We start from the raw sequence: 144179 nt of genomic DNA on the forward strand, positions 1-144179 counted from the left end.
ATGATCTATGGGGAGTTTTCAAATATAACTGCCAGGGTTTTGGGTGGGCTTAGGTTATGGTGGCCTGTTGTGTAAATTGAAGAGCTGATCTGCAGAAACTAGTTGTAAGGGGGGTTGTTATGCTAATGGGGTGTTGTTTGATGGAGCAGAAGTGTGGGATTATCAGTCTGAGAGAATTCAGTTGTATTTTTCTTCCTTCCGCAGTTCTTTTAATCATTAATATGATTGTGTCACACACCTGTTTCTCCATTGTGCTCACTTTAACATTAAAAAGGACCAAGTGTCCAGGTCTGCGATTCAAGTCTCGGCTACAGTAATAAATTTATTGGAATCATTGTCAAGTTTTATATACGGCAACTGTAACAATGCTTCAAGAACTGCAGATTAAAATGCCACCAGTCCCTCATTAGGTTGTGTGTTAGCTCCAGGCCAAGCCCTCCCCAAGTGCTTTATTAGATTTGTTTTTTTTTCTTCTAGGACATGTTGTCGAACTGCATAAAAAAAGTTTTCAAAATTAATGTTCATAAGCGCACTTGTTGTGGACTTGTCAGAAATCGCATGATGCAATATTTATAGGATTTACAATAAAAAGTCAGCTAAGTGACCCACCAGCTCATTTAGTCCTCTCTAAAAGAAGAAGAGAAGGGGAAAGTAGATGGTTGACATATTTTATGAAAAAAAAAATGTAAAAGGTGGTTAAGGTTGAAACAATTTCCGTGTGGTAGGAAGCGCCAGAGAACAGCAACGACAATTTAGTGCAAGCAATTACCAGCTTTGGGTTGTCACCAAATTGGACATCTCCAATTAAAAGGGGTGGGGGGCATTCTAGATTATCTCATCCAGGGCGCAAACATGACTGATAGCTAGCTGCTTGTATTTACTTCTCTAAAGTAAATTAAAAAATCGTACATGTCGTAAAAACAATTCAAAAAATATTTTGTGTTTTTTGGCAGTGCAGTACTTACCGTCACAGCAATTTTTTGATTGATTCAGACTATGGCCTTTCTATGTGGAGTTTGTATAGGTTTCCTCAAAACCCAGGAATCTACTTTAACTGTAGGCTCATTTCTCCAGACATCAACGGGAGAGTGGACGGTAATATGCATTTTTTTAATGGGCCTGTAATCTACTGGTGGACTCGTCCAGGATGTACTCCGCCTCTCACTCTCTCGCCCAATGATAGGGATTGTCTGAAGTCCCAACGCGACCCTTGTGCAGGATGAGCGCCATGAAAATGAATGAATGAATTATAGGGGTTGTCATTAAGAGGAACTCCGCAAGCTGCGCGGTGAGACAGATTGCCTTTGAGGTGGACAGTCTGCGTCCTGATGCTGTGAGGGCGGTGGGGGAGGAAGAGGCACTAACACGCACACAACAGCAGCTCCAGGGAAGATGGAGGACGGAGATGGAGTGGTGGCGGCGTAACGAACATTCAGTTTGCAGCGACAATACCACTGAGAGGAGGTGAGTGTAGATGGTCGGGGGGCTGTGCAACCCCCACTCCTCAATTTATGTCGGCTGCTTCACGACACAGTGACAAACGGAATAAACGGACTGTTGTTTATGAGTTACTGGGTGGTGTTTTGTCGGTCGGTTTGTTATGTTACGTAGAGGCGGAGGGGGCAGGAGAAAGGACGTGACTCGTTAAGAGCGCGTCTTCCCCGTATTTGATGCAGTTTGATCTGCATTCAGAGGCCAAAGTGCGGTCTTACCCCAGGAGCAGCCTACTGTATTTTCTGCATCGATTTGCGTCCATCACTTGCTGGATGCATAGAGAATGAGGCTGCCTGTCAAATTGCAGTTCCTTCTGATTCCGACTGGAAGTTATATTACAAAAAATGTCAGTTGTTGCGGATGGGAATCAGATTCACACATACCTTGACATTCAAAGTGTGAGCCATCTTGGTTTACGGAAGCAGGGACTGTTGCTGTTAATAGACAAATTGCATAAACATTGTTTATAGAAAGAAGTCTGACATAGTCAACATACTCGACTTCAAACTTATGAATGCATGCATGCGTGGTTTTAGAACGAAAACATGTATTTTGAGTGGGGGACGTTATGTAATCATCTGCTGAATTTGTATGTTCGTTGACTAACAACGACATTAATGGACTCATTTTTAAGATTTATTGATAATGGGAATACACAGATCAGTCCAAAATAAACAATAGTCATACAATGTTGTGTGTTTTGAAAGGAATGTTTGCAAGCAGTGATAAGGCATTTCTTGTAGTTGGTTACTAGGTTTACACACAGTTAAGGAGGGATTTTGACCCATTATGGCTTGCATACCTAAAGATTCTTGGCTGTCTGTTGGAAACTCAAAGCATCACCTCCCTCCACAGGTTTTCTACCTGTTAAGGTCTGGAGACTGACTTGGCCACTTCATGATGTTAATCGGCTTCATGTTGAGCCACTCCCTTGTTGCGTTGGCAGTATGTTTTGGATTATTGTCAGGCTGCAAGATCCACCCACGACCTATCATCCGTATTTTTGCTGAGCTTCAAAGATTTGACAGTCCATGTTCCCATTCATTGGCCCCCTAAATTCAGGGAAGTCAGTACTTTGGCCTTCCCATCATGCTACAGCAATTGGAATGTAAGAAACGGATTCCTACAGCAGCTGTGCTTTGTACACATGAGAAGTTAACATTAGGAGTATTGGTAATCGGTTGATTGTACACACCTGTGTGCCACATGGACACCGGCTATTCTATTGGAGCCAGAATTCAAGTGAGAAGTTGGGGATCTGGAACTTATTTCACAAATGCACATTATTTTATTACTTGTATGTTTTTTATTCATTTTCAAGTGATATTTTTTCTATTACTACAATCAATAAACAACTATGAAAGTCTGATAATTTCTTGTAAACGTATAGATTAAGCAGGGGTTCAAATAGTTAATTCCCTCACTATATATATATATGTGTATATCTTAATTCTTTGCTCATGGTTCATCTCTGATCAATTAAATGTAGAGGATTGACAGTGGGCAGCTCAGAGGTTAGTAAACAAACCAGGAACGACAGCTGTCAGACACACACATTATATATGTCAGACACACACATTATTTATATATATATATATATATATATACATATATATATATATATATATATATATATATATATATATATATGTATATGTGTGTGGGTGTGTGTGTGTGTGTCTGTATATATATATATACACAGTGACGTGCGGTGAGGTTCATGGCTGGTGAGGCACTGACGTCATTACAGTTATATTTACAAACATATGAACCCTACAGAGTAGCTTATTCACCATTTTATTGGCCACAGCTGATGTGTTTTGTTTAAATATATCAGAATTCTTTACATGTACAAACTGTGGCATAGAAAAAGCACATGTAAAAAAATTTGTGCTATCTCTTACCTTTACTTATAAATGAGGTCCATGCGCTGCTCCTTCTGAAGCATCGCTAACTTGCTTGTAGAAGTCTTCCATTTTGTTCTTCAGTTTTAAAAGTCTCTCTGTCTCAATTGAAATCACTGCCAGTGAAGACAGTCGTCCTTGACCGGTCCTGTTCCGACTGTATGTTTTGAGTCTTTTCGGTGCCGAGAATGACTGCTCCACCGATGCTGTCGTAGCCGGAACGGTGACCAACGGCGGAGAAACTTTGTCGCCTCAGGAACAGTTTGAAAGAGATCCTCCTGGGCCAAAAAGTTGAAAAGCTGCCCAGGAGATTTACATTTATCCCTCACCATTTGTGAGCTATACAGCCCGATGAGATTGGCAAAAAAATAGCTGGATGGCTGCACTTGACTTGCCAATTGTTTACTGTAGCTTGCTATTGCTAATTCTATTATCCTGCAGCCAAGTAGTAAGAGGGATCCCTTGGATCAGCGGTGCCCCCTACCATGAGGCACCGTCTCTTCGCAGTTGTTTTATGATTATGAGAAACACGTCACAGTTGTTGACGAAAAACATTAGACACATCAGCTAAACTATGGAAATTTAGTTCATGTATTGAAAGTGTTTTTTCAATGGTGACATCCATAGAGACAGCAATACGGTCTCAGCACAGTTGGCAGCACAGTTAGCAGAAGCATTGCGCAATCCATAGTGTCACCGCACGCATACGTGTGTGTGTGTGTGCGTGTGTGTGTGCGTGTGCGTGTGCGTGTGCGTGCGGTTTAAGCAACAACATTTTTGATCAAGTATTTATGTTGTAAATCACATGTGTCAAACTCAAGGCCCACCATGTCATTTTATGTGGCCCGTTAGAACATCTTAAAAGGTCTGATTGTCTTAAAATGAGTGAACTGCGTGTATTGACCATAAACCATATTTCCCACAATCCATACTGTTCATGTTACCCACAAAGTGACAGCCATCAGATTGCAGTGTATCCACATCAATGTAATTTTCAACAAGTGGAATTGAGAAATACAAATTATCTCTAAGTCCAAGAAGACAAAAGTTGATGCTGTTTCAAGAAAGATGGGAATGCATATGTAACATTTTGGATTTGAATGAGTAATAAATTCAGAGCTATTTAACATTAAAGAGTAGTTACATTTATTTTACATTACATTTGGTTACATGAACTACACTGTTACCATTACATGTGGCTCTTTGAAGGCAACCATTATGCTGACGTAGCCCTCTGACACCCCTGTTATAAAAGGATTAATACTGGTTCTCTGTACAGTTCAAAGTAGAATTTAAAATCATTCTCCTCACCTATAAAGCAATCCCCCATACCTTTCTTTGAACTTCGTTTTAACCTTGTTGCCTTGGTCTTAAGCTTGTTGTTTTTGATATCTATCATTTTTATTACTGCACCATGGGATCATAGAGTAACACAATTTGTGTGCAACATATGGCAGCATTTACAATATATTGACTTTGACTGACTTCGATCTGTTAAAGAACCCTACCAGCCAATCAGATCCCCAGGCTCCCATGATGCAGGGCTACTTGTGGTCTCTCGGGTCTCTGGAAGCAGAACAGGTGCCAGAGCATTCAGTTACCAAGCACCAGACCTGCTTTAAACGTAAAGTGTCATTCATAACTGTTATGAATGGCACTATATCAATAAAATTTCACTTGACTTGATGTTCTCATAGAAGAAAGTATTCTATATGAGTTTGAATGCCATTTGGGATATTTTTTCTTTGGCAGGAGTGATCGAAACAGCAGAAGAACCAATTCAAAACAAACTGTATATGACATTGTTATCATGTCTCTAGTTACTGATAGAAAGAGCAAAATAGTTTTGTGCCAGTAAAGTGGACCCTCGCAAAAGACCGTGTCCGAAGAACGGAATTCATTTCTGTTTCATACAGCGGTCTACAAAGATCTAAGTAGATTTGCGTCTTCATTTGTTTAGGAAGAATGGTCAATAATGATCAATTTGTCGGTTCTGCCATTAGCATAGGGCCTTAATTAAGGGGAAGAATGTTTCTTATTGTTTGAAGTGATGTAATTTAAATCACGATTTCTTAAATGCCCTTGGTCACACCTGAAGCAATCCAAACCCAGGTTCAGCTTGAAATTGACACAATCCTTGCTTTCCAGGAGGAACATGGAACATGCAAAGGTTCCTGTCAGCTTAAAAATTGGGTTTCAAGAATGGAGGATCTACCAGAATTTACCTCAGCTATGGAATTTCTCAGATAATCCTAATACATCACATCCTGAGAGGAAGACCCATTCTCTCAACTGCTTAAGTTTCCCATTTTTACTGTATCATCATTGGTGGGCCACTCATGTGTTGACACAGAAACTTGCCGCATGGACACAGTTTGCTAGGACAATCCAGTCTTTCACTTGAAACCTGCAACATCTTAGCCTTGTGTAAGAGAAACCTATTCATTAGTCATTTAATTTAATTATTCAAATGATGAAATTAATTCTAATTATGTATACAATGAGACAAAATGAACATAAAACAGGGGCTTGTTACAGGGTGACGGTTGTGATGGATAGATAAAGAAATGTATCTCCATCACATTACTCTGGTTGTGTCTCACAGTGAAAGGAAGTTAGATTTAGTCTGCTCTATTGGTGTTGGTGCCATATTTTTTCATACTCATTTTGGGTTCTGCAAAATAATCTAGTGATTCAAGATAAAGAAAGATGATTTGCATTCCTCACATAGACCAAGTCGTTTAACTCTTGTTCTACAACCATTCCATCCATCCATTCATCCATCCATTTTCTACTGCTTATCCAAGGTCAGGTTGCAGCTCATACAGAGGCCCAGCTTTGTCCATCTCTTCTGGCAGAATACCTCAGCGATCCCAGACTAGCTGAGAGACATCGTTCCTCCAGTGTGTCCAGGGTCAGGATAGGAACGCAGAGGGACAGATGGTGGTAGACTTCTTTACAAAAAGGACGGCAATGGCTGTAGTGAACACTTGTTTCCAGAAAAGACAGGAACATAGGGTAGCTTAAAAGCGCGGAGGTTGGAGCACGCAGGTAGACTACGTCTTGTATCGACGAGGTAACCTGAAAGAGATCAGTGACTGCAAAGTAGTTGTAGGTGAGAGAGTTGCCAGACAGCATAGGATGGTGGTTTGTAGGATGATTCTGGTGACAAGGAAGATGAAGAGGACAAAGGCAGAGCAGAGGACAAAGTGATGGAAGCTGAAAAGGTAGGAGTGTTGTATGGTTTTCAGGGAAGAAGTTGAGAGAGGCTCTGGGTGGTCAAGGAGAGCTCCCACGTGATTGGACAACAACAGCTAGTAGTATCGGGGAGACAGGTAGGAGAGTACTTGGTGTGTCATCTGGAAAGAATGATTCCATGATTTTGCAGATGACATTGTGATCTGTAGTGAGAGCGCAGAACAGGTTGAGGAAAATCTAGAGAGGTGGAGGTATGCACTGGAAAGGAGAGAAATGAAAGTTTGTCGCAGCAAGATGAGTATATATGTGTGTGAATGAGAGGAACTCAGGTGGAATGGTGAGGCTCCAGGCAGTGGAGATCAAGAAGTTGGCGGATTTCAGGTACTTAGGGTCAACAGTCAAGAGCAGGGGTTGGCAACCCGCGGCTCTGGTGCCACATGTGACTCTTTCATCCTTACACTGTAGTTCCGAGTGGTTTGGGAAAATAAATTATAAGTATTTAATTGAATTGGATTTAATTTTGTGTTTGTTCCTTTTTTAATTTCAGTTCTAAATTGGAAAATGTTTTCATTACATAAATAAAATTTAATTTTCTCTGTAGTACTTCGTGGATTTCAAAAGCAACACACTACACAGTTGTTTATACAAAGTGTAAAGGTAATAAAAAGCAATATGTACCTTTATATTAGACGTCGAAACCTAGTTTGGGGCTCCCAGTGTTTTCTTTTACGTTGAAACCGGGTCCTGCTCTTTAGGTGTTAAAGGTTGCCGCCCCCCGATCTAGAGCAATGGAGAGTGTGGCAAACAGGTGAAGAGACGGGTTCAAGCAGGGTGGAGAAAAGTGTTGGGATACTATGTGATAGAAGACTATCGGCCAGAATGAAAGGAAAGGTGTATAAGCAGTGGTCAGACCACCGATGTTGTATGGACTAGAAACCGTTACAATGACCAAAAGACAGGAGGCAGAGCTAGAGCTCGCAGAGATGAAGATGCTAAGGTTCTCTTTGTGAGTGACCAGGATTGATCAGGAATGAGTCTATCAGAGGAACAGCACACATTAGATGTTTTGGAGAGAAGATCAGAGAAGCCAGAGTGAGATGGTTCGGTCATGTACAGTGGAGAGATAGTGAATATATTGGTAGATGGATGCTGGAATTGGAGCTTCCAGGCTGGAGGTCTCGAGGATGACCAAAGAGAAGATTTATGGACATAGTGAGAGAAGATATGAAGGTAGTTGGTGTGAGAGAGGAAGATACAGAGAATAGGGTTAGATTGAAGAGCTGGATTAGCTGTGGGTGCCCCTGAAGGGAAAAGATGAAAGGAGAAGAAGAAGATATAATTTACCCAGCATCCAAACTTTTTTTCAAATGGGATTATGCTCATTAGCAACAAATACATTTGAAGTGATACATTCACTTTTGAAACAGCATTTAGATAAACTTATAAACTCATAATTCTATGGCCAATTCTGATTTATCATACTCAGTACAGGAAATCCTTTAACATATGTTTCTAATCTTTAAATTGTTTTGTATTTAAGAACATGCTTGATCTATTCTTCCCAATGATTGATAAATAATTTTGTTTTTAAGAAGATGTTTGATTATTCTTCACATTGTGTTTCTAGTGCAGATTCGTGAATAAAGAAGTTATTTCAACAAACTTGACTTGGCCAGCAGCATTCTTCTATACACATCGGAGAAAGTTGATTTGTTGTGACGACCACTTAAGGGAAAAGCCGAAAGGAGAAGAAGAAGAAAAGAAGGTTTGAAAGAACAAAATCACACATATTAAATGCAGCCTCCAGGTGGGCAGTCTGTTGTTTGCTAATTGCTCCATGAGCATTGTTCATTGCGTTCTTGGCATAGCATCCGAGGAATGTAAGCTGCGGTTATGATGGTGGATGTGAACTCTTGTGGCAGATAAAATGGTCTACTCATAACCATGAAAAACTCTAGGTTAGCTGAGCAGTGTCTCCCAAGAGTAACAGTCTATTCACCCGGTCCTGTTGACATAAGCACTATCCTCTGCCTCTGGTCTTACTGGAGTCATAAGCTGATCTATCTTCTTGGTGTGTGGAGCATCTTGCTTGCTCAATAGAACTGGTTCTGTCATGTTGCCATGTTTCTGTGAGAATCATGACATTGTCGTCCAAAAGTGTTTTACAGTGGCTCACAGTATATGGAGTCGAATCTCATCCATCTTACTTACCAGGGACTGCATGTTAGTGAGGAAAATGCTGGGAAGAGATAGCTGTTGCAATGTTATCCTTAGCTTAGTGCTTTGTACTCCCCCTGCCTTTGTTCACGATCTGTGCAATCACATGTAATTATATACATGTACTTGTAAAAACGTGCATATATGTTACATATATCTTTACATACCTTTAACTTCATTTTTATTTATTTACTTTGATCTTTACCATTTTTATTTCTTATTATTAGGTATTCTATTCTTTATTTTTATTTATAGTTGCCAGCATTGCTATCCTGAACATCTGCTATGTTGCCTATATTTTGCTTTTTGATTTGGATTATGTCACAAAATGAGCACCCTGGAAGAAGAAAATGAAAAATGTAGTTTGGATTACTTATTACGAATTTTAGTTATGATTCAAAATATGCTGCCACATTTTGACAATGAAAAAGCATTCTGCTAATGCATTGTAATTTGAATTATGATACCTATATGTTTTCACACTGCTCAGGGGTCAGGCAAACCTGTTCAAAGGTAAACCCTTTGGTCTGTCAAAGAAACCCCTCAATGCGAGTCAATTTTAAAAAAAAAAGAGAACTTTTCATTTCTATCATGTTCATTGATGGAGCACTAGTTAGTAAGATCTTATTTATTTCTTGACTGAAATATATATGGCATCAAAATGTTGAGCTTCAGTTAGATAGTGACTAACGAAATGTGAAAAGTTTGCTGAGGTTTTTAGACATTGTATTTCTCTCTGTTTCAGAAAAGACTGAACGTCTTGTCTGAATGTACTGAAACAACCCTGGAAATAATTCAAGTAACCACCTGTATCAAGATGGTGAGTGTTCTTCCAGCAGACCAAAATGATCACACGAGGGCTTATGTTTCATTCAAGGATGTGCATCTCAATTGTGGGTCCATGTACATTTCTGTACATACTGTAGATAGCAATAGTAATGATAGTCATAGTAACGATATTGAATAATACATGTTTTAGTCCCGTAAAAGGGTGATTAAATGTGATTTAATCGACAGCATAATCAGTCCAAAGTGAGAAATGTATGTAACAACTTTCACAGATACAATATCACATACTTATAAGTGACACATATGCTAAGACTAAAAAAATGACGAAAATGAATAATAGCATAGCGTATCAGCAATCAACCAACAAACTCAGGAGCACTGGAATTAACACCTCAACAAGAGAAGAAATTAACATTTTTCTGGTTATTAACTAGTTGAGAGTTGGAGTACTCATAATTTTGAAGTGACTGTTTTATGGCTAGAATGATCACCTGACTTCTCTTCACTTACCATGCTACAATGACTTCCACACAAACAATGCAATAGGACAGGACTTTTTACATCTGGCTAAAAAGTTACTGATAATCATTCCTGCATAAAGAATGCTTTCAGGCACAAGATACATTAGAAAAAAAAAAAGTATGTTATATCCAAATCTTATACCGTAAGTTCATGAGATCAGTGGTCCCCAACCTTTTTAGTGCCATAGACCGTTTCCATCCTTGATGTTTTGTTTTGATGAACCTGTTAAAGCAGGACTCTTTTCTTTTGAATTTGCTCTGAGACCCTTCTGCTGTATTATCGATGAGTCTTTATCCCTTTTCAAATAAGTTCTCCGCTGACATTTTTTGTGGGCCATTTTCATGAGGGTTAGCTTGCCGACTTACTTGCCGAAAGACCCTTTGACTAAGTCAAGTGCAAGAGTGAGGTGCAGGCAGAAGTAGTGGTTTTTTAAAATAAATACCTGGAAGACTTATGAAAATAAAATACATTTAAGTTTAAACAATTTTAATCTTTTCTTGTGGTCTGGTACCAAAGGGGTCCTTTGGTCCACAGTCCTGTGGATGGGGACCTAGGTACGAGATATTAATTAAGAAAATAATACATTACCTCACTACCACTTTTGCATGAAAATATAGCAATCATTTATTGTATAATCAGTGGGTTGTTTCAATTTGTTTGTATTTCTCCCATAGCTCAAACTTCATATAGGCTACTGGTGGTAATGGATTCTTAATATGCTTTGAAAATTTCGACCAAGTTAAACCAGGCAGCCATGAATCTTGAGGAGACTGAACATGGAAAGGAGGAGGCTCTGCCTCACCATCATCAAAGTGATCACAATAGCCATTCTCTCAGTCACAACTCCCAGGACAAGGGCTACAGATGTTGTGAGGCACCAACTGTCGGAAATAGTCGTACCAGCATCAGAGGGCTGCTGCTGCAATGCAGGCAGGAGGAACAAAACATGGATACAGAACAGGGTGGTTTGGCTCAACAGTCTCTGCAGCAGCAGCCCTTCCCCCGCCTTGCAGTGGCACGTTACCGTAGACAGGGGGACAGCGAGGCTCAGATCCGGGCCCAGCAGCAGAGGCACAGGAAGCGACAGCAGAGGGAAGTTGAGAGAACTCAACTGTTAGCCCAGCAACAGGAAAAAAAAGGCCATGCAGAAAGGACTCAAGAAGATGAGCGAGAGAGGGATGATTCTGTACTTGCTCGTTCTGCAAGCACTGAGAGTGGGTTCCACACCCACACAGACAGGGTTGAGGGAGATGACGGACTACTGATGATGTCCCTGGAGCCTGAGAGACAACTGGAGGTAGAAGATGAGGCAGGTAACTATGACGTTCAGCTACGGCCTGAAGCAGAGGGCTACATTGAGAGTGCAGAGGCCGAACAGCAGCTTCACCATCCACATCTCAACGATCCTCCTCAACCTCCTCTCCTGCCTCGTGAACCCCCACCTGACCTTCAGTGTACCCAGAGACAGAAGGAAGAAAAGGTAATGGTGAATTCTGGCTATACCAATCATTTCTACACCCAGCTTTTATGCCACTCAAGAGAAATAACCAATGTCCTGGCTAGTCAAACATTGGACAACTCAGATGCCGGAATTGGAGATCCAATTGAAGCGTATCCTGAGCCTTACATTCATTCTCGATCTGACCATGTTTATGAGGAAATCTGTGAGGCATCAATTTTGTCAGCAACAAATAAGGCCAAAGACAGACAACCTCTCCAACAGAGAGCTGAATTTCCTCAGCTGGAAGGTTGCACAGAATGTAACGACTACCACCAGCAGGAGGCAGTCGGCTCCCGTTTACGCCACTATGACGAACGCTCAGATGGTGAGTCAGACAGCCCAGAGAAGGAGGCAGAATTTGCCCTGTACCCACGGGCTGACAGCTGCGATCAGGAGGACGTTGGTAACATTGTGGCTGTGGAAGAAGAAGGCATAAGATCTCAGAGACTTCAAAATGCAGTAGCTGATAAAGAAATACAATGTTGTGAAGAACAACCACAACATGAATACCAAAGTGACACTGACAATAACCACAGATCCCCCAAACAAGGAAAACCAGATGAGAAACAAGCCCTTAGTCTATCACAAGAGCTGGGGGTAGTGAGGAACAGTCAAAAGAAGCGGGACGCCATATCCCTGGCTATTAAGGATATTAAGGAGGCCATAGAGGAGGTGAAGACCAGGACCGTCAGATCCCCCTATACTCCTGATAAGCCAAAGGAACCCATCTGGGTTATGAGGCAAGACCTGAGCCCCACTACAGAATGTGACCTGCAGCCATCACTGAAGGATGAAGTAAGTCCAGATGTTCAGTTTTAACATTCATATTCCTTTACTGAAAATAGACTAGCTTTCCAATAGACAACACTGCATGATGACGTGATGCTGCCTCTAGGCCTACGGTCTGAAATACTCTTGTTTGGGGGGCTGCCAAAGGCCCCTGTAAGGTGGAAGGCAAGCCTTTGTGGAGGAGACCCCCTTAAAAGTGGGTTTTTTCCCTGTTTTTTCAGTGGAATATTTTAGGTTCCCTGTGTTGAAATGAGGTTATACAGTGTTTGTTTGAGAATTTATTGATTTGTTTTTTTTTTTTCCTTGACCACATTTAAAAATGTATTTGAAAAGGCAGGGCATCAAGCTGGTGTTGGTCCTGATGTATGTTATTCTGGTGCTTCTTACCATTCAGGTTTTGAAAGTTAGGGATGATATGACAATGCAAGTATTTGGGTGTTTTTACCAAAATTTTGTGTATCTATTAACTTGAAGCTGAAATGATGCAAACCGTTTCCCACGAGGTGAATCTTATTCCTCTCTATCTTAGTAAAAGACACTGACAAATGGGAAAGAATTTAGAGGTTCACCCAAATCAACTGTAAAATGACTCCCGCTGTCTCAGTAACGTTATATCTCTTGTGGTATCAGTGGATATGTAAGTGAAAATTATACAAAGGTTGTGCAGTGGCGAGCATTGCTCCATCACAACAAGGTTTCCGATTTGATTCCAATTAGGAGTTAGTAGTGCGCATGTTCTCCCTTAGTTGCTCGGAGTTCTTTGGTTTCCTGACCCAGTCCAAAAACATGTATTTTGTCAACTGAAGACACTAAATTATACCAATATGAATGAGTGAGTAATTAGTTGTCCAGGGTTTACCCCTGTCTTCTGCCCAATGACAGCTGGTACAGCTTCTGCCCAACTCCCCCAATGTGACCCTGAGTGCCGAATAAATGTAAAAAATAATGAATGAGCATTTATTGAAGACTCTTGATTGTCCAGACAAGTGACTTGTTGTATGTCTCCATATATTGCCCTGTGATTGATGAGCAAAAAGTGCAGGCTGTTGTACGCCCATTGACAGCTGGTACCGCGGCCCTGAGTGAAGCATAAGTTATGCAGCCATAAATGAATTAATGAACAAATACTATAGACTATTAATAAGATAAGACAAATTTTATTGATCCCCATAGGGGAAATTTCTTTGTCGCAGCAGCATAACAGTTTAATGAAAAAAAAGGAAATAAATATAAATATGAATAGAAATAGAAAGGCAGAAGAAGAAATAGCAATACAAACAAAAATCCACAAATAAATAGACAGCAGACAAATAGACTGCAGATGATGGCAACAACAACAACATCAGATGACAATGGGCAACATCAAGGAACGGTAAAGGGTGAAAAATACACAACTAGAACTGAACAACAATATAAATAGAGTGACAAAAATGAATAGCAATGAGTAAAATAGATAAACAAAAAAAGGGCAGGATGTGTGCAGGCTGGGACAAACAAGGATAAGAGAAACAGCAGAGTTAGGACATGACGTGAATGGGTGAGGTAGTGAATGGGGTAGGGTGTTGACATTGCGTAATTATGGAAGCAGCACAGGTGCACTCAGGCCGTGCAGAGTTGTGTGCTGTCCAGACTGCTGTTGTACAGTCTGATGGCCGTGGGCACAATGGAGCATCTGAAGCGTTCGGTTCTGCACCGGGATGGAATGAAATGTTGGACGAAGCAGCTGCACATCAGCCACAGCTCGTCGTGCAGGGAGTTGAAAGGAATGTCCAGGATAGCTCCCAGTTTGTTCCGCACTCTCCCCACTGCTACCAATTGGAGATGGTCCAGGTTTAGTCCCACCATCGAGTGGGCTTTCCTCACTATCTTATTGAGCCTATTGACCGCACAAATCCTGGCAAGCCCCACGCACACTATACCGAAGGAGAGTGCGCTGGCTACCATAGACTGGTAGAAGGTCTTGAGGAGCCCACTACAGATGCCAAACGACCTCAGTCTCCTTAGGAAGAACATCCTGCTCTGACCCTTCCTGTAGAGTGCATCATTATTGTGTGACCAGTCCAGTTTGTTGTTGATGTGGACCCCAAGGTACTTTCAGGAGTCCTCTGTCTCCACCTCTTCACCCTGGATGGTAATTGGTACCTGCCTCTTCTGATTCTTCCGGAAGTCCACAACCATCTCCTTGGTTTTTGAGATGTTGAGTAGGAGGTGGTTCTGGTTGCTCCACTCAACAAAACTCGCGATCAGACCTCTTTACTCCTCCCCATTGTCATTGTTGATGCATCCAACGATGAAAGAGTCGTCAGAGAACTTCTGGAGGTGTCAGGAACTGGTGTTGTACCGGAAGTCAGTGGTGAAGAGGTATGAAGAGTAATGGAGACAGGATGCTTATTAGTATTGCTGAGCGAAGACATTACTTCTCAATCTGCAAATGATCCAAAATTAATACCAAATCACCCAAATCAGTCCTCCAATACTTAAATTTTCCAAAAATTGGAAAAGCTGCACAGCCTGGAGCTGGTCTGCACATTTATAAGTGAGAGAAGAACAGTGATGTGTTTTAAGTGGGATACTTTTCTGCCTCATCAGACACTTGAATTTATCATCTCATTAAAATAAGTTGTTTCATTCATCTGAACTTAACTGCACTTTACAGAATTCATAGGCTTTCACAATACAAGCAGATATACTTTGTGACTTTCCTTTTGGCAGCAGTACTATCAATCCAAGGAGGGAGGGATTTACTACCAACAACCAACAGATATCGCATGTATTTCTTGAACATTACTTGGAATCAAGCAACAGATTACCTTGGAATCAAGCAACAAATTACCCATAGGTAAAATATGAAGAAACAAGAAATTTGTTGAAAAAAATACCTTTTAATGCTACTTGTAAAATAGTATGAAGAAATTATTTTTAAAGATACATTATAACTGGGAAGATATTGGAAGAATGATTGGTCTAAATACATTAAAAAGGGAAATATGTTTACAACAGCTAAAAATAAGCTTAGAATTTGAGGAGATATTGTTTCAAAATTTGCCATGTAATCACATATATACCATCAGACACTTGAAATGGTCGAGACATAATGTAAAAACTACGAAATTGTGTAAAAGTCATTAACAAATTGCCCAAACATTTGGAATTAATACCCACATCTATTTACATCCACAATGCAGCCTCAGGGTAGCACTGGCCTGTGTCTCCCCAAGCCTGCCTTGGGGAGGGGGCACGGAGCAGTGTCTCTCTGAGCCGGTCCCAAACCCGGATAAATGTGTCCGGCGTAAAACTTTTCCCAAAACAAAACATTCAAGTCAACCATAATAACCAGATCATACCGCCATACAATGGCTGCCATTGGTACTGATGACCTACAGGGTACCAGTGGAAATTGGGCTACTGTGGATCGAAGAAGAAGAAGAGGAGGAGGGTGTGTTCGGAAGCAGAGAGAGAGGAGGAAAGGAACGAGCCTGGGACTGAGAGTAGGGACTTTGAATATCAGGACTATGACAGGGAAAGTTAGAGAGTTGGTCGACATGATGCAGAGAAGGAAGGTGGACATACTGTGTGTCCAATGTACCAGGTGGAAAGGTAGAAAGGCTAGAAGCGTAGGAGCGGGCTTTAAGTTGTACTATTATGGTTCTGACAAGAAGAGAAATGGAGTAGGAGTTGTCTGGAAGGAGGAGTTTGTTAGGAATGCTCATGAGGTGAAAAGAATGTCAGATAGACTTATGAGTTTAAAATTGGAAATTGAAAGTGTGATTCTCAGTGTTGTTAGTGGCTATGCCCTGCAGGTGGGATGTGAATTTGAAGAGAAGGGGAAGTTCTCGAATGAGTTAGATTAAGTGATGCAGAATGAGAGAGTGATAATTGGTGTAGATGAGAGAGTGATAATTGGTGCAGACTTCAATGGACATGTTGGTGCAGAAAATAGAGGAGATGAAGAAGGGATGGGCAGATTTGGTATAAGGGAAAGGAAAGCAGAGGGACAGATGGTGGTAAATTTTGCAAAAAGGATGGAAATGGCTGTAATGAACGCCTTTTTCCAGAAAAAACAGGAACATAGGGTAACTTATAAGAGGGGAGGTAAGAGCATGCAGGTAGACTACATTTTGTATAGACAACGTAACCTGAAAGAGATCAGTGACTGCAGAGTAGTTGCAGGCGAGACTGTAGCCAGACAGCATAGGATGGTGGTTTGTAGGATGACTCTGGTGACAAGGAAGATCAAGAGGACAAAGGCAGAGCAGAGGACAAAGTGGTGGAATTTGAAAAGGCAGGAGTGTTGTATGGTTTTTAGGGAGGAGTTGAGAAAGGCTCTGGGTGGTCAAGGAGAGCTTCCAGATGATTGGACAACTACAGTTAGTGCGATCAGGGAGACAGGTAGGAGAGTACTTGGTGTGTCATCTGGAAAGAAAGTAGATTAGGAGACTTGGTGGTAAAATGAGGAAGTGCAGGAGTATATACAGTGAAAGCAGTTAGCAAAGAAGAAGTGGGATACTGAGAAGACTGAAGAGAACAGACAGGAGTAAAGGGAGATGCAGCGAAAGGTAAAGATGGAGGTAGCAAAGGCAAAACAAAGGGCGTACGATGACCTGTATGCTCGGTTGGATAGTAAGGAGACTGAGAATGATCTGTAAAGGTTGGCAAAACAGAGAGATAAAGATGGAAAGAATGTACAACAGGTCCGGGTGATTAAGTATAGAGAGGGAAATGTATTGACAGATGCTAGAAGAGTGATGGGAAGGTGGAAAGAGTACCTTGAAGAGCTGATGAATGTGGAAAATGAAAGAGAGGTCATTATCTGAAGAATGGAGACAAAGTGTGATGGTGTCTATTTTTAGGAAAAACGGGCATGTGCAGAATTGTGGCAACTATAGAGGGATAATGTTGATGAGCCATACAATGAAGTTATGGGAAAGAGTAGTGGAAACTAGACTGAGAGCTGAAATCAGCATTTGTGAACAGGAGTATGGCTTCATGCCTAGAAAGAGTACGACAGATGCAGCATTTGCGCTGAGAATGCTAATAGAGAAGTATAGAGAAGGCCAGAGGGAGCTGCATTGTGTTTTTGTAGACCTAGAAAAAGCATATGACAGGGTGCCAAGAGAGGAGCTCTGGTATTGAAGGGGAGGAAGTCTGGAGTAGCAGAGAAGTATGTTAAACTGGTGCAGGACATGTATGTGTTGGAGAGTAACTCTAATTCATGCTGGTCTAGGTTGAAGCCTGTAAAGAGGAGACTGAGGTTATCATAAGAAACAACACAGACAAGCAAATATTCTTTTGAGCTCTGCAGAGGGGGAGACTCAGTGCGCTCTTTGGAGGCAAGATCCAGAGAATCCCACTGAGTTCCTTCTTGCTCGGCTTTTTAATGTGTGAGTATGTTTATTTGCATAATAACTTTCATTGGATAATACAGTTCATGCATAGTCATACAGGAGTGAGGTCAGCTTATGCTGCACCTTCACATAGCTTTTTTAACAGTTCCTTTGTGCTTTGTGATGTGTTCCAAGGATGATATGCTCAGGGAGGATAGGTTCCTAGTTCAAGGACGACTGTACTGTGCTTCAGAAACAAAATAATGATCAGGGAGGATATGTTCCTGTTCACGGACGGCTGTACAGAAAGAAAGAAAACATGACTGGTTGTCATTGTGTGAGTAATTGAAATAACATAGTTACAAATATTGTGAGAAAACTCTTGACAATTCCCTCCCGTTTTTTGAGATTACAAACAATGTTAAACACTTCAGCATCATCACGCCATGTTGGTACATAGTTTACAGATGACACTTCATACGACGTTATCGTCATCTTCTACAGTTGAATCATTATAGTTTTCTTTTTCTGAATCACTCATAGGCAGTTGCTTATATATCTGTCCAGTGTAGTGAGTCCTTGGTTGGGTCTGCACTGCTACTATTGCCATCTGGACAAAGGCTGCGGAAGCCATTTTAGCAATCATGCTTCTCAAACAAGGAATAATGCACATCGTAAACAAACGAAACAAAATAAGAATCATAATTACAGGTGTAAGGCATTTTAAGATTATTTGCCACCAAGTTCCGTTCACAATCCATCCAAGAGGGTCAAACTGTGCAAATGGCGTTAAAGTATCACTGTCCTCTTTTCCCTCTAGCTGGTTCTTTAATGTGGTCAATTTGTCATGAATTGCTGTGAAATTGTCACGCATGTCTGGGATGTATGTGCAACATTGTTGTCCTATTATTGCACATACACCACCTTCCTTGGCTAAGATAATGTCCAAAGCCATACGATTTTGTAAAAGCATTTCTTTCATAGCCATAGTCTCTGGATTTGTTCGTATCAGTTCATTTAATTCTAGAACTGTTGATGTTAGGTTCTCTAAGGTCGCCCAGACCTCATTCATTCGATGTCCCAGGTTTTGCGATAGGCCCTTCTTTTTCGTCAGACTTGTCATTGCTTGTTTCTGCCTTCTCTCGCTGGGTTGGGTTCTCCTGTTTTGGCTGGCTCATCCTGGATCCTTCCAACCTAAACGGCTAGGGATCTGGTGGTTTCTTCACTGACGCAGCCGATGCCTTGAGACGAGTAAGACTATCCTTCTTACTCCCCGTTGTAGTCAGCCTTCCCCACTAGCCAGTGTCATTAGGATCAACAGGGAGTACCTTACAGTGAGATTGATGAATCCAAGTGGATCGTTCCGCAATTTTCACTGCGGTCCGCGTGGTCAGAAGTACTTGGAATGGTCCTTCCCAGCGTGCTGAACTCCAACAGCTTCTCTTTATGACTTTCACGAAGATCCAATCACCAACTCGGACCTTCACCTGTGGAGCAGATTGAGATTCGGGCAGATCATTTGCGTCTGTCACATCTCGTTGTCCTAGTGTTTTTTTCATGTATTCCACTAAGGTTTCTTCTGTTTGGGCCTTCTCTAGGTCTGGATGTGTCATCGGTAACCTGAATGGTCTACCATGTATTATTTCAAATGGTGTCAATCCATTTGCTGCGGGAACTATGTGCATATACATTTTTACCATATCTATGCACTCTAGCCATGTCTTTCCTGTATGCTCCATACATTTTCGTAGTCTGTTTTTTACTGTTTCATTTATTCTTTCCACTAGCCCTGCACTTTGTGGATGATAGGAACAATGTTTCTTTAGGTCAATGTCCAAAACTTGACCCATTTTATTTACAACGTCATTTACGAAATGTGGGCCATTATCACTGTAAATTCTCTGCGGTATGCCATGGGTTGGCAGAATGTATTTACAAATAGCTTTAACTACAGCTTCTGCATCAGCTTTTGTAGTGGGTGCAATTTCCACCCATTTGCTGTAGCTGTCAATCATTACCAAACAATATCTGTATTTTCCTACAGAACTTAATTCAATAAAATCCATGTGCATCACCTCAAAAGGATATTGTGGATCTGGAAACCTTCCTTTCTTCGGTATTAAGTTTCCTTGAGCATTATGTTTAATGCATGTTATACACTGTGCACAAAATTTTTTTAAGTAGGAATTTAGGTTAATGGTATAGACGTGTTGTGATGTGAGTACCTCCATCCCTCCTGTTGACACATGGCAAGGCCCATGAGTCAAAAGAGCTGCTGCTTTAAATAATGATCTCGGTAGGATTGGTTTTTTATTTATCATCAAAATTGTCAGGGTTCACAGCAGATCCCCGTCGTAATCTGCGCCAGCTGCAGCAGATGCCGCTAATCGAGATCCCTATAAAGGGCAGCGGCACTCTCTGCCTGGCGCGGGGGGATTGTGGTCTTCATGGATTACTGTGGGACCCTGCCACGACCCGGACCTCACCCCTGCCAACCCGGACCTCACCCCTGCTATGACCGGACCCCACCCCTGCTATGACCGGACCCCAGGTAGGACCTCCTTTCCCTTCCCGAGTCACGGCCGGGCCCAGACGGCCGGCGTGACCTCTGTCCCCTTCCCGAGTCACGGCCGGGCCCAGACGGCCGGCGTGACCTCTGTCCCCTTCCCGAGTCACGGCCGGGCCCAGACGGCCGGCGTGACCTCTGTCCCCTTCCGCAACCCGTACTGTTGAGGCCCAGCCTCTGCCGTTCTGTCTGCAACTCGTCCTGTCTGCATCCCGTACTGTTCAGTCTGCCACCCTGCCTGGGGCCCGCCCCGTCTGCAATCCGTACGGTTGAGGCCCAGCCTCTGCCGTCCCGTCCAGTCTGCAACCCGTCCCGTCCAGTCTGCAACCCGTCCCGTCCAGTCTGCAACCCGACCCGTCCAGTCAAGGCCCAGCTTCTGCCGTTCTGTCTGCATCTCGGCCAGTCTGCAACCCATCCCGTCCAGTCTGCAACCCGACCCGTCCAGTCTGCAACCCGACCCGTCCAGTCTGCAACCCGACCCGTCCAGTCTGCAACCCGTCCCGTCCAGTCAAGGCCCAGCTTCTGCCGTTCTGTCTGCATCTCGGCCAGTCTGCAACCCGTCCCGTCCAGTCTGCAACCCGACCCGTCCAGTCTGCAACCCGACCCGTCCAGTCTGCAACCCGACCCGTCCAGTCTGCAACCCGTCCAGTCTGCATCCCGTCCAGTCTGCAACCCGTCCCGTCCAGTCAAGGCCCAGCTTCTGCCGTTCTGTCTGCATCTCGGCCAGTCTGCAACCCGTCCAGTCCAGTCTGCAACTTCAACCGAATAAAAGCGCTTTCCACCCATCTCTGTCCCGAAGTGTGGTTCCCTGCTCGAGTCCGCCCCAGCACATCGTGACAGAATCCCCCGGCCCTCATGGACTCGGGGAACCACACCCACCCAAGCCAGCTCCGTGGGGCGCCAGGAGGCGCCCATTGAGGGGGGGGTACTGTCAGGGTTCACAGCAGATCCCCGTCGTAATCTGCGCCAGCTGCAGCAGATGCCGCTAATCGAGATCCCTATAAAGGGCAGCGGCACTCTCTGCCTGGCGCGGGGGGATTGTGGTCTTCATGGATTACTGTGGGACCCTGCCACGACCCGGACCTCACGCCTGCCAACCCGGACCTCACCCCTGCTATGACCGGACCCCACCCCTGCTATGACCGGACCCCAGGTAGGACCTCCTTTCCCTTCCCGAGTCACGGCCGGGCCCAGACGGCCGGCGTGACCTCTGTCCCCTTCCCGAGTCACGGCCGGGCCCAGACGGCCGGCGTGACCTCTGTCCCCTTCCCGAGTCACGGCCGGGCCCAGACGGCCGGCGTGACCTCTGTCCCCTTCCGCAACCCGTACTGTTGAGGCCCAGCCTCTGCCGTTCTGTCTGCAACTCGTCCTGTCTGCATCCCGTACTGTTTAGTCTGCCACCCTGCCTGGGGCCCGCCCCGTCTGCAATCCGTACGGTTGAGGCCCAGCCTCTGCCGTCCCGTCCAGTCTGCAACCCGTCCCGTCCAGTCTGCAACCCGTCCCGTCCAGTCTGCAACCCGACCCGTCCAGTCAAGGCCCAGCTTCTGCCGTTCTGTCTGCATCTCGGCCAGTCTGCAACCCGTCCCGTCCAGTCTGCAACCCGACCCGTCCAGTCTGCAACCCGACCCGTCCAGTCTGCAACCCGTCCCGTCCAGTCAAGGCCCAGCTTCTGCCGTTCTGTCTGCATCTCGGCCAGTCTGCAACCCGACCCGTCCAGTCTGCAACCCGACCCGTCCAGTCTGCAACCCGTCCAGTCTGCATCCCGTCCAGTCTGCAACCCGTCCCGTCCAGTCAAGGCCCAGCTTCTGCCGTTCTGTCTGCATCTCGGCCAGTCTGCAACCCGTCCAGTCCAGTCTGCAACTTCAACCGAATAAAAGCGCTTTCCACCCATCTCTGTCCCGAAGTGTGGTTCCCTGCTCGAGTCCGCCCCAGCACATCGTGACAAAAATTCCATTGAAGTCTGTTGCGCCTCTCTTGAGCCAGGATTGTCTTTCAGCAGGTGACGCATTTTCCTGAGCATCTTTTAGTACATCATTATCAATTAATGATGGTGTGGTAGACATTTTGGCAACATGCATGCTGTATTTTTGTTTTGCTGCTTCCTTTGCTATTTTGTCAGCAAAGACTGACTTAGCAGCACTGTTGTGAAATGTAGTTGTCTGGCTGGAGAGAGAAATGACAATTTAGCTTGCAGCAGGAGAACATCTACTGCATATGGTACTAATAGTTCTAGTGGATGGAATAGAACTATATCAGCTGAATTTTCCACAGCGAGGGCGGCTGCTGCTACTGCTTGTACACATGGGGGGAAAGTCTTAGCTACACTGTCCAGCTGTTTTGAGTAGTAAGCTACTGGTCCAAATTTATCCCCACATTTCTGTAAAAGTACTGACGCCATGTGTGACTGTTTACAGTCCACAGTTTGGATGAATGGCTTATTGTAGTTTGGATGTGCCAGTACGAATGCACTACAGAGTTGTTTGATTTCCACAAATGCTTCATCTGCTTCTGGTGTCCAGGTAAGAACATCATTCATAGCCAATGAGTTTTCATATACCACTTTCAAAAGTGGTGCAGTTATTATTGCAAATTCTGCAATGAATGCTCTACAATAGTTACATAAACCAAGGAAAGACAGCATTTCTTTCTTTGTTTTTGGTTTGGGAGCTTTTTTCACAGCATTTTTTCTCGCTTCAGTTATTTGCTTTCCTGTTTTGGAAATGCTGTGACCCAAATAAGTTACTTCTTCCTGCACCATTTGTAATTTCTCCCTTTTTACTTTTAAACCATGTTTATGTAGGTGTAGGAGTAATTGAACTGAATCATTCCTACATGCATCCTCTGTGTCTGCTGCTAGTAATAGATCATCTACATAGCTTAGCACTTGGGTACCATATTTAGACCTGAAATCAGCGATGACCTTTTGGATCTCTGCTGCAAAGATTGCTGGACTTTCTACATACTCCTGTGGCAATCGGGTGTATGTATATCTTCTTCCATCAAATGTGAAAGCAAACCAGAATTGGCTGTCTGGATGCACTGGTATGGTAAAGAATGCATTGCTTAAATCAATTACAGTGACGTAAGCTGCAGATGGTGTCAGGTTATTTAACAATGTATATGGATCAGGCACAACAGGTGCTCTAGCAACCACTGCTGAGTTCACTGATCAGAGGTCTTGTATCATTCTCCAGTGTTCACCATCAGCCTTTTTTTACTGGGAAGATTGGTGTAATCACTGGAGAATCAGAACAAAGTCTTAAAACCCCTGCATCTAATAATTCTTTAATTACTGGTTTTATTCCTTTGATAGCATCTGGTTTCAAAGGATATTGTCTCACATTTGGCTTATAATCTGTTTTTGGAACGATCACTACTGGTTCTGCTGTTTTCAAATTTGCCACATCTGTAGGACCATTAGTCCATAGGTCTTTTGGCAGTTTATTGAGGAGTTCCTTCGTTACTTCATCAATTAGGAACATCTCTTCTTTAATGTTTTGTCATTTCTTTCCTGAGAAACGTTTGGTCGCATAGAGCGTGCACTTCCAGTTTAACTGGACTCTGTACATTCCCAATGAGTCACTTACGTGTGTGTGCCATTTTGGGCCTAGCACTGTCTGCCAGTCTGTTACTTCTTCTGCTTGTTTCGCTTTTGTTGCAAAATCTTTCCACTGCGTTTCCATGACTTTAGTCAAGGACATATGTGGTGTCCCATTTAACACAGTGTACAGTTTCAGCTCTTCTTTTGGTAATCTTACGAGGAAGAACATATTTCCTTGTCTGTCAGAGACAAGATGCGTTAATGTAACTTTCAGTGTACTTTTTTCAAAAAGCTGTCTCTCATACTCCTCATCATCGTTGTCGATTGGCATGGTTACATGCAGTCGATTGGGTGTTTCTGGTCCCCATGGGAATCTATTCACTTGTTGCACCACATTTTTAGTGCATCTATTGTTTCCTGTTCCTCAGCTCCCTCCATATCTAACGAATGATAGCTGTGAAGATCTGTTTCGTTGATAGCCATTTGTTCAAATTGTCCTTGGAGCCAGGAAACACATGCTTTCATGCCTCCTTTTACAGGAACCACTGAGATTCCTAACTTTGCCATTGCATCTCTTCCAAGAATTGGGACAGGACACCTTGGATCAATGATTATCTGTACTTGGCATGATCGGCTTTTATTTGGATGTGTTATAGTAATCTTTTCAGTAAGTTTTTGCGTTTTGGTGTGTCCATGGGCACTTTGGACTTTTATCTTTGTGTTTGAATATTTTATTCTTGGAGGTGCTCTTATCAAAACTGTTTTGCATGCTCCTGTATCACACAGGAATTCTGTTAAGACTCCATTAACTTCCAAATTCATGTAGGGTTTTACTGTCAAATTATTCAGTAATTCCCATGCACTTGCTATATTTACACTTTCTAGTTCTTCTTCTTTATCATCCTCATCTGAATGAGGTGGGGTGCGTGCACTTGGTGAGGGTGCACGCTCCTCACTTCACCTATCTTCTCTGTCATTTCCTCCTTGTCTCTTTTGCCCACACAGTCGTGACCAGTGGCCTGTTTTACCACAATGCCAACATGCGTCATCTTTCTGTCCATTTTGTCTTTTCTCATTTCCATCCTGATATCTAAATCTTCCTCTACCCCCTCTCTGGGATCTCCGTCCTCTACGACCTCTTTGAAACATTACCAGTCCTTCGTCATCATCGTCTTCTATTAGATAAACTGATGTTTCTTTGGCTGTTTGTAATTTCTCCGCATGCCTTGCATAATGCCATAACACTATCTACTGTCGCTGTTTCCCACTGAATCAAACGTTTCTTTACCCATGCACTTATTTTCGGATCAAATCCTCTCAGCAGACCAAGTTTCAGATGTAGTTGGTAAGGAGAATTATCCTGCTCATTGAATTCTAATCCACTATGGTTTCTAAATTTCCCTTCATAGCGGAATTGAAACTGTGTAACAGTTTCTCCTATTTCTTCTTTGCATGCTGCTAACTGTGCATGGGCTGCGGTGGCTACATGCAGTGGCCTTGCTCTGTTTAATACTGCTTGTACAGCAGCCAGATAATCTCCAACCATAGGACCATCTGTTGGATGTTGAAAAATCCTTTGTTGGAAATTTCTTCCTGTGTATTCACCTCTGCATCTTGCCCATTTTAATTGAAAGACAAGTTTAAATATTTGTTCTAACTCCATTCCATTCAATCTATAAGACTCAGCTAGCTGGAAAACTGCATCTTGGAATGTCCCCCAGCCATCCTCAGGTTTAGGCAGAGCTGCTGCAGCTTCTTTTGCCTCAGTATGTGACCATGGTCTGTACACATACATGTGGGGGTTATTCGCATTGTGTGGATTCGGAACTTGTATCATAGGATAAATTTCAGCCTCATCTACATTATAACTTCTGTTATGGTCCTTTCTCCGTGTGTTGTATGGATGTGTTGGTTTTACTTGTTCTTGTTCATCTTTTTGTATGTCCTCATATGCTGGCAGCTTTTTCAGATCTGGGTATAGTGGCTCTGGAACCCCTCTCACTGCACCTTGTGGCATCTCCTGTGGTGGGGGTTGCTGCAGCACAACTTTGACGACTGTTTCATTATCTTCCTTCTGCACAAACATAGTTTCTTTACTTTGATCTTTAATTTGTTCTTTTTTCTTCTTTTGTATATTTTGTGTTCGTATAGGGGCTTGTTCTATCCATTTTTCAACTTTTCTTACTTCGTCAAACTTTTTGTCACTCTTTTTCTTGTTTTTGCATTTTTTCTGTTCATCCATAAGTTTTTCTCGTATCATTTTTAATCATGCTAATCTTAATTTTCCATCCCAATTATATTTCTCTTTCCATTTTCTTACATATTTCACATTATCTGGATCCAATTTGTGCATGAACTTCACATCCCCTTCCAGGTCTTTTTCATTTTTACTACTGGAAGAGTTTCCCATGTTACACTACAGGTTGTTGTGGTTAACGATCAGTCACAATGTTTACAGAGATCGACTGTGCCAAGCTTCTACAGAACCTAGTATTCCGCGGACACAGCTGTCACTGCAAACCAACTTTCTTCATTTTAACCACAACCAAAAAAAAAAATTATGCAATTACTTCAGAGACTGACTCTAGTCAGTATAAAAATCTCTTTGAAGTAAGAACACACACCAGGGCACTCTACTTTCTTTCTACGGAAAAATGTATAAACCTCTCCTACTTTCTTTTCTCGGACAAAAGTATAAACCGTATCTACTTTCTTGGATAAAAGTATAAACCATACTCAGTCTGTTAATTTGGTGAATCCTCCTCGGCCTCCTCGGTCCGGTCGGATCCCGTCAATCCAGCGGTGGCAGGTGTAAGGAGGAAGTTCTAACCACCGGCCAGGTAGAGAATTCACTCTCCGGGTCTTTCTCTCAGATCATTTGATCTGGCTGTCAACAGACTTCGGTGTGTCCCCCTCCACCAGCCACTTCGCCGGATGTGTTGGGATCCGGGTCACGGCACCAATTTCTGTTGGAGAGTTAACTCTTAATTCATGCTGGTCTAGGTTGAAGCCTGCAAAGAGGAGACTGAGGTTATCATAAGATACAACACAGACAAGCGAATATTCTTTTGAGCTCTGCAGAGGGGGAGACTCAGTGCGCTCTTTGGAGGCAAGATCCAGAGAATCCCACTGAGTTCCTTCTTGCTCGGCTTTTTAATGTGTGAGTATGTTTATTTACATAATAACTTTCATGGGATAATACAGTTCATGCATAGTCATACAGGAGTGAGGTCAGCTCATGCTGCACCTGCACATAGCTTTTTTAACAGTTCCTTTGTGCTTTGTGATGTGTTCCAAGGATGATATGCTCAGGGAGGACAGGTTCCTAGTTCAAGGACGACTGTACTGTGCTTCAGAAACAAAATAATGATCAGGGAGGATATGTTCCTGTTCACGGACGGCTGTACAGAAAGAAAGAAAACATGTCTGGTTGTCATCGTGTGAGTAATTGAAATAACATAGTTACAAATATTGTGAGAAAACTCTTAACAGTATGCTAGCTGTGAGACAGTGGTACATTGTGCTGTAGGGGTAACTGAGAAGTTCAAGGTGAAGGTGGGACTCCATCATGGATCAGCTCTGAGCCCCTTCTTGTTCTCGATGATGGTGGACAGGCTGACAGATGAGGTTAGACAGGAATCTCCATGGACCATGATGTTTGCAGATGACATTGTAATCTGTAGTGAGAGCACGGAACAGTTAGAGGAAAATCTATTGAGGTGGAGGTATACTCTGGAAAAGAGAGGAATGAAAGTTAGTTGCAGCCATTCAGAATATATGTGAGTGAATGTGAGGAACTCAGGTTGAACGGTGAGGCTACAGGGAGTGGTGATTGTAAGTCGCTTTGGATAAAAGCGTCTGCTAAATGACTGTAATGTAATGTGAAAGAAGCTTGAGGATTTCAGGTACTTGGGTCAACAGTCCAGAGCAACAGAGAGTGTGGAATAGAGGTGAAGAGACATGTTCAAGCAGGTTGGAATGGGTGGAGAAAAGTGTCAGGGGTACAATGTGATAGAAGACTATCGGCCAGAATGAAAGGAAAGGTGTACAAGACAGTGGCGAGACCAGTGATGCTGTATGGACTAGAAACAGTACAATGACAAAGACATAGGAGGCAGAACTAGATGTTGCAGAGAAAAAACATGCTAAGGTTCTCTTTCGGAGTGACCAGGATGGATAGGATCAGGAACGAGTCTATAAGAGGAACAGCACATGTTCGATGTTTTGGAGAGAAGGTCAGAGAAGCCAGACTGAGATGGTTTGGTCATGTGCAAAGAAGGGATAGAGACTATACTGGTAGACAGATGCTGGAATTGGAGCTGCCAGGCAAGAGGTCTAGAGGAAGACCAAAGAGAAGATTTATGTAGTGAGAGAGTATATGAAGGTAGTAGGTGTGAGAGAGGAGGATACAGAGAATAGGTGTTGGATGGAAAAAGTTGATTCTCTGTGGCGACCCCTGAAGGTAAAAGCCGAAAGAAGATGAAGAGGATCAATTTACACCCACATAATTTAAGAAAGCATTAGATAACACTAAATAATTAAAAAGTTACACACAAGTGCACGCACGCACGCACGCACGCACGCATGCATGCATTCACAACAATGCACGAACTGCCACCTGTCCCAACATAATTAATCCAATGAGGGTAAGGTAATGGTTAAAAAGAGAGAAATGTGGTGAGCCAGTAGCTACAGAATAGATTATGTTTTCCTGTTTTCATCACTTTTAGAAATAACAGAATACTCTCATGATGGCTCCTTTACCTAACCTCTTCCTTCTAAGAAATAAATGGATAGATGTATATTATAGATAAAGTTTTAAAACATCACAAAGTCCTCATTATGTCACTTGTGTGCAGACATAAACCAGCCTGTGAACTGCATAAGTAATGTGATACCCATGTGTTACCTGAGAGGCTATACAGGAGCTCTCAGACTCTGATGATTCATTCAGTTCATTTCGGACTGCAGCTGAACTGGCCTGATTTGTTATTCTCTTTTGATCATGGAAAACTTCTGGATGTATCAGGCAGAGAAGTTTGAGGAGGAACAAGACAAACAACAGGAGCATCCAGAGCCTCAGGACAAAGAGGAGGTTTGAACAGTGTGAATACATACTATGATGCTTTAAACAATGTAGTACAACATAATTTTTTCGTGCATTTGAGGCACTTTGTTGTGATCCATGGCCTGTAATTGTTATCCAATTATAATGTTTGAGGATTAAAGGTATGAAGGTTTATTTGAAATATCAAGCAAGTATGGCAGCTTGCTAAAAGAGAATATGATGAGAAATAACCATGAAGCAAAAAAACTTAGACAAAGAGATTATTAAAAGCATGCCAAGATCAATTTTCCCCTCAAAATTGAAATAAATATTATACCAAAATTCCTTACTAAACCTTACACATTTTATGGGCCTTTAAATACATCAATTGAAATAAACAAGCTAGCACGTCATAAAGATTTTCAGTCATCCATTTCATGGTATTGCTTACCAAGTCTTAACTCAGGTGATGTCCTCCCCAAGGTTTTCATGACTTGTTTCACCCTGGGTAAGTAGTAGTTCACACTTTCTAAGATTCAAGATTCAAAGTGTTTATTGTCATATGTACTGTATGGAAATGTGCTTCTCTGTACAGTGAAAGTCTTACTTTGTTGTCCACAGTGCATCCAGGTAAGTGAAATAAATAACAAATAATAATAACATACTGATGTAATACTGTAGGCAAATGAAACCAGTGCAGGGAAATATAAACATAGTGGAACGACTCTGCCGTACTATTAGTGGAAGTTCTGAGTTCCAACACGTGTTTTCCTGTGTTTTCGGACTGGTTATGAAGGTGTTTTAGGGGGCGTGGTGGGGAGTGTGCGTGTTGAGACGGAAGCTGAGTGAAACCTCTGTTGTTTAACTGTGAAAATAAAGATAAAGTTTGTTAACTGCCAAATCATCATCGTTGGGGACATTACATAGGTGTCAGAAGTAAAATACTAGAGTTTAATCAACCGAACTTTGCTTGTGCGGCGAAAAAAGACCAATGCTCATCTGTCAGTCAAGGAGGAGGTGGTGGACGACGTTTGTGCGGGTATGTTGTGGTGTAAGCCGGGATCTGACCGTGACCCAGTGTTGGATGAACACAGATTGCAGCGACCGCTGTAGTCACCGCCATGTCAAGACACCAAAAGGACAAACTGGGAGTGACCTCCACACCCAGTTTGAACTGCTGGCACGGGCTGCAGGCTGGTCGGAGGACAGTAAATCACTCCAGTTTGTCTCTCTGAGGAAGCGTCGACATGCTTGCTCATGCTGAGCCCTTCCAAAAGGAATAACTATGGGGCAATAGTTGGTGCTCGACAGCGGCGGTTTGGACAGTGCCACCAACCTGATGTTCTGTGCTTGGAGCTATCGAACAGGCAGAGACAGGCCAGGGAACCACTCTGTGTGCTGGCTTATGACATTGAAACCCTGATGAAGAGAGCATATGTGCACATGCCTGCTGAAGTAGAGGGTGAGCTGGCCCAAGACCGGTTCCTTCAGACTTTAACTCCCAGAGAGCTGCGCATACAGACACAACTAGTGTATCCCTGGACTCTACAGGAGGTACTGGAGCTGGCCTTGGAGAGGGAGGCCTATGTTAGGACTGGGCCTGTTGTGAGAGCTTTGGGACAGGTGGATCCTGTCCAGGAGAAGCCAACATGGGTGGATGAATTGGCGGAACTGATCAAAGGCGTATCACTGCGACCACCCCGCAGCAGCACCCGCCTTTGCTGGAGCTGTCCTGTTTGTCGGATGTGTTGCCAGACAAGTCACATCAGCGTGTGGTGCCCCAAGTGGTCAGGCATTCAGGGAAACGCACCAGAGTCTGTGCAACTGGGACAATGTAGACCCAGGCACTGTGTCCCACTGCGTCTTATCTCTTCAGGATGGGGCCCAGCAGGCTCCATACCCCCCAGAAGCAGCTGACGCTGTCTCAACTCCACAGGACAGGGCCCAGCTACACAGAGCTCCTACCCCTGCAAGTAGATGACGCCTCCGAGTCTGCAAGGGTTGTGGGCCGTGGGCTGGACTCATGTAGGGGATTTTATGCCATGTCCCCATCAACCTGGCAAGGGCTTCATGTGTAGGCCTTATTGACACCATCTCCACAGCAAATCATCATCATTGAGCATGTCCACGGGGATATTTCTTCTTCTCCTTCCCGCTTTTCCCCTCAGGGGTCACCACAGCGAATCAACCTTCTCCATCTAACCCTATTCTCTGTATCCTCCTCTCTCACACCAACTACTTTCATATCCTCTCTCACTATGTCCATAAATCTTCTCTTTGGTCTTCCTCGAGACCTCTTGCCTGGCAGCTCCAATTCCAGCATCCGTCTACCAATAAATTCACTATCTCTTCTCTGTACATGACCAAACCATCTCAGTCTGGCTTCTCTGACCTTCTCTCCAAAACATCGAACATGTGCTGTTCCTCTTATAGACTCGTTCCTGATCCTATCCATCCTGGTCACTCCGAAAGAGAACCTTAGCATGTTTTTTCTCTGCAACATCTAGTTCTGCCTCCTATGTCTTTGTCATTGTAACATTTTCCAGGTCATACAACATTGCTGGTCTCATCGCTGTCTTGTACACCTTTCCTTTCATTCTGGCTCATAGTCTTCAATCGCACAGTACCCCTGACGCTTTTCTCCACCAATTTCAACCTGCCTGTCTCTTCACCTCTCTCTGCTGCTTTGGACTGTTGACTCCAAATACTTGAAATTGCTCAACTTCTTGATCGCCACCCCCTGTAGACTCACCGTTCCACCCGCATTCCTCCTATTCATACACATATACTAACAACTAACCTTCATTCCTCTCCTTTCCAAAACATACCTCCACCTCTAGATTTTCCTCAACCTATTCTCTGCTCTCACCACAGATCACAATGTCATCTGCAAACATCATAGTCCATGGAGATTCCTGTCTAGCCTCATCGGTCAGCCTGTCCATCACCACTGCAAACAAGAAGGGGCTCAGAGATGATCCCTGATGAAGTCCCATCTCCACATTGAATATCTCTGTTACCCCTGCCGCACACCTCACCACTGTTGCACAGCTAGCATACATGTCCTGCACCAGTCTAACATACTTCTCTGCCATTCCAGATTTCCTCATACAATACCAGAGCTCCTCTCTTGGCACCCTGTCATATGTTAATATCTAGGTTTACAAAAACACAATGCAGCTCCCTCTGGCCTTCTCTGTACTTAGCATTCTCAACGCAAATACTGCATCTGTAGTATTCTTTCTAGGCATGAAGCATCATTGCTGTTCTAAAATGATGACTTCTGCTCTCAGTCTAGTTTCCACTACTCTTTCCCATAACTTCATTGTATGGCTCATAAACTTTATCCTTCTATAGTTGCCGCAATTTGACACATCCCCCTTATTCTTAAAAATAGACATCATCACACTTCGTGTCCATTTTTCAGGCATCCTCCCACTCTCTAAGATGCTGTTCAATAATCGAGTCAGAGAATCTACCACTGCCTCTCCTAGACACTTCCACACCTCCACAGATATATTATCAGGACCAACCCCCTTTCCACTCTTCATCCTCTCCAATGCCTTCCTCACTTCACTTTTACTAATCTGTGCTACTTTGTGATCTGCAATAGCCACCTTTTCTACTGTTGCTTCTCTTTCATTTTCCACATTCATCAGCTTTTCAAAGTACTCTTTCCATCTTCCCATTATTCTTCTAGCATCTGTCAATACATTTCCCTCTCTATCTGTCTGTTTTTGTGGCTCCTGCCATGGGACCGTACTTTGTTGTCCCGGTGTGTTCAGATTATCATTCAGGGAAAAACGTCACAACGGCCAGGAGCTAATCAAGCAAGAATGGTTTATTCAAAGTCAAGAAAATTTACTTATGAGATATCCGGGGCCAGAATCAATGTCACCCCACGAGGATCGTTCGCCTTCTCTACACACCCGCTGAGGCGCGTCCAATCGAATGTGTAGATGAAGAAGTTCTGGCCCCGATCCAAAGGGTCAGGCTCATTTTATACTTCTTGATCAAAAGGTCAGAAGAAGTCCTTATAAGGACTTTCTCTGACCGCCTGGTTTTACACACTGTTGGAATGTGGGCACCTGGGTTGCAGGGTATCGTAAAACCGCGTTTCGATCGGAGTTGCGGGTCGAAAGAAGTCCTGATAATGACTTCCTCCAACCCCCTGGTTTCAAATTCTCTTGGAATGTGAACACCTGGGGTACGGAGCTGTGAAAAACCACCCCCCGATCAAAGCCACGGGTCTGCTTTGATCGATTACCTGTGGGGGGCGTCAGTGGAAAAGCACGGGGTAGTGCATTCCTTGACATCACGTGATGAGGTCTTGCAGTTACATTTTAACAGTCTTTGCAATTGATACTGAAATAATGGTGTGAGGTAGGAGATTTAACAATTTGAGGTAGGGGATTTTGCAAGTCCCTCTCTTGACGTGAGTATCCTCACATCACACAAGGACCACAATCAAAATAAACAGTAAATACAATGAATGCATGTAAACATAGTGCATTATAATCATGACAGAATATCCTAACATCTCCTAAATCACCCGGACTTGTTTTTCATCCTTTCCATTGTTATGTCTCTGTTTTGCCAACCTGTATAGATCATTCTCTTCCTCCTTACAGTTCAACAGAGTATACAAGGCATCGTATGCCCTTTGTTTTGCCTTTGCTACCTTATCTTTACCTTGTGGTGTATCTCTCTATTCCTGTCAGTTCTCTTCAGTCCTCTCAGTGTCCCACTTCTGCTTTGGTAACCGCTTTCTCTGTATATACTCCTGCACTTCTTATTCCACCACAAAGTCTCCTTATCTACATTCTTTCCAGATGACACACCATGTACTCTCCTACCTCTCTCCCTGATCGCACTAGCTGTAGTTGTCCAATCATCTGGAAGCTCTCCCTGACCACCCAGAGCCTTTCTCAACTCCTCCCTGAAAACCATACAACACTCCCCCCTTTTCAAATTCCACCACTTTGTCCTCTGCTCTGCCTTTGTCCTCTTGATTTTCCTTGTCACCAGAGTCATTCTACAAACCAGCATCCTATGCTGTCTGGCTACACTCTCATCTACACCTACTTACAATCTCTGATCTCTTTCAGGTTACCTCATCTGTACAAGATGTAGTCTAGCTACATGCTCCTACCTCCGCTCTCATAAGTTACTCGATGTTCCTGTCTCTTCTGGAAAAAAAGTGTTCACTCCATCCTTTTTGCAAAGTCTACCACCACTTGCAAAACTTGCAAAGTTCTCATCCTGTATCTCAAATCTGCCCATCCCTTGTTCATCTCCTCTTATTGTCTGCACCAACATGTCCATTGAAGTCTGCACCAATTACCACTGTCATATCTGGACATATTCTATATCACTTCATCTAGCACATTCCAGATCGAGCATCACATCTTTAATTTCCAATTTCAGACTCATAAGTCTATCTGACATCCTTTTCACCTGCAGAACATTCCTAACAAACTCCTCCTTCAAAATGACTCTTACTCCATTTCTCCTCTTGTCAGTACCATGATTGTACAACTTAAAGCCTGCTCCTAAGCATCTAGCCTTACTACCTGTCCACATGGTCTCCTGGACACACAGTAAATCCACTTTCCTTCTCTGCATCATGTCAACCGACTCTCTACCTTTTCCTGTCATAGTCTCAATATTTAAATTCCCTGCTCTCAGTCCCAGACTCTTGCCTTTCCTCTTTCCTCTCTGCCTCCTAAAGCATTTTCCTCCTCTCCTTCTTTGACCTACAGTAGCCCAGTTTCCATTGGTTTCCAGTAGGTCATTGCAACCCCACTGCATTTATCCGGGGTTGGGACCAGCTCAGGGAGACACCAGACCGTGCCCCCCTGAGGCTGGCTCAGGGAGACATCGGAACGTGCCATCCCGAGGTTGCATTGTCCATGCGAATATTACAATATGTAAAAATGATTAGAGATATAAACTGTATTGTTAGTTGTACAGGTTTAAGGCAGTGGGATTCTGGTGGGTTTTTTTTTCTGCAGCCTTAACACTTGCTGCATGTGTCTGCAGTCCAGAGCAGTGATGCTGCTGTACTTAACCTTGATGCACTTAAGATACTCTCAACAATGCAGCTATAGAAGTTGCTGATGATCTTTGGTGACATGCCAAACCTCCACAGCCCCCTCAGAAAGTCCAGTGGCGGTTGAGGCCACTTCATCATTTGCGTGGTCCTCACTGTTGTGGACACCCAGGTATTTAAAACTGCTCTCCTTCTCAACCTCAAGACCTTGAAGGAACAGTGGCTGATGAGGTGTCCTCTCCTTCCTCATGTCCACTATCATCTCCTTCGTCCTGTCTGGGTTGAGGGTCAGGTTGTTGTCCTCACACTATGACACTAGACTGGGGACCTCCATCCTGAAGGCTGTCTCATCCCAGCCACTGGTGTGCCCTATCAATGCAATGTCATCTGCGAACTTCAGAATGATGTTGTCCTCATGGGAGGTGACAAAGTTGTGGGTGAACAGGGTGCAGAGGATGGGGCAGAGGACAAAACCCTTAACTGTGCCAATGTGATGATTCTGGCTGAATTCCTATTCCTATTTCCTATTTCCTATCCTGACACACTTGGCTCTGCTAGTCAGGGAGTCTGGGAACAATAGGTAGTAGGCCATAGGTGACCATTTTGTGGGTGAGTTTGTGGGGGATGACCGTGTTGAAGGCAGAGCAGTTTTAATGGGTTTTAAAAAAATCCAGATAAAAACAGAAAAAAATACCTAGAAAGTGATAAAGTTTCAACTGAAATTTTTTCGAGAAAACTTGGATGAGAGGTGTAACATCATTAAAGGAAGAAAATCAAATCCAGTTGTCACAAAAAGAAGATTTTGATAAGAGTTACCATTGAGAAATCATTAAACATTTTGACATCTGGCTAATCAAGGTTGCTGGGAGAAATGGAAAGTAACATTCACATTCTCTTCTTCAGTAACACCTAGTCTATATGATTGAGTATAGCTGAGAGATGTGTCAGAGCCTTATATTTGGTAGGCAGTTATGACTATCTCTGTTAAACTTCCTGAATTCCAGTTATTGCAATAGGATTTGACAATGACACACATGCATGTCCAAAAGTGTATATACAGGACTGTCTCAGAAAATTAGAATATTGAAATGAAGTTCTTTATCTTCTGTAATGCAATTACAAAAACAAAATGTCATACGTTCTGGATTCATCACAAATCAACTGAAATATTGCAAGCCTTTTATTATTTTAATATTGCTGATTATAGCTTATATCTTGAGAAAACTCAAAAATCCTATCTCAAAATATTAGAATATCCTGAAAAAGTATTTTTTGTTTTTTTATTTGCATTACAGAAGATAAAGAACTTTATCACAATATTCGATTTTTCTGAGACAGTTCTGTATCTATATTAATATAAACTCTAGATGTTGCTTATTTGTGATCTGGGTTTGACAAACATTAATATTTAAACCCAATTCAGCATGATTTTTTTTCTGTATTTAAAATATTCTGTGTTGATTCTTAATTAATGTATTGATGATTTTTAGGCAAGTTTCAGCAAATTTATTGTGTGTGTGTGTGTGTGTGTGTGTGTGTGTGTGTGTGTGTGTGTGCGCGCTTGTGTGTGTGCGCTTGTGTGTTTCTTTTTTTGTAGTCTCCCAGCTCAGGCTTGCGGTCTTCCCCTGGGGCTGAGTCTTCCAGCAGACAATTGCTGCAAGATGAGAGCTTAGAGCTGTTGCCACCCAGCAGAGAGGTGTGCCCTTCGCATCCTATCCCATTCTCTTCAGTGTTTGAAGATATAAATTACTAAACTGGTCCTCTTTATCCGCAGTCCAGGAAAAGCCTAGCCTCCTTTCCAACATATGTGGAGGGTGAGTTTGTTTCATTTTCTGTCACTAAAAGGTTCTGAATCAACTCCATCAGCACAAAATAAAAAGTTAACACAATGCAGTTTAGCATAAAAGAAAAACATGTGAACATGAGTAACAAATTCTTACAAATAAGAATATACCTAACAATCAACAAGAAAAATAGCTTTAAATTAGCAATACATAAGTAATCAAATATGTGTAAAATAAGCAAGATATTTATTTCTTGAAATTTTGATGATTATGGCTTAAAGATAAAGACTACCCCGAATTCAGTGTCTCAAAAAAGTAGAACATTGTGAAATATTTGAAAGTCAAAGTGCCACACTCTAATCAGCCAATTAACTCAAAACATCAGCAAAAGTTTCCAGAGCCTTTAAGTGCTCTCTCAGTCCTTTTTTTTTGCAAGCTACACAATGATGGGAAAAGCTGCTGTCTTGACAAATGTCTAAAAGATAATCAATGACAGCCTCCACAAGGACAGTAAGCCACAAAAGGTCATTGCTAAAGAAGCCCATAGAAAGTTGAATGAAAGGGAAATGTGTGGGAGGAAAAGGAGCACCAGCAAAAGGGATAACTGCAGCCTTGAGAGGATAGTCAAACAAAATTCATCAAGAATTTGGGGGAGCTTCACAAGGGGTGGATTGAGGCTGGAGTCAGCGAATCAAGAGCCACTACGCACCGAAAAATCTTAGACACGGGCTACAAATGTCACATTGTTTGTGTTAACCCACTCTTGAACCACAGAGATCATCAAACGCACCTTACCTGGGCTGTGTAGGAAAAGAACTGGACTGTTGGTCCAAAGTCCTCTTTTCAGATGGAAGTAAATGTTGCATCTCATTTGGAAATCAAGATCCCACAGTCTGGAGGAAGGGTGGAGAGGCACAGAGTCTACGTTGCTTGAAGTTCAGTGTGAGGTTTTCACATGCAGCCATGATTTGCACTGGCATGTCATGTGTTGGTCCACTGAGGTTCTGAAGTCCACAGTCAACACAGCCATCTACCAGGAAATTTTAGAGCACTTTCCTTTGCTGACAAGATTTATGGAGATGCTGATTTCCTGTTTCTTGTAAGACTTGGCACCTACCTACACTGCAAAAGGTACCAAAAGCTAGTTCAGTGTCTATGCGGTTACTTGACTTGATTGGCCATCAACTTTGCCTGACCTGAACCCTGTCAGGAATCTATGAGGTATTGTCATGAAGAAGATGAGAGACACCAGTCTGAACAATCCAGATAACCTGAACGGTGCTATTAAATCAATATGCAATAATGCAGTAATAATGCAATAATTCATGCAAAAGGAAGCCCAACCAAGTATTTTGTGCATAGAAATGTCTCACAAAGTTTTGTTCTGTCATTCATATCTTCTTTATATGCATAAATGACTATTGCACTGTTGTTGGCACTGATGTTAGTTTAGATGCAAGAATGAGGAGTCAGACTAATGCTCTCAGGAAATACAGTATATGTTGCTACTATGTGTATAGAAGAATGCTCCTGACCAGTCAAGTTGGTTGACATCACTTCTTTATTCATGAATCTGCACTATAAACACATTTGGAAGAATAAATCAAACCTCTTCTTAAAAACAAAATAATTTAAAGATTAGAAACCTATGTTAAAGGATTTCCTGTAGTGAGTATGATAAATCGGAATTGGCCATAGAATTATGAGTTTATAAGTTAATCTTAATGCTGTTTCAAAAGTGATTGTATTAATCTCTTTAAATGTATTTGAAGCGAATAAACATAATCCCATTTTGAGAAAAAGTTTGGATGCTGGGTAAATTATGTCTTCTTCTCCTTTCGGCTTTTCCCTTCAGGGGCCCCACAACAAATCAACCTCTTCCATCTAATCCTATTCTCTGTATCCTCCTTTAACACCAACTACTTTCATATCCTCTCTCACTGCGTCCAAATCTTCTCTTCTGTCTTCCTTGAGACCTCCTGGCGGACAGCTTCAATTCCATCATCCTCTACCAATATATTTACTATCCTTCCTCTGTGCATGACTGAACCATCTCAGTCTGACGTCTCTGACATTCTTTCCAAAATGTCTAACATGAGCTGTTCCTCTGAGACTCATTCCTGATCCTATTCATCCAGGTCACTCCCAAAGAGAACCTTAGCATCTTCATTTCTGCGACCTCTAGCTCTGCCTCCTGCCTTTTTTGTCATTGGAACTGTTTCTATGCCACCCAGCTTTGCTGGTCTCACAACTGTTCTGTACACCTTTCCTTTCATTCTGGCTGATAGTCTTCTATCGCATAGTACCCCTGACACTTTTCTCCACCCATTCCAACCTGCTTAAACCTGTCTCTTCACCTCTTTTCCACCCTCTCCATTTCTCTGAACTGTTGACCCCAAGTACCTGAAATCCTCCAGTTTCTTGATCTCCCCTCCCTTTAGCCTCACTGTTCCACCTGGGTTCCTCTTATTCACGCTCATATACTCTATCTGCGATTATTGTGGTCCATGGAAATTCCTGTCTAACCTAATCTGTCAGTCTGTCAGTCACCACTGCAAACAAGAGGGGGCTCAGAGCTGATCCTTGATGGGGTCCCACCTCCACTTTGAACTTCTCTGTCACCCCTACTGCACAGCTCAACACTCTCTCACAGCTAGCATACATGTCCTGCACTAGTCTACCTATGTGCCCCTACCGCCGCTCTTTTAAGTTACTTCATGTTCCTATGCACTTCTCCTTCTCTAACTTACACCCACCTACACGGCATAGGCACTAACAAAATTGAGCATCTTCAATTTTCAGTTTCAGACTCACAAGTATATCTGACATTCTTTTCATCTTCAGAACATTCCTAACAAACTCTTTCAAGATAACTAGTACCCATTTCACTTCCTGTCAGTACCATGATAGCACAACTTAAAGCCTGCTCCTAAGCTTCTAGCCTTATTACCTTTCCACCTGGTCTCCTGGACACACAGTATATCCACCTTCCTCCTCTGCATCATGTCAGCCCACTCTCTACCTCTTCCTGTCATCATCCCAATATTCACAGTCCCTACTCTCTGTCCTAGACGCTTGCCTTTCCTCTTCTTTCTCTGCTTCAGGACACGCCTTCCTCCTCTCCGTCTTCGAGTCGCCCAAGTTCCACAGGTACCCTGTCGGTCATTGTTACCAACGGCAGTCATTGTTTACCTAGGAGTCGACCGATCGGGCAGGAGATTGTTAGGTTTGATTCACATTTTCGGTTTTGGCAAAAGTTTTACACTGGATGCCCTTCCTGATGCAACTCTCTTGGCTTGGGACCGGCTCAGGGAGACGCTGGCCTGTGCCCCCCTGAGGTGTGTGTGTGTGTGTGTGTGTGTGTGTGTGTATATATAAATATACATATATACACACACACACACACACACACACACACATTTATATATTTATATATATATATATATATATATATATATATATATATATATATATTCTTTCCTCCTGTGTTGCCTGTTTCAGAACCCTGTCGGCAAGATCATTGTGTATGAAGTAACACTGTACTATTTACACCGTACTCTGGCTAATGGCTTGTGTGAATGTTCCACCAGTCACTCAGGTAGCACTGCATGCTGTGCTCTCGGATGGCAACTGATTGGACCTTTTACCTTGGGTTATGCTTGGCAATTCAACACTGTTTTCCACTGTCTTTTGTGCCTGCAGCGCTCATGTTGGCTTGTTTTTTTGGTGTGACATGATGTTCACTGCTTGCCTTTCCAACCCCCATAAGATTGCCCATGGGTTCTAGAGAAAGGGCCAAAGGGTTTTGTGCTGTATATGGGTGGGCGTAGAGAGCAAATCATGTTTTACAGACTTACATTGCCTTTAACCCTACAGGTCTAGCAGCTTGGGTCGTGATTTACGTACCAATCTTGTGCATAAAGGCAAACCCAATTACTGTATATATAGCTGGAATCTCTCTGCATCGCACACCAGCTCCTTTCCTGCCAGAAAGGTAAACTAGGTTCTCCAGAAAACAATTAGACCTTCCAGGTCCCAGCTAAAGGCCATCACCCAGCTCACACAGCACCCAAACGCCTTGAATCCTCTTACAGCCTGTGGACTTATAGGAAGGTCAACCTATGAAATACTTTAAAACTATGCCTGGCCATGCCCTATGGAGGCAGGCACAACCACTAGGTGGTTGCCACTGAGCCCAACCACCAGTCCTGGTCCTAGAGTGAGACCCCGATGACAGCATGCATGCAAAGGATTATGAGATCAATTGATCTGAGGCATACTGTGCCTTGCCCTTCTTCTGTGATCATCTTGCCTTGGGTGACCCTACCAGGGGTGTGAGGCCCCTTGACAACTGAGCTCCTAGAATCAATGGGACACACAAACCCCTCCACCACAATAAGGTGGAAAATCTTGGAGGGGATCAATATCTAAAATAAATAATCTACTATCTCTTTGTATCAACACATATTTAGGCATTTTCTTCTTTATAAAACAGTCAATAAAAGTTGATATTATATTATAGAATTGCCTCACTCCCCCTTTTCAGTCCCAGGCCCATGTGACCCAGAGGACCTGATCGATGGAATCATCTTTGCAGCCAACTACCTGGGATCCACTCAACTGCTATCTGACAAGACACCTTCAAAGAATATCCGCATGATGCAGGCACAGGAGGCTTTGAGCCGCATCAAGGTGACACACTCACACACACACACACACACACACACACACACACACACACACACACACACACACACACACACACACACTCACACACACACAAACAACACCCATATATTCCAACCTACTTGTAAAGTTAAAGCAATTGTCTCTACTCCAGATGGCCCAGAAATTAGCACGGGACAAAAACAAGGTAAATTGATATCTTTTCTCTTTTGACATACTAAGTTAGTTCTAGTTAGTTAGTTAGTTAGTTCTTAGTACTTATACTAAGTTTATTAATCTAATTCAATTTCTAAGTTGATTTCATTACATTTGATGTAAACCCGTGAAACCAACATGATTAATTGTTGCCATGGTGTGAATAATTAAACTATTAAAAAAAAAAAAAAGTGGCAAGATAATAAAAGAGCATGCAAAGGCAGCTAAAAAAATGCATCCAAACTGGAGAATTTAACGTCTTTTTTTTTTTATTGGTTATGTGTCTGTGTGTTTGCATAGTCTCTCGACTGTGAGCAACAGCCCATGACGGAAGTTGACCTTTTCATTTCCACCCAAAGAATCAGAGTGTTGAACGCTGACTCCCAGGTATCGAGGAAAACTCATGCATAAACTGCAGGCTATGATGCCTGAAGTTTTGGTCAAAGATTTTTTCAGTTCTTGTTTAATTTTAGCTTTTGACCTTCCTGCCTCAAACATGTTGTATTCCTCCAACCCCCAGGGGACCATGATGGACCACCCTCTTCGCATCATATCCTACATTGCAGATATTGGGAACATTGTGGTTCTGATGGCACGACGCCGGATGCCTCGGTCTGATTCCCAGGAGAATGTTGAAACATCTGAACCGTGTCAAGACGACAAGCGCCAGTACAAGATGATATGTCATGTGTTTGAGTCTGAGGATGTAAGTCCAAAAAAGTCCAGTTTGTTCAACAATGCTGTATATTGCACTATAAGGTCATAGCGGTACGGAGGTTGAGAACTATAAATGGTCAACTTCAAGAGTGTTGCTACACACATTCTGATTGTCTGATTGAGGAATTTCCAAGTAAATTAGACAAATGATTGTATGAATTATGAAAAAAAAAATCCATAACACAAAACCACATCCCCCCACTCACTGCCTTAAAACAAACAATGAAAATATATCCCCTTTACATCATGTTAAAGACCATTAGAGACATCCACATTTTTTCTTCAAACGAATATTTGAATAGTGACTGATATAATAGCACATCTGGGGTTTGTCTGCAGAGTGTAAAGTAAAAATGGTAGTTAGGAGCTTTACTGGCTTTTACACTGAAGATTTTCAAAATCATGATCTCTTATCAAGCGGCACAGTTTGATACATGGTACACAATGAGATATTTCTTTTTTCCTTTGGACTCTCCAGGCCCAGCTAATTGCTCAGTCCATTGGACAGGCCTTCAGTGTGGCTTACCAGGAGTTCCTGCGTGCCAATGGCATCAATCCTGAGGACCTCAGCCAGAAGGAGTACAGTGACCTGCTTAACACTCAGGACATGTACAATGATGATCTTATCCACTTCTCCAAATCTGAGAATTGCAAAGATGTGAGATCCTACTGAAACTTGTTTTCTTACCAGTGTCCTATTCAAAATTCACATTGAAAGAAGCTTGAGTGTCAACAGTTAAATATGCGTGTAAGACCCAATTGTTCTAAAAGCCAAGGAACAACCTAGTCTAATTAATTGCACTCACACAGTCCACCACCTACGACATTTGTAGCATCAGCAACAATACATATATATGTATATATATATATATATATATATAATTTTATGTATCATATAATATATGTTTAATTTAAATTAAAAAAATTAAAGTTACTGTAACTGTGACTGTGAGTAACTCAAACTCTAACCTCTGCAAGGTGTTCGTGGAAAAGGCGAAGGGGGAGATTCTAGGTGTGGTTATTGTGGAGAGTGGGTGGGGCTCCATCCTGCCTACTGTTATTATCGCCAGCATGATGCATGCTGGGCCAGCAGAGCGATCTGGAAGACTGAATATCGGCGATCAGATCATGTCTATCAACGGTACAAGCCTGGTGGGGCTCCCTCTGTCTACTTGCCAGAGCATTATCAAGGTATAACATTTTTTGAGATATTACAGATTAGGATGTGAACCTGGATCCAGCTGCTTGGCTTTTAAAAAGAAGAAATACTACTTTAATTTTTTTTAAATGAGAATTTGATAACAGCAAAAAACTATATTATAAAGGCAGGCAGCATATTGAACGGTGATCACCAACATCAACCATTCTCCTTAAGAAGCCTAAAGAAGTGCAATTAGGTCTTGAAAGATGGAAAGTAAAATCATCATCAAGTCTCATCATGGTAATTGGACTTAAGGTAGGAATTCAGGGGACTCGCCTGAATTTAAATCCCTATAGATAATTGTTAGTCTAATGTTAGGTTCATTATCTTAAACAAAAGAAATCCATTATTCCAGTTGGGTTTAGGCTTGAGCAGGAGTTGCTATGGCCTGGTTTGACCTCTCCGAGTGAGTTGCAGGATGCAGACTGATCTGCAGGTATATGTGTGTTGATCTGTCTTGGGATGGATCTTAGCAGGGTGTTGTATGTAGTTGATTGGTTGTCGAAGACCCCTAGTCTGTTCTTTGAAGGTCTCACACACATATACCCACTATTCCATTTGCACTTCTTTCATTTTACACAATCTACACATTAACCTTACAATTACCTTTTGGGACCTATTTGCCAAGGGTGACCCTACCAGGGGCATAAAGCACATGACAACTGAGCTCCTTGGGCCAAACCCCAGCCCCATGATAAGGTGGCAGCTCGAGGAGAAGAAATAAAAAACTTGTCTGTGAAGATTCTCAGTCATCCAGATCATGGTGAATTCTTGTCAAAATGGTCTTGTATGAATTGTACTTGAATTTTTGAAAAAGCAACTTTTGTGGGATTACCTGGATCAGAATGTGAAAAGGCGAAGCTAAACAAAGGAATGAAACCTGTTGGAGCACATGAACTGAGGCTCATGTGGAAGTTACCGGGGCCTGGTTCTGGTAGATGATGATTCTGGTTTGGAGGATGCAGATGGGCCTGGTTTATGTGTGCAAATCTGTCTTGGTATTGATCCCACAAAGATGTAATATGTTTGTGGAAGGTTGTGTCTGAGGCACCCTCCTCTGTTCAAAGATTTTTTTTTGTTTTGACATAGATGGCTTTTTTGACTCCTCCCTCGGACAGAACACAGACATTGCTGTCTTTGACATTGCTTTGTCTTTGGCCCTGTGTTGGGCCATCCGTTTGTGCGGAGGTTGTTTGGTCTCTCCAATGTAGACGTCATCACAATCCTCGGTATCTTATGCCTGGGTGTTTTCCACTTGGGATGCATCAGTGTTTGTCTCGGGATGTTGAGGGGTTTGAAATATACCAGTATATGATGTTTGTTGAACACCCTACTGAGTTCCTCTAAAACACCGGAGTAATAAGAGAGGATATTTAGGGTTAAATCAGCATTTAATTCACCAGTCAATATATCGTATACAGAGCTCTGGGTCTGATCTTCTATTCCCTGACTAGCAACAAAGTGTGTCAGTTCACAAAGTCTGACTGCATTATAAAAACACTGGGTCAGGGAAGACTTTGGCAAAGAATGAAATCTGCAGTTGTAGGTGTCTTCTTCTCATTGGTCATTGACAGCTGTTATGTCTTCTCTCAGGATGTAGCTTCTGCAGATTGCCCCATCATTACCTGACTCCTTACATCTTTTCGGTTCCTCATAGCAGGGGGCTGCAACTTAAAGTTCATTATGTTCAAAGTGCTCACCTTCTCTATCTAAAGAGCCCTCAGTACTTAGTTGTTTGTCTTTCTTTATCATCTATGGAGTTGTTATACATTTCTCTACAATCGTGTTCTTTACTTGAGGCCTTCTGTTGCTGTCTATCTATGTCAAAACAAACAAAAAAAACGCAGAGGGGGGCTCAGACACACAACCTTTCACAAACTTATCACACCTTATTGGGATCAATACCAAGACAGATTTGCACACATAGACCAGGCCCATCTGCATCCTCCAAACCAGAATCATCATCCACCAGAACCAGGCCCTGGTAACTTCCACATGAGCCTCAGTTCATGTGCTCCAACAGGTTTCACTCTTTAGTTTAGCTTTACTTTTTCACATTCTGATCCAGATAATTCATGTCCAATTCAGGTTCACTTGCACAAAAGTTGCTCTTTTTCAGTTATATTTGGAAACTCCCCACAGGTCATTAGAACTGAGGAAGCTTCTCGGATGAGGGCTGAAATGTCTTCAATTGAAAAAAATTCAAGTCCAGTTGCCATGTAAAGAAGATTTCAACAAGAATAAACTCGTCAGTGTAAAGTCATCTTTCCCTTAAGCAACTTCTCACAAATCCTGGTGAAATATTGACTCTCACCAATAGGCCTTCTCTTTTATTTTTTGGGGCTTGCTTAATTATGTTTTGGGTGGTGATTTTCATGTTTTCAGGTGGTTTCTTATTTATTTTCATTGAATTATTTTTTGTTTTTATGTAGTTTGTTGTTCATTTGTAGAGAATTTCTCTATGACTACAAACATAAACTGTCTCCATGATGAAATGCTCTATTTTCCTCACACAGGGACTGAAGAACCAGTCTTGCATCAACCTGAATATCGTCAGGTGCCCCCCGGTGACAACTGTTATCATCAGACGTCCAGACCTCCGCTACCAGCTGGGATTTAGCGTCCAGAATGGCATTGTAGGTCATGAAATGTGATTGTGTTGCACTGCCTTTTTAGTTCATGCGATTTAATTATTCCTTTTTTCTTTTCAACAGATCTGCAGTCTCATGCGTGGAGGAATTGCTGAAAGGGGTGGGGTAAGGGTGGGTCACCGCATCATTGAGATCAACAGCCAGAGCGTGGTTGCCATGCCACATGAGAAAATAGTTCACATTCTGTCTAATGCTGTCGGAGAGGTGAGTTAAAGAAACACAAAATAGGCTGCATCTCATTTCAAAAACATCAGAGGTTTCATAAATTATTTGCTACCTGAGAAAGCAGTGCAATGACTGAACAGATTCTGTGAAGGCATCTGTGTATATGTCACATTGAAAAAGATAACATGCAAAACATTTTCTTTGTTTTGGAATGTATATGCACATTAAACAAATGTCATTCAAATGTCATTCATTAAAAATTGCTCCCCACAAATTGTATCTATGTCACTGAGTAGAGAGTAGAGAACTCATCCATCAATCCATCCATCCATTATCTATTATGTAATTATTAAATTTAAAACAGCAAAGACCATTTCCCCTGGGATTTTTTTTTTATATATAAAGTTATGTATTGTGTATATAATCAGAAAAAAATATTTGACAATTCAAGTGTCTTAATGAGCAGTATATTTAAACAACCGGTTCTCAATTTTCCAATGCTTTTTCCATTACTCCATCTCACGTTGTTTTCCAACATTATGATGTAATAAGGCAGGACACTTTTCAGCCGTATCTTTTCACTTTTTCTTGTTTTAAAACAGTCGAGCGTTGATAATGTATGTAGGGAGTTCTCCCTTTGGATTTTCCCTTTAGGGGTTGCCACAGCGAATCGACCTTCTCTATCTAACCCTTTTCTCTGTATCCTCCCTTCTCAAACCAACTACCTTCATATCTTCTCTCACTATGTCCATAAATCTTCTCTCTGGTATTCCTCAAGACCTCCAGCCTGGCAGCTCCAATTCCAGCATTAATCTACCAATGTATTCACTATCCCTCCTCTGCACATGACTGAACCATCTCAGTCTGGCTTCTCTGACCTTCTCTCCAAAACGGAACCTTAGCATCTTCTTCTCTGTGACCTCTAGCTATGTCTCCTGTCTTCTCATCAGTGTAACAGTTTCTAGGCCGCACAGCATCGCTGGTCTTGCCACTGTCTTGTATACCTTTCCTTTCAATTTGGCTGATAGTCTTCGATCCCAAAGTGTCCCCGGAGACTTTTCTCCATCCATTTAAAACTGCTTGAACCAGTCTCTTCACCTCTTTTCCGCACTCTCTTCTTGATCTCCACTCCCTGTAGCTCTACCGTTCCACCCAGGTTCCTCTTATTCACACACATATACTCTGTCTTGCTGTGACTAACCTTCATTCCTCTCCTTTCCAGCGCATACCTCCGGCTCTCAAGATTTTCCACAATCTGTTCTCTGCTCTCACTACAGATCACAATGTCAGCTGCAAACATAATGGTCCATGGAGATTCCTGTCACCCTGTCCATCACCACTGCAAACAAGAAGGGGCTCTGAGCTGATACCTGATGGAGTCCCACCTCCACCTTGATCTTCTCTGTCACCACTGTCTCACAGCTAGCATACATGTCTTGCACAAGTCTAAAATACTTCTCTGCCACTCCAGATTTTCTTATACATTACCAGAGTTCTTCTCTTGGCACCCTGTAATGCTTTTTCAAGGTCTACAAAACCACAATGCAGCTCCCTCTGGCCTTTTCTGTACCTCTCTATTAGAAATCTCAAAGCAGATACTACATCTGTAGTACTCTTTCTAGGCATGAAGCCATACTGCTGTTCACAAATGCTGACTTATGCCCTCATCAACTTTATCCCTCTATAGTTGCTGCAATTCTGCACATCCCCCTTATTCTTAAAAATGGGTACCATCACACCTCTTCTCCATTCTTCATGTATCTCCCTGTACTCCTGTTTGTTCTCTTCATTCATCTCAATGTCTCACTACTTCTTTGCTAACCTTACTCTGTATATACTCCTGCTCTTCCTCATTCCACCACCAAGTCTCCATATCTACTTTCCTTCCAGATGATACACCAAGTACTCTTCTACCTGTCTCCCTGATAACATTAGCTGTAGTTGTCCATTCATCTGGAAGCTCTCCTTGACCACCCAGAGCCTCTCTCAACTCCTCCTTGAAAACCATACAAACCTCCCTTTTCAGCATCCATCTTTTTGTCCTCCGCTCTGACCTTGTCCTCGTGATCTTCCTTGTCACCAGAGTCATCCTACAAACCACCATCCTATGCTGTCTTCTTACGCTCTCAGCTGCAACTACTTTGCAGTCACTGATCTCACAGGTTAACTCATCTATACAAGATGTAGTCTACCTGCGTGCTCCTACCTCCGCTCTTATAAGTTACCCTATGTTCCTGTCTTGTCTGGAAAAAAGTGTGCACTACAGCCATTTTCATCCTTTTTGCAAAGTCTACCACCATCTGTCCCTCTGCGTTCCTATCCTGTATACCAAATCTGCCCACCACTTCTTCATCTCCTCTATTGCCTGCACCAACATGTTCATGGAAGTCTCCACCATTTACCACTCTCATCTCTGGCTATATTCTGCATCACTTCATGTAGCTCATTCCAGAACTTCTCCTCCTCATCAAACTCACACCCCATCTGCGGGGCATATCCAACAACAACATTGCGCATGACACCTTCAATTTACAGTTTCAGACTCATAAATCTATCTGACATTCTTTTCACCTCCAGAATACCTCTCCTCACACTCCATTTCCCTTCTTGTACCATAGTAGTACAACTTAAAGCCTGCTCCTAAGCTTCTAGCCTTACTACCCCTCCACCTGGTCTCCTGGACACAGAGTATAACCACTTTCCTTCTCTGCACCATGTCTACCAACTCTCAACCTTTTCCTGTCATTGTCTCATTGTCCCAATATTCAAAGTCCCTACTCTCAGTCCCAGACTCTTGCCTTTCCTCTTCTCTCTCGGCTTCTGAACATGCCTTCCTTCTCTCCTTCTTTGCCCTACAATAGCTTAGTTTCCATTGGTACCCTGTAGGTCATTGGTACCAATGGCAGTTTTTGTTAACCCACGCCTCGACCGATCTGCTGTGATGTTGTTATTATAATTGATTCGCACGTTTGGTTTTGGCAAAATGTTTACAACGGATGCCCTACGTTACGCAACCCTCTGCATTTATCTGGGCTTGGGACCAGCTCAGGGTGACACGGTCCACGTCTCCCCGGGGCTGGCTCAGTGAGACACTGGCCCACCGCGCCCAGAGGCTGCATTATGTAGAGACTATGAACATTATGTGAAAACATGTCCAGCACATTCATTATAGATTCAGATGGAGGAATGTCACAAAATATTTATATCTGTATCTAGAGCTATATCTACTGTATATTTTGTATAATATATGATCAAATATTTATAATACCACAAGATAAAAATATTTAAAAGCGTTAACCAGCTTAACTATTTAATTTTCAAGTATTAATCGAATTGTACACAAGTTTTTTTTTTTAAACATATTCATACATTTTTCTGTATTTCTGGAAAGATTGTGTTATTCTATGATTACTTCTTGTCTAGTTCTTAAGTAGCCGGTTATTACCAACTCAGTGACAACATTTTTAGGAACTATTTCATACAATATAATTTTTTTGTGTTCACAAGCTGTGCTGCCTTTTGAAAAATGTTTATCTATGGTAAGACAATAAAATATTTGTAATATAATAAGAAAATAAGATTTAAAAGCATTCCCCACTTTTACTGGTCCATTAATCATTAACTTTGACATTATTTTACTTGCTTTTGTGTTACTGCCATTAACTTTTTAACCCTCAGTTAAGTATTTTCTCTCTTTTACAGTATCCACATAATGCCATAGAGCTTTCTTGTTTTGTGTTTTCACTGTGTTCAATAATTCAAGAAACAAATTACAAAAGAAGATTACAAAACAAATTACAGAGACAACACACCAATCTCTGAAATAAAAGACAGACTAAATTTAGTCTCAATTTATTCATAAACACCTGACAGGGAATCAAGATTTAGACAAGCATCTGATATTACAGAGGGAGAAGGCATGTTAACTGAAAAGTGTAAAGACAATGAACTGATGAGCAGCAAAGCAAGCTTTGGTACAAAGCACTACCAGTACTACTGTTTCAATGATCTTGGTGACTAAGAATCTTCACTTAAAACAATCACTGCAAAATAACAGACAAACGTGTGTCCATAATCCTGGGCTGAGTGCAGCTGTGAACTATCTGATCCTGCCCAACATACAAAGCAATCATCAGCAATCTTGCTCATTCTATCCCAAGAGATTTACCTTAATTAACTGCAATTTTTCTTCTGTTCCTGACTTAGATCCACATGAGAACGATGCCTGCAGCCATGTACCGTCTGTTGACCGCCCAGGAGCAGCCTGTTTACATTTAGAAATATTGAGCTTTGACCTCACAAACCCTTTAAACTTAGCCCTCCTACCCTGTCCATCTCTGGCTAGACCAGGAAGCTGTTGGCACATATTTTTTGTGTCCCCTGTAAACCCTATCCGTCTGCTCTAAAAATTATCTGGTTTGTTATTAGCACATCATTTTTTTTTTTTAATTATAATGACAGTTCTGTTCTGTTTTTGAAAGGATTATTGCACACAAGAATCTTAAATGCTCCCATAAACAGGTAGTAAGGTGAAGGTTTCTGAGTGAAAACACGGACATGCCCTGCTGCTGCCCTTGTCTTGTTCTTTCAGCTTTCAATAGCCCATTTGCGGTTTGAAAACATGTTTGGTTTGTGTGTTTGTTTTTTGGATACATTACATTGAACCAAGCTTGATTTTGCTCCAGTTATAGCGGTCTCTTGATTATAGGTTGCTGTTTATTGGCCACCATTGAGCTGTTCCCAATAAGAGTATTTTTGTGTGTCTAGTCAACTGTATATACCAAATGTGGGTCCAGATGCACCACCTGGCGCAAAGCCTAGTTTCATAATACTGAGGCCGTAGCTTGTCTGTCATACTTTTTTACTTCTTTGTTTCTCTATCACTACTTTTTCTCATAATTATGTTAGGGTTCCACTATGGCTGCACAATATTAGCTGTGTAGAGTTGGAGAAAACACCCCCTGTTTACAATTAAGCTTACTGAAGGTCAGTAAGCACACCAGTGATTCTGTCAATGCAAGAAACCCATAATTTTACATGTAGTTTAACAGATTACAAAGACAATATAGAGGGAGGTAGCACCATCAGAGTCCTCCATTGATACAGTACTGGAATAATTTTATAGCTATTTGGCTTTACAGAGCAGATTAGTGTAATGAAACCCAAATTACTGTAAAATAAATACACAACATGGTAAAAAGATAGAAAAAATGTGAATTTACTCTTAAGCAAAGTTAGCAGCCTGTCAAATTTTTCTCAGAAAATGAAGCAGACATGATAAAAGTTTTAGGTCTCTAGTAGCAGGTTCCTGCTAATCTAGTGACAGTTATTTCAGAAGCATGCTTTACAATAAGATATAGTCCTTTTGTGTTTACAAGTTGTGTTGCCTTCTGAAAAATGCTTGTGTAGGACCAGATTTTGATGTTGAAGCATTTTTGTTTCAGAACTCATACTAGGTTTTTTGGATGTCCTAACTTGAGATCAAGGTATCTTTGTTGTCAATATACCTAGCATCATGCTAGGTATATTGACCATGCTAGTAGCATGGCTCATCTAAAGCAGCCTCTTTGTTACTCAAAATGCTGCTGCAACCCAACTTAGGTGTCTTGTAAGTATTCTGCCTAGTGGCAAAACAGGCATATGTGCACTTTACTGGTGAGTAATGAAATAGACAACATAGGTATAGGGAGATTGTCAGGAACTGCTCAATAAATTAAAAACATCAAATGTAATAAAGCGCTTTCATTTGAAATCTGAGGAATAGCAGCAAAATGTTGACTCATTCTGATGTGTTCAGTGTTGTGCTAATGTACATTTCGATGCATGAACAGCAAAACAAATCGGTGACTTAGAGTTTTAGAATCATGTGATTTGGGTGATTTTATATATATATATATATATATGTATATATATATATATGATATATGTGTGTATATATAATGTATATATGTATATATATACATATATGTATAGATACAAATATGTATATATATGCATATATACATATATCTATACATACGTATCTATACATATACGTATATTATATATATATACATATGTGTATATATACACGTATATATATATATATGTGTGTGTGTGTGTGTGTGTGTGTGTGTGTGTGTGTGTGGTATATAATAAAATATATACATACATACACACACACACAAACACATTAGCTTTCAAAATTAAGTGTGCTTTTAACCACTGTAATGAGATGGACCCATATATCATTGTCCTTGTTACCAGAGACCTGATGAAAGTTTCTTTTTTATTCTGGAGCAATAATGATAACATGTTTGCTGTTACCCTTAAAAATTTTCACATGAAGGAATAACAGATGGTTTCCTTCATCATCCACCCCTTCAATGAAAAATGCCATACAGCTGGAGGTTTGAGGAAAAAAGGTTATCCATCCAAATACATAATAAATTGTCTTTGACAAAAACAAACAAAAAAAAAGTGTTTCCCACAAAGGAAATGCAATTTTCTCATAATTACAAAGTCACTAGTATTAAACTGATCAGAAAAACTGTTTGTTAGTTTTTATCCATTGAATAAGATAATATAAAGTCTAAGAAACCATATTGTCATGGTATCATTATTATTGATAGTTTGTAATTGAAAGCCACACGTAATGTTTTCCTATTTAAGCCAGATAAATTAGACCCATAGTAAAAACTACAAAGTAGTCCTTTCTCATCGTGTAAAATGTAGTGTAAAATATAATTATTTTTATCAAGTTTCTAACATTTCACAAATTCAGCCTTCACAATTCTACACTGAGTGAAAAAATACATAATACAATTGAGGAAAAATATAGAGTTGTTCTACTTAGCATCTTTGTTGATAACAGCAAAAATTAACTCTTTCGGCTAATCAAAGTGTGAACAAAGCCAAAACAGATAAATAACTTGTAAAAAAGTGTTAGCTATCATGCAGAATCTCGAGGGCTTCTCTTTGCATCATCTTTGACATTCCTAAACTTCCCTTCTACATTTGAAGTCACTTCAGTGGAAATAGTTTTCACAACAGCACCTTTCATTATTGTAAATGCTCAACAATATCTCATGACTCTGGCCTGAAGCAATATATTTCTGACTTCCTTTTTTTTGAACATTTATAAGAACAAGTTCCTTGACAGAGTCACACACATTCTTACAAAACCTCATGACAAGATACACATTATACAATATTCTTTATAGGTATAATTATTTCTACCATTCATTAAGCAATTCACTTATTTCCTCAATAGCAAGCGAAAGAAAAAAAACAAAAAAACAAAAATACAACAAAGAGTAAAAAACAAAAACAAACAAACAAAAAAAACAACATCTAGCTCAGACAAATAGAGATAATATCCTAAACTCTCCACATATTTTTTGATGGGTGCCCATTTGTCAAGATATAGGTCTGTCTGAAGTCATAGGTTTGCTGTTATGTGTTTATGTGTAACATCCTTATGCCTTTGACGCCACTGGTCCAGGGTAAGTGGGTGGGGTTTGAGCCAGTTTACTGTGATCATTTAATGTGCAATTAATAGAAGAACTCTGAGCAAAAACACCTGTTTTTTCCTTAAATCACTTGTTGATGCTGTACCCATAATAAATTGCTGTGGATCAATTGGTCTGTTTAATTTTAAAATCTCACTTTTTTGTTTCTTTTACCTCTTCCCAGAATTTCATCAGTTTAAGGCAGTCCCAGAAAATGTGGGAAGAGTCCCCCGTTATGCCACAGCCCCTCCAACACAGGGGGGAACAGTTACTATCATAAGAAGCTATTATCAAGGGAGTTTTAAAATACCTTATTTGTAACAAAGCAACACATTTTTTTTTACTGAACAATGCTCTATATGCACCCATCTTGTCTCCATATCTAGTTTTATCCATGAGAACAATTTTCCAAGTTGTGCTGCTAAGTGGTAACTTCGGAAATGTGGCAAGGCTAATCTGCCCTTATCTCTGGGTGCACAGAGTATTTTCAATCTCACTCTAGGCCTCTTGTTCTGCCATATATATTTGGAAATCAGCTTATCCAGTTATGTAGAGGTAGATACAGTAACAGTGAACATTCTAGGCAGGACATTCATCCTGATCCTTTCTATCCTCCCTACTAAGGACAGAGGAAGCACCTCCCATGTCATTTTGATCTGAGAAATTAGTTTACCATAATTTGCCTTATATAACTGACTTGTGTCGCGTGTGAGAATAATTCCTAGGTATTTAAAGGCCCGTTTTGACCACTTTAATTTCATCTGTCTGTCCAAGCACATTGGCCAGCATCCTGTTATCATCATTGCTTCTGATTTCCCCTCATTCACCTTGTACCCTGACACCTCCCCATAGTCCCTCAAGCATTGCATAAGGGCCGGTATAGATGACTGAGGATTTCTTATAAAAAAAGAATGTCATCCGTGAACGAGATTTTGTGCATCTCCCCTCCTTCATCTACTATTCCCTCGATCTGATCGTTTGTCCTTATCAATTCAGCAAGCGGTTCAATACACAATGCGAACAATATAGGCGAGATTGGGTTCCCCTGCCTAACTCCTTTTTTAAGATAAAAAAATTTGGGAGCAGTACCCATTCACCCTGACCCTTGAAATAGGGTCTTTATTCAGTGCTTCAATCCATTTTATAAATGTCAAATTAAATCCCATTTGTTCGATAGTGAATTTCAGATATGTCCAGTCCACCCTGTCTAACGCCTTCTCAGCATCTAGACTGAGAAGCATTGACGGGTGAACTGAATGTCTTTCCACTGATTGAACATTTAAAGCTCTTCTAATATTATTTGCTCCTTGTCGACCTGGTATGAAACGGTCTGGTCTGGGCTAATCAATTTACCTAAGTACTTCTGCCTTCTGTTTGCTAATATGCCACTAATAATCTTTACGTCATTCCCCAACAAACTGATCGGTCTATAGGCACCACAATCTAATGGATCTTTCCCCTCCTTGTGTATAACCGTTATTACTGCCTCAGACCAGCTCTTAGGTGGGCCATTTTCCTGTAAGGCATAATTGAAGATCTGACAAAGTTTTGGCACAAGCTCCTCTCCAAAGGCCTTATAAGATTTACCTGGTAGACCATCTGTGCCAGGGGATTTGTTGTATTCTAATGACTTAATAACGTCTTGTATCTCGTTTTCTCGGATAGGAGCTATTAATTCGCCCGCCTCGGATGCAGAGTTTTCTTAAATTAAGATTTTTGAATATATCTTCTAATTCTTGTGTTTCTCCTGATGTATCCTAAAGATTTTTATAGTAAGTTTGGGATGCCTCAGCTATCTTTTCTGGGTGGGAGACCTTGGTCAAAGAGGAGGGGTGTTTTATCTTAGGGACAATGCAGCTTGATTGTTGTTTCCTCAGTTGAAAGGCAAGTAGCCGGCTCGCCCGATTTCCCTTTTCATAGTACCTTTGGCTTGTGTACCGAAGCGCTCCCTCTGCTTTTCGAGTGAGAAGTTCATCCAAGGAGGTTATATTTCTGACTTTCTGTTCTATAATCTATAATTTGTAAAAAAATTGTATTTCCCTTCAGTCACCCATGTATGCCATGGTGACCTTTTATATTACAGGAGCATGCAAGTCTGAAAATCTCTGGTCTGCTATCATTTCATGGTTTATCGTTGTTTATCTCTTACTTTACATTAAAATGTTTTTTTTTTTTTTTCATGTTTTGGAGTTTTCCCCCATTGCTTGGAGTTTTCGCTTATCCCCAGAAAGAAAATTGATTGCTTGATTTGCATTTACCCCATAACCTCCAATATAAGTTTTCCTTGCATAGTAAGAGTGTATGAAACTAAGGAAAAAAAATTTGCGAGTTGTGATGAATAATGAAAATTGATGAATAATTACTTCCAATCATTATTAATTATTTAGTATAAATTAAGAATTTGTAGGGATATTTGAAAACAATTTCATCTTTAGGAATGATTATTTTTCGCTCCAAATTGTTTTACTAGCAATTTTATTGAACAAATTAATTTTCTCATTCTTTTCTTTTTTCAAAACAGCTGATTTATTTTGAAGTTGCTCCAATTAAATAGGCCATCAAAGAAGGTTAGATTGTGGTGGTGCTGCTGACCCCCACATTATTATAAACTTTACCATTTTAAGAAACTTGTCTGTATTTGAAGTTCAAGTCAGAGATTAAAAAAATGTTGCATTTTAAGGAAAAAATACCCTCAAATAAAATATGAAATGACTTGAGTGAGATAGGTTTACTTAAGTAGTCTAGACTTTCCAGGCCCCCCCCCATTTCAAATTCTCATCTTTGTCATCTAATTTTTCTCATCAAAGGTTGCAGCAGAACACAATGCCCTCTGTAAATTCAAAACCCATTGCTTTTTCCACAAGACTGCATGATCAATCTCATTGTGGCCTTATTGCAAAAAGACCATTTATTATCCAAAAAACAAAAAACAAGTGTAATGTCCAATATTTTGGAAGTGGGCTTTTTTTTTTGCCACACTATGTTATTCCTCTCCTATGGGTGTGAGTGACTGAGTGTGCATGTGACTGAGGTATGATTTCAGCCAATGCCATAGTTATACACTTGATATGTAAAACACTTTCATATGATAAAGATATAAAGAAAAGATGTGTAAGAGTATTTATACCTTAATGGCAGTTCCATTGTCCTTGGCTTGTAAGCAGCTAGAAGACATTAAATCTCTTTAGGTGTTTGGAATGTATATAAGACTGTGTCGAATAGTGTTCGGGTATACAGCTAGAGCACAACGTGTTTTAAGGAGTGTGTGAGGTTTTTTCTTTCCTGCTATGTCAGGGACTTTAGGCTAGCTTCACACACTGAAGCTAACTTTGGTAATGAGCGCTTGAAGTTGGTATCAGTCAGCATGGTCGACCAACAAATACTTTCAAGTGCGCTCATTCTGAATGTAACTGAAATGCTATCTCTCAATGTGTTTAGAGACTAAGTAACAGCAAGAAGAAAATCTAGCCAGCTTTTTGTGTGATGGTTAAGCTGACAGAGCTACAAAGCAAGAATATTTGTAACAATATTTACAATAATAAATGATTTGCTGAATGATTTGGACTTTGTCTGTGCTTTGTAAGAGCATGAACAATATATTTGAAGAATCTGAGTGGATTTATCTGACTTCCTGTTAATAGAGAAAGATATGAAGGTTTTTTTTTTTGTTTTCTGTTAGTTTTGTATTAGTTTTTCCACATATTATCACCATATTATTATCTTTTATTTAACCAGGTAACTGGTTTATATGTGTTCATTAAATTTATAGTCATAAAAGTAGCTCTCATTGGTGCAATTTAATTTGGTGACCAAACTTTAATTATTTGTTGTCACAAGATAGATATTTTTGTTTGTTCCCTTGTTTTTGTGAATATAGGGTGTATGAATTATATTGTGCCAATTCACAACAAAAGAAAGTTCAGTTCATGAAGAAAAGAAGCCTCTCTGAGGGAGATGAAACCTCATCGGTGAAAAATCCAGTTGCCACGAGAAGATATGACAACCTTGACCTGTGTGACTGAGAACCCAGTTGTTTCGAACTTTTATGCATAATCCACAGTGAAAATTCTTGCTTTTCATGTTTGTTTGTTTTTTCTGGGTTCCTCCATTTTCTGTATTTTCCATGTCAATTCAGTGGCAATGGCAAACAGGGCTCAAACCCAAACACGAGCATGGCATGAGTGGACATGCCAAAGGAGGCGTTAGGGAGTCTACTGATAACTTTTTCAGTCATTTATCACTCCACATAAAAATATTGGTTGTACTGACTTTTCCTCTATTAGTGGTATACTATATATATATATATATATATATATATATAAAACTTTTATATACTATATATTACTTATATAGATATTATCTATATATTAGGATGGGACAAGTCAGGAAGGAGAGCCTACTCCAAATGGAGAAGTTCTAGTATCTCTGTCTTTTTCTCAAGTGAAAAAAAGAGGGGGAGATCAACAAGCGGCTCAACAAAGCGTCAGCAAAATATCTAAACGGATATAGTCAGACTCAGCCTTGTGCACTAACTCAGGCTCCATACCCGCCAGAGTGGTAACATTCCATATTCCTAGAGCCAGCTTCTGGAGATCGGAGCGCCAAGGTCCCCCTGCTCTGGCCACCACCAAGCTCACATCGCACCAGACCCTCATGGCCCCTCCTTTGGGTGGGGGATCCAAGGTAAGGGAGACCCATGTTGTCCTTTCAGGCTGAGCCCTTGTGAACCACATTGGTGCAGCCCTGGCTAGCAGGCACTCATCATTGAGCCCTGCCCCTGGGCCTAGCTCTGGAGAGGGTCTCCAGTGACCTATGTCCTGGCTCGGGACAACCAGGTCCAGTTGTCTTTTCTTCATAGGGGTCTTCTTGAGCTATGCTTCATCTGGTCAAGACATTGCATTTAAGTTTACATTTTACATAATACAATAACTTTTTTAGAGTTTGGGCTGTATAACATAAGATTCAAGATTTAAAGTGTATATATTTATGTGCACATCCTGGAAACGTGTTTCTCTGTACAATCAAATTCTTAACTGAGGTCTGCAGTGAAGCCAGATAGGTAGTAATAAATACATAATTCAAATACTGTTGCAGAAAGATATAAACAGTTCAGAGAAATGCAAATAGTGTGGGGAAATGCGAATAGTGCACAGATATGTAAACACTATAAGCAGAATGTGCAAGTTGAAAGAAAGAGTGCTAAATAAAATGAAAACAGTTGTGTTCCCACAATATGCAAATTGAGAAAGTGCAGATTATATGATTATTATTTTGTATGGCAAGTGTAATGGTTGTAATGCAGCCTCAGGGCGGCACTGGCCCGTGTCTCCCCAAGCCTGCCATGGGGCGGCACGGAGCAGTGTCTCCCTGTTCCGGTTCCAAGCCTGGATAAATGCAGAGAGTTGCGTCAGGAAGGGCATCCGGCGTAAAACTTTTGCCAAAACCAAACATGCGAGTCAACCATAACCATATCATACCAGATCGGTCATGGTAACGACCGCCATTGATACTGATGACCTACAGGGTACGAATGGAAATTGGGCTACTGTGGGTCCAACAACAAGAACTAGAAGAAGAGAGAGAGGAGGAAAGGAAAAGGTAGAGAGTTGGTAGACATGGTGCAGAGAAGCAAGGTGGATATACTGTGTGTCCAGGAGACCAGGTGGAACGGTAGTAAAGCTTAGGAGCAGGCTTTAAGTTGTACTATTTTGGTACTGACAAGAAGAGAAATGGAGTAGGAGTTATCTTGAAGGAGGAGTTTGTTAGGAACGTCCTAGAGGTGAAAAGAATGGCAGATAGACTTATGAGTCTGAAACTGTAAATTGAAGGTGTGATGCTCAATGTTGTTAGTGGCTAAGCCTCTCAGGTGGGATGTGAATCTGAAGAGAAGGAGAAGTTCTGGAATGAGTTAGATAAAGTGATGCAGAATATTCCCAGAAATGAGAGAGTGGTAATTGTTGCAGACTTCAATGAACATGTTGGTGAAAGCAATAGAGGGGATGAAGAAGTGATGGGCAGATTTGGTATCCAGGATAGGAATGCAGAGGCACAGATGGTGGTAGATTTTGCAAATAGGATGGAAATGGCTGTAGTGAACACCTTTTTCTATAAAAAACAGGAACATAGGGTAACTCATAAGAGCGGAGGTTGGAGCACGCAGGTAGACTGTATCTTGTATAGACGAGGTAACCTGAAAGAGATCAATGACTGCAAAGTAGTCGTAGGCGAGACTGTAGCCAGACAGCATAGGATGTTGATTTGTAGGATGACTCTGGTGACAAAGAAGATGAAGAGGACAAAATCAGAGCAGAGGACAAAGTGGTAGAAGCTGAAAAGGGAGGAGTGTTGTATGACAGACAGGTAGAAGAGTACTTGGTGTGTCATCTGGAAGGAAGGTAGATAAGGAGACTTGGTGGTGGAATGAGGAAGTGCAGGGGTACATACAGAGAAAGCGGTTATCAAAGAAGAAGTCGGATACTGAGAGGACTGAAGAGAACAGACAGGAGTTCAAGGAGATGCAGCGAAAGGTAAAGATAGAGGTAGCAAAGGCAAAACAAAGGGCTTGATGACTTGTATGCTCGGTTGGATAGTAAGGAGGGTGAGAATGATCTATACAGGTTGGCAAAACAGAGAGATAAAGATGGGAAGGTTGTACAACAGGTCCGGGTGATTAAGGACAGAGAGGGAAATGTATTGACAGATGCTAGAAGAGTGATGGGAAGGTGGAAAGAGTACCTTGAAGAGCTGATGAATGTGGAAAATGAAAGAGAGGCAAGGGTAGAAGAGGTGACTATTGTAGACCACAAAGTAGCACAAATTAGTAAAAGTGAAGTAAGGAAGGCACTGAAGAGGATGAAGAGTGGAAAAGCGGTTGGTCATGATGATATACCTGTGGAGGTGTGGAAGTGTCTAGGAGAGGCAGCGGTAGATTTTCTGACTAGATTCTTCAACAGGATCTTAGAGAGTGAGAAGATGCCTGAAGAATGGAGACGAAGTATGATGCTGCCTATTTTTAAAAATAAAGGGGGTGTGCAGAATTGTGGCAACTATAGAGGGATAAAGTTTATGAGCCATACAATAAAGTTATGGGAAAGAGTAGTGGAAACTAGACTCAGAGCAGAAGTCAGCATTTGTGAACAGCAGTAAGGCTTCATGCCTAGGAAGAGTATTACAGATGCAGTATTTGCGTTGAGAATGCTAATAGAAAAGTACAGAGAAGGCCAGAGGGAGCTGCATTGTGTTTTTGTAGACCAAGAAAAGGCATATGACAGGTTGCCAAGAGAGAAGTTCTGGTATTGTATGAGGAAGTCTGGAGTGGCAGAGAAGTATGTTAGACTGGTGCAGGACATGTATGCTAGCTGTGAGACACTGGTACGGTGTGCTGTAGGGGTAACAGAGAAGTTCAAGGTGGAGGTGGGACTCCATCAGGGATCAGCTCTGAGCCCCTTCTTGTTCGCAATGGTGATGGATAGGCTGACAGATGAGGTTAGACATGAATCCCCATGGACCATGATGTTTGCGGATGACAGTGTGATCTGTAGTGAGAGCAGACAACAGGTAGAGGAAAATCTAGAGAGGTGGAGGTATGCTCTGGAAAGGAGAGGGATGAAAGTTAGTCGCAGCAAGACAGAATATATGTGGGTGAATGATGGGAACTCAGGTGGAACGGTGAGGCTACAGGGAGTGGAGATCAAGAAGCTGGAGGATTTCAGGTACTTCGGGTCAACAGTCCAGAGCAACGGAGAGTGCGGAAAGGAGGTGAAGAGACGGGTCCAAGCAGGTTGGAATGGGTGGAGAAAAGTGTCAGGGGTACTATGTGTTAGAAGACTTTCAGCCAGAATAAAAGGAAAGGTGTACAAGACAGTGGTGAGACCAGCGATGATGTATGGACTAGAAACTGTTACAATGACCAAAAGACAGCAGGCAGAACTAGAGGTTGCAGAGATGAAGATGTTGAGGTTCTCTTTGGGAGTGACCAGGATGGATAGGATCAGGAATGAGTCTATCAGAGGGACGGCACATGTTCGATGTTTTGGAGAGAAGGTCAGAGAAGCCAGACTGAGATGGTTTGGTCATGTACAGAGAAGGGATATAGAATATATTGGTAGACGGATGCTGGAATTGGAGCTGCCAGGCAAGAGGTCTTGAGGAAGACCAAAGAGAAGATTTATGGACGTAGTAAGAGAGGATATGAAGGTAGTTGGTGTGAGAGAGGAGGATACAGAGAATAGGGTTAGATGGAGAAAGTTGACTCGCTGTGGCGACCCCTGACGGGAAAAAGCTGAAAGAAGAAGAAGAAGAAGAAGAAGAAGAAGAAGAAGAAGAAGAAGAAGAAGAAGAAGAAGAAGAAGAAGAAGAAGAAGAAGAAGAAGAAGAAGAAGAAGAAGAAGAAGAAGAAGAAGAAGAAGAAGAAGAAGAAGAAGAAGAAGAAGAAGAAGAAGAAGAAGAAGTTACATCTTTGTTTCTAGTGTGTGCTGCACATTTGCACACCACTATTTGTTTTGGTAGTTGTACTGCACCTAATATATTAGTGAGCAAATCAGCATGTGTTACGGGCTTGCCTGTTGAGTTATTCATTCCTCAATTGTGCCAATATTGCGCAAATGTATGTAGTGGCATAATTATATTGGCTGTCTGTATATATGGTTACTGTTCGTTTTGTCATTAGTTTACAGGCTTCTGTTAGAGCTATTAATTCTGCAGCTTGTGCTGAGTAATGTGGTGGTAATTTTCCAGCTGTCAGGATTTCTTTTTGTGTTACCACAGCGTATCCTGTTTGAGTTTTTCCAAATTCATCCTATTTAGAGGACCTGTCCACAAACAGGGTTACTCCTGTTGATAGTGGTTGGTCTTTTAAATCAGGCCTGCTTTTGGCTGACCTTTCAGCCAAATCCTGACAATCATGTCTTGTTCCATCCTCAGGTAATGGTAATAGGGTAGCTGGATTTAAGATCATGCACCGTTCTATCATCAAATGTGGTTGCGACAATAAGGTGGACATACACGACAGATGTCTCGCTGGAGACATAAATGTGATATTAGTTTGCAATAGTAAGGCAGATATTGCATGTGGTACCTTAACTTCTATTGCTAGTGAAGCAGCTACCAAAGCTCACACACAGTGTGGTAGAGCGCAGGCAACACTATCTAATTTAGAGTAGAAATACGCTATTGGCTTTAGTTTGTCCCCGTATCTTTGAGCTAGGACAGATGTCATAAAATAGTCTTTACGATCAACCATTTGTACGAATGGTTTGCTGAAATCTGGTAGTGCCAATGCTGCACTAGAGACAAATGCCTGTTTTATCTTGCAGAAGGCATCTTTGGTATCCTGTGTCCATGTCAATGGAGATGTCATTTTCAGATTCTCTTCATACATTATTTTCTTCAATGGGGCAGTGATTTCCGCATAATTAGGGATCCAACTTCGGCAATAATTTTTTCAGGCCTAGGAATGACATCATCTGTTTTTTAGTTAATGGCTTTGGTGGTTTTAGAATAGCTGCTTTGCGATCCTCTATTATTGTTCTTCCTCCAGAGCTTAGGTTGTGGCCCAAATACTTTACTTGTTCTCTAAATAACTGTAATTTTGTCTTGTTGACTTTGTGTCCTTCATCAGCGAGATGTCTCAGCAGATCCATAGTGTCCTTTTGGCAGGTGTCGTAGTCAGGGTAAGCCAATTACACGTTGTCCATGTAGAGTAAAACTTGACCTCCTCCGGTTGGTTTAAACTTTGCCATACTGGCACTCATGACTTGAGAATAGATGGTTGGACTTTTGCAATATACTTGGGGAAGCCTGGTGTATGTATACTGCTTTCCGTTTAATGTGAAAGCGAACCAGAATTGACTTTCTTCGTGCACTGGGACTGAGAAAAATGCATTGCTCAGATCCACCACTGTAAACACTTTGGCACCCGGCCTGAGCATATTCAGTAGCGTATAGGGGTCGGCCACGCATGGTTCTCGCTAGATGACTGCATTGTTGACTGCTTGTAAGTCCTGGATCCTACGCCAACCAGTGGATGGTGCTCGTTTCTTAACGGGCAATATGGGTGTGTTGCAAGGTGAGTCATTACATTCAATGATAACTCCTGCTTTTATGAGTTCCTCAATTACTGGTTTTATGCCTTCTTGTGCATCCGTTACTGGAGGATACTGGAGGATACTGTCTAATGCATGGTCGGTATTCAGTTCTTGGTCGAATTTGTACTGGCAAGGCTCCTTTGATTAGTCCTACATCGGTCGATCCTTTTGACCACAGCTTTTCTGGAATTGTCTTCAGCCATCCTTCTTCTTTTTCGGTCAATAGTATGTTTCATTGTTCTTCAGGCTGTAGGTGTATGTTTCCAGTAACTTGGACTGTCCAAAATAATGCTCTTCTTGTTAGGCAGCACTTGTCCATGTGTTGGCAGACGTGGCTACCCAATCACTGCATTCTGTCCTTCCCTTACTACTTTTCCCAGATCTTTCCAATAACAATGTTTGTCCTTGGATAGTGAGATATGTGGCGGGGTCCACATTCTGTATAATTTCTGGATGTTGGGATGTAAGGTTACTCAGGCAACGGAGGTACCTTTTTTATCAGAATATAGGAAGTTTACCGTCAATTGAGATGGGGTTAATTGTTTCCTGCTTTGTTCGTAGTCTTGATCCGCTCCCGCGGTGCGTTTTTACCACAAGGTACATGTAGGTCATTAGGCATTATTTGATCCTCAGGATGTGAGATGAGGCTTCATCCTTCTTTTAAGAGTGCGGTGCCAGTGGTATGATGCAGCTTGTTTGGTATGTCCAGAGAGTATTAACATTGAGGTTGTCTGGTGCCTTGTATCACAAAAACGTTGCTTTTGTTTACTCCAGATTGTCTTTTTACTATTATGTATCCTTCATGATTTGGTAATAGTGCGATCCTCAGGAGCACCAATTCATCCTTTAACTGGTTAACTGGGCATTCCGGGAGCATCAACACCGACATCTGGCAGGATAGTCCTTTGGGATCTTCAATCTACACAGGTTTTGATTCAGGAATGTTCTGTAACCACCCATTTGCCGCTCTTACAGTAACTGAAGTGTGTCCTGGCTGTAGGCCTTGTATTGATTCTCTGCATGTTGTTCTGCATGCTCCAGTATCGTACTGAAAGACCACTGGTTTTCCGTTTACCAACAAAGTCACTTCTGGTCTCTATATGTCCATTTCCGTTATCTCCTGTAAATTTAGAATTTCATCATGATCAGAGTCCTCTCCTAAAAGGTCTTTCTAACTCACTTCTTTCTCCTCTTCTTTTTCAGCAGCTAGTGCGGAGGTGTTCTGTAGTTGTCATGGAGAAGTATGATTGTAGATCCTTTCCGGACAGTTTCGGGCTTGATGTCCTTCTTTTCCACATGACCAACATCCTCGATCTCCCACTCCGGTGTAACATTGGACCCTGACCCTGCCGGGACTCTTCCTGAGATCCTGCCGTGACCCTTCTCGCCCTCTGCCTGGGGGCCCGTCCTGCTTTCACCCTGCCTGCCACCCGTCCTGCCTGCCACCTGTCCTGCCACCCTGCCTGCAACCTGTCCTGGTGAGACCCAGCCCTGTGCAACTCTGTCTCGGGGCCAGGGGCTTACCAGCGCCACCCTACCTGCCATTCCACAAAATAAAGCACTTTCAACCCAGATTCTGCTCTGAGGTGTGGTTCCCTGCCCGAGTCCGCCCCTGTGGCACCATTTTTTCTTGTCTCTGCACACTCTTTCTGCATGGAGGGCATGGTTTACGTTGTCATCTAAACTTCCTGTTGCCAATCCTATGTAATGTTCATCAACCCAGCACTTAATGCAGTCTCTGGATCCTGCATGCAGAGCGTTCTTTAGTTGCTGTTGGAACCGTCTGTTTGCTTCCCTGTCATCTATTATTCTTGAAAACGATCATCATTCTTACTCTGGATTGATCAAATGGTTCATCTTTGCTTTACTCTTCCTATTTCCGTATAGTTTGCTTTGCCTCCTGATCTTGTGGTTATTCTGTCCTTTAATTCTTGAACTTTACAAGTCAACCCCACTGCATTATGTCACTGAGTTTCATCATTGTCGTCCGTAGGTCTCCAATTTCCTCTTACATGGTGCCAGTCTGTTCCCATCGCTTGCATCCAAACTTGCTGTACTTCATTAGCATTCAAGTGGTATGGTGATCAAAGATTTTCCATGTCTATGACATATGCACATCTTCGTATATCTTCTTTATCAGGGGTTATTCCTTCCACGACCCTCTCAATGTCATCCAGTGTCCACGTTCTATATACTAGAAAAGTGGGTCCTCCATCTACCGCAGGATTTGCCACTTGTATCATTGGGTAGGCTCCAGCTGCCCCGTTTTCAGAATCACCGTCCTGCCTCTGTTCTTTTTCCTTCTTTGTTTTCAAACAAGTTATTCTGGAGGTGTCTGGTTCGTGATAAGGAGGTGGTCCGCCTGTTCCCTTGGGCAGTTTTGGGTAGATTCTCTGCACAGGTGGTCTAATCTGGGTCTTGCCATCATCTTCTTCACTTCCTCTTACTTCCCTCCTTTGTCTCTGTCTTCTGCTCGGTCCGGTCTCATCATCTTCTTTTCTATGATACAGCAAATGCTTGTTATCTTCATCTTTTTTCAATTTTGACTTTCTTTGCCCTTCCTCCCTTTTCTTTGCTGTTTCCATCCAAAATGGTATTTCATCATAAGCATCCTTTTTCATTGTACTTGGGTTATTTTTACATCATTTTGTGATTGCTCTTTGTAGCGTGGTTATCGCTTGAGTATTAAGTTTGCCATCAAACCCATACTTTGTTATCCATTTGCCCAAATATTTGAACTTCTCCAGGTCTCTAAGCTCTACATACTTCCAATCCTTATTGGGTAAGGATTCCCTCGCTTGTGCTTCAGCTTTTCTTAATTTACTCGATCCTTTTCCCATTTTGCATTTATTTATGTATTATTCACTCATTTTTATAATACATTATTATTATTTTCATTTATGCGGTATTATTACCATTATTATTATTATTATTGCTTATTTCTACCACCAGTATTTTCAACGCATAGGGTGTTTTAGATACTGGTTTTATCTCTGTGGGACCGTGGTTCAAATATTACTTCCTTTGTAGTTTTCTCTTCAACTCTTTGGAGTGGAAAACTCTTGCCTCAGCATCCACGAAAGCCCACCGTTTACCTTCCCACTGCTTTTAGTATGAGACAAAATACCTATTTTCAGTCCCCACTCATTCACTCATGCGCTTCTTTTTAGTCGACTTTCACGCATCCACAGAATTTAAGTGCATTCTTTAGACAGGACTCTGCCGCCCCCTTCTTTTACCTGCCGGAGCCTAGGTTATTCAGAGTTTTAACATCTAGCTGGAGACTGTCTCATCCTTCATTTCCTTCTGGCTCAACAATGTAATTGATGTAACAATTGTAAGTCACTTTGGATAAAAAGCGTCTGCCAAATGTAATGTAATGTAATAACCACAAAACGATCACCATGTTTCTAACAACAAACCCTGTGAGACAACGAGCTAAAGAAGATTCTGCATAATAAAAAAATCTTCTTCACCAGCTCTGAGTCTGAGGAGAAAGAGGAAAATAAGTAGGTTTAACAAGTCATAAGAATTGCCAAGCTGAGTTATAAGAACAAGGTGGAGCAAACCTTTTCACAATGGGGCCTCTGCTCAGCTTGGTAGGGGGTTAAAGGTATGGCCTCGGTGTGCAGTTCTTTTCCCAGTTGTTTACCCATTTGGATTCATTCCAGGGAGTAACCCAACAATACTCCCCAATGACCTCAACTCTTTCTTCATCTGCTTTGAGAGTGACATCAGATCTTAAATAAGAGACAGGGTCTCCACTCTCAAACCGGACTGCCCCGCCCTGGTCTTTGACTCCGAGGAGATGGTGACTCTTAGGAACTCTTAGGAAAACTAGGGTCTCCACAGGGCCTGATCCAGATGGGATCTGTACACGTAACCTTAAGCTGGGGAGTTTTTCATCTACTTTTCCATAACTCCCTGTCCTGCAGCACAGTTCCCCAGATGTGGAAACACTCAACAGTGATTCTGATCCCAAAAAAGGGGACCCCAAGGCCCTGAACAACTTCAAGCCAGTGTTTCTCACCTCACTGGTGATGAAGAGAGAATTGCAAAAACTCACATCACCAGAGTAACTGAACCCCTGGTTGGTCCTCTCCAATTCACCTATAAGACTCGCAGAGGGGTGGATGATGCCAAGATCTTCCTCAATGACGCCATACAGACACCTGGAAACCCCCCCACAACACAGCCAGGCTCCTTTTTGCCAACTTCTCCTTAGCTTTTAACATCCTGCAATCATACATACTGGTGGAGAAGCCAACGACCATTTCCCCCTCAACCACTGGTTCATCCAATGTAAATGAGCAGTACTTTTACCAATAGATGGTGCTACTGCTCTATCATCATGTTACTTCTGCTTGTATATGTCCAGTGAAGAACGAACATTCTGCGTGTATATACCTTTAATTCAGCGGAATGTGTCATTGTGTGTTCATGTTGCCTGCAATAAAGTTTTGTTCGAAAAGTAATAGGGCTGGATTACGCTGAATATTTGTGTGACAGTGAACAGTATTGTGGGAACTCACAATGGAGGACAAGCTGTTTATTGACAAGCTGAGTGGACCCGTGAATCGGGCAACATGGCAATTTCAAATGGAACATCTGCTAAAGGCTTGTGGACTGTGGCGTATGCTAACAGAGGAAGACACATTATTTCCAGCTGCTAATGCAGCAGCACAGGGTGAGTTCACGAAACGGAGAGAGAAAGCATTCTCTGTGTTAGTGCTAAATGTAAGTTCACCGCAGTTGTACCTGATCACAAGCTGTCAGACTCCCAAAGAAGTGTGGACTACACTGAAGGATAATTTTGAGAGACATACGCTGGCAAACAAACTATTTTTGAAGAAGAAATATTTCAGGTGCGAAATGAAGGAATGAGATGGTTTCACTGAGCACCTCAAACAAATGAAAGAGCTGACTGATCAGTTATCATCGGTTAGCTGTAATTGAAGAGGAAGACCAAATTGTGACATTGTTGGGAAGTTTTCCACCAAGTTATGCTATAGTTGTCACTGCACTGGAAATGAAGATCGACAACATGACAATGAAATTTGTTCATCAAGCATTAATCAATGAAGAACAAAAGCGAGTGACTGCTACTGATAACAGTGATGGTACTTCACGTGGCACAGCAACAATGTCATCACAAGTGTGTGGCAATGTGCAGGAGGGCTCGAAAGCAGTGGGAGCAGGACAAAGCATGTGGAGATACTATAAATGTGGGAAGGAAGGCCACATTAAACATGACTGTCCAAGCTGGAAAAACAAATCAAAAAAGAAAATCCACAAGGCTAAAAATGTGATATGTGAGGATGAAGATGACTTCATCTGGAAGTGCCTTTTGTAGCTAGAAGGGAAAGAAAAACCATAATGGGTTTAATGGTTAATTGGTTCTGGAGCAACAAAGCACATGACATGTGATCAAGAACTTCTTCAGGAATACCAGCAGCTCTCAAAAGAACAGTCAGCGAAACTCAGTGACTGCAGGGTGATTGCCCTAGGAATTGAAAATGTCAACATGACAATGACATCCAAGTCAAGTAATGTAAAAAATGTCACAATGTATGATGTGCTGTATGCTCCAAAACTTTCTGGGAATTTATTCTTAGCAGGAGCTGCCACCAAAAAGGGAAATACAGTTCAGTTTAAGAGGAAAACTGAACTGTATTGAACTGAACTGAACTGCTACATTCGGGGAAAAGATGGACTCTTAAAGGAATGGGAACACAAAGAGCTGATGGACTATATCAGGTGGATGTGGAAGGAAATGAATCTGTCACTCACAGTGCATCAGTAGCTGCTAGCTTGTGGCACCAGCGCCTCGGTCACACTACCAAGCTGAAGGAACTAAAAGGTCTGGTGAACTAAGTTGACTTCTCTGTAGAAAAAGAGGTTCCCTTCTGTGAAAGATGTGTGTATGTGAAAGATGTGTGTAGGGCAATCTGGCTAGAAAGCCATTCAAGTCAATTGGAGAAATACCTTCCAAGCACAAGATGCAGTTGATCCATATTGATGTCTGTGGTCCCGTGCAAACTGAATCTATAAGTGGAGCAAAATATTTTGTGACTTTCATAGATGATTACTCAAGATGCTCCAAGGTATACTTCATGAGATAGAAGATGAGGTGCTGTGCAAGGAATTTGAGAAAACATTCACTCACGAATGTGGATTAAGTGTCTCGAGGCTGAGAACAGACAATGGTGGTGAGTACACCTCAAAGGAGTTTCAAGAATATTTGAAGGCTCAAAGGATCCACCATGAAATGACTGTACCTCACTCACCACAGCAAAATGGTGTTGGTGAAAGAAAAAATAGAACACTCACTGAAGCAGCAAGGAGCATGATGTCTCATGCTAAGTTACCAAATATGTTCTGGGCAGAGGCTGCCGCCACAGCAGCTTACATACAGAACACGCTGCCTACTTCTGTCCTGAAGGGAGAGACACTGTAGCAGTGATGATGTTGGTAAAAAACCTGATGTGAGTCACATGAAGGTGTTTGGCTGTATTGCCTATGCACTTGTCCCAGATGACGAGAGAAGGAAGCTGGACAAAAGGACTGTGAAGCTTCGCAGGATATGCAAACAATGCCAAAGGCTATCGACTGTACGATGAAGACAAGAGGAGGATTCTAATCCGTCAAGATGTCATCTTTGATGAATGCAAACTTCTGTAAATTTGCATTATTGCAGAATCCCCAAAACAATGTCTAATAACAGGCCAGCAGGAACATTGTCCCACTGTGATTAATTGAATAAGAAAATACAGTCATGCTTAAAATAAGACTCCTAACTTCATTTAAAAGAACTATAAGACCTGAAAACCTAAAATACACCTGGTGGTGCAACCTGGATACATCTTCAGTGACTCTTCCAAGATCACTGGGTGAGAGTCAGCCGGTGTTGATCAGTCCCCCGACTTTTGTCCAGGTAGCGCGCTATCCCATGCCACGCCTCCTCCGTTTTCAACCAGACCCACCGTAAAGCCTTCTCAGCAGCTTCCAAGATGTTCTTGGTGGCTCTTCACCTCTGCAGTCCGCAAATTCCACAAGCTCTGCATATCTTGCTCTTTTCCTCTCCTGGCTTCCTCCATTCTGTCCTCCAAGGGAACCGTTAACTTGAGGAGCACCACCTGCCTGCTGGAAGTTGACATCAACACTATGTCTGGACGGACTGTCGTGGCTTCGACGTTGTCCGGGAAATGCAGCTGCCTCCCCAGATCAACCAAGAGTTGCCAGTCCCTTACTGTTGAAAGCAGGTCCCCTTGTGTCCTCTTGGAGGGTTGAGGTTTCTCCCCTGCTTGGACAAAGGCAAATCACTCTCTTGGTTGGCTGTTTTCCCTTGCTGATGTTGTTGGTGCAGAAGGTGTCTGTTATTTCCCCCAGGACCTGGTTGTGGCACCAGCGGTACCTACCATCCTCCGAGGCCTTTGTGCAACAGCTGAGGATGTGTTCTAATGATCCCTTCCTCTGACAGAGCTGGCACTGGGGTGCATCTTTTAGGCCCCATGTGAACGGGGCTTGGGAGGACATCATACACAGATTGTACCAGGAACTTGAAATGATGTGGCTCCGCCCTCCACAGATCAGTCCAGGTGATCTTGTGGCTTGTGACTTACTCCCACTTGGTTCAGGCCACCTGCTTCTCATGCCAATGGTGAGCCTCTTCCACTTCTGCTTGAACCTCATCTTGAATGAGGCTACGCCTCTCCTTCCCTTTGGCCCTGACGTAACAAGGCTTAGGCTTGCTGCCCAGTTCTGCCCGACCTGTGGTCAGGGTACCCACCAAGGTACTGTGCCGCAGCCTTGCCTCTGCTCTGTCCACAGCATCCTGGGCTCGTCACTTTCTACCTGTGCGAACCTCCACACCCGCTGAGGATGATTCCCATCGGTGGAGTCTCTGTAGAGTAGGACTTCTCTGGCCCGGGCGACCTTGAACTCCTCAGTGACACTGCTGAAAGGTAGCTGGAACTTGGTCCCGTGTCCAAACAGAGCAATACTGCTCAGACTCTGCGGCAGGCCCAGCCACTTGCACAGGTACCGGTAAATCTTTCTATCAAAACCCTCCACGGTCGCAACTGGGATTTCATACACCAGCAGTGGCCACAGGAGATGAGGCAGGACGCTGTGCTGATAGATCTGGGTCTTGAATTTCCTGGGCAGTCCAGACTCATCAGCAGCAAAAAGCTACTGGTTGAGATCGGCGCTGGCTGCTTGGTGTGTAGCGGTGCCCTTCTGATCGCTGGTGAAGAGCTTTCCGAGGCTCTTCACTGGTTTCTCGGACATGGATGGAATAGTGGCGTCACCCAGGCTGAATCGGAAGTGATCCGTCACCTTTCCCTTCCTCAAGACCAGGGACCTGGACTTTTTGAGCTTGAAGCTCATTCTTGCCCAAGTGATGAGTCGGTCTAGACCTTGCAGGAGCCATCTGCATCCGGGCACAGATTTAGTGGTTACTGTGAGATCATCCATGAATGCCCTGATCGTTGGCTGTCGGGTACAAGACCTCGACAGTGGGCCTTGGCACTCTAGTTCTGCAGACTTCACCAGCAGATTCCTGGCGAGGGCGAACAGGGACACCAAGATTGTTGCCGGTGATAATGCCTTTCTCCAGATGGTGCCAATCGGCTGTAGATGCCTCAGGGGACACCTTCAGACTAAAAATTGTCATAATAGTCGAGGATGAGGATGCGCACCTTTCCTGGGACATGGTATTTGCTCAGGGCTAATTCCACCAGCTTATGTGGAATTGACCAGTAAGCATTGGCAAGGTCCAGCCAAAGTACTGCCAGATCACCCCTGCTCTCTCCCGCTTCATTAATCAGCTGGGTCACTACGCCAGTGTGCTCGATACACCCTGGGACTCCTGGGACTCCTCCCTTCTGTACAGAGGTGTCGATGTAGGTGCTCTTCAGCAGAAATCTCATCAGGCAGTTGGAGACGATCTTGAAGAAGGCCTTGCACTCTAAGCTGAGAAGGGAGATTGATCTGAACTGTTTGATGTCTTTTGCGTTCTCCTCCGTGGGAATCAATACTCCCTCTGCGTACTTCCACTGCTGGGGTACCTTCCCTCTTTTCCAGATTGCTTAGAAGATCTTCCACAGGTGCTCCTACAGGTGGGGGGACTGTTTGAAGACCTTGTAAGGAACTCCACTTGGGCCCGGTGCAGATGCCGCCCTGGAAGCTCTGATGATCTCTCTGACTTCCTTCAGGGAAGGTGCATTGGTTTCAAACAGGGTGAGGGAGTCAGGTGGGCATACAACGACTTCCCAGTGTCCGAGGTCTTGGTCTCTCATACTTTTGCTGTATGTATTTCTTATGTGGCGGTTGAAGTCTTCCTTCAGACATGAGAGCAGACCACTGTGTTTCTCTCCCAGTAGCTTCCTTGTGAATCCAAAAGGGTTTGCAATGAAGGCACTGTGCTTGCAAAGCCCTCTCCTTGCCCCTCTTCCTGTGCCACTCGGCCCGACGGAGGGTGAGTAGCTTCTCCCTTACCACACCCCTCAGTTCTGCCAAGAGAGAGATCTTTTTCTCACACGGGTTTGGAATTGGTGGTGTTGTAAGCTTGGTGGCTTGCTGTTCTTTGATGCCAAACCTGTCTGATGCGATGCTTGTAATGGATGTGTTCATTGTCTTCAGCCTCTGGTCCATGCTACCTTATGCTGTTACTTCCAGGGCTGAATCAACATCTTCACCAATCGTCGCCATTCAGACTGCTTGTTGGCAGCGGGCCACAAAACCGTCGATGGTCGAAGGTCTGCTTTGGGGTGAAATTGTGTTGTCACAAAACAAGAAGTCACAAAATTTGAATTGAATTTTAAGTTTCTTGACTCTGACTTGAGCTCTGACCTTATTTTCAGGACATTTCTTAATTTATAAATTATTTTAAGACCGCATTTTTTGAGCTGTGTGTATGTCACTCATACGAAGCTCCTTGATATGACATACCATAAGGGTCAAGGTTTGCTGTCAATATTCAAAACATTGCAAATTGGAGCACCGCATGCCCATTTGGTTTTGTTCACATTACTGCTTTTAATCTATTTGAACACAACCAATCAACCAGTGTCACAGTGAGATTTAAGCAGTATAAGAGATGAGTGGTAGATAGGAGACAGGTTAGGCTTAACACTTGAGGATTGCTGTATATTGTCTTATATTGAAGAACATATTTGTTGGATCTTAGCTTTGATTTCAAAAAAGAAACACATGGAGTAAAGATATAGTAAGGAATGACTATTTTGACAAAGAGAGATGATCTTATAGTATTATACATGGGGCCTGGTGGTGAGTTAATAATAATAATAATACATACGATTTGTATAGCGCTTTTCACGGTACACGAGTTAGTCGCATACATTCATTTACTAATGCTAAAGAGCTAAATTATAGCTTGGACAGGTGCTACTGACCAGAGATTTTAGGACTTACCATGTTCAGTAGTTTATTATTCTGTTTTCTAGCTTGACAGAAAAAAACATCAATAGAAAAAGTGTAATTAGTTGTACTATTATGGTACTGACAAGAAGAGAAATGGAGTAGAAGTTATCTTGAAGGAGGAGTTTGTTAGGAAGATTTTGCAAAAATGATTAAAATGGCTGTAGTGAATCCTTTTTTTCCAGAAAAAACAGGAACATAGGGTAACGTATAAGAGCGGAGGTAGGAGCACGCAGGTAGACTACATCTTGTATAGACGAGGTAACCTGAAAGAGATCAATGACTGCAAAGTAGTTGTAGGCGAGACTGTAGCCAGACAGCATAGGATGGTGGTTTGTAGGATGACTCTGGTGACAAAGAAGATGAAGAGGACAAAATCAGAGCAGAGGACAAAGTGGTGGAAGCTGAAAAGGGAGGAGTGTTGTATGGTTTTCAGGGAGGAGTTGAGAAAGGCTCTGGGTGGTCAGGGTGAGCTTCCAGATGATTGGACAACGACAGCTAGTGTTATCAGGGAGACAGGTAGAAGAGTACTTGGTGTGTCATCTGGAAGGAAAGTAGATAAGGAGACTTGGTGGTGGAATGAGAAAGTGCAGGAGTATATACAGAGAAAGCGGTTAGCAAAGAAGAAGTGGGATACTGAGAAGACTGAAGAGAACAGACAGGAGTAAAGGGAGATGCAGCGAAAGGTAAAGATGGAGGTAGCAAAGGCAAAACAAAGGACGTACGATGACTTGTATGCTCAGTTGGATAGTAAGGAGGGTGAGAATGATCTATACAGGTTGGCAAAACAGAGAGATAAAGATGGAAAGGATGTACAACAGGTCCGGATGATTAAGGATAGAGAGGGAAATTTATTGACAGATGCTAGAGGAGTGATGGGAAGATGGAAAGAGTTCTATGAAGAGCTGATGAATGTGGAAAATAAAAGAGAGTAAAGGGTAGAAGAAGGGACTATTGTAGACCGCAAAGTAGCACAAATCAGTAAAAGTGAAGTGAGGAAGGCATTGAAGAGGATGAAGAGTGGAAAAGCAGTTGGTCCTGATGATATACCTGAGGAGGTGTGGAAGTGTCTAGGAGCGGTTGTAATGAGCTTCCTCTGCACAGTGGCTAGACACTCCCTTAGAGATAGGGTGAGAAGTTCGGTCATCCGGGAGGAGTTTGGAGTAGAGGTGCTGCTCATAGATGGAGCCAGATGAGATGGCTCGGACATCTGGTCAGGATGCCTCCTGGACGCCTCCCTGCGGAGGTATTGGATGAAACAGTGATGTAAAAACCCAAAAAATCCTTGGTATTCCCTTTCTTTGGGATGTTAGCCATCTGTTTATTAGTATAAAGTTGGAAATGTATTGTGAGGGCAGAATGAGTAATCTGGTGATTCTTAGGATTTTTTTAGGATCTCATGTACAGGTACAGCTTAGGATTTTATGTACAGGTACGGCTCAAAAAATAAGAATATGAAAGAGTTGAAAATAAAGAAGATGAAAGAGGTGGTTAGCGCTTTGGCTTCACAGCACAAAGGACCCTGGTTCAATTCTGACAAGGGACCTTTCTGTGTGGAGTCTGCAGTTTGCATGTTTTCCCCATATCTCTGTAGGTTTCTTCTGGGTTCTCTGACTCCTCCCACAATCCAAAAACATGCAGCAGGAAGTAATTAGTGAGTGAGTGTTTGTCATTATATGTGGCCCTGCGATTGATTGGCTACCAGTCCAGGGTGTACCCCACCTCTTGCCTGATGACAACTGGGATAGGCTCCTGTGACCCTGAGTGGAGGATAAGTGGTGATGAATGGATGAAAAAGTTCAATATTTTTATCACTCATTTCAGAGTGTGAAACCCATATTTTATAATGATTCATTTACACATAGAGTGAAATATTTCAAGTCTTAATTTCTTGAATATTATGATTTTAGCTTACAGATAGTAAAAACTAAAATTAGAATTTTACGTAAGATCAATAAAAAAGGCTATTTAAACAGAACTATCAGGCTTCTGAAAAGTATGTTCATTTCTATGCACTCAATACTTGGTTGGGCACCTCCTCTAACATAAACCTTGATTTCCAAATGACAGGCAAAACTTTCATCTGAAAAGAAGACTTTGGACCACTGAGCAAAAGTCCAGTTCTTTTTCTCCACGGGCTGGGTCAGAGGCTACTGACATTGCTTTTGGTTCAGGAGTGGCTTGATACAAGGAATGCAACATTTGTTTAAGATTTGTTTGTGCGCAGTGGCTCTTGATGCACTGACTCCAGACTCAGTCCACTCTATATTGAAAGATTGGTATATAAAGTGATTGGTTTCTTAAGGGGCCACTGTATGCATGTATGTTCACATATATATATATGTTGTGAAGCTCTCCAAATTTCTTGAACATGCGCTGCTATGTGATGCTGAGGGAAGGTTCACCATTCATCAAGCAGCTGAAACATTTGAATGAGAATGTGTTGCTTACAGAGCCATAAGAAATAAATGCAACTAATTTTTCTTGTAGGGCGGCACGGTGGCTCAGTGCTTAGAGCTAGGCCCTCACAGCATGAAGGACCCTGGTTCAATTCTGACAAGGGGGCCTTTCTGTGTGGAGTTTGTGTGTTCTCTCCATGTCTGCGTGGGTATCCTCTAAGTTCTCTGGTTTCCCACAGCCCAAAAATATGTGGCAGGTTAATTAGAAAATTAATTGAATGAGTGAGTGAATGTTGTGTGGCTTTGTATGTGATTGACTGGCAACCAGTCCAGAATGTACACTGCTTCCTGCCTGTGACAGCTGGGATAGGCTCCAGCATCCCTATGGCCCTGAGTGCAGTTATCCTGCACATTGATTTTTCTTGGATTTAATGTTGTTGTTTATATGGGAAAGAACCTTTGTCAGGTTCTGGCTTAGACTAGAGAGCATCTCAGAGCAAAAAACTGAGCTGTAATATGTTTCCTTTTTGCAAATTTTCTTGCTACAACAAGGCATGTTGGAGTTTTCTATAAAGGAAATTAGTTTTTTGCTGTGGAAAAATGTTTTCATGAGAAATGCTGCAGATAGAGCCATAAGACATTGTTGCAACTGATTTTTAATTTGTTCAATGTTTGTTCAATGTTTAACATTGTTTTAATGGACAATTTAAAATCTTTGTTATTTTCAGTGTAAATAAGTTCATTTCATGTGCATGGTCATGCACAATAAGTTCATTTCAATATGTTTTTCCATAAACGCGAAAACCATTGGATTGTCCTTGATTAGACAAGAAATACCAACATAGTTCAGTGTAACTTTTTTGTAGTACGATGAACCTAATGTCTGAAAAATCCTTTTTAAACTTTAGGCACTAATCATACTGTATGTTCATACTTATTGACTTGGGATACATTCAGAATAACCAAAAACCTTCTCAAAGCACCACCCGCTCGTATGCAGGAAAGCAAGTGGCAAGAGTCTGACACCTCAGATTTTCTCGGCTTCTCTTCAGGTCCTTTCTGTTTAGGCCTCGCAGCCTCCAGACGTCAGCTCTATCACCCATCATGGCCTTGTAGGACCTTTGAACACTTGCCATCTGCTCAGCCCTGACAGGACACAAACAGTATCATGCACACCATATCGTTGTAAACAACAATGCTTCAAACTGTGCATTGTTATACTGCAGACCACTCTATACCATGGTCCACTAAGATACAAATTTAATTCGTTCCAGAAGTGGTTTTGTATGTTGATTTTTTTGTATCTTTATTAATTTTGATGATTGTGTAAAAAATACACAACATAAGCATAAAGACAAAAAATTATGCCACACAAGAGATAGGAACACAACACGAGATATGTGTACTGTACAAACCTGGACAAATTGTCCAAGGGATGCTTGACTCTGCAAGGCGTTCTTTAAGTTGAGTGCAGCAAGCAGCGCCAATCAGAAGATGGGGCGGCATCATGAAGCATATTTGAGTTATGAGAGCTAATTTGGCTCATACTAAGCAAATTTTGAATTTAATTTTTCTTGCTCTCATATTTGTATCACAACATCCTTTTGCTTTTCAAGGATGACATGTGATTGAATCCTGCTTTGTATATTGAAAGATTGGTATATAAAGTGATTTGTTTCTTAAGGGGCCACGTATGCATGTATGTTTATATATATATATAAAATATATAGCATAGCGTTCTATGGGATTGATATATATATAATCTATGTTTTAGGGGGCACAAGCCAGTGTCTTTTGGCACCGGTCCCAAGCCCTTAGAAATGGAGAGGGTTAGAAGGTTGCATCCGGCCTAAGACTTATGCCAAACCAAAATATCCTTGTCAAAAAAAAAAATCTCGTAGCAACTGGACTTGATATTCTTCCCTTGAAGATGTTTCACTTCTCATACAAGAGGCCACTTCAGATGACTGAGAACCTCCACAGACAAAACTAAATAGGGAGATATTGAGGGTGCATTGCTCACCATGTGTTTTTAGTGGCTATGCCTCACAGTTTGGATGTGAGTAAGAAAAGGAAACATTCTGGAGTGAGTTTGATGAAGGGTAGCTTGAGGTGAGAGAGCAGTAATTACTGCAGACATGGACATGTTGGTCCAAGCAATAAGGGTGATAAAGAATTGATGGGGGAGGTTTGGTATTCAGGACAGGAATTGGTAGACTTAGCAAAAAAGATGGAAATGGTTGTATTGAATAAATTCTTCCAGAAAAGGCAGGAACATAGGATCTGTAGGGCCGAAGGTAGGAGCACACAGCTAGACTATATTTTGTTAGATAACATGATCTGAAGGAAAAATGGTGGTAGGTGAGAGCATAGAAGAGGACAGAAGAGCAGACTAATAGTGAAGAGTTGAGAAAGGCTGTGGGTGGTCAGGGAGAAATTCAAGATGACTGGACAACTACAGTTAACGTGATCAGGGTGATGGGTAGTAGAATACTTGGTGTGCCGTGGAAGGAAAATAGACAAGGAGACTTGGTGGTGGAATGAGACTTGGTGGTGGAATTAGGAAGTGCAGGAGAGAAAGAGGTTAGCAAAGAAGACGTAGGACACTAAAGGGACTGAAGAGAGCAGACATGAGTATATGGAGATGTAGAGCAAGATAAAGGTAGAGATAGCGAAGGCCAAACAGGGCATATGATAGTTATCATGAAGGAAGGAGGGAGAGAATGCTTTATACAGGTTGGCAACAAAGAGATAGAGATAGGAAGGAAATAAAGGAGGTTCAGATGATTAAGGGTAGAGAGGGAAGTGTATTAACAGGTGTCAGGTGAGTGATGGAAAGTACTTTGGAGAGCTAATGAATGAGGAAAATGAAAGAGAGTGAAGGGTAGAAGAAGTGACTATTATGGACCAGGAAGTAGTATACACTAAAGTTATGGGAAAGTGTAGCGGAAACTAGACTGAGAGCAGAAGTCAGCATTTGTGAGGAGCATTATGGGTTCATGCCTTGAAAGAGTACTACAGATGCAGTATTTGCTTTAAGAATGCTGTTAGACAAGTACAGAGAATGGTTTAGGGAGCTGGATTGTACCTTTGTAGACGTATAAAATGCATATGACAGGGTGCCAAGAGAGGAACTTCAGTACTGTAATAGGAAGTCTGGAGTGGCAGAGAAACATGTCAGATGAGTGCAGGACATGTATGCTAGCTGTGAGACAGTGGTGAGGAGTACTGTAGGTATAGCAGAGAGGTTCAAGGTGGAGGTGGGGCTTCATCAGGGATCAGCTCTTAGCCCCTTCTTGTTTGCAGTGGTGATGGACAGGCTGACAGATGAGGTTAGACAGGAATCTCCATGGACCAAGGAAAAGAACCCAGAATGAAAGGAAGGGTTTGACAAGTACACATTGGGGATCATAAATATTTGAAGAAGGATGATGAGGTAGGAACAGCCAGATTCAAGGTCTGGAGGAAGACCAAAGAAGATATTTATGATCAGTATCATGATGATTGGTACACACTACTGTCCTGTTACGAACGATGCTACTGTCACGGCTGGTCCTGCTTAACCTTCCTCCTGTGTTAGTTTTCTGGTAGCATCCCCGGTGTTAACGGGTCGGTTTCGACCCGTGTCTTAAATCAGCTTTAAAATACACTAAAAATAAAAACTTAAATTCCAATTCTTTTTCTCATCTCTTGGTTACCTTGTTAGGCTTCCTTATGCATGAAAATATTGGGTTTAAAAATTTTTGTTGTGGTTCTCTGGGCCTTTTTATTATTAGTAGTATACCTCTCGATTTCAATAAAAAACAGAAAAATTAACCTCAAGAGAATAATATAAATAAATTAAAGGATGTTGTGTTACCAGAATATTGGTAAGGGGTATAGAACACATCTCTGAAATGAATTTGTTGATTTATTTTTTTCATTTTAAAATTAATAACTATAGTAACATCTATGGTGTTATGGGTCATTTTCGACCCATATATATTTTCTTCAAGAAAATGCAAAGAAACAAAAAAATGTCAGCAATAGAACTTTAAAATGAACACACTGAAACACAGAACAGGTCATAACACAAAATATCATGGGCCATCTTCTGGTCATTCGCTGGCAAGTGAAGGTGGCTGTCAGCTTGCCCAGGTTGTCCACTCCTCCTTTGTTTTTATTATAGTCAAGGATAATTGTGGGCTTTTTGTCACTTGCTGATGACACAGCTGCAGCTTTGTGAAGAGTAGACAGAAGTATCACATTCTGTCTTCTTTTTGGACAATATGAGACAACAGTGGTGGTGTCTGTAAAAGCAAACTTGGACGAAAGTGGAGCCCTGTCTTTCACTTGGACGATTTCAGCAGGCAATTCAGGTTTATTTTTCTTCACTGTGCCCACCATGGTAAGTTTCCTCTTGGGAAGTTCTTGTCCAAGGTCATAGGCGGTAAAAAAATTGTCACAAGTGAAATTGTGACCCTGCAGTCCAGTGGTCATGTTGAGGACCACACGTAGTCCTTGTTGAAGGACTTGAATCCTTCAAAAGGAGCAGCCACAGCACCAGTGACCTCCTCATCAGACTCAGATGTGTCTGTATCTTCTGGCTGGTTCTCCACATTGTCCTCTTCCTCAGAAACTTGCTCCTCTGCATCACTATGCTGATCTGTGTCTTCACCCTCAATTTCTCCAAAAATGTAATCTCGAGCTTCGCTCAACGTAAATCTTCTTTTCATTTTTGTATAATGCAAATAGGAGATGTGCCCTCTGCAAGTCATATGAGTGAGGTGACCTGACGTGTCTTGACATGCTCATCTTTGTTTGTTTTGTTTTTTTGAAACAATCCTTTAACAAATGAGCATCCCCAGAAGCTCACATGACCAGGGGAGGTGTTGGTTGTCATTGTGTTGGCTGACAATGCATTTATGATTCAAATTTTGGCTCTAATTATTGCTTTGTAATCTTATTTTTATACGCGGGTCGAAACCGACCCTAACACTACAAATGACACAATTTCGACTAAAGCATTTTAAAATGCAGTGAAAAAAAACCTTTTTGTTGAATTTTGTTGAAATCAAGGTTCCTGACTGTTGAGATAGGTGATCTCATTAGTTTTATTTGAGTTTACATTCTAGTATACATATGTTGTATTTGTATCTACTCTCAGGAAATGTATGGCACTTTATGACAAGGTTTGGGACTTGTTTTAGTTTTTCGCGACTGTTCAGCTAACTTGACGTTAACTTCTACATTAGTGTTTTTTTTTTTTGGTATAGCGGTGCTGGTGGGAATTTTTCCCTCACTCTGTACATGTCCCATGGCTAACTGATGTTGATTCCCGGAGCTGTGAAGAAGAAAATAAAAGATGATTCAAACAAGGCAAACTTGTGAATTCCTTCCGAAACATGGAAAACGAAGAAGCTGCAAACTTAAACGCAACAGGTTATGGGCCCAGGCTACGAACAAAAGGAGGAAGATGGCAACGTTTGGTTTTTGATGGAGACGAAAACAACTACGAGCTTTGGGAAGTAAAGTTTCTGGGACACATGCGACTCGAAGGTTTGAAAGAGACAATACTTTCAACTGTTGAGCCCGACCCAGATAAAAATGCAGAATGCTACGCTGAGCTTATCCAGTTCCTCGATGATAAAAGTCTATCATTGGTAATGAGGGAAGCCGCAGATGACGGTCGAAAAGCTTTGAAAATATTACGGGATCATTGCGCCAGCCAGTGTAAGCCCAGAAATATTTCCCTGTACAGCGAACTATGCTCACTCAAGAAGGAACCCAACGAAACAATAACAGATTATATTATCAGAGCAGAAAAGGCAGTCACCGCTCTGAGAAACACAAAACAGGTGATAAGTGATGAGCTGATGATCGCTATGGTTATGAAAGGGCTTCCAGAACCGTACAAGCCCTTCGTCATTCACGTAACTCAGAGCAGTGAAGAAATGACGTTTATTCAGTTCAAGAGTAAACTAAGAAATTATGAAGAGACTGAAAAGTTTGACAGCAAAACCAAATCAGACAATGTAATGAAAGTGGACATGTCAACGGTGATCTGCTATGGATGTGGAAACCGTGGCCATATGGCAAAAGCTTGTCACCAAAAATCAGGGCCAAAATGGTGCAGCTATCACAGAAGCACAACCCACACCGATGAGACATGCAGAAGAAAATCCAAGCCCAAAGAAGACTCGGTCAAACAAAACACAGACATCCAAGACAAAGATTAGGAAGATGAGCAAACTTTTGTATTCAAGGTCAGTCAAAAAGTCCCTCCGGAAAATATCAGAAAAAATGGACTGATGGTAGACTGTGGCGCTACATCACACATCATAACACAAGAAGACAAATTCACAAGATTTGATGAGTTTTTCAACCCAAACAAACATTACATGGAGCTAGCAGACGGGACCAGAAGAAACAAAGTGGCACTAAAAAGAGGTGATGCAGAAGTGTTACTCCAGGACATTGAAGGAAAACCTGTCCTGGTAACCTTAAGGGGAGCCTTATTCATCCCATCATATCCTCAGGACTTCATATCGGTGAAGGCAGCCACAGCTGATGGAGCCAGCGTGATATTCAAAGAAGGAGAAAACAGATTCATAACCAAAGAAGGAAAAATTTTCAGCATTGAGGAATGTGACAGACTCTACTACATAAGAACGGCAAATTATCAACAACTTTATGATGATACAGTAAATGACATGATGTCCAGGGATAAAGTAAACTTAACTTGTGATGTCAAAACACGGCATGAGATTATGGGACACTGCAATGTAAAAGATGTATTAAAATTACCAAACTTAGTAGAGGGTATGAAGATTACAGGTCAGACCAAGGTAGACTATAACGTATGCACAGAGGGAAAATTCACAAATAGCAGAAACAGGCAAGCTGATGCAAAAGCTAATGCACCCCTAAAAATGGTACACACTGATTTATCAGGCCCGATTGAACCAGCTGGTCAAGAAGGGCCTAAGTATGTCATTTCATTCACAGATGATTATTCAGGGGCAGTATTTGTATATTTTCTCAAATACAAGAGTGAAGCTACATTAGCAACAGAGAAGTTCCTTGCTGACAGCGCAGCGTATGGTCGTGTCAAATGTATCAGGTCAGACAACAGGACTGAATACACAGGAAATGCTTTTCAATCTCTTCTAAGGGAGAAAGGCATAAGACATGAAACATCATCCCCATACTCTCCCCATCAAAATGGGACAGCAGAAAGATAATGGAGGACCCTTTTTGAAATGGCAAGGTGTATGCTAATAGAAAAAGGATTACCAAAGGTTTTGTGGCCTTATGCTGTCCAGACCGCTGCCCATATTCGAAATAGATGTTACAGTGACAGACTCAAAAATACCCCATACTTCATGTTAACAGGGAGAAAGCCAAATCTTTCAAAAATGTGGATATTCGGAACTGAGTGTTATGCATACAAACATGACACTAAGAAATTAGATCCCAGATGTGAAAGAGGAATATTTGTGGGATACAGTAAGAAAAGCCCTTCATACCTGGTCTATAATCCACTTACAGAAAAAGTGTCAGAACAGAGACTGGTGAAATTTATCAAAAAGGGAAGAATTGAACAACAAACACAAACTGATGATTATGAGACAGAAATCCAGGGATATGAAGGCACAGAATCTACAGATGAAACCAGTATTGATGTGTCACAAAGTGAAAATAAAACAGACAACCATATACAAAATGAGGATGAGAGTACTAACGCAGATGTGTCACATGACGAAGAAACAGCAGAAAATGTCCAAAATGAAAAAGAGACGAGGTCAGACATAAAACCCAGATATAATTAAACCAGTCGCTATCCTAGACGAAAAAGGGTCGTTCCAAGGTATTTAGAGGATTATCAGAAAGACTATATGAACAATGATAAAAATCATACAACTATTGATTACTGTTACAGGACTGTGTGCGGAGTCCCACAGAATTATAGTGAAGCACTGAAGTCACCACTGGCACCCGGGTGGAATTGTGCCATGAGGGAAGAGATTGACTTGCTTAAACAGAATGATAGATTTGAACTGACAACTTTACCTTAAGGGAGAAAAGTAATTGGAGGAAAATGGGTATTTGCCCTTAAAGAAAATGCTGAAGGAGGACAAATATTTAAGGCGAGATATGTGGCTAAGGGTTACAATCAAACAGAAGGCATAGACTACTATGAAACTTTTGCACCGACAGCTAACATTACATTGGTGCGGGCACTAATGCAGATAGCTGTACAAGATAACCTCATTGTCCATCAAATGGATGTTAAGACGGCATATTTACATGCTCCTATACATGAGGAGATTTTCTTGGAACGACCAGAAGGGTTTGAAATGATGTCAGAAACAGGAGAGAAACTAGTGTATAGATTAAAGAAATCTCTTTATGGCCTGAAACAATCAGGAAGAAACTGGTATGAACTCCTCAATGACCATTTAGAACAGGACAACTTTGTGAGAAATCTCTCTGACCACTGTGTGTACAGAAAACAGACGGAAAATGGTGACACAATCATTGTAATAATTTGGGTAGATGATTTAATTATTGCAGCAAGCAGCAATGATGCACTCAGCACATTTAAACAGAACATGAAATTCAAGTTCAACATGAAAGACCTGGGGAAACTATCATATTTTTTGGGCATACAATTTGAACAAAAGGGGGATGAAATCAAAATGAACCAAAGTACACCCTAAAAATGCTAGAGAGATTTGGAATGTCAGAATGTAAAGCAAGATCTACTCCAAGTGAGCAAAAATTAGAGGGCATCCCTGTAGCTGATGAAAATGAGCAAAGTGAACCTGTCGACCCCAAAGAATATCGTGAGATTGTAGGCAGTCTTATTTATGCCATGACTTGCACCAGACCTGATATCAGCTGGATAGTGAGCAAACTATCACAGAATCTGGCAATGCCAAAAGTAGAAAACTTAGTAGCTGCAAAACATGTTCTGAGGTATTTAAAGGGGACAGCTGATTATGAACTAAGTTTCAAGAAAAATAAGGAGGATTTGAACCTGATAGCTTACAGTGATTCAGACTGGGCATCATCTGTAGAAGACAGACGTAGCACTACAGGCTACTGTTTCAGTTTAACAAAACAAGGCCCAGCCATTGCATGGAAGTCAAGGAAACAGCCCACAGTGGCCCTGTCAACATGTGAGGCTGAATACATCGGCCTTGCCACCACCGCACAAGAAAACATGTACCTGTCTCAACTGTTAAACGGTATGGACAACAAAATGTACAGTTGCACAACAATCTACGGAGACAATCAGGGGGCCATCGCACTGAGTAAGAATCCTGTAAACAGACAAAGGTCAAAACACATTGATGTAAAATATCATTTCATTCGTGAAGCACTCAGTGAGGGTAAAATAAATCTTATCTATTGTCCATCAGAGGACATGTTGGCAGACATCTTGACAAAACCCATGACAAAGGTAAAAATAGAAAAATTCAAAAAGTGGTTCTTTGGAAATTAAAATGTCCAAAGTTTTTTTTTTTTGGATGTTGAGATCAAGAGGGGGTGTTGAGATAGGTGATCTCATTAGTTTTATTTGAGTTTACATTCTAGTATACATATGATGTATTTGTATCTATTCTCAGGAAATGTATGGCACTTTATGACAAGGTTTGGGACTTGTTTTAGTTTTTCGCGACTGTTCAGCTAACTTGACGCTAACTTCTACGTCAGTTTTTTTCCTTTTTTTTTGGTATAGCGGTGCTGGCGGGAATTTGTCCCTCACTCTGTACTATGCATGTCCCATGGCTAACCGATGTTGATTCCCGGAGCTGTGAAGAAGAAAATAAAAGACGATTCAAACAAGGCAAACTTGTGAATTCTTTCCGAAACATGGAAAACAAAGAAGCTGCAAACTTAAACGCAACACTGACAAAGTCAAGAAGCCTTGATGAAATGAAAACATTTCAAGTGATTATTTTATGCATTTAAAAACTAAAATGGGTCGGTCTCCCGTCAACCTTCCTCTTCCACTTGAGGAAGGTTAATGGGAGAGACCGGGTATGACTGGAAAACATGGTCACATGGCATAGCAGCTATAGAACAAACCAAATTTAAGATATACAAAAACCACAGAAGGTCTTACACTTACATATGATAACACAAAGAGGAAGTGTATGACCATTGTCTTGAGACCATACTCTGGTGGACAGGATCCATCATTTGCCCTTGAATCACGGTACGGCTATAACTCCACTGAAATAGCAGGGGGACCAAAAAATTTTGGAGTAAAAATGTATGTACCTAACAGAAGAAAAGGAAAAGATGGGAAAATAGACAAACAAACAATGTCAATAACCGGAGTAGGTGGAATCATCAGTAATCGGTTACTAATGGCAGAGCAAGCTGCACGATCAGCAAACCAAGATTGTGTGGTGTGCCTAGGAGCGTGACCAGTGCTGCGAATAGCACCGTCTCCCATACCAAAGAATTGCATAATAGAGGTAATGACTAAGGATAATATAAATAAGACCAATTGTGCCAAATGGGACAAGACATTTCCATTAGCAAAGACAGCCTTAAGGGAACCAATATTCTCACAAGAAGTGGCTAACCAAAGTTTCGTGTGTGTAAATCTCACTGAAGGAACCATTCAATTGGAATTGGAAACGCACCTGCAGTCCAGACCTGCATAGAAACGTTGCCATGGCCCCATGGTAATGAATCCATATCACGTGCTGATGTGTGACGGTGGTGTGGTAGAGATAAACTATACGATGGATTCCCGAGGAATAGAACAGGAATATGTGCATTAGCGACTCTTCTATTGCCGGTAGATGTGATAGGTATCAATCAAACTGATTTAGATAAAGCCTTAATACTAATGGGAAAAAGAAGTAGTATCGTGGAAAGCACTCTGCAGAATGGCTTGGAACGACAGATCCAACTTACATAGATGCAATAGGAGTACCACGCGGAGTGCCGGACGAGTATAAATTAGCAGATCAGGTTGCGGCAGGTTTCGATTCTGCCATCTGCTGGTGGTGTACCACGAACAAAAATGTGGACCACATCTATTACATCCATTATAATGTACAGAGACTTGGCAACTACACTCAAGGTGCGCTCGAAGCCATAGCTGAACAATTGTCAACAACGTCACTCATGGCCTTCCAAAATCGAATAGCCGTAGATATGTTATCAGCGAATGAAGGAGGAGTGTACGCTATATTCGGAGAAGCATGTTGTACATTTATACCTAATAACACCGCTGCAGATGGAAGCCTGACAAAAGCTATACAAGGGTTGAGAACGCTCAATGGGAAAATTAAGGAACATTCCGGAGTAGATACATCAGTATGGGATGAGTGGTTAAGTGTGTTTGGAAAATATAAAGCCTTAGTGTCATCCATCCTCCTGTCAGTAGCCGTATTCTCTGCAATGTTAACCTTATGTGGATGTTGCTGTATACCGTGTATAAGAACCCTCGCCAACAGAATAATCATCATAGCCCTAAAACCAGAAACTGAAGAACAAAAGCTACAGCTGTACCCATCATTGGAGAATGAAGATAATGACACCAGAGGACTGAAAGAACTGTTTAGCGAGGACGAAAGAGATGAAGAGTCTCCACTGTACTGAAAGAACAATGAGGAACGATAATCTCGCAGCTGAAGTGCTCACAAATGATAAACAGGGGGAAATGTTAGAGTACTTTACCTTACGTGGCAAAACTGTCTGTGTTATATTATCATGTGTGAGAACCATATTCTGTTTTATGAGCTATACAAGCTGTAACCTTATCCTGTTATACTTCCGCTATGCAACATGTACCCACGTCCTCTGATGCAAACAGTCCTGTGAAAAGTGCTGGCTGTACTAAAAACATGATTATCCTGTGAGAAGCGACACCCCACATGCGTCTACACGCTAACTATTATCTTGCTTACGCAAATGTAACGACACCTGTTACGAATAAAAGCTCATGCTGTCGAAGGGAGGTCAGAGCTGTCAGGAGACTACTACAGTGGTGCTCCAACTGACTCTCCTCGCGAGCTGAACAGACTTGGCTCGTCTCCTGTCTTCCTTATAGTGTTGATGTTGGCCTTTGAACCCCAACAGATATTTATGGATATAGTACAAAAGGATGGTGTAAATCTTGTAGACCAAGATGTTATTAATTCTTTCTTAATCATATGATATATAATTCAAACATTTTTCTACTGTGTTGCATATGTAAATTCATTAATGTGCAGAGGTGGGATAGTGAATATATCAGTAGAAGGCTGCTGAGGTTGGAACTACAAGGCCTGTAGCCTAAAGGCAGACCAAAGAGGAGATATATGGATATATTAAAAAAGGACATGGTGATAGTTGGTGTGAGAAAAGATATAGATCAGCAACAGTCCAGGCAAAATCTGTCATGACTTCAATAACCTGCAGGTAGATCATCAGAATCAGAATCAGAATTGCTTTATTCACCAAATAATTCTGCAACTACAAGGAATTTGCTTTGGTTGACGGTGCTAAACAAACAACATGTAGCAGGCATTAAATAAGTGAAAAATAAAGTGAGATCAGGGCGATCGTGGTTGGTTGTGCAAAATGGCAAGTTGTGCGAAAGGTAGTGTGTTAGAGGGGTTGGCATAGTCAGTGGAGAAGGGGGACATTATTTAGGGTTCCCGATGGATGAAATGAATTTTATGGTGGGTTGTTTTGGTCCTGATAGACCACAACCTCCAGCCAGAGGGGAATAGTTGGAAAAGTCTATGTCCTGGGTGGGAGGGGTCGCCCAGGATCTTGCCTGCACGCCTGCAGGTGCTGGAGGTGTGCAGGTCCTGTAGAGAAGATCGATTACAGCCAATCACCCTCTCTGGAGAGCAGATAATATGCTGCAGTCTGCCCTTGTCTCTGGCGGTGGCAGTGGAATACCAGATAGTGATGGAGGAGGTGAGGATGGACTTGATGATGGGGGTGTAGAAATGCACCATCATCGTCTTTGGCAAGTTATACTTCTTTAACTGCCTCAGGAAGAACATCCTCCGCTGTGCTTTGTTTGTGAGGAAGCTGATGTTCATCTCCCACTTGAGGTCCTGGGAGATGATGGTTCCCACAAAGCACCAGGACTCCATGGTGCCAGCTGGGGAGTCGCTTAGGATGATAGGGGAGTGTGGGGCTGGGCTCTTCCTGAAGTCTACCACCATATCAACAGTCTTCAGAGCATTTAGCTCCGAGTTGTTCTGACTGCACCAGGTCACTAGGTGGTCAATCTCCCATCTGAAGGCAGACTCATCCCCACCAGAGATTAGTCCAAGAGAGTGAACAGACTGGTGACAAGGGATGCAGCTGTAGGTGCAGATGGAGAAGAGCAGAGGGGAAAGAACACAACCTTGGGGGGATCTTGTGCTGATGGTCCTGGAGTCAGTGACTTGTTTTCCCAGCTTCACTTGTTGCCTCCTGACAGACAGGAAGTCTGGGATCTACTTCCAGGTGGAGTCTGGTATTTTCAGCTGGGAGAGCTTGTCCTGTAAGCGAGCTGGGATAACTGTGTTAAAGGCAGAGCTTAAATCTACAAACAGGATCCTAACGTAGGTTCCTGCTGTGTCTGGGTGCTGTAGGATGTAGTGGAGGGCCAGGTTTACTCCAACATCTACAAACCAGTTTGCTTTGTACACAAATTGCAGGGGGTCTAGGAATGGATCTGTGATGGATTTGTGGTGTAACATCACAAGGTGCTCAAATGACTTCAGCATTGTAGAGGTGAGGGCAATAGGTCTGTAGTCACTGAGTTCTGTCGTCCTTGTTTTTTGGGAGACAGGGATAATGGTGAAGGCCTTGGAGCAGGCTAGTACATGGCATGTCCCCTGTGAGGTGTTAAATATGTCAGTAAGCACCAGAGGCAGCTGGTCAGCACAGTGGTTCAGCGTGGATGGGGAGATAGTTAGGCTCAGCTGCTTTGCATGGATTTCTGCCTGTAGAAAATCCTTTTCACATCTCTTTACTAAAGGGAAAGAGGTTTTGCTGGGGTGTAGAGGAGGGAATGTGGGGCAGCCCCACCTTCTACTGTGGTGGGGAACGTGGGGCTGATGGGCTGGTGCTGGAGAGTGGTGTCACGGGGATGGAGGTTTAAAATTGGTGATGTGTCTAACCCTTACCATAAAGAAGCAGAGTAATTGGGTAAGAATTGGTGTTCAATTTTCTCTGAGAACAGTCGTTTAGCTTCCTGTACCTCCTTGCTAAATCTGTACTTTGCCGGTCTAAACATGACTCAGTCTCCACTTCTAAACGCTGCTTCCTTTCCCGACTTTACCCATTTTGAGTTTCGCTGTGAGCCAGGGTTTGTCCCTAGTGTATGCTAGGTACAGTTGTCCTCAGAAAAGTTTATGCACACAGCCTCCATGTACTCATCCAGATTGTTGGTGGCAGACCTGAAAACATCTCAGCCGATGAAGTCCAAACAGTTCTGGAGGTCCTCCACAGCTGCACTGATCCACTTCTTCATTTCCTCACAACAGGTTTGCAGAGTTTTAGTTTCTGCTTGTATGCAGGAATGTGGTGGACCATGGTGTGGTCAGAGTCCCAGTGCAGCTTGGGAGACGGCATGATGAGCACTCCCTGTAGTGGAACAGTGATCCAGAATGCTCTCCTTCTTGGTCAGGCATTTAATAAACTCTCTGTATTCTGGGAGTTCATAGAGATTCCCTTTGCTAAAGTCACCAAGGACAATAACTAGAGTCTTGTTTTTTTACTGCTCCACACTCAGTTATCTGGTTGGCATGCATGCGCTGTGCTGCCTGCGCATTGGCCTGGGGTTGGATGTAGAAATTGACCAGGATTGAGGCAAACTCACGGGGGGAATAAAATGGCTTGCAGTTGATAAATAAGGATTCCATATGGGGAGAACAGTGTTTCTGGATCACCTTCACACTGTTGCACCAATGAATATATAGACTCCTATTATAAGACTATTATTATTGTAAGGCCTTGTCTATGGTGATGCGTAACACAAGTTTTTTTTCAAATATGTAATGGCATAGCACAATTCTAAACTATCACTGTCTCAAAGTGGTTAGCTTTGAGTTTTTAAATCAGCAGTGAAACTTAAACCAGTACCCATCAAATGCCTCTTGCAGTCAGATGAAATGTCCTTTACCTTTCAACATTGAACTTTCAGTGGCCATGATTTTTATGATGACTCATCTGACTTTGCTATCTCTAAGTTAAAGCAGCAGCTGCAAACTCACCCACTCCCAGCCATGAGGTGTGTCCTGACCACACGAAAAATCATTGTAACTTGTTTCTAGCTTGGGAAAAGATGCGTGATGCAGGTTTGTTGATTGAGTGTTTTTCCATTTGGAAAGTCGGCAGTTTGATTCCCGTCCCGTCTGCTACAGAAGCGTCCTTGGAAGACACTGACATCCCGCCCCCCTGATGGTCTGATTCGCACTTTTGCATGGCAGCTTTGACAATCTGCGTGCGAGTATGTGTGAGAATGAATGAATGTAATCAAGTTTTTAGGGCTACCTAAGTGTAGACCCTTTACTGACTCAAAACAAACCGCAGTGGTCACACTCACTTTTTGTATACAAGACAAATGGCTGCAAAAACCCAACATATGTAGAACAACCCAGTACCTTTAGGTTTGATGTAACATTTTCTACCTGAAGTAATTATTTAACTGAGATAATTAGTTTAATATGTCATTTTTTACTGGGAGAAGGAAGGAAAAGAGAGAGAACGAGAGAGAGCAAAGGAGATAGAGAGAGAGAGAGTGAGATGCAGAGAGAGAGAGAGAGAGAGAGAGACTAAATTTTTAATGGATGGCTGCATTAAACCGTTCAGATCTTGTCAAGAGGCCACAGGGACCCGTGCTGATCTTCTTCTTCTTCTTCTTCTTTTTCTTTCAGCTTTTCCCGTCAGGGGTCGCCGCAGCGAGTCAACTTTCTCCATCTAACCCTATTCTCCGTATCCTCCTCTCTCACACCAACTACCTTCATATCCTCTCTCACTATGTCCATAAATCTTCTCTTTGGTCTTCCTCGAGACTTCTTGCCTGGCAGCTCCAATTCCATCATCCGTCTACCAATATATTCTCTATCCCTCCTCTGTACATGACCGAACCATCTCAGTCTGGCTTCTCTGACCTTCTCTCCAAAACCTCGAACATGTGCCGTCCCTCTGATTAGAATCATTCCTGATCCTATCCATCCTGGTCCCTCCCAAAGAGAACCTCAACAGCCTCATCTCTGCAACCTCTAGTTCTGCCTGCTGTCTTTTGGTCATTGTAACAGTTTCTAGTCCATACATCATCGCTGGTCTCACCACTGTCTTGTACACCTTTCCTTTTATTCTGGCTGAAAGTCTTCTATCACATAGTACCCCTGACACTTTTCTCCACCCATTCCAACCTGCTTGGACCCGTCTGTTCACCTCTTTTCCACACTCTCCATTGCTCTGGACTGTTGACCCTAAGTACCTGAAATCCTCCAGCTTTTTGATCTCCACTCCCTGTAGCCTCACCGTTCCACCCGAGTTCCTCTCATTCACACACATATATTCTGTCTTGCTGCAACTAACTTTCATTCCTCTCCTTTCCAGAGCATACCTCCACCTCTCTAGATTTTCCTCTACCTGTTTTCTGCTCTCACTACAGATCACAATGTCATCCGCAAACATCATGGTCCATGGGGATTCCTGTCTAACCTCATCTGTCAGCCTATCCATCACCATTGCTAACAAGAAGGGGCTCAGAGCTGATCCCTGATGGAGTCCCACCTCCACCTTGAACTTCCCTTAGAGAGTTTAAGGATGCCTGAAGAAAAGAGAAGACGTGTGATGATGGTCACTTTTAAGAATAAGGGAAATCTGCAGAATTGCAAATTAAAACCAACTTCCCTCTTGGATATAAATAAGGTTTTCTGATTCTGAATTGCAGTAACTATAAAAGAATAAAGTTGATGAGCCATAAAAAAATATTATTAAAGAGCACTACAGATGCAGTATTTGCTTTTAGAATGGTGTTAGAGTGTACAGATAAACTTAGAGGGAGCAGCATTGTACCTTTGTCTGGAGGGACAGAGAAGTATGTTAGACTGGTGCTGGACATGTATGCAAGCTGTGAGACAGAGCTGTGCTGTAGGTGTGACAGAGAAGTTCAAGGTACAGGGGGGGATAGATAAGGGGCCAGCTGAGCACCTTCTGGTTTGTGGTGGTTGTGGGCAGGCTGACAGATGACAAATAGACAGGAATCTCCATGGATCATGATGTTTGGAATGACATTGTGATCTGTAGTGAGAGCAGGGAGCAGGAGGAGGAATATCGCGATGTGGAGGTTTTCTCCATGAAAGAGAGGAATGAAGGTTAGCTGTAGCAAGACGAAATGGGTGTGAATGAGAGGTATGCAGGTGGAATGGAAAAGGGTACAGGAAGTGGAGTAAAGAAGGTGGGGGATTCTAAGTACGTGGGGTAGTCCACAGCAATGGAGAGTGTGGAAAAGAGATGAAGAAACATGGCATTACTGTTTCACTCATAGACAGGATGTTTGTCAAGGATGAAGGCAAACTTGATAGGTCGGCTCGACAGAAATTAGCCACCTAATTTGGACAATTGGATCAATGAATCTGAACGCAATGAACTCAACGCATTCTTGGCTCCCAGCCTCCCAGTCCTTCCCCTTGTTGCAGAGCAGCATATGGAGGCCAGTGCGAGCACCTCTGTTGGGCAGCATGCATGGCCTCCAGTGTCCGTGCTGCAACCCCCACACACACACACACACACGTGCAAGTCTTCGAGTACTGTCTTTTTATAATGCAATGTCTTATTGGTAATGTCGCATCATGTTGCTTATGTGCTGAGGTGTTTTTTCCTAATCCCACACTGTGCCCCCCTACAGGAGCCTAGTTTGGGAGTGACTATTTTCCCTTCTCTTCCGCCTTGTTCTCCTTTCTTTTTCTTGAATTTTTCCCTCTGTGGGACAATGAAAGGAATATTCGATTCAATTCAATTCAATCAAGATGGTGGAGTTGGTTACGTACTTTCACAGAGCCTCACCCTCACACCTTCCACTTCTCATTAAGAACTCTGTAGTAAAAGTGGTGGAGTGGTGGTGAAGTTTCTGGGCACCACCATTACCAGCGACTTGAAATGGAGGACTCACTCATCAAAGGTCATCAAGCAGGCACACCAGGGGATGTTCTTCTTCAGGCTGCTCCACAAGATGAATGTCTCCCCCAAAGTTTACACCCAATTCTACAGGGCGACCATCAAGAGTGTTCTCACCTCATCTATAGTGAGGTGCATCCTCTGCCTGCACCAAACAGACTGGAACGCATTGTGCGAACATTCAGTCATCATATGGACCACGACCAGGAAGAGAAATGGCTGATCAAGGCAGTGAGCTAGAATGGTAGTAGGGGACCAATCAAACTCAGCTCACTGGCTGTTCACAAGCCTCCTGTCAGGCCACAGGTTCAGGTCCATCAGGACCAAAACCTTTTACTGAGGGGCCATCACCCTCCTCAAGAATTCCTTGTAGTCAACCCATTCCCCACCATTCCCAAGGACAATTGTCCGTCTTAATGCATATATATATATATATATACAACTTTAGTTGTACATATTTTCAAAGCATAACCTGTGTTATTTTCGTTTTGTTTTTTATTGCTGAGTTAACGTTTCTTTTTTTGTGACTGATTCTCTCTTCTTCAATTTCCTGCCAAAGGGCACTGTGATATCACAAATTCCTGGGTACATTACAAAATTGGTAAATAAAGAGATTCTGATTCCAATGTTCAAGTATGTTGGAATAGCTGGGGAGTATCAGTAAAGAGTATAAGCCAAAATGAAAGGAAATGTAAACAAGACACTGGTGAGCCCAAGGATGGTAAATAAAGAGATTCTGATTCTGATGTTCAAGCATGTTGGAATGGCTGGGGAGTATCAGTAAAGAGTATCTTGAGGACCTTGAGGAGCCAAAATGAAAGGAAACATAAAAAAGACACTGGTGAGACAAGCGAGGCTGTATGGTTTTGATACAGTGACATTGAAGAAAAGACAGGAAGCAGATAGGATCAGGAACAAGTCCATCAGAGGGACAGCACATGTTAAATGTTTTGGAGAGAAGGTCAGAGGAGTCAGACAGATGGTTTGATCATATACAGAGGAGAGACTGTGACTATATTGGGAGAAGGTTGCTGGTGTTGGAACTGCCAGGCAGGAGTTCAAGAGGAGGACCAAAGAGAAGATTTGTGGATGTAGTGAAAAAGGACAAGTTATTTTGTATGAGGATACAGAGAATAAGGTACAATTGAGGAGGCTGATTTGCTGTGGCGACCCCTGAAGGTAGTAACCATGAGGAAAAGAAGATTTATTGAGAACATTCCACAACTTTACAGTGCAGAGAAAAATAATGTAGTCTTTTTTGTTTTGTTTTCCCCATAAGTGACCATGAAGAGTGTGATCATTAACACATTTCTTAATGTGATCATAAAATATATAATGATAATGTTCCAAGATTCCACAGAGTTGTTGCACTCCAAGTGAAAACAAACCACATGTTGTCTATCCACGGGTTACCTTTTTACAAATTGTAAAAAAACGGACCTTCTCCTCTTATACCTTTGTTGAAGTTGTTTGGACTGAGATCAGTACTCAGTAGTTTTCCTGAAAGTCATGTGTGTGGATTTGAGTTGGTTCCCAATCCAATGTTCGCCTTTCCTTGTTTTATCTTGACACATCAACTTTCAATGCCATTCATGCAGTTAAGAATGATTTGTTTGCTCTGATGAACTTAGAGTTACAGAGATTTAAAACATCCTCTCATCCTCACACCGGCCGGCTGGGTCTGGTCGTAAACTCACGTTTACTCCAGGAACCTCAGACCACTGCTTAGCTCAAATGACATGTTTGCTGCAGTGTGGGTAAGATATTGAGGAATTCACAGAAGAAGCTACAGAATTTATTTTACCACTTGTGGATGATATGCCTATGAGGAGCGACCAGAGTTTTCCTAACCAGATCCTGTGGGTGGAATCTATCTGCAGTCCTCTACTGTTCAACAGAGCTGCCTTCAACTCCAGGCCCCCTACTAGGAACAAGGAGAAATACGAGCCTACCTCTTACAGTTTCCAGATAGTGGCGAAAGAAGCTAAACACCCCAATGGCCAAAAACTGCAGCACCAAATGCAATGGTGCAATGGTGCACAGGGACTGCAAAGATTGACTACAAAGCAGCACAAACACCCCCAGTGAGTACCGATGCTTTTCTGGCTGATGAACTGACTAACTGTGCACACTTTGAGGCAGAAAACTAACTGCCTACTGCACACCCAGTTGTAAGGGAGGTGACACTCACTGTGATGGAGTGTGACATAAGGTTGGTGTTTTAAAGTACAATGAGGAAAACAACTGGACCAGACATTGTTATTGCAAAAAAAAATTGTTATGCGCTTGCATTACAATTTAGTGTGTAATTTGTTGATAAGTGTAGTCACATCAATAATACATACTAAATCTGTTATCCAGTCAGCCTCTGCCAGCACTGGTATAATTTAATTTTTTCTCTCTTTTTTCTCTCTTTCTTCTCTCTTTCAGTCTCATGCTCCATGTAAATTGCTGCATGTGATTAGATGAAGTTAAATACTGATGTTAATTTCTTTTGTTACTACATGAACAGTATTGCTTGGTACAAAAATTCCTGATGTATAATACCACATAAAACACTATTTCTCCCCAGGGTTCATATCCTGCACCCACTTCAAAAGTCCAAATGTCTTCCTCCCCTCAGAATTTGGACGGCCATCTTTTCTGCCAAGCATGCACTTTACAGGACTGTCTCAGAAAATTAGAATATTGTGATAAAGTTCTTTATCTTCTGTAATGCAATTAAAAAAACAAAAATGACTTTTTCACAATATTCAAATTTTCTGAGACAGTCCCGTACACCTTCAGAATTTTTTAAGACCTCTTTTATCCAGTTCATAAAGATCAGTAATTTGGCTGTGTCTTGGTCATGGCAATTCATATCCAATGGCAAAGAGAATAAAAACAAAATTGTAAACGTCAGTGCCCACATTTCTTATCAAATAATTATTCTTTCTCATTGTTGTTTGTTTGGTGAGGAGATCATTCTATAACATCTGAAAGTGCTGCTTCTCTTTTACATTCTGTATGTTGCACACGTGAATGATGATGATTCAGTGTGTAGGTTTTGCGGGTTTTAATGTCGGCTCTAACACAGACACTAGCCACATTACTGGCGTCCAACCTCTTTGCCGCCGACACAGCACTGAACTAATGCTCAGCAAACTAATCACAGTTGGTTTCACGCCATCCTGTGGTAAAATGTGGTACTACATACTTACGAACAGTGAGTGAGAGGAAAGGAGCAAGTTGCTAACTCAGGAAATAAAATAAATTAAATATCAAAAAAAAAGGGAGGGGGATGTCTCTTCTTTGCGCTCTCACACTCTCCCCTCCAAAACTTAATGGTGTCCCGACATTATGACACTAACTTTATGCAGCAATTGTCCAGTGGATACAGGGAGGTTATATCTAAGTAGGAGTCAGAGTTCGACAATGTCCATTAGGATGCATGGCTGTTGCCACAGTAACTCATATGGCAGGTATCTCCCATTACTGCCATATGCTTGCAGCTGGTTTCATTGTGCACGATGACAGTCCACTGCTACATCCGTCACTAGCACAGGTATCTACATCCTCTCTGAGTAAGGTATTTTAACATAGTCAAGACCTCCTGTGTTAACATAAAGTACATTAGTCCTCAACTAATGCCAAGATTCCATTACCTGTTTTAAAACTACTTCAAAATAACACAACAAACAATTTTATAGTCTTAATATTGATGAAAAATCTGAACTGAACTCATAACTTTACAGTCACATTTACTCTTAAACTCTATCAAATGTTCAGATGCTACAGTGGGCTGTCCAAACTGATGGTGAGTAAACCTTAATTTTGGTTTTCTCATTCTGAAAGGATACTTCCTCTGTTTGACAGGTGACTGTTCATCTTGGTCTTGATCACTGCTCACAGGTTCAGCCTGATGATCCGGGTCAGCATGTTGCAGGTTTTCAATCTCCCGTGTTTCCGCATCCTCATCGTGTTGATCCTGCTCTTTCTCTGGATCATCCTCACGCTCCAGATACTGTGGTACTGCTGGAACCTCTTCGGGTTCATGTTCAGGTCCCCTTGTCTGCTGATGTCCACTCAATCCCTGGTCGTGTGCTGGCAACACTACAACTCCTCTCCAGTCATCCTCCTCCTCTGAACTGTGATCTTGTTCATACTGCTCACGTCTTTTGTGGTTTTCTTGTCTTTTCTTTCTTGGTTCTGCATGTGAGTTTTCTTCATTGACTGGCAAGAAATTACACGGCAGCAAGAGATTCCTGTGGACCACTCGGATTCGTCCTTTTCCATTTTCTGGCTTAATTTCATACACTGGACTGTCCTTATATTTTTTTTGTGTCGCTACAAACACTTGATCCTCCCAGAATGACCTTAATTTCCCTGGTCCTCCTTTTTCATTTAAATTTCTGACAAGCACTCTGCATCCTGGATCCATCTCTGCACCATGGATTTTCCTGTCATATAATGTTTTTCCTTTGTGTTCTTTGTGTGCTGTCTTTGAGGCAAGTTTGTATGCATCAGTCATACGAGTCCTCCACCTCTCAGCATAGTCACTGTGCGACAGACTTTGATCCTTCACCGCGAGGTCAAACATCAGGTCAATGGGGAGTCTGGGGTTTCTACCAAATAACAGGAGGTAAGGTGCGTATCCGGTGGCTTCACTGCGAGTACAGTTGTAAGCGTGGACTACTTTTGCCAGCGATGCTTTCCAGTCTGCTTTAGCTGCCTCCGGGAGATTTCGGAGCATTGCCAGCAATGTCCTGTTAAACCGCTCCACTTGACCATTCCCCTGGGGGTGGTATGGTGTGGTCCTGGACCCTTTCACTCCTTCTAGCTTGGCAAACAGTTTTTCAAACTCCCTACCTTGATCATGGTGGAGTCAGGTAGGAAAACCAAATCTCAAATCAAAATCCCCAAAGATTTTCTCAGCAGCTGTTTTGGCACTTGTCTCAGCAGGGGTAAGCCTGGGCGAGCTGCGTGAAGTGGTCCATGACGACTAGGATATATTCATATCCTCCCTTACATTTTTCTAGATGCAAGAAATCCATAGAGACCAGCTCAAAAATGTGGGTGGTAGTGATGTTGATGAGTGGTGCTCTAGTGGGTTTGTTAGGGCACTTGTTTTTCAGACAGCTGCATTCTTTTGCTACATAGTGCTCAATCTGTTTCTGCATGTGAGGCCAATAAAAGCGGTCCCGGGTGAGGGTCAAAACTCTCTCAACTCCTAGATGGCCCATATCTTCATGCAGTTCTTTGTCAACAAGCTTGAGAAATTTCTTAGGCTGGAGGAGCTGAGACCAGTTGGGTATTTTCCTGTACAGTAACCCATCCTTGTCCAAGTGCAGTTTCTGTTTTTCTCTTAAGACAGCTATCCCTTTGTTGCGGGCTTGTTGTCCACCTTTTGGCCAGTGGTGACATACTTAAGCACTTCACCGATTACAGGGTCTCCTGTGGAGCCTGTCTTAGATCTGCTTTTGGAATTTGCACCACTGACGTCCTCACTTCATTGGATATCCCTACTATAGCTGTTGAAATGGTCAGGGGACACAGCCAAGGCTCACCTTTCTGCAGCTGGGCGGCCAGAGCCTCAGTCACACTGTTCACTACCTCAGGTGACACAGCTTCTGTGCAGGTCCGGATATACTGCTCTATATGTAAGGGCATACATGAAAGACTGCGTCTCTATATGCCCTGCCTGGTCGATAATTGTCACAGGAGGCGGACTCGAGCAGGGAACCACACCAAGGCTAGAGGATGTACGGATGTTTTATTTTTAATCAGGGGATGTGGGGTCCTATGTCACACCAGCCGGCTGGGTCTGGTCGTGACGGGGTTCTCGCAGGGTCGGGGTCCGGTGGTCCACCAGGGGGTCTCACAAGGTCAGGGTCCGAAGGTCCAGGGGGGGCCTGGTCCACAAGGGGGTTTCGCAGGGTCTGGGGTTACACCGGCTTGATTTGGTCGTAACAGGGTTCTCGCAGGGTCGGGGTCCGGTGATCCACCAGGGGGTCCCGGTCTACACTTGGGGTCCGGTGGTCCACCAGGGGGTCTTACGGGGTCAGGGTCCGATGTTACACCGGCCGGCTGAGTCTGGTCGTAACGGGGTTCTCGCAGGGTCGGGGTCCAGTGGTCCACCAGGGGGTCCCGGTCTACACTCGGGGTCCGGTGGTCCACCAGGGGGCCTCACAGGGTCCGATGTTACACCGGGCGGCTGGGTCCGGTCGTAACAGGGTTCTTGCAGGGTCAGGGCCCGGTGGTCCACCAGGGGGTCCCAGTCTGCACTCGGGGTCCGGTGGTCCACCAGGGGGTCTCACGGGGTCATTGGGCAAAGGGGTAGTCCAGGCACCACGGCTAGGTCCGGTCGTGACAGGGGTCGTTGGGCAAAGGAGAAGTCCAGGCACCACGGCTAGGTCCGGTCGTGACAGGGGTCGTTGGGCAAAGGGGAAGTCCAGGCACCACGGCTAGGTCCAGTCATGACAGGGGTCGTTGGGCAAAGGGGAAGTCCAGGCACCTACGGCTAGGTCCGGTCGTGACAGGGGTCGAGGGGATCCACAAGGTCAGGGTTGTTGGGCAAAGGGGAGGTCCCGGCACCTACGGCTAGGTCCGCCCGTGACAGGGATCATAGGGATAAACAATCCCCCAGCACCAGGCAGAGCGTGCCGCTGCCCTTTATAGGGATCTTGATTAGCGGCTGCTGCAGCTGGCGCCGATTACGAATTGGACCCAGGTGTGAGACCCTGACATTAATGGTGAACTGGAAGTCTGCGAGTTCAGCTATCCATCAATGGGTCGTAGCATTGAGTTTTGCAGTTGTGAGCACATATGTGAGAGGGTTATTGTCAGTGTAAACAATGAATGGGGGTGAGTAATAGAGGTAGTCTCTGAACCTCTCACATATGGCCCACTTCAGGGCAAGAAACTCTAGTTTCCCCAAGTGAAAATAGTAATTCTTTTCTGGGACAGTTAGAGTTCTTGATCCGTAAGAAATCACAACCAGCTTTCCACCCTGTCGCTGATATAGCACAGCCCCAAGTCCCTCCTGCGAAGCATCACAGTGTACCGTGAAGGGCTGTTCAAATTCCGGATATCCCAGAACTGGAGGCTGAATGAGGAAGTCAATCAGATGACGAAGCACTTGTTGGTGTTCAGCTGACCACAGAACTGGGTGTGACGATGGTAACTGGCCCCCATTGGTTTGCGTCCTTTTGTTAATTTTTTTTTCTTATGTCTTTCTTTTTTTCAGCGTTTCCTTTTGAGAGGAGGTCATAAAGGGGTTTAGCTATTCGTGAGAAATTGGGAATATAGTTGTCGTAGTACGAGATAAAACCCAATAACTTTCTCACTTCTCCAATGGTGGTGGGATTTCTTTGTTTTAGGGCTTGAAGTGGAGCAATGTCAGCCGGATCCATGGTGTGACCATCTGGAGTCACCAGCCTCCCCAAAAACCTCACTTTGTTCTTAAAGACCTCACATTTTCTGGGTGTCAACTTAACTCCATGACTTTCATTACGCTGCAGGACCCTCTTGAGATAATTTATGTGGTCCTCAAAAGTCTGAGAATGAACAAGATTATCATCCAAGTAGGGTAAGCATATGTCATCTCTCAGTCCGGTCAAGCATTCTTCCATTGACCTCTGGAACTCGGCGGGAGCAGATGTCAAACCAAAAAGGATTCTTACCCACTCGTACAGTCCCCATGGTGTGATGAATGCTGTGAGAGGACGGCTTGACTCCTCCAGGAAGCCCTGATGGTACGCCTTTCCTTGGTCAAGTACGGGGAACCATGAACTTCCTTTCAGGGTGTTAAGCATATCTTTTATGCGTGGGATCGGATGGCGGTCGGGGACTGATTTCATATTTAGCTCCCTGTAGTCACAGCACAAGTGGAGACTCCCGTCCTTCTTACGCACACACACAATAGGGCTGGAGTAAGGAGATGTAGATTTTTTTTGACCCACTCTATGTGTAACAAATCTTCGAGGTACTCTTTAAGCTCTTTATGCAGGGGTTTTGGGACTGACATATAGGTTTGTCTTACTAGTGTAGGATCACTGAGGCGAATCTTAAGTTCCAGAGAAGATATGGTGCCGACATCATAGTCATCACAAGCGAAGACTCTGCACTCGTCTCTTAAAAGCTTCTTCACTTCTTGTTGCTGTGCTGGTGCGAGATGGTCAAGGGGAACAGGAGGATCCCAGGTATCTTCTTTGCAGTGATTTGTCCTGTCATTCCGTAGTAGTGTTGGATTATTTTGTAATGTCGGTGATTGTTCAGTAGTTGGTGGGATGATCTCTGCCTGCTTTGTGTCTACCACTTTTGTGTTTGCAGGGTAATTGGTTCTGACCCTCTGGGTTTGTCCAAGCACAGTTCTTGGAGGCACTAATAACTCATGAGCTGTGTTATTCGTAACAGGGATGGTGATGCGGGACCACGTACCTGGCTGTAACTGTATGATACCTTCTTGCACCTCCAAGCCCTCCAACAGCAGTGATGATGGGTTAGGCTCAAACAGGACATCCTGACGTTCTGGAAGTGGACCTGCCCTCACGGAGCACTTGACAACTTTAGTCTGGCCAGCGGGGATTGCTCATGAGTCTTCTTCCTGTCTTTACTGTACCCTCATCAAGTCCATCCTCTCCACCCTTCATCACATTGAGAAAGACTTCAGATTTCTTACAGTCTATGGAGAATGCTGTACTGATGGCTTCTGTAGCAACACGTGGTGGTTCTACTCCCCTCTCCAATAGATGTTCAATCACGTTGAAGCCAATGATTGGCTCTTCTGCCACCCCATCTTCCTGGGAGACAAGAACTGGGACTAGTAACTCTAGTGGTGCAGGTTTTGCAGTGAGCAGGCTGAATTTAACTTCAACCCATCCTGAAAAGGGGATTGAAGTCTGGTTTACTGCTCTTACAACAAGGACGCCAGATCCGATTATTTCAGTTAAACTCCTTACACTGGCTTGTGGAATGTTCTGTCGTCTCCATTTTTCATTTATGAGGCAAACCTGTGATCCGGTGTCCCACAGTGCTCTGGTCTTTACCCCTCCCAGTAGACAGGAAATGATGTGCTTCTTCCCAATGAGGTTTAGGAGCTGCTTCCGCCGTTTTGGGGAGAGGAGGCTGATGCTGACTGGCTCATTTCTCTGGTCTTGACTTATACCTGCCATTTTTGTTTCCAGGTGCTTTATACTATCTGTGATGAGTCTGTATGTGTCTTGTTGCTGCTCACTCTGGAAAGGTGTGTATAGGGGGGGGTTACGGTGCTAGACGACATATCAATCTGCTCTGATCCGTCTGTGGGTTGGCGTCGGGCTCTGCACCCTTTGGACAGGTGACCACTTTGGCCACATTTAAAGCAATGATCACACTGCTCTCCGCTGTTTCTGTCCTGGCAGCCTCGCCTCCTTGCTATCTGACGTGGCCTGGTGGGTCTCTGTGACTCCTGAATGGCACTTTTAATTTCAGCAATTTCTTCCTTTAACTGACTGACGATCTTAAGAAGTTCAGTTTCTTTCTGGGTGACAGTGGGTTGTGTTTTAAATGCTTTATTCTTTGTTGAGGTGGAACATGATTGTTCCCGTCCACCAACTGCACCAATTATTGTTTCCTGGACTTGCTGTGGCTCTACCCTGACCTCTCTCACCCTTGGCTCTCTGCTGTTTTTCTTAAATTTCTGCTGCCTCTCCCACTCAGCGCTTGCTGCTTCATTGGTCTTGAGGATCCATCCATCACTGATGATGTCTTGATAGCTTAGACAAGTTTTCATCTGACACTTCACACCGTCACTGATTAAACCTGTGCTAACAGCTCGCAAGAACTTTTTCTGTACGAGCTCAGCACTATACTCATCTGTACCTGGTTCGTTTGATGAAGCTAGAAGTCTCTCCTTCAGCTCTATCGCCCTAAACAGAAAATTTTGTGGGTCTCATTACTTTCCTGGGTAATGTTTATGAGACAATGATACAGATCAGTTGAACTGTCCTCTTTGTAATGTCCTTTCAGAATGGTGTGAAGTTGTTGGAGTATGACATCGATTTTGATTTCTAACATGTCACGAAGGCTTAAACCAGGACTGATAGCTCAGACAACAGCTTCAACAATCTCAGCTTCACTATGATTTCTTTTCAGTCTGTTTTCAATTTGATGGATCAGATTTGAATATGAAAGTTTGTCTTTTTGGCCTCGTTCCCGAATTTGGCCACGAATCTTAACTCCCTGCGGATGGTCAGTTCAGGTGGCTGCACTACTACTGGTAAAGCAGTGAAGTTTAAACTTGGACGATGGCCTGGTTTTTTGGAAGCTATCGTCTGAGTCAGCCGTGCCATTTCTTCCTCCAACTTCCTAGTTGCCATTTAGAAACTTAGCTGTAAAGCTGCATACTGCTCCTGCAGACTAGTCAAAGCCATGGCATCTTGACTCACACCGTCCTCATCATCTGAATGGCCATCATTTTCTTTCAGTTCTCTTGCCCTTTTAATTAATCTTTCTAGAAAGATACATGAAACATCCTCATCTTCCTTTTCAATAACTGTTTCTGTTGTTTTACTAATAGCTCTGATCAGCGAGTGCTTCTTTGTCAGTTGTTCTGCATGGATCTTAGCTAGAAAACAAACCTCCTGTAGTTGGTCAAACCTTAGCTGCAGCAGGACCTCACTCAGCTTATCTTGCAGTCTCTCCAACTCCATCTTGTCTGTACTGTGATCCCTCGTCGTTAACAGCACCGCTGATCCCCGTACGGGCCACCAAATTAGTTGCACACGTGAATGATGATGATGATTCAGTGTGTAGGTTTTATTGTCGGCTGTAACACAGACATTAGCCACATTACTGGCGTCCAACCTCTTTGCCGCCGACACAGCACTGAACTAATGCTGTGACCGCATCTCGGCAAACTAATCACAGTTGGTTTCACGCCATCCTGTGGTGGAATGTGGTACTACATACTTACGAACAGTGAGTGAGAGGAAAGGAGCAAGTTGCTAACTCAGGAAATAAAATAAATTAAATATCAAAAAAAGGGAGGGGGATGTCTTGGTCTTTGCGCTCTCACATATAATTGGAAGGTTTATTGTTTTTAAATTTTGTTAGATAGCAAATAAATGTTCTTTACAAGAAGAAGAGGAGTGCGTGTTCGGAAACAGAGAGAGAGGAGGAAAGGAAAGAGTCTGGGACTGAGAGTAGGGACTTTGAATATTGGGACTATGACAGGAAAAGGTAGAGAGTTGGTCGACATGATGCAGAGAAGGAAGGTGGATATACTGTGTGTCCAGGAGACCAGGTGGAAAGGTAGTAAGGCTAGAAACTTAGGAGCAGGCTTTAAGTTGTACTATTATGGTACTGACAAGAAGAGAAATGGAGTAGGAGTTATCTTGAAGGAGGAGTTTGTTAGGAACGTCCTAGAGGTGAAAAGAATGTCAGATAGACTTATGAGTCTGAAACTGGAAATTGAAGGTGTGATGCTCAGTGTTGTTAGCGGCTATGCCCCACAGGTGGGATGTGAATCTGAAGAGAAGTAGTTCTGGAATGAGTTAGATGAAGTGATGCAGAATATTCCCAGAAATGAGAGAGTGGTCATTGGTGCAGACTTCAATGGACATGTTGGTGAAGAGGGGATGAAGAAGGGATGGGCAGATTTGGTATCCAGGATAGGAATGCAGAGGGACAGATGGTGGTAAATTTTGCAAAAAGGATGGAAATGGCTGTGGTGAACACCTTTCTCCAGAAAAAACAGGAACATAGGGTAACTTATAAGAGCGGAGGTAGGAGCACGCAGGTAGACTATATCTTGTAAAGACGAGGTAACCTGAAAGAGATCAGTGACTGCAAAGTAGTTGTAGGTGAGAGTGTAGCCAGACAGCATAGGATGGTGGTCTGTAGGATGACTCTGGTGACAAGGAAGATGAAGAGGACAAAGGCAGAGCAGAGGACAAAATGGTGGAAGCTGAAAAGGGAGGAGTGTTGCATGGTTTTCAGGGAGGAGTTGAGAAAGGGTCTGGGTGGTCAGGGAGAGCTTCCAGATGATTGAACAACAGCTAGTGTTATCAGGGAGACAGGTAGAAGAGTACTTGGTGTGTCATCTGGAAGGAAAGTAGATAAGGAGACTTGTTGGTGGAGTGAGGAAGTGCAGGAGTGTATACAGAGAAAGCGGTTAGCGAAGAAGAAGTGGGATACTGAGAGGACTGAAGAGAACAGACAGGAGTTCAGGGAGATGCGGCGAAAGGTAAAGATAGAGGTAGCAAAGGCAAAACAAAGGGCTTATGATGACTTGTATGCTCGGTTGGATAGTAAGGAGGGTGAGAATGATCTATACAGGTTGGCGAAACAGAGAATGAAAAGATGAAAAGGATGTACAACAGGTCCGGGTGATAAAGGACAGAGAGGGAAATGTATTGACAGATGCTAGAAGAGTGATGGGAAGATGGAAAGAGTACTTTGAAGAGCTGATGAATGTGGAAAATGAAAGAGAGGCAAGGGTAGAAGAGGTGAATATTGTAGACAACAAAGTAGCAAACATTAGTAAAAGTGAAGTGAGGAAGGCATTGAAGAGGATGAAGAGTGGAAAAGCAGTTGGTCCTGATGATATACCTGTGGAGGTGTGGAAGTGTCTAGGAGAGGCAGCGGTAGATTTTCTGACTAGATTATTCAACAGGATCTTAGAGAGTGAGAAGATGCCTGAAGAATGGAGACAAAGTGTGATGGTGCCTATTTTTAAGAATAAAGGGGATGTGCAGAATTGTGGCAACTACAGAGGGATAAAGTTGATGAGCCATACAATGAAGTTATGGGAAAGAGTAGTGGAAACTTGACTCAGAGCAGAAGTCAGTATTTGTGAACAGCAGTAAGGCTTCATGCCTAGGAAGAGTACTACAGATGCAGTATTTGCGTTGAGAATGCTAAAAGAAAAGTACAGAGAAGGCCAGAGGGAGCTGCATTGCGTTTTTGTAGACCTAGAAAAAGTATATGACAGGGTGCCAAGAGAGGAGCTCTGGTATTGTATGAGGAAGTCTGGAGTGGCAGAGAAGTATGTTAGACTGGTGCAGGACATGTATGCTAGCTGTGAGACACTGGTACGGTGTGCTGTAGGGGTAACCGAGAAGTTCAAGGTGGAGGTGGGACTCCATCAGGGATCAGCTCTGAGCCCCTTCTTGTTCACAATGGTAATGGATAGGCTGACAGATGAGGTTAGACAGGAATCCCCATGGACCATGATGTTTGCGGATGACAGTGTAATCTGTAGTGAGAGCAGACAACAGGTAGAGGAAAATCTAGAGAGGTGGAGGTATGCTCTGGAAAGGAGAGGAATGAAAGTTAGTCGCAGCAAGACAGAATATATGAGTGTGAACGAGAGGAACTCGGGTGGAACGGTGAGGCTACAGGGAGTGGAGATCAAGAAGCTGGGGGATTTCAGGTACTTAGGGTCAACAGTCCAGAGCAACGGAGAGTGCAGAAAAGAGGTGAAGAGACGGGTCCAAGCAGGTTGGAATGGGTGGAGAAAAGTGTCAGGGGTACTATGTGATAGAAGACTATCGGCCAGAATAAAAGGAAAGGTGTCTCAGTGGTGAGACCAGCGATGATGTATGGACTAGAAACTGTTACAATGACCAAAAGACAGCAGGCAGAACTAGAGGTTGCAGAGATGAAGATGTTGAGGTTCTCTTTGGGAGTGACCAGGATGGATAGGATCAGGAATGAGTCTATCAGAGGAACAGCACATGTTCGATGTTTTGGAGAAAAGGTCAGAGAAGCCAGACTGAGATGGTTCAGTCATGTACAGAGGAGGGATAGAGAATATATTGGTAGAGTGATGCTGGAATTGGAGCTGCCAGGCAACTGGCAGCTGTGACTCGCTGTGGCGACCCCTGACGGGAAAAGCCGAAAGAAGAAGAAGCAAATAAATGTTCTTTGCTGTGATATACCTGGATGTGACAAGGTTGGTAAAAAGTAATTGATGATTGTACAGCTGAATTTGAAAAGCATCTGATGTCGAAACCTGCTTTGTATCAATTAGGTTCTTGGATTTCTCTGGACATAGTGACAAGTCAAATGCAAACCATAACACAATAGGCTATACTCATCAAAATGAGCACACTTGACCCAGTGAAAAGGCACTCGTAATGCCAACTCTTTTACTTGTTAACATCAGCTGACATGTTAACATCAGTTTTTAAAACTAACTGCTAACTCAGCATGTCTGATACGTACAGTATCTGTGCTATAACCCATGAAACTGAAGTTATACTTGCAACCAAGCATATGTATATATATTTATATATATATATATATATATATATATATATATATATATATATATCAGTGACATGCAGTGAGGTTTATGGCTGGTGAGGCACTGACGTCATCAGTCAGATTTACAAACAAATGAACCATACGGAGTAGCTAATTCACCATTTTATTGGCAGCAGTTACCGTGTTTTGTTTATATGCAAACGGCTGAGGTTCCCTGAAGACATTGAATGTAGGACGATGTCTGGTCTTAGGCGGGTTTCTACAGAGTCCTCCAAGCAGGTCATCATGCTAGAGCTGACATTGCCCTGGGAGGAGAGAATGGAGGAAGCCAGCAGAAGACAGGAGGAAAAGTATGCTGGGGTGGCATGCACAATCCTTGCCCATTGAGGTCGGGGGAAGGGCCTTCGCAGGGAAGTCTCTCTGCAGGGTCTACAGTCTCCTGGGCATCACAGGGACACGCAAAAGGAGAGCCATCTGTTCAGCGTCAGAGGCCACTGAGAAGGCATCCAGATGGCTCTGGATCCAGAGGGACAAAGAGTGGATGAGCGCTTCTTGGACACAGGTTGGGAACTGATCACTCCCGGCCGGGTCGCCGGTGAGGGAGTGAGGGGGTCTGAAGTTGAAAAGACCCGAAACCCCCCCGTGACCCCAGGTACTATCACTGATGATGTGTCCAAGAAACTGCATCACAAGATGTATCTTAAAACTGTTAAAACCAAAATATTACATCAGCATTCTTTACATATACAAACTGTAGCATAGAAAAAAGCACATTAAAAAAAAAAACAAACTTTTTTATCTCTTACCTTTACTTATAAATGAAGTCCATGCGCTGCTGAGCGGTGCTGAGTGGTTTTCCTTTACCTTAGCATTGTGGATGCTGATGTTGAGTCTTTGCCATTCATTCAAAGCCAAATCTATCCTGGACATCCCAAATGTTTTTAGCACGATTTGACTTTGAATGTGAGTGGCCGACCGCTCATGTTTGATTGTACGAAGTCTACACAGCCAGCCTTTTCGAGTGTACCACTTCGTCTCCTAGTCTGAAGCAAATCCATGAGCACCGGCATCGGTCTTCCCTTACTTATGATCTGCTTTGACTGAAAGTCCAGTTTAGAAATTCTTTCAGTTTATTTCCAAAATGGAGAATTACATAGCTAAAGTCAAGCAAGAGGAAAAAATTACTGGATGGCTGCACTTGACCTACTAACTGCTTACGGTAGCTTGCTGTTGCAAATTCTATTATTCTTCAGCTGAATAATAAAAAGGATCCCTGGGATCACCAGTGCCCCCTACCATGAGGCCCCGTCACTGCCTGCCTCACTTAGTGTGTCTTCGCTGCTGCTTAACGATCACTCGGCACGAGAAAATTGTTACACTTGTTGATGAAAAAAATTATACACATCAGGTACAGTATGGAAATTTTGTTCATATATAAGTGCTTGAAGTGTTTGAAAATTTTAATAGTGACATTCACAGAGACAGCAATACGGTCTCAGACGCCCAGTCCATTTATATATATGTATATATATATATATATATACACACACACACAAATCTAAATAATTCACAGTGTACAGTGTAGAATATGAGTGTAAGTGTTGGTGTTATGAGTGTTAGTCTTGAGTGCTGTTAGTTGTTCGTCTTGAGTGCTGTCTTTTTATCATGTTTCAACATATTTTTCTATAACAATTCTTTTTTTTTACCCTTACCTTTGATTGATCCAGCAATGTTAATGGCTGCAAACATGTAACAACGTGTAATGTCACTGATATGAAGGGCTGCAATTAACACAAAACGGAGAATTAAAAGGGGGGAACTTTTAACTGCTTCTGGCAAGAAGACACAATAATGAAAAGGTCAAATTGAACTTGGTTTAATGTTTCAGATTGTCATCAAGACAAAGTAGAAACTGGTTTCAAGGTTTCAAGAAACCTGAAAACTTTACTTTATGTTACCATGCAATTCAATTGATCTGAGCTCCCTTTGAAAAACCTTTTCCCAGACTAGTTAAATATAAAATCAACACTGGTGGATTTAACATGGTTAGAAAATAAACTAATAATAAACAGTGCCAAATGCTATTCCAGGATTCATAAACAGTGCAGAAGAAGAAAAAATAATGAAGGTTATAGCTTTTTTTAATGAAATGTAAGTCGCAGAACCTATCATGAGCCAGTTAATTTCAATACCTTTCAATACCTTACTTTCAATACTTTCAATACTTTCAATGCCACGACTTTGTACTGCAATTCTTCCATGGAGGTTGATTCCCTCTCTTGTTTCCCTCTCCTCCGTCTCTCTTTGATTGTCTCCAACTGTCTCCCATTGTAGTATAAGGCTTTGTGTTGTGTGTATGCCTTTTTTTTGGGGGGGGTTATGTAATTTGGTTCGTAGTTTCGTACTGCATTATTTGATTTGTTCTCATGCCTTGGGGATCATGTCATTGTTTTCAGTTTCTACTCATAGTCAGATTTATTAATTTAAAGAATTATTTATTCAAATATTATATATATATTACATATATTTACATATAACAAATATTTATTTAAGTAATATTACAAATAAATCGGCTTGAGAAAACACAACCCAAGCTAAAAATGAAATTAGCCACTTTAGTTTAACAAATTGCATTAAAAGAATCTCCCAAAGAATCAAAATGAAATGATTTCAATAAATATACGAGGTATTTGAAAAATAACTTGTAAAAAAAAATAGGTAAAACAATGAGTGAAAACTACGAAGAATATGAATGCTGTCTTGATGTAAGAACTTCACACTGTATTGCCCATTAAGTGTTACAGAAATGATTAAATATCATTGTGACTTTAAATTGTGACGTAAATGTGTGATCACTTGGATTAGTGGCCTACTTAAAACAATAAAAATCAGAGGGAGCAATCATTAGTAATACTAATAAATATGTAGTTGATGTTGAAACTGCAGGTGACTTACCCCTTGCAGAGTGACTGTATGCTGCTCCCACACCATGTCCTCCATTCCTGAACTATGAAGAAGACAGCAAAAAAATGCCATCATTAACTCCAAGAACACAAAATATTTTGCAGCAGATCCTGACCAGTGAACAAGACACAAAATGTTGTGCACATTTATAATTTTCTCTCTAAATACAAATACCAAACAGAAAAAGATAGAGTAAATGGTAAGGATGATTTATTTTAAATAAAAATGTACACATCGATAAAATTGTCTGCTACCTCATGTAATAAAATGACATGTCTCCAAGAAATGACTACTGGTAGAGATATGTGCTATGGTTCAGGAACTACAAGTGTAGTGCATTTCATAGTTTTGCCTGCTGTATTAAATGACACAATTAAAAATAATAAATTTACATAGTTACAAATTACAAAAATTCACATTATTTTCTTTAATCGAGGTAGAACATCATAAAGTTTTCCCACCCCTGTTCTAGGGACATGGAATGTCACCTCTCTGGCGGAGAAGGAGCCATCTGGATGCCTTCTCAGTGGCCTCTGACGCTGAACAGATGGCTCTCCTTTTGCGTGTCCCTTTTGCGTGTCCCTGCGTGAGGCTGAGATATTCCGACTAGATATAGTTTGACTCACCTCGACTCACAGCGTGGGGTTTAAAACCAGTCCTCTTGAGAGGGGCTATAGTCTTTTTTACTCTAGAGACAGGCACCAGGCAGATGTGGGCATATTGATTGCCCTCAACTCAGTCCCTGTATGATGGGGTTCAACCTGCTCAATTAGAGGGAAGCCTCCCTACACCTTTCTTGATGTCTCCCTCTAGCATTCCTAAGAGGGGCTGCTAAAGATCACTCCTGATGGGGACTCCTTTGTTCTACTGGGAGACTTTAACACTCAGGTGGGCAATGACAGTGCAACTTGGAAGGGCGTGATTGGGAGGAATGATACCCCAGATCTGAACCAGATCTGTGTTTTTTTACTGAGCTTCTGTGCTTGTTATGGATTGTCCATAACAAGTACGATGTTCAGTCATACAGGTGTCCATATGTGCACTTGGCACCAACGCACCTTAGGTCGCAGTTCTGTGATCAACCTTTTGGTCATATCGTCGGACTTGCAGCTGCATGGCCTCGACACTCGGGTGAAAAGAGGGGCGGATCTGTCAACTGATCATCACCTGACGGTGAACTGGCTCTGATGGTGAGGAAGGATGCCGGTCAGACCTGGCAGTGCCAAACGTAATGTGAGGGTCTGCTATGAACATCTGTCAGAGCCCCCTGAAAGAAGGAGTTTCAGCTCCCACCTATGGCAAAGCAACGACCCCATCCTGAAGGGAGGCAGGGGACATTGAGTCAGAATGGGCCATGTTCCATGCTTCCGTTGTCGAGGTGGAAGACTGGAGCTGTGGCCGTAAGGCAGTCGCCGCCTGTCAGGGTGGCAAGCCTCAACCCCGCTGGTGGACTTACGCGGTGAGGGATGCTATCAAACTGAAGAAGGATGACTTCCAATGGGCTTTGACTGTATGGTGGACCAGAATCTCCACACTCAGGAAGGGGAAGAAGTGCTCCGTCAACACTATGTAAAACAGTTGGAGTGCCCACTTGGGGTCGGGGAAGAGGTCCTTCAACAAATGGAGAAGTTCAAGCATCTTAGGTTATGGTTAACGATAGAAGGAAAAATAGAATGGGACATTGCATCACTGCAGATGCTGCACGGATCTGCCTGTCAGACTCTGTACTGGTCTGTTGTGGCGAAGAGGGAACTTAGCCAGAAGGCAAAGTTCTCAATTTACTGGTCAATCTACGTTCCTACCCTCACCTCTGGTAAAGAGCTGTGGGTAATGACTGAAAGAGCGAGATCACGGATACAAGCGGCCAAAATGAGTGTTTTCCGCAGGGTGGCCAGACTCTCCCTTTGAGATAGGTGGAGGAGTTCGGCAATCTGGCTGGAGCTCAGAGCTCACTGATCCTCCGCATGGGAGGTGTCTCTGGCATCTGGTCAGGATGCCTCCTGGACGGCTCCTGGGGAGGTATTCTGGGCATGTCCATCGAGGAAGAGGCCACGAGTAACATCCATGACACGATGGAGAGACTATATCTCTAGGCTGGCCTGGGAACACCTAGAATTCCCCCAGAAGAGCTTGACCATGTGGTGGGGGAGAGAGAAGTCTGGGCCTCCCTGCTCCGGCTGCTGCCCCCATGACCTGATGATGAGTGGCAAAAAATGGATAGATGGATTGAAGGATGGATGGACTTTTTCTGTTTCACATATTATGATTGAGAATAATCAATAGGGGGAAATGAAATGGAAACATTTATATGCATTGAACGTGCTACTGCAACGCTTAAAGACAATTTAAACTTTGTATAACTTTTTGACATTTAAAAAAGAATGTGATCTAAAACCATGTATGGCCTGCCTGAAGATTTATTTAAGGAACCGCAGTAGTGAGTTTAAAGGACAAAATACATAACTATTTTCTTGTGCTTTACAGCAGCTTAAAACAAAAGGGGGACTATTCTATTACAAATCAGCTCATCCAAACACATTGAACTGTGTAACAATTAAAAAATTATAATTGACATGTATTGATATCCACCATCAAATCATATTAACTCACTGTATCACTGTCATGACTCCTCGGGTCCCCAGGCCAGCTGCACAGTAATCACAGCGGTTATCCTCCGCACCTGGAGGCCACGCCGCACCAGAGGGGAATTCAGCTAATCAAGACAGAGAATATAAGACGGACCCAAGGTTTCAGTCATGGTCCGGTCTCATTTGAAGATGTTGGAAGAAGGAGTCTTTGGTGTCTTGACTTGTCCTTGTGTGGAAACGCTTCTGAATGAGAAAGCATGAAACCATCCTGCAAATCTACTTGCCTGCTTTTGTGGTCCTGGGGGGAAAGCGTAACAGGAGACCGTACTGAACTGCTTGCCCCCGGCCGCAGGGGGCAAGCATTTCTTTTTTGAGTCAAACTGAGGGCTGGAGGTTAACTAACAGTGGCTACTGCCACACTGACTCATTCTCCCAAATCCCATTCATCTCTTTCTGGCGGATCTTCGTCTCCATTTTGTTCCAGAGTCCAGAATTCTACGTCTGACCACTCCTCGCAAGATGCTTGTTCTAGAATTCTACATCTCGCCTGTCCACGCTTGTTCCTGAGGCTCCCGTGATGCCGATCATCTTTCCTGGCCATTCCTTGAGACTCTGATAGCGCCCAAGACCAGAATTCTACATCTTACCTTTCCTTGTTCCCAAGTCCAGAATTCTACATCTCCTTTTTCCTTGATCCAGATTCTACATCTCGCCTGTCCACGCTAGGTCCTGAGGCTCCCGTGACGCCGATCACCTTTCCTAGCCATTCCCTGAGACTCCAATTGTCCCTGAGTCCAGAATTTTACGTCTCATTTTGCCTGTCCTCACTAGTTCCTTATTCCAGAGGCTCCCGTGACTCCAATCGCCTTGCCTTGTCCAGTCCTGAGACTCCGATTGCTCCCAAGTCCAGAACTCTACGTCACCTTTCCTCGTTCCCAAGTCCAGATTTCTACATCTCACATGTCCTCGCAAGTCCCCTGTTCCTGTGGCTCCTGCGAACCCAATCGCCTCTCCTTGACAGTTCCTAGTTCCAGAGTGTTGACGCCCCCCCCCGCTTTGCAAATGCCCACAGAGTACAGGCCTTACCTGTGCCGTAGGGCAGAAGGTGTGGCTCTCAACGCGGGGTCTTCGGAGGAAACTCGGGCCGAGATGTTTCGGTCCCTTTATGGTCTCCCACCGGAGCGGTCCGGTCCTGAGGTTGCTGTGCCTCCTCCATCGCCTCTCTTCCTGGACGAGGGTCCCATCTACGTGGTCAGCCTGCCCTACGCCCCCCTCGTCCATGGAGAAGGAGGCTGGGGGGCACTGTCTCCTCGGGGCCCCGGGCCAGCTGCACAGTAATCACAGCGGTTATCCTCCGCACCTGGAGGCCACGCCACACCAGAAGGGAATACAGCTAATCAAGACAGAGAATATAAGGCGGACCCAAGGTTTCAGTCATGGTCCAGTCTTGTTGGAAGAAGGAGTCTATGTTGTCTTGACTCTTCCTTGTGTGGAAATGCTCCTGAATGAGAAAGCATTAAACCACCCTGCAAATCTACTTGCCTGTGTTTGGGCTCCTGGGGGGGTGGGAGGTGTAACAATCCCATCATTGTCATTTAAATAATGGCACAGTGTATGAAAAAAAATCAGATTGGGGCCACTGAATAAAACATGATTTAAATCAAATCCAATTCAAATAAATTTACATATTCCCAGATCATACAGAAAGTTTTCTTGAAGCTATTTTCATAGAGCATATCAAGGCCATACAACTAAATTTTTTACAAAGACCCACTAGTTCCCCCGTGAGCCAGATCTGGGAGGGGATCTTGCTAGCAAGTGTCCATTGGTTGGATCTTCACCCATAGGACCCCAGAAGGACAAAGCCTGAAAGAGCAAAATGGGGACAAAGCATTGTGGTCCCACTACCTGCACAAAAAAGAAATGAGGCACGGTGCAATGCAGAATGGGCAGTAGACCTATCTTCAATTGAAGAAGCAGAGTGTGAAGACTCAGGCGCCAATCTCTCTGAGAGAGGTGTCGAGTTAAAAAGCTGCCCAGTTGCATGGAATCTGCACCGAGATTCTGAACGTCCAGAACATTGTAGGCCTGTCGTGTGGTTGACACATTGATGCAATCTTGCATAGAGTTTGAGTGCAGTGCCTGTTGAGTGGGGTACTGGAATGGCGGCCCCATTTTACAAGAGGAGAGCGCCGCTGCAGGGGACTCCCATGTTCAGCAAGAGGAATTCACTCACGTGGGCAATGACATTGAGACCAGCATATTCGCCTTGCTATATTTGTCTTATTCTGTCAGTTACCCAATGAAAGACTTAAAACCTGTGGCATTAACTATTGTTGAGATGCAGTGCCTATAGTAACTGCTCCAAAAAATTACTCTCCATTGTAACAGATACAGCAACATCTGGATATTCACATCACCTACAAACAGATTTTATCACGCGACAACCTGTCTGTCTTCAATACGATCAGGCAAATGAAATTTAGCGCAAAGCTTGCAACCTCTGACGTACCAACATCTATTTATGATGAGATTTTGACATTCTTACAAACAAGCCACAGGTGGTGAGGGTGGAGAAGGGGCTCTGCTTTCCTTACAGTGAGCACAGGGTTGCTGTTTAAGTCTGAAGCTGTTTGTACTACAAGTACATCTAAAAAAAAAATGGAATATGAAAATGTTAAATATTTTTTGTCACTCATTTCAGGAAGTTTAAATTATATAGGTTCATTATACATAGAGAAACTATTTCAACCCCTTATTTTTTATATTTTGTGATTATAGCTTATAGATGATATAATGCAAAATTCAGTGTCTCCGGAAATTAGAATATCGTGAAAAAGTTCAATATTGGAAAGTAATGGTATCACACCCTTAACAGCTAATTAACTCATAACTGCTGAATTGAAACATGTCCAGAAGACAGCCATTGACACCCTCCACAAGGAGGGTAAGCCACAAAAGGTCATTGCTAAAAAAGCTGATCGTTCTCAGAGTGCTGTATCCAAGAATATTCATAGAAAGTTGAGCAGAATGAATAAGGGATAACAGCAGTCTTCAAAGAATTGTAAAGTAAAATTCATCCAAGAATATGGAGCAGATTCACAAGGAATGGATTAAGATTGGAGCCAGTGCATCAAGAGCCACTGTGCACAGAGGACATGGACATGCGCTCCAAATGTCATATGCCTTGTGTCAAGCTACTCCTGAACCTGAGATGTCAGAGGCGTCATGCCTGGGCTATGGAGAAAAAGTACAGGGAATCTGGCGTCATGGCCAAAATGCACTTTTCAGATGAAAGTAAATTTTGCATGTCACCTGGAAATTAGGGTCCCAGAGTCTGGAGGGACGGACAGATGTGACATTAATGATTTGGGCTGCCATGCCATGTGCTGGTTGACTGTGTTTTCTGAATTCCACAGTCAAAGCAGCCATCTACCAGGAAATTTTAGCGCACTTCATCCGTCCTTCTGGTGACACGGTTTATGGAGATACTGATTTAATTTTCAAGCAGGGCTTGGTTCTGGCACTGGTACTGGTACTTGGTCTTCTTCGAGCTCTCAATGAAGACGGACGCTTCTCTCTCTCCTTCCCTGCCCTTATCTCCCCTGCTTACTGCTCTTTGTCTTGTGCTGTCTTTGTCTTAACTATCAGAGCCTTCTCATTTGCATTTTGTCTAAAACCCCACATGGATTTTATTAAAGGTCTCTCAGCGTAATTGACCAAATTTTCTCAACGAAAAGACAGGGTAAAGGTGAGCCCTCATGCCCAAATGGAATGTTTTTAGCCGGAGGGGAGGGTCGTGTGCCAGTCAATCCTTTCTGTGGAGGACGAGAAGACAACCTACATAATTGGAATTATGATAACAGGTATGCTGCTGTTTGAGCTCAGTTTCCTGATTTATCACAAAATTTTGATGGAATGTGCAGGGCTGTCAACACTCAGACTCAAATGATAGGCAAGCACTGTTGTAGTCAGGATAGACATTTTTTGAGGATGGATGCCACCTTGGAGAAGGTGACAGCTCAGCTCAATGGAAATTGGCCACCTAATTTGGATGACTGGATTAATACCAGGAGAAAAAGAAAAGACTTGAGGCAGATGAAAAATCACAATCTCGGCGTGAACCTAAACAATTGTTGTCTTCATTGATGTCCCGACACCAGCCTTGGAAGGCTGGTATCTCTATCAGCCTTCAGTGGTGGAGTCTTCTGCACTTGATCAGGATCTTGAAGAGGGTACGATTTAAACATCAGCCCCTCGTCAAGTATACGGGGGACTTATTAAAAGCATTCTCACCAGTACCACCACAGTGTGGCACAGCAATATCCCACTGGAAGACAAGAAATCGTTCCAGTGACTCATCAAAACTGCAGAGTGGGTTATTGGCTCCAATCTCCCTTCTATGGACACCATATACATGCAGTTCTACCAGAGGAAAGTACAGAGGATCTTTGGGGGACAAACATCATCCAGCTCATCCTCTGTTTCAATAGGTGGACTCAGGTTATAATTTCAGAGACCACAGGTAGGTGAACATCAGCGCTCTAGAACTTCCGGCGCTGCCTCGGGTGGCTGCCTGCCAGAGTTTCTCCTCACCGAGTGTCTCTCTCGTAAATTTTCTACTTTTCTTTTTAATTTGTATCTACTCTTCTCCTTAGTGACAATTTAGTTAAGGTTTTTGCCACAATACCAGATGATGCTCCATTCGCTATTTCTTGTTTTCGCGGTGTTTAGAGCACTTTTTTCGAGCCACATCCCGGTCCTGGCGGAGCAGCGCAACGGCTCCATCGTTTACACCTGGGATCAGCTGATGGAGCTTCGACACAGTGGCGAGATGGGGGAGAGGCACGAAATCCATAAGGAGCTACGGAGGAAATACCGGGGCTGCAGGGCCGGGAGGAGACGGTGGGTGAGGAAGAGGAGATACAGACCGTATCTCCCCTCCATTGTGATGGGAAATGCGAGATCGCTGGGCAACAAGTTGGAGGAGTTAACAGCACTCACACGGAGCGAAGGTGTGTTTCGTGAGGCCTCGGTGTTGTGCTTCACAGAAACGTGGCTAAACAACAACATACCGGACTCTGTGGTGAGTTTACTCGGCTTTCAGTTGGTGCGAGGGGACAGGAGTTGTGCCGGCAGCGGTAAGAAGAAAGGACGAGGTGTCGCTGTGTTTGTTAACAACAAGTGATGCAACCCCGGACACGTTACGGTGAAGGAGCGTGTTTGCTGCCATCGAACTGTTGGCCGTGAGTCTCCGGCCGTACTATCTGCCCAGAGAGTTTTCCCACGCCATCGTCATCACTGTTTACATCCCACCGTCTGCCAATGTACCGCGGGCTAATGACGTCATCAGCTCAACGGTCGCAAGACTCCAGACCCAGCACCCCCGTGCCTTCATAGCCATCTCTGGGGATTTCAACCACAACACATTGTCATCTTCTCTGCCCACTTTCAAACAGTTTGTGGACTGCAAGACAAGAGACAATAAAACTCTGGACCTGCTGTATGCAAACGCTAAGGACGCATACAGCTGCACAGCTCTCCCTGCCCTGGGCAGGGCAGACCACAACCTGGTCCATCTAAAGCCTCGCTATGTGCCTGAAGTCCAGCGGCAACCTGTGATCACCAGAACTGTCCGGAGGTGGTCACAGGAGGCAGAACTGACTCTTCAGGGATGCTTCGAGACGATGGACTGGGATGTGCTCTGCGAAGACCAGGGAGACGACATCGGAAAGCTCTCCGACTGCATAACTGACTATGTCAACTTCTGCACGGACAACATCATCCCCACCAAGACTGTGCGTTGCTTCTCAAACAACAAACCCTGGGTGACTAAGGACATTAAGGACACGCTGAACAGGAGGAAGGCGGCATTCAGGAGTGGAGACAAAGAGGAGCTGAAGAAGGTGCAGACTGAGCTGAGGGAGAAGATTGCAGAGGGCAAGGACAGTTACAGGAGGAAGCTGGAGAGCAAACTCCAGCAGAACAACATGAGGGAGGTGTGGAGTGGGTTGAAAACAATCACTGGCCATGGAAAACAAGGAAGCCAGATGATGGTTGGAGACCTGCAGGAGGCAAACAAACTAAACCTGTTTTTTAACAGATTTGATAAAGGTGCCTCCGCCCACCCTCCCCCCAGCTCCTCTCAGGACTTTCCTTCCCCTGTGCCCTCACCCCTCACTTTAAGGAGCTTTCCCCCTACCCCACGCACCTCTTCTGCTTCCCTGCACGATGTCTCGTTAACACCTCAGCCCTCCTGCCCCCCAATGGGACTCTCTCCACCCCGTCCTGTCGCCTTCACCGCTGAGGAGGTGAGGAGAGAGTTCAGCCGCCTTCGTCCCAGGAAAGCTGCTGGCCCTGACGGCCTTAGCCCCAGAGTGCTGAAAGGATGTGCCTCTCAGCTGTGTGGGATCTTCTCACATCTCTTCAACCTGAGCCTGACCCAGATGGTTGTCCCCGACCAGTGGAAAACCTCATGTCTGGTTCCAGTGCCTAAGGTGAAGCATCCCAGTACACACACAGCGACTACAGACCAGTGGCCCTGACATCACACGTCATGAAGTCGCTGGAGAGGCTCGTCCTGAGGCACCTTCACACAGTCGTCGGACCTTCGCTGGACCCCCTGCAGTTCGCTTCCCAGCCCCGGATAGGAGTGGAGGACACCATCATCTTCCTGCTGCACAGAATCTACACACACCTGGAGGAGGCAGAAAGCACTGTGAGAGTCATGTTCTTTGACTTCTCCAGTGCTTTCAACACCATTCAACCTGCCCTGCTGAACAGGAAGCTCCTGGACATGCAGGTAGATGCTCCACTCGCAGCCTGGATCAACAACTACCTCACAGGTCGGCCGCAGTATGTGAGGCTGGGAAACATCACGTCGGACACCATTGTGAGCAGCACGGGGGCGTCGCAGGAGACAGTCCTGTCTCCCTTCCTGTTCACGCTCTGCACCTCAGACTTCAGGTTCTCCTCGCAGTCCTGCCACCTGCAGAAATTCTCAGATGACTCTGCCATCGTGGGCTGCATCAACAGAGGCCAGGAGGAGGAGTACAGGAGCGTGGTGGACAGGTTTGTGGAGTGGTGTGGACTGAACCACCTCCAGCTCAATGTCACAAAGACAAAGGAGCTGGTGGTGGATTTCAGGAAACAGAGGACCCATCCAACCCCAGTCACCATCAGGGGTACAGAAGTGGACATGGTGGACAGTTGTAAGTACCTGGTGTCCACTTGGACAATAAACTGGACTGGACTGTTAACACCAACGCCATCTTCAAGAAGGGTCAGAGCCGCCTGTTCTTCCTCAGGAGGCTCAGATCTTTCAACGTCTACAGGACCATGCTGCAGATGTTTTACCAGTCGGTGGTGTCCAGCATCATCTTCTACGCTGTTGTGTGCTGGGGCAGCAGGATCAAGACAGCTAACACTAACAGACTCAACAAACTCATCAGGAGAGCTGGATCTGTCCTGGGCGTGGAGCTGGAGTCTGTTGTACAGGTGTCAGAGAGGAGGATGCTGAGGAAGCTCCTCAGCATCATGGACAATGTCCATCATCCCCTGCATTCCACACTGACGTCCTGTCAGAGCTCTTTCAGCCGTAGACTGATACCACCGAGGAGCTCCACTGAACGCCACAGGAGGTCTTTCCTCCCTGAGGCGATCAGACTTTTTAATTCCTCCCCATTCAGCCGCCGGCAACCATAAAAACCTATCTTTAACCTACAAAAAAAACAAAAAACTGTGCAATATTTCATTTCACTGTGCAATATTCAGAAACTGTGCAATATTTCATCTCATAACAGCTGCAGTGTGCAATATTTCATCTCATCTCATAACAGCTACACTACAATCTTCCCTTCTATCATACTATTGTGCACTCCTTACCTCACTTGTTACGAAGACACTTATAGTTTTATCACTGTTTACTAAGACACTTTATAGTTTCACTGAGACACTTTGTAGTTTATAGTTTATTTTTATTTCTAATTCTGCCTTTTCTTTTATTATTTATTACTGTTATATTTTCTGTAACTCTGGCACAGCAATTTCCTTCGGGATTAATAAAGTTGTTCTTATTCTTATTCTTATTCTCACAGGGCTTGTTTACTCAACAGCTTCTTTCCAGCCAATGCCAGACTGGTGGCACAGGACGTTTGTAACATAGATCAGACTTTTCATTCCTAAACCTGTTACAAATCGCCGGACAATCAAAGTAGTTCCTTTCTTAGCATTTACTGGAGGCTCTACAAGTGGCCCCATGGGCCTTAAACAAAAAGCAGTACACAAGACAGAGATTCAAAGAGTCTTTTTGGCAACAAGACCGGACAACTTATGCCTGGTCTCAGGGATTCTTTTAAGGGAAGTCAGGTGAAATGGATTAGTCAAAAAACAGGACAGGTTTGAGCACTTAAACAGCAAGCTCGAATGAGTTGGAGACCGGGAGCTGGGCTGTGGCTGGCAAAGTGGCATGGTCAGCCTGCTGGAGCTTGACGAAGCCGTGACATCCTCCCCTGAGGAACCGTTCTGGATGGTGATGGGCCCACGGAACGGAGGTATTCTAGATTCTTGTGATCCGTGAGAACAACGAAAGGATGGGTGACTCCCCCCAGTGCGTGCTGCCATTCCTCCAGGACCGGTTGCAGTGAGTAGTACGCATAGAGCTGAAGGAAGGTGAATCTGTTGTAGGGGCCCTGTGATAAGAATGCCCAGTGGTAGACATCCACTTCTACATCAAAATGGTCCAGACTGGTCTGGTAATCTAAGCAAGGGGGAAGTGGTGAAGGCCTGTTTCAGGGAGTTGAGCGCAGCGTTTGCTTCTGAGGTCCAAACCAGAGTCTTGGGTCTATTCCGGAGCAGGATGGGAAGCGGGGCTGCAATCCCTCTGCAATTCTGAATAAAACAGAAGGTGGAAGTTTGAAAAACCAAGAAAGTGCAGGAGTTTGTTAACACTATGAGGCTTGGACCAGCTTCATATTACCTCAGTCTTGTTGACTCAATGGGTGTCTTTCCAGTAGCCCAAAAATACCAATTTAGTGAGATCAAATTGACACTTCTCTGCCTTGAGAAATAGATTATTTTGGTGATGAACGGAGAGCACTTGGCCCACATGATGAAGGTGGTCAGATTTTGAGTAAATCAAGATATTGCCAAGATAGCCAATTAAAAAAAAATCTGTGCTCCCTGGAGCTGTTCCAGGAAGTTTGTTTGTTCGTTTAGAAGTTTATTAGGACAGCGTACAAATACATTAAGCACAGAGGCAGAGATGTTTGTACCAGATTATAGCTCATAGCTAATTTCCATCTGTAGTCCTGGACAATACAAATATAAAACTGTATAAAATAGACAATATATATAAAATATACAGATAGGCAATAAAATAACTATACAATATATAAACAGGCAATAAAATATGTATGTTGCAAGTTGAAAGTCCTATTGTCATGATATTGTTGTGATATTATTACTTTGGTCATCTGGGGGCCATCTGGGGGTCATCTGGGGGCAAAATACCCTGGCACTGTTAGTGTGAGCATGTTTGGTGCTCCAGAATCCAATTTTTAACGGCCCGTGTAAAGGTGTGAAAATCAGTCATGTTCCTAAGATTGTCTGGAAGCCCATTCCATTCTTTTATGGCTTCACAGGAAAAGGCAGATTGAGAAAAGGCAGACTTTCTTTTAGGAGCATTGCAATCTCCTCTAGACACCGACCTTAGCACTCGACTTGTGACGGCGTTATGTAAGATTTTCCCAAGATATGGCAATGATGATAGTGCCTTGGCTTTTTATCAAGAATTTTTAGGGCTTGATTATGTAAAGATCTCAGAGATTTTAGGGTTGTTAGGTTAGCCTGAGACCAGGATGATATGCAATATAAAATGTGGGATATGATCATGACATCAAGGTAGGACTTTGCAGCTTCTAGTGATAGCGCGTTCCTGATATTTCGAAAGTTCGAAATGTTAAACTTCAAGGCATTACAGGTCTTTTTAATATGATTTTTAACATGATTTAATATGACTTTTAATACTAAGTGAAATACCAATATGACACCTAGATATTTGACCTCTTCAGCGTTGATCATATGGTTATTCACTTGAATATTTGGGAGGACATTCTTGGTTGTTTTTTTTTGAGAAATACATTGTGAGCATTTTCTCAGTGTTCAATGCAAGGCAGGAATTGTTGAGCCACTCTAGTGCATTTGTCATTGTAATGTATAGTTTGGCAGCAACAGAATTAGCATCAGAACCGTGCGCAAAAAGGATCGTATCATCAGCATACATTAAGAGTTCTACATCGCTGCAGATGGAGGGCAGGTCATTAATGTATAGACTGAAAAGTAATGGCCCTAGAATGGACCCTTGGGGCACGCCTGTTGTACAGGCTGTAAACGGTGAGGTTTTTTCATTTTATTTTGACGCATTGGTAACGGTTCGCTAGGTATGATTGCAACCAATTCTAATTCTAAAGTAGGGGAAGTGGGTAAATGAATTCAACAGAGATTTGATTAACCTTTCTCAACAACAAAAAAAAAAAAAATGATACAGCTGACAAATGGGAACGACTGAACCATGGGGCAGGGGCAAGTTGTGGATAAAGTCTATGTAGCAGTCCTGGGAACGATGTGGGCTGGCAAGGGGTCAGCAGGGGATGGGGCGATTGTGAGAGGAGAGTAGAGGCGGCAGCACAGGTCTCAGGAGATGCAGTTGCCTCCAAAGCCAGAATCCAGGAGACATGTGGTAGACAGGGATGAGGTAACTGTTAAGCTTGTCATGATAGATGATGCTATAAGTTAGGGCAGGCTGACCCTATTCCTGTGAGGATTTGGCAGGCATGTGGCGATGACATATCCCTCGCCCCCATGGTACATATACAGCCTTGAAGCTGTATAGTAGTTCCTCTCCACAACTGTGAGCTTCATGGGGTTCACTTGCATGGGCTCCTCTGCTGTGGTCCGGTCTGCAGCTTGAGCTCCTATTGGTGGGAAGGAACACTCTGTTAAACACGACAGTGCGCGCCCAGAATGGCCAACTGGATGAATTTCTCCAGGCCAAGACAATCTTCATAGGTTGAGAGTAACAGCCAAAGAGCTGGATCCAGACCTTGGAGATTCGTGGTCAGGAGGGCACGTTCATCCCAACCACAAGTGGAGGTGACAGTATGGAACATGATCCTAGACATCCCTCTAGCACAGTGGTCAGCAACCCGCGGCTCCGGAGCCGCATGCGGCTCTTTCATCTTTACACTGCGGCTCCGAGTGGTTTGGGAAAATGAATTTTAAATATTTAATTGAAGTGTATTTCATTTGTGTTAATTCCTTTTTTTAAACTTTAGTTCTAAGTTGGAAGATTACTGTGATCTTGAAATATCAAATAAAATTATGAGATGATGAGAGATGAGATGAGAACAACTTTATTAATCCCGAAGGAAATTGTGCCAGAGTTTCAAGTAAAAACATAACAGTAATAGATAATAGTGGAAAGGAGGAAGAATAAGATATATAATGAAATATAAATTGTCTTAGCTGTTAGCAGTAACTACAAAGATTGAAGATTCCCTGCGGCTGAGGGAAGAGGAATTAAAAAGTCTGATAGCCTCAGGTAGGAAAGACCTCCTGTGGCGTTCAGTGGAGCTCTTTGGTGGTATCAGTCTACGACTGAAAGAGCTCCGACAGGACATCAACGTGGCATGCAGGGGGTGATGGATGTTGTCCATGATGCTGAGGAGCTTCCTCATCATCCTCCTCTCTGAAACCTGCACAACAGACTCCAGCTCTACTCCCAGGACAGATCCAGCTCTCCTGATGAGCTTGTTAAGTCTGTTGGTGTCAGCTGTCTTGAGCCCGCTACCCCAGCACACAACAGCGTAGAAGATGGCGCTGGACACCACCGACTGGTAAAACATCTGCAGCATGGTCCTGCAGACGTTGAAAGATCTGAGCCTCCTGAGGAAGAACAGTTGGCTCTGACCCTTCTTGATTATGGCATTGGTGTTAAAAGTCCAGTCCAGTTTATTGTCCAAGTGTTGTCCCAGGTATTTATAGGTGTCCACAATGTCCACATCAGTACCCCTGATGGGGACCGGATTCAGGTGGGTCCTTTGTTTCCTGAAATCCACCACCAGCTCCTTTGTCTTAGACACATTGAGCTGCAGGTGGTTTAGTCCACACCACTCCACAAACCTGTCCACCACGCTCCTGTACTCTTCCTCCTGGCCTCCGTTGATGCAGCCCACGATGGCAGAGTCATCTGAGAATTTCTGCAGGTGGCAGGACTGCGAGGAGAACCTGAAGTCTGAGGTGTAGAGCGTGAACAGGAAGGGAGACAGGACTGTCTCCTGCGACGCCCCCGTGCTGCTCACAATGGTGTCCGACGTGATGTTTCCCAGCCTCACATACTGCGGCCAACCTGTGAGGTAGTTGTTGATCCAGGCTGCGAGTGGAGCATCTACCTGCATGTCCAGGAGCTTCCTGTTCAGCAGGGCAGGTTGAATGGTGTTGAAAGCACTGGAGAAGTCAAAGAACATGACTCTCACAATGCTTTCTGCCTCCTCCAGGTGTGTGTAGATTCTGTGCAGCAGGAAGATGATGGTGTCCTCTACTCCTATCCGGGGCTGGTAAGCGAACTGCAGGGGGTCCAGCGAAGGTCCGACGACTGTGTGAAGGTGCCTCAGGACGAGCCTCTCCAGCGACTTCATGACGTGTGATGTCAGGGCCACTGGTCTGTAGTCGCTGTGTGTGTACTGGGATGCTTCACCTTAGGCACTGGAACCAGACATGAGGTTTTCCACTGGTCGGGGACAACCATCTGGGTCAGGCTCAGGTTGAAGAGATGTGAGAAGATCCCACACAGCTGAGAGGCACATCCTTTCAGCACTCTGGGGCTAAGGCCGTCAGGGCCAGCAGCTTTCCTGGGACGAAGGCGGCTGAACTCTCTCCTCACCTCCTCAGCGGTGAAGGCGACAGGACGGGGTGGAGAGAGTCCCATTGGGGGGCAGGAGGGCTGAGGTGTTAACGAGACATCGTGCAGGGAAGCAGAAGAGGTGCGTGGGGTAGGGGGAAAGCTCCTTAAAGTGAGGGGTGAGGGCACAGGGGAAGGAAAGTCCTGAGAGGAGCTGGGGGGAGGGTGGGCGGAGGCACCTTTATCAAATCTGTTAAAAAACAGGTTTAGTTTGTTTGCCTCCTGCAGGTCTCCAACCATCATCTGGCTTCCTTGTTTTCCATGGCCAGTGATTGTTTTCAACCCACTCCACACCTCCCTCATGTTGTTCTGCTGGAGTTTGCTCTCCAGCTTCCTCCTGTAACTGTCCTTGCCCTCTGCAATCTTCTCCCTCAGCTCAGTCTGCACCTTCTTCAGCTCCTCTTTGTCTCCACTCCTGAATGCCGCCTTCCTCCTGTTCAGCGTGTCCTTAATGTCCTTAGTCACCCAGGGTTTGTTGTTTGAGAAGCAACGCACAGTCTTGGTGGGGATGATGTTGTCCGTGCAGAAGTTGACATAGTCAGTTATGCAGTCGGAGAGCTTTCCGATGTCGTCTCCCTGGTCTTCGCAGAGCACATCCCAGTCCATCGTCTCGAAGCATCCCTGAAGAGTCAGTTCTGCCTCCTGTGACCACCTCCGGACAGTTCTGGTGATCACAGGTTGCCGCTGGACTTCAGGCACATAGCGAGGCTTTAGATGGACCAGGTTGTGGTCTGCCCTGCCCAGGGCAGGGAGAGCTGTGCAGCTGTATGCGTCCTTAGCGTTTGCATACAGCAGGTCCAGAGTTTTATTGTCTCTTGTCTTGCAGTCCACAAACTGTTTGAAAGTGGGCAGAGAAGATGACAATGTGTTGTGGTTGAAATCCCCAGAGATGGCTATGAAGGCACGGGGGTGCTGGGTCTGGAGTCTTGCGACCGTTGAGCTGATGACGTCATTAGCCCGCGGTACATTGGCAGACGGTGGGATGTAAACAGTGATGACGATGGCGTGGGAAAACTCTCTGGGCAGATAGTACGGCCGGAGGCTCACAGCCAACAGTTCGATGTCCGGGCTGCACACACGCTCCTTTACCGTGATGTGTCCGGGGTTGCACCACTTGTTGTTTACAAACACAGCGACACCTCCTCCTTTCCTCTTGCCGCTGCCGGCACAACTCCGGTCCCCTCGCACCAACTGAAAGCCGGGTAAACTCATCACAGAGTCCGGTATGTTGCTGTTTAACCAAGTCTCTGTGAAGCACAACACCGAGGCCTCACGACACACCCCGGCGCTCCGTGTGAGTGCTGTTAACTCCTCCAACTTGTTGTCCAGCGATCTCACGTTTCCCATCACAATGGAGGGGAGATACGGTCTGTATCTCCTCTTCCTCAGCTCCCGTCTTCTCCCCGCTCGGCAGCCCCGGTATTTCCTCAGTAGCTCCTTAGGGATTTCGTGCCTTTCCCCCATCCCGCCGCTGCATCTCAGTTCCATCAGCTGATCCCAGGTGTAAACAGTTGAGCCGTTGCGCTGCTCCGCCAGGACCGGGATGTGGCTCGAAAAAAGTGCTCCAAGCACCGCGGAAAACAAGAAATAGCGAATGGAGCAACATCTCTTGTTTTGTTAAATTCAATTAACTTAATAGTTACTAAAGCTAGAAGAAGTAATAGAAAAATAGAAGTAGAGAATTTATGAAAAAGAGACACTAAGGTGAAGAGAAACTCTGGCAGGCAGCCCCCCGAGACAGCGCCGGAAGTAGGAAAGTCATGCTCTGAAAGCCAAAAGCTCAAAATGAGTTCATCACATAAATCTTCTTCTTCTTTCGGCTTTTCCTGTCAGGGGTCGCCACAGTGAGTCAACTTTCTCCATCTAACCCTATTCTCTGTATCCTCCTCTCTCTACCTTCATATCCTCTCTCACTACGTCCATAAATCTTCTCTTTGGTCTTCCTCGAGACCTCTCGCCTGGCAGCTCCAATTCCAGCATCCATCTACCAATATATTCACTATCCCTTCTCTGTACATGACCAAACCATCTCAGTCTGGCTTCTCTGACCTTCTCTCCAAAACATCGAACATGTGCCGTCCCTCTGACAGACTCATTCCTGATCCTCTCCATCCTGGTCACTCCCAAAGAGAACCTCAACATCTTCATCTCTGCAACCTCTAGTTCTGTCTGCTGTCTTTTGGTCATTGTAACAGTCTCTAGTCCATACATCATCGCTGGTATCACCACTGTCTTGTACACCTTTCCTTTTATTCTGGCTGAAAGTCTTCTATCACATAGTACCCCTGACACTTTTCTCCACCCATTCCAACCTGCGTGGACCCGTCTCTTCACCTCTTTTCCGCACTCTCCGTTGCTCTGGACTGTTGACCCTAAGTACCTGAAATCCTCCAGCTTCTTGATCTCCACTCCCTGTAGCCTCACCGTTCCACCTGAGTTCCCCTCATTCACACACATATATTCTGTCTTGCTGCGACTAACTTTCATTCCTCTCCTTTCCAGAGCATACCTCCACCTCTCTAGATTTTCCTCTACCTGTTGTCTGCTCTCACAACAGATCACAATGTCATCTGCAAACATCATGGTCCATGGGGATTCCTGTCTAACCTCATCTGTCAGCCTATCCATCACCATTGCGAACAAGAAGGGGCTCTGAGCTGATCCCTGATGGAGTCCCACCTCCACATTGAACTTCTCTGTTACCCCTACAGCACACCGTACCAGTTTCTCACAGCTAGCATACATGTCCTGCACCAGTCTAACATATTTCTCTGCCGCTCCAGACTTCCTCATACAATACCAGAGCTCCTCTCTTGGCACCCTGTCATATGTTTTTTCTAGGTCTACAAAAACACAATGCAGCTCCCTCTGACCTTCTCTGTACTGTTTCTATTAGCATTCTCAACGCAAATACTACATCTGTAGTACTCTTCCTAGGCATGAAGCCATACTGCTGTTCACAAATGCTGACTTCTGCTCTGAGTCTAGTTTCCACTACTCTTTCCCATAACTTTATTGTATGGCTCATCAACTTTATCCCTCTATAGATTCCACAATTCTGCACATCCCCTTTATTTTTAAAAAATAGGCACCATCACACTTTGTCTCCATTCTTCAGGCATCTTCTCACTCTCTAAGATCCTGTTGAATAATCTAGTCAGAAAATCCACCGCTGCCTCTCCTAGACACTTCCACACCTCCACAGGTATATCATCAGGACCAACTGCTTTTCCACTCTTCATCCTCTTCAATGCCTTCCTTACTTCACTTTTACTAATTTGTGCTACTTTGTGGTCTACAATAGTCACCTCTTCTACCCTTGCCTCTCTTTCATTTTCCACATTCATCAGCTCTTCAAAGTACTCTTTCCATCTTCCCATCACTCTTCTAGCATCTGTCAATACATTTCCCTCTCTGTCCTTTATCACCCGGACCTGTTGTACATCCTTTCCAACTTTATCTCTCTGTTTCGCCAACCTGTATAGATCATTCTCACCCTCCTTACTATCCAACCGAGCATACAAGTCATCATAAGCCCTTTGTTTTGCCTTTGCTAGCTCTATCTTTACCTTTCGCCGCATCTCCCTGAACTCCTGTCTGTTCTCCGTCCTCTCAGTATCCCACCTCTTCTTCGCTAACCGCTTTCTCTGTATATACTCCTGTACTTCCTCATTCCACCACCAAGTCTCCTTATACACTTTCCTTCCAGATGACACACCAAGTACTCCTCTACCTGTCTCCCTGATAACACCAGCTGTAGTTGTCCAATCATCTGGAAGCTCACCCTGACCACCCAGACCCTTTCTCAACTCCTCCCTGAAAACCATGCAACACTCCTCCCTTTTCAGCTTCCACCACTTTGTCCTCTGCTCTGCCTTTGTCCTCTTCATCTTCCTTGTCACCAGAGTCATCCTACAAACCACCATCCTATGCTGTCTGGCTACACTCTCACCTACAACTACTTTGCAGTCACTGATCTCTTTCAGGTTACCTCGTCTTTACAAGATATAGTCTACCTGCGTGTTCCTACCTCCGCTCTTATAAGTTACCCTATGTTCCTGTTTTTTCTGGAAAAAGGTGTTCACTACAGCTATTTCCATCCTTTTTGCAAAATCTACCACCATCTGTCCCTCTGCATTCCTATCCAGGATACCAAATCTGCCCATCACTTCTTCATCCCATCTATTGCTTTCACCAACATATCCATTGAAGTCTGCATCAATTACCACTCTCTCATTTCTGGGAATATTCTGCATCACTTCATCTAACTCATTCCAGAACTTCTCCTTCTCTTCAGATTCACATCCCACCTGTGGGGCATAGCCACTAACAACATTGAGCATCACACCTTCAATTTCCAATTTCAGACTCATAAGTCTATCTGACATTCTTTTCACCTCTCGGACGATCCTTACAAACTCCTCCTTCAAGATAACTCCTACTCCATTTCTCTTCTTGTCAGTACCATAATAGTACAACTTAAAGCCTGCTCCTAAGCCTCTAGCCTTACTACCTTTCCACCTGGTCTCCTGGACACACAGTATATCCACCTTCCTTCTCTGCATCATGTCGACCAACTCTCTATCTTTTCCTGTCATAGTCCCGATATTCAAAGTCCCTACTCTCAGTCCCAGGCTCTCTCCTTTCCTCCTCTCTCTCTGCTTCTGAACACGCACTCCTCCTCTTCTTCTGGATCTTGTTCTTTGACCCACAGTAGCCCAATTTCCATTAGTACCCTGTAGGTCATCATTACCAATGGCGGTCATTGTTAACCCGGTCCGCGACTGATCCGGTATGGTAAAGTTATGGTTGACTTGCATGTTTGGTTTTGGCAAAGTTTTATGCCGGATGCCCTTCCTGACACAACCCTCTGCATTTATCCGGGCTTGGGACTGGCACAGGGAGACACTGCTCCGTGTCCCCCCAAGGCAGGCTTGGAGAGACACAGGTCAGTGCCGCCCTGTGGCTGTATTTGAAGTGAAGCTGGTAGGTCTCCATTAATACTGTATTTGGTCAGTATGGCCTCCTTCAGTTGGTCATTCTCAAGGCATCGTCTTGGTCCATTGCACCATACACGGCTCAGGCCTCGACCGTCAGGAGGGTGCTGATCTGACTGCCCAGTCAGTTGTCAGCCACTGACACGCCATAGATTGTGTTCACCTAAGCCAGGGGTTGGCAACCTGTAACACTCAAAGAGCCATTTGGACCCGGTTTCCTCGGAATAGAAGACACTGGGAGCTGCAATTACTTTTTGACGTTTAAAATAAAGGTACCACTGTATATATTGCTTTTTATTACCTTTACACTTTGTGAATTTCAGAAGCAACACACTACACACTTGTTTATACAAAGTATTACAGAGAAAATTAAATTTTATTCATGTAATGAACTTATTTTGAGCTTTGGGCTTTCAAAGCGTTTAGAGGAGCCTTGACCTGAATTTTGAAAATAAATCGGGAAAAAGCACTGTGTCAGTAAACAATGAAAAATAAATATTTGCAAAATAGCTTCATAAATATTTATTTTACCTGGTTTATGGGACTTCTGCTCCTGAACTTCTGCGTACAGCATCTGCAAATCGGGACTTCACTGGCTGATGGGTATACTGGTCTGCGAGTGACGTTATTTTGAAAAATAATAAATATAATTTTATTCAATATTTCAAGATCACAGTAATCTTCCAACTTAGAACTAAAGGTTAAAAAAAGGAATTAACACAAATGAAATACACTTCAATTAAATATTTAAAATTCAGAGAGGAGGATGATGAGGAAGCTCCTCAGCATCATGGACAACATCCATCACCCCCTGCATGCCACGTTGATGTCCTGTCGGAGCTCTTTCAGTCGTAGACTGATACCACCAAAGAGCTCCACTGAACGCCACAGGAGGTCTTTCCTACCTGAGGCTATCAGACTTTTTAATTCCTCTTCCCTCAGCCGCAGGGAATCTTCAATCTTTGTAGTAACTGCTAACAGCTAAGACAATTTATATTTCATTATATTTCTTATTCTTCCTCCTTTCCACTATTATCTATTACTGTTATGTTTTTACTTGAAACTCTGGCACAATTTCCTTCGGGATTAATAAAGTTGTTCTCATCTCATCTCTCATCATCTCATAATTTTATTTAATATTTCAAGATCACAGTAATCTTCCAACTTAGAACTAAAGGTTAAAAAAAGGAATTAACACAAATGAAATACACTTCAATTAAATATTTAAAATTCATTTTCCCAAACCACTCGGAGCCGCAGTGTAAAGATGAAAGAGCCGCATGCGGCTCCGGAGCCGCGGGTTGCCGACCACTGCGCTAGAGGGATGTCTAGGATCATGTTCCATACTGTCACCTCCACTTGTGGTTGGGATGAACGTGCCCTCCTGACCACGAATCTCCAAGGTCTGGATCCAGCTCTTTGGCTGTTACTCTCAACCTATGAAGATTGTCTTGGCCTGGAGAAATTCATCCAGTTGGCCATTCTGGGTGCGCACTGTCGTGTTTAACAGAGTGTTCCTTCCCACCAATAGGAGCTCAAGCTGCAGACCGGACCACAGCAGAGGAGCCCATGCAAGTGAACCCCATGAAGCTCACAGTTGTGGAGAGGAACTGATATACAGCTTCAAGACTGTATCTGTACCATGGGGGCGAGGGATATGTCATCACCACATGCCTGCCAAATCCTCACAGGAATAGGGTCAGCCTGCCCTAACTTATAGCATCATCTCTTGTGACAAGCTTAACAGTTACCTCATCCCTGTCTACCACATGTCTCCTGGATTCTGGCTTTGGAGGCAACTGCATCTCCTGAGACCTATGCCGCCGCCTCTACTCTCCCCTCATAATCGCGAGTGTGATGTTATTATCAGCGGCAAAAAATAATAAATATCTTTTAAATATCTAAATATCTAATTTTATTTAACATTTCAAGATAATAATAATCTTCCAATTTAGAACTAAAAGTTAAAAAAAGGAATTAACACAAATGAAGTACACTAAATACAATTTAGTATATATAATTTATTTTCCCAAGCCACTCGGAGCTGCAGTGTAAAGATGAAAGAGCCGCATGCGGCTCCGGAGCCGCAGGTTGCCGACCCCTGACCTTAGCATTTTAATCTTGGCTCCCTCTCTACCAAACTTCAAGCTTGACGATTCGGACGGGATTGTTCTGCTGATGGTGATGGACAGTGGCCCACCACTGAAGATTATTGTTGTGAAACTGCCCTGGCCCCACTAGCTGGAACCTCAGCAACTGCATCAGGATCTGGCATGGTTCTGACATGGACCTCCTGCTGCAGGAGTCTAAACTGACACTGTCACGCCCTCAAACGACCCTCCTGACATGCTGCTTCCTGCTCCAGCCAGGCACCTCATGTCTGTTGCTGTGCCATCAGAGGCCAAAACATGTCTCATAGCTTCTGTACAGACAAATCTTCGGCCACCCTGGCCAGTTCTGGTTCGGCAGAGCTGCCGTCTTCCCTTACGATAGCCTGGCCTTCCTGCTGAATGGGTCTCCTCTCCATTGTGGCAGGTTTCTTCAGCCACATTGCACCCACAAAGGGGCATCACAGTAAATCCAGGACGATGAAAAAAGTGAACGAAGAGAAAGAAAGAAATCGGACACCGCATACGAAAAAAACTCACTGCTGCTCTCTATTGGCCTTGATACCACTCCTGATTCCAGTTGTGGTGGGATGGGTGGGCAGACACCACTAGGCAATGGTGGACCAGACCAAAAAGGCATTGGCAGAGGAGAGATTTCTGTAAAATGTTTTATTCACAGAAAACCCAGAATCAACAGTCACTGCATCCCAAAAACAAAACTTGATAAGTCTCTAACGTGGGGGTGGGGGGGATTTTACCAGATACAAACAACAACATAAAAGGCTATGAAGTATTAAATTGACATTTCAATAATACTTCAACAGCAGCCTGCCACCAAGAATATTAAAATTCAACAGATTTCAATGATTTATGAAGGGATTGAATGGGGTGGCTTGATCAAGGCCATCTCAGTCATCCCCATGATGAGCAACATGTTAGACTGGGCTAATTAAATGCCGGAACACAAATGCTCCCTTTTTCCTTGATAGCACCCCTTTGCCCCCGAAGGGACCTGTCAACGGCAAAGAGCATAACAAAAAGCTAAGCATCTCCAACCTGTCTGCTCAGGTAGCTATTCAGCAGAGGATAAAAAAGCTCTGCAGAAGCTTAAAATGGCAGAAAAGACTATTAGTTGCAATCTGTATTCCAAGGACATCTCTAGTTCATGGTGCCTCAGCAGAGCAAGAAACATCATAAATTGATAAGGAAAATTAAAGGAAGTGAACAGTAGAAGAGGTGACTACTATGGACCACATAGTAGTAGAGATGAGTAAAATTGAAGTGAGGAGGGCATTAAAGAGGATGAGGACTTGAGAGGCAGTTGATCCTGATGATATATCTGTTTAGTCATGGAAGTGTCCCGGAGAGGGAGTAGAGTTTCAGGTTAACTTTTTCAACAGGATCTAAGAGTGAGAGGATGCCTGAGGAATGGGGAAGAAGTGTAATGGTGCCCACTTTTAAGAATAAAGGAGATATACAATACTGTGGCAACTGTAGAGCAGGGGACATACTCTTTTGCTTTGCGAGCAACTTTTCAAATAAATTAGTAAAAATTATATAACTGAACTAAAAATGCTGAATGTATATTAATTTATACATCTACTGAGTATACTTAACATAATCTATGTTTGCGAACCCTGCATAACTACATGAACCCTTACGGCACACTACAACGGAGTAAAATTTTGGTCATTACCTTACTTTGATGGATTGCAGCTGCATTGTAACTGCTGAGAGTAGTTACTAGAAGCCAGTCTCAAGCAGACTTCCAAATGATCATCTGTTATGGTTGAACAGTGTTTGGACTTGCAAATCTTCATGTTGGAAAAGGCCGACTCACATACATAAGCAGAGCCAAATAATGCAGTCAAGGAGGTGGCAGTTTTTCTCATTTTTGGGAACTTCTCTGTGAGTCCATCGGAGGAACGGCACATGTTCAGTGTTTTGGAAATAAGCTTTAAGAGGCCAGATCGAGATGGTTTGGACATGGAGAGAGGAGGGATAGTGGATATATAGGTATACAGATGCTGAGGCTGAAACTGCCAAGTAAGTGTCCGAGAGGAAGGCTGAAGAGAAGATTTATGGATATATTGAAAGAGAACATGAAGTTAGTTGGTATGAAAGAGTAGGTTACAGGAAATAAAGTCAAATGAAGGAAGATTCACTGTTGCGACCCCCTGAAGGGAAAATAAGAAAGAACAAGACTTTAGGATCACAATGTCATTTGTGTCCTGCAACTGATGCTCAATTGAAACAAAGGGAAACAGTAAGTTTTAGATTATTTACCTCAAGTACAATACTCCACTATTTATTGAATATGGCTACATACAATTTTCTCTAAATTTTTAATGTGAATCGATGTGTGATTTATCACAAGATCTCATATCAGATGAGAGGTAAAACATCTTCAAGGAAAAAAATTGTGAACAATTCAGAGTGGGGTTCAGAAGTTTCACCTCTCATCAAGTGTTGTTTTCGTCAACAACGATGATGATGATAAAATTATTTCATTGATGCCCCTTTTTATATGACGATAACTAGACAAGACTGAATGCACTGTAAAGGGAGATGGTAAGCACAAGGTAAGTGGAAAAAATACCAATATATAATACTCAAATACCCAAGTGACACCTGATGGCTCATTATGCGGATATTTTTTCAAAAGTGAGTTAGAAGTCCTGTTAACATATCATATTCATACAACGTTGCAATCAGCTTGTGTAGGATCCAAATACACTTTGTATGATGTCTGGTTTTGAAAATATTATGCATCTTAATTGCACTGGCAGTCAAGGTCAAGAATATATGTGTTCCTCCATCCATCGCTCATTTTTTGGGGATTGGCATTTGCACTTCTTCAAGTTCTTAGAAATAAAGGCTTTTTTGAGCAATGAACATTGAGCATTTTACATAACCACTTTATCTGTTTGTAATGCACAATCCTTAGATCAAAGAGTATTTGCCGTTGAGTGGAAACCTTGTATGTCTGCGGCCATTCCTTTATTATTGTAATTATTGGTGAAATAGCTGATCTACAAGCTCACATTGTGTTGCAATGTGTTGAACTCATAGATCTCATACTTTCACAACTTATGGGTTACACTCCTAAATGATGAAGTAGGGCAGATATTCATGGAAAAAACAGTTAAAATATGTTGGCAGAAAAGTTAAAATATGGCGATAAATGGTGTCTGCCTAAGAACAATCTCCAATACTTATTTCCCAAAAGTAATTTGTTAAAAAAGACTACTGTTTTTTTATAACTAAACCCTGTTTGAGTGTCTGCTGACTAGGACTGGACTAAAAGAAGAAAGATCTTTTTATGTGACATTCAGTTATACGTAGAGCACATCAGCTAAATTTGACCACCACTTAACCCATCATGGATGAACCATGATACTAAGGGAGCAGTTAGGGGCTCAGTGTCTTGCTCAACAAGTCCAAAAGACTAATTTTAAAATGGCTGCTCAAAACAACACTGCTTAGTTGAGTGGTGAAACCTCTCAAGACAGTCAAGTCCAGTTGTCACAAGAAGATTTTAGTAAGAATTAACCATGACCTGGATGACTGAGAACCTTCACAGACATCAGATCTAGTGGATATATTTTTCATGCATGGGGAGTGATTTAAATTCTGTGTGTCTTAAAAAATAAAAGAAAGACATTGAAACACACACAGACACAAATACCTACATTCTTGCTTAACTGTGAGAGAAATGTCCTCCTTACATTTTGGGGCAATTCATGACTTTGAGTGACTTCTTTATGACTTTTGGTGCTTTTCTGTCCTGGTGATTGAAAAAGATGAAATAAATTGTTATTGAGATCACTTTTCAGTTTTTTGATGCTGATTGTAAAATCTAAATAACATGTTATGCAGGCTGTTTCGTCATGTGGGATAATCGCCATAAATTGATAACACACTTGTGCTGATGTGAATAAAGGATGCATAAGATGCAGAAGGTTTGATAAATTTATTTAAATATGCCCTTGAAGATATTTAAAAGCTGGGTGACTTGATTTCGTAGACTAATACTGAAATCTGTATTGGTCCAGGGCACATGTGTCAAACTCAAGGCCCACGGGCCAGATGTGTCCCGCCATGTCATTTTATGTGGCCCCGAGAGCTTCAAAGTTTTGAGTGTCTAAAATGAAATACCAAAAAATAAATTAAAAGCGTGTTTTGACCAAAAACTACATTTCCCAAAATGCCTTTCGACGATGGTAGCTGCCACAGTGTTTCCACATCCATGCCAACGAGTGGAATTGAGATATAAATAATGATCCCAAAATGTCCAGGAAGAGAAAAGTTGATGCAGACGGAAGACAGTTTCAAGAAAGATGGGAAGGTGAATACTTGTTTGTGCTTCAAGAAGAAAGACCGGTATGTCTTTTGTGTTACAAGGCAGGGTCTGTTGTCAAAGAGTACAGTCTGCATCGACATTTTGACACCAAACACGGAGCTAAGTATGCTAAAGCTAGCCTTCAAGAGAAGCAACAAATTTCCCAAGAATTAAAAGGCAACCTGCGGTCGCAGCAGAGTTTATTCACGAAATCCACAGCCCAAAATGAGGACACAGTGAAAGCTAGCTTCATTGTAGCTGAAGAAATCTCCCACACTTCCAAGTCTTTTTCATAGGGAGCGTTTTGAAGCGGTGCATGCTGAAGGTCTGTGAGCAGGTGTGTCCTGACCAGTTACAGACTTTTAAAAATGTCAGTTTGTCAAGAAACACCATCACAGACCGAGTGAAGGAACTAGCAGAAAATCTTACAACACATCCAGCCGAGGAGACACGCAGCTACAAAGCTTTTTCACTAGCTGTTGATGAAAGCACAGATAACACGGACACAGCACAGTTAACAATTTTTATTCGAGGCATAAAGTCGGCTCTCTCTATCACTGAGGAACTGTTGGATGTGGCGGCAATACATGGCACCACAACGGGACAGGACATTTTTGATGCGGTGGAGAAGGTTGTGAGTAAAAATGCATTGCAGTGGGAAATCTTGGTGGGATTAACTACAGACGTTGCACCGGCAATATGTGGAGGAAAACGCTATAACTCGATGAGATACGCAATTTTTGACCACATGACTATATCTTTTGAACCAGCAGTTGGACAAAAGTGACTTTGACCTATATCGTACAGAATCATGTCCTATTCAACAAATTTCATCACCAGTAACCTGCTTAAAATAATTTATTTTTTATCTACACTCTGTACCAAAAAGGCTTCAACTTGATGAGCTAAGCACTTTTTGACCACATGGCTATATCTTTTGAAGTTGTGGCTGGATATGATTGATTTTGATATAAATTGTGCAAAATCATCTCCAAGCTGCCGTTAATTACCCGGCCCCTAAAGGACAGCGGCACGCTCTGCTCGGGGCCGGGGAATTCGCGAGGGATCGAGAGGGCTCGAGAGGGCTCGAAGGAAGGAGCCACTGGAGGTCCCAGGGCTGGAGGATTGTGGGGCCCTTCCTGTAACTCTGCCTGGGACCCTTTCTGAGACCCTGCCCTGCCTGGGACCCTTGCTGTAACTCTGCCTGGGATCCTGCCTGAGATCCTTCGGGAGACCCTTCCTGAGATCCTGCCCTGACCCTTCCTGTGACCCTGCCCTTCCTGCAACCCTGCCTGGGGCCCTTCCTGCAACCCTGCCTGGGACCCTGCCTGCAACTCCACCTGGGACTCAGCCTGGTGAGACCCAGCCTTGTGCGACTCTGTCCCGGGGCCGAGGAATTGCCAGAGACCCTGCCTGTGTGTGACCCTTACCGTGTAGCTTAGCCCACCATGTCCCCCTTGGCTTGCCCCACCCTAAATAAAGAGCTCCAACCCTAATTTCAGCCTTGGTGGTGTGGTTCCCACTCCGAGTCCGCCCCTCCGCCCTGTGACAACCACATGGCTATATCTCTTGAACCTGTGGCAAGATTACAGTGATTTTGACGGATATAGTGCAGAATCATGTCCTTTTCAACATATTTCAGCACCAGTAACCTACTTGAGAGAATTCATTTCTTATTTTCAGTCTATACCAAAAACGCAATAACTCGGTGTGATAAGCACTTTTTGACAACATGGCTATATCTCTTGAACCCGTGGCGAGATTACAGTGATTTTGACAGATATTGTGCGGAATTATGTCCTATTCGACAAATTTCAGCATTAGTAACCTGCTTGAAATAATTCATAACTTATTTCCACTCTGTTCCAAGAAGGCTTTAACTTGGTGAGATAAGCATTTTTGGCCACATGGCTATATCTCTTAAATCTGAGGCAGGATTACAGTGATTTTCACCTACATGAAGCAAAATCATGTCCCATTAAACATATTTCAGCACCAAACACCAGCTTGAAGGAATTTATTAGCAATTTACACTCTATACCAAAAACACTTCAACTCAGTGAGATAAGCACTTTTTGACCACATGGCTATCTCTTTTGAACCTGAGGCTGGATTACAGTGATTTTGACCTACATGATGCACCAAACACCAGCTTTAATGAATTTATTAGTTATTTACACTCTGTACCAAAAACGCTTCAACTCGGTGGGATAAGCACTTTTGGACCACATGGCTTTATCTTTTGAACCAACGTTTGGACAAAAGTGATTTTGACATATATCGTGTCAGAATCATGTCCTATTCAACATATTTCAGTACCAGAAAACACCTTGAGAGAATTCATTAGTTATTCACCCTTTGTACCAAAAACGCTTCAACTCGATGAGATAAGCACTTTTTGACTACATACCTATATGTCTTCAACCTGTGACAGGATTACAGTGATTTTGACAGATATTGTGCAGAATCATGTCCTATACAATATATTTCAGCATCAATAACCTGCTTTGAATAATTCATTACTTATTTACACTGTGAACCAAAAACGCAATAATTCGGTGTGATAAGCACTTTTTTTTTTGAACATTTATTAGCACAGGTTCCTTGAGTCACACACATTCTTACAAAACCTCATGACAAGATACACATTATACCATATTCTTTATAGGTCACTTATTTCCTCACTAGCAAGCAAAAAAAAAAAAAAACAAACCAAAAAAAAAAAACAACATCTAGCTCAGTCACACCTGGTTTTTCCTTAAATCACTTGTTGATGCGTACCCATAATAAATTGCTCTGGATCAATTGGTCTGTTTAATTTTAAAATCTCACTTATCTGTTTTTTTACCTCTTCCCAGAATTTCATCAGTTTAGGGCAGTCCCAAAAATGTGGGAAAAGTCCCCCGTTATGCCACAGCCCCTCCAACACAGGGGAGAACAGTTATTATCATAAGAAGCTATTATCAAGGGAGTTTTAAAATACCTTATTCTTAACTTCCAGCTGAACTCCCTCCCTGTTGGGCTGCTTAAACATTTTTGCCAGGGCAACCAAGAACTCTCCCATTCTCCATCAGCAATCACGGCATTAGATTCCAGTTCCCACTTAGCTTTCACATCCAATGTGTCCACTAAAGTGTCCATATGTATCCTGCCATATATATCTGATATTGTATTTTTAATGCTCATTTTGTTCTCAACTATCTCAACCTAATATTGTTCAAAATTAGATGAAGCTTCTTTAATATTGTCCCATTCTTCGTGTGTCATCAAATAATGTCGAATTTGAAAATATCTAAATAAATCCTTAGAGTCAATGCCGTATTTCGCCTGAAGTTGTGAAAAAGCCCTCAGAGTTCTCCCTTCAAATAACTGATTTATTGTGATTAAACCTTTCCCTGCCCATCTAATGAAACCACCGTCCATCTTTGCTGGCAGAAAGTCACCTGCTGCTGTTATTTTTGCTGCCCTCGATAGAGATAGAGGTAGATTCAGGAATCATCTTGTCTTTTCCCAAACCTTTAGTGTATGGTTGACATATTCATTTTGTATCTTAAGTCCACGTCTTGCTTTTGAATTTAGAAAGGGAAGAGTTGAAAGCGACACATTTTTAACTGAACCTTGCTCTATATGCACCCATCTTGTGTCCATATCTAGTTATATCCATGAGACCAATTTTCCAAGTTGTGCTGCCAGGTAGTTACTGCGGAAGTGTGGCAAGGCCAATCCGCCCTTATCTCTGGGTGCACAGAGTATTTTCAATCTCACTCCAGGCCTCTTGTTCTGCCATATATATTTGGAAATGAGCTTATACAGTAATGTAAAGGTAGATACAGGAACAGTGATAGGAAGAGCATTGAACAGAAACAGCATTCTAGGTAAGACATTCATCCTGATACTTTCTATACTCCCAACTAAGTAAGAAGGAAGCACCTCCCATCTTTCCATGTCATTTTTGATCTGAGAAATTAGTTTACCATAATTTGCCTTATATAGCTGACTAGATACCTGAGAATCATTCTCACACACGGCACAAAAGCCCCCTTTTGACCACTTGAATTTCACCTGTCCGTCCAAGCATGTCGGCCAGCATCCTGTTATCATCATTGCTTCTGATTTCCCCTCATTCACCTTGTACCCTGACACCTCCCCATAGTCCCTCAGGCATTGCATTAGGACCGGTATAGATGACTGAGGATTTCTTATAAACAAAAGAACGTCATCCGCGAACAACGAAATTTTGTGCATCTCCCCTCCTTCATCTACTATTCCCTCGATCTGATCGTTTGTCCTTATCAATTCAGCAAGCGGTTCGATCCACAATGCGAACAAAATAGGCGAGATTGGGTTCCCCTGCCTAACTCCTTTTTTAAGGTGAAAAAATTGGGAGCAGTATCCATTCACCCTGACCCTTGATATTGGGTCTTTATTCAGTGCTTCAATCCACTTTATAAATGTCAAATTAAATCCCATTTGTTCCATAGTAAATTTCAGATATGTCCACTCCACCCTGTCGAACGCCTTCTCAGCATCAAGACTGAGAAGCATTGACGGGTGAACTGAATGTCTTGCCACCGATTGTACATTTAATGCTAATATTATTTGCTCCTTGTCGACCCGGTATGAAACCGGTCTGGTCTGGGTTAATCAATTTACCTAAGTACTTCTGCATTCTATTTGCTAATATGGCACTAATAATCTTTACGTCATTCCCCAACAAACTGATCGGCCTATAGGCACCACAATCTAATGGATCTTTCCCCTCTTTGTGTATCACCGTTATTGCTGCCTCAGACCAGCTCTTAGGTGGGTCATTTTCCTGTAGGGCATAATTAAAGATCTGGCAAAGTTTTGGCACAAGCTCCTCTCCAAAGGCCTTATAAAATTCACCTGGTAGACCATCTGTGCCAGGGGATTTGTTGTTTTTTAATGATTTAATAACGTCTTGTATCTCGTTTTCTCGGATAGGAGCTATTAATTCGTCCGCCTCAGATGCAGAGAGTTTTCTTAAATTAAGATTTTTGAATATATCTTCTAATTTCCTTTTGTCTTGTGTTTCTCCTGATGTATCATAAAGATTTTTATAGTAAGTTTGGAATGCCTCAGCTAT

At 43.0% G+C, this 144179-nt stretch overlaps 1 protein-coding gene, 1 long non-coding RNA gene and 1 pseudogene across 6 annotated transcripts; 1 reads left to right on the plus strand and 2 right to left on the minus strand.

Annotated features, from left to right (window-relative positions):
* Nucleotides 1-1251: 1251 nt before the first annotated feature.
* Nucleotides 1252-57389, plus strand: apba1a (amyloid beta (A4) precursor protein-binding, family A, member 1a). The gene is made up of 14 exons (XM_086173404.1): nt 1252-1464; nt 9559-9633; nt 10799-12420; nt 36542-36640; nt 36719-36758; nt 41275-41420; nt 41569-41601; nt 41910-41996; nt 42130-42315; nt 42805-42984; nt 43305-43517; nt 46044-46163; nt 46242-46382; nt 50550-57389. The coding sequence occupies exons 3-14, from the start codon at nt 10879-10881 to the stop codon at nt 50619-50621; spliced, it is 2859 nt and encodes a 952-aa protein (XP_086029530.1). The 5' UTR covers nt 1252-1464; nt 9559-9633; nt 10799-10878; the 3' UTR covers nt 50622-57389.
* LOC147218717 (uncharacterized) lies at nt 26572-33714 on the minus strand. 5 transcript variants are annotated; one of them, XR_015108774.1, is made up of 4 exons: nt 33585-33714; nt 29628-29757; nt 29344-29396; nt 26909-27522 (listed from the first exon to the last, which is right to left on the minus strand). It is a non-coding gene; the product is annotated as an uncharacterized LOC147218717 (long non-coding RNA). The 5 variants fall into 5 exon arrangements; XR_015108776.1 differs by lacking the exons at nt 29628-29757; nt 33585-33714 and adding an exon at nt 26572-26856 and having other exon boundaries at nt 27093-27522; nt 29344-29477; XR_015108772.1 differs by lacking the exon at nt 29628-29757 and having other exon boundaries at nt 29344-29421; nt 33585-33686.
* Nucleotides 57390-70801: 13412 nt separating the features above from the next.
* LOC147218718 (uncharacterized) lies at nt 70802-73572 on the minus strand (annotated as a pseudogene).
* Between the last annotated feature and the right edge of the window lie 70607 nt (nt 73573-144179).

Source organism: Fistularia commersonii, chromosome 26 (assembly GCF_037954325.1).
Source record: "Fistularia commersonii isolate RoL2024-O1a breed Wild chromosome 26, RoL_Fcom_v1.0, whole genome shotgun sequence".
In the NCBI taxonomy this organism is placed as follows: Eukaryota; Metazoa; Chordata; class Actinopteri; order Syngnathiformes; family Fistulariidae; genus Fistularia; species Fistularia commersonii.

Coding starts and splice junctions, on each gene's coding strand:
- apba1a (XM_086173404.1), top strand. CDS start 10,879: ATGAATCTTGAGGAGACTGAACATGGAAAGGAGGAGGCTCTGCCTCAC. Junction 42,985..43,304: donor AATCTGAGAATTGCAAAGAT/GTGAGATCCTAC, acceptor AACCTCTGCAAG/GTGTTCGTGGAAAAGGCGAA. Junction 46,383..50,549: donor TGTCTAATGCTGTCGGAGAG/GTGAGTTAAAGA, acceptor TTCCTGACTTAG/ATCCACATGAGAACGATGCC.